Source organism: Dendropsophus ebraccatus, chromosome 7, assembly GCF_027789765.1.
Source record: "Dendropsophus ebraccatus isolate aDenEbr1 chromosome 7, aDenEbr1.pat, whole genome shotgun sequence".
In the NCBI taxonomy this organism is placed as follows: domain Eukaryota; kingdom Metazoa; phylum Chordata; class Amphibia; order Anura; family Hylidae; genus Dendropsophus; species Dendropsophus ebraccatus.
In genome coordinates, this window is record NC_091460.1 from 132010352 (window position 1) to 132154530 (window position 144179).

General features: G+C 42.7%; 2 protein-coding genes across 2 annotated transcripts in view; both read left to right on the forward strand.

The window, feature by feature from the left end:
* The window catches only part of LRIT3 (leucine rich repeat, Ig-like and transmembrane domains 3), a 19157-nt gene extending 2034 nt beyond the window's left edge, over positions 1-17123 (forward strand). Inside the window, exons 2-4 of the mRNA XM_069976812.1 lie at positions 1477-1949; positions 8529-8834; positions 15993-17123. Of these exons, the coding sequence (XP_069832913.1) occupies positions 1477-1949; positions 8529-8834; positions 15993-17086 (1873 nt within the window). The 3' untranslated portion in view covers positions 17087-17123. The remainder of the gene's footprint in view (positions 1-1476; positions 1950-8528; positions 8835-15992) is intronic.
* Positions 17124-29107: 11984 nt separating this feature from the next.
* On the forward strand, positions 29108-115250 carry EGF (epidermal growth factor). The gene is made up of 21 exons (XM_069976813.1): positions 29108-29739; positions 47369-47568; positions 50646-50827; positions 58511-58741; positions 60636-60835; positions 66215-66337; positions 67192-67314; positions 72723-72845; positions 73203-73328; positions 73473-73609; positions 78717-78865; positions 80548-80652; positions 81916-82139; positions 83564-83731; positions 93145-93309; positions 97122-97238; positions 100138-100263; positions 107199-107346; positions 109170-109331; positions 111495-111558; positions 114937-115250. Exons 1-20 carry the CDS (start codon positions 29610-29612, stop codon positions 111547-111549), a joined length of 2994 nt encoding a protein of 997 aa, XP_069832914.1. The 5' UTR covers positions 29108-29609; the 3' UTR covers positions 111550-111558; positions 114937-115250.
* Positions 115251-144179: the final 28929 nt, after the last annotated feature.

Below are 144179 nucleotides of genomic sequence, written 5' to 3' on the forward strand. Positions count from 1 at the left end.
CATATGTAATGCGTCTGTCAGCTGAATGTTTTCCAATCCTGAAGAACCCCTTCAAGAATAATTTAGGTTCCTGAGAGTTATCAATAGTGTAAAAAGTGCAAATGCAAAACTTAACTACTATATGCGTTTGACAGTTTTCTCTTCCTTAGGCTGCATTCACATGCTCCGTGTCCCACACGGAACACGGACATGGAATGCCTGTAACAGACTTCTCCCCCCGCCCAGGCAGCATCTGTAGTTAGATGCTGGGAGCGGGGGAACTGTACAGATATGCGCTGCGCTGTAATGAATCAGCCGTGCGGCTCTGTCATTAGAGCACGGGGCATATTGGGTAGGCATTCCATGTCCGTGTTCCGTGTGGAACACAGTACATGTGAATGCAGCCTTGCTTTACCTAGTAGCTGGATATTTTATGGCTTTTCCTTCTAGACATTTTTCAAAACAAGGAAGGTACAAATAATTGTCAAAAACTTTTGTGTGTAATATCTATACTTATATTAAAGGGATTTTGCACCCATGCAATTATTTTTAAAATGCCTCTGGGCAGTAAAAAATAAAAAAGAAGTCACACTCACCTGCCCCAATCCCCCACAGCCGCCATTTCGACTTCATTACTTCCTGGTTCCTGTGATGTTTCATTGCTAGGAAATTCCAACTGAGACAATCATTGGCAGAGACAGGTCACCACAGTGGCTGAGGGGCATTTCCTTCAGGACAAAATGTCACAGGAACCAGGATGAAGTAAAAAGCAGTGGGGACCAAGCCCCATTAAAGCATCAGTGGAGGAGGAGGAGGTAGGTGAGTATGACTTTTTTTTATTCTTATTTTTTTTTTACAGCTTCTGTATGCATTTTAAAAAATGCCTGCCTAGAAACTCTATTTAATCTGAACAAAAACAAAACAAAACAAAACATTAAATGAATTGTTGGGTGATGACGGCTGTTGGTACATTATTCTAGGTCAGGTGGGCTAATTGGTCTTTGTATGGGTCTTTTATTGAAAAGTCCATTGAATTTATTATTTAAAGAAAAACTTTGTGTGAACAACAAAAAATAACGTCCAGTGTTTGCAAAAGACGTCCGAAAATAATTGTCATGATCATTATTTAGACGTCCGCGCAGACAACGTCTGTTATTTAATACATTGTGTGCATTGGACGTCAGTCCATTGACATCAATGCATTGAAGTCAATTACATCGCATCAAAATGTGTCGGACACTTTTTCTTTTTTTCCAACATGAACATTGGCCAACAGGTTTTGTGAATCTGTATGAACTGCTAGGAATAATACATTTTGGGGAAGATTTATCAAACATGGTGTAAAGTGAAACATGGTGGAAAATGAAAGGTGGAATCTGATTGGTTGCTAGGGGCAACTGAGCCAGTTTCACTTTACACCATGTTTGATAAATCTCCCCCTTCATATGTATATGTGAAAGTAGTTGACACCCAACTCTGTTGTTTTTGTCATACTAGGTCAGTTTTGTGCAATGATCCTGACATGTTTGACATCCCCGTCAATGTTCCCGTTGACACTGTTAAACTTCGGGTTGAAAAGACTGTTATCCGGAGAATTCCGACGGAAGCCTTCTATTACCTGGTGGATCTAAAATATCTTTGGATCACCTATAACAGTATTACTAGTATTGACTCAAGCAGTTTTTACAATCTTAAACAGTTGCATGAATTACGTCTGGATGGAAATTTAATATCGATTTTTCCATGGGAATCTTTATTAGAGATGCCTCGATTACGAACTCTGGACCTACATAACAATAAGCTAGCAAGTATCCCAGCTGAGGCAGCACGCTACCTAAAGAACATTACCTACCTAGACATCTCCAGCAACAAGCTCACCACTCTGCCTTCTGACCTTTTGGATATCTGGCCTCCATTCTCCGACCCTACACTAAGGGGTATGGAGCAACTTTACCAACGAGTCGTACTAGGTAACGCCTGAAAGTGTACTTGAATTGTAATTTAATATGTAAGTGTTTTTGTAATACAAATTGGCTTTGTGCTGGCCAAACATATGATTGGTTATCTGATATATTTAAAGGGGAACTATAAGCAGGTTAGATGAATCTAACCTGCTTATATGTACCTATTGCAGAGGAGGCGCCGAGGATGACCATATGTCTCTTACTTTCCTCCTCGGCGCCATTCCAGTGCAGTTAGTAGTTTGATCCATGGTCCTGTGAGACCGTTTGGAGCACTGCCTGCCCTATAGCATCGATCCAGCCCGCTCCATTCATTGCCAATAGAAAGGGGTCGGCTGGCCGGGGGCAGATCAGCACTATGGGGGTGGGCAATGCTCCTAACGGGTACCTCAGTGCTCCTAACAGTCTCACCACACCGTGGAGCACACAACTAACTGTGAAAGGCGCCGAGGAGGAAGGTAAGAGACATACGTTCATCCTCGGCGCCTCCTGTGCAGTAGGGACATATCTGCAGGTTAGATTTGTCTAACTTGCTGACAGTTCTCTTTAAGCTATTAGACCACACGACAACACAATGTATAGTAAAGCTACAAAGTGACCCTGTCAGGTAAAGCATCAATTAAAGTTAAAGGGGGTTATCCAGGATTTTAAAAATCACAGCTACTTTCCACCCCTGTCCTCTGGATGTGTGTGGTATTACAGTTCTGCTCTATCACTTTAGCTTTTCATCCCCCTATAAGGCTTAAGGACCTGTCAGAGCAATGGAACACCTGGCCAAGTGGGAAGTGGGTATGGGGTTCAGGGATGGTACGCCACCGGACAGCTGGGGGGAGCCTGCACCAGATTCATGGGGCCCCATAAATTCTAGTTACGCCACTGTGCAAAAGAATCCAAATCCAAAAGTATACAATTCTTTTATTGTACACCACCAGAAGATGACAAGTAATTTAAAAACACTTAAAACCCTAAAGTACAAATACAAAGAGCCTCGTAAGGTTCAATGTAATCCAAGCCACCCTACCATTAGTAAGTAGTGATAGCAAAAGATGAGTCCATATCATACACAATAAACAAATAGTGCAATATCAATACTGGTATGAGGCACCTAGGTGCCACCCATGTGCAAAATATCATAAGGTGCATATACCACGTACAACAAACACCACAGGACAATGAGGGGGAAAAAAAGCCAATAATAAGCAAAGAAGAAAGTGAAAAATTGATTGAAAAAGAAGTTATAATGAGAATGAAAAATCACTAAATGAAAAAAAAAAGAAAGTATATCACATAATACTGCTCTCAGAGGGAGCTGTAGTCCCCAAGTGTCCCATCCTCTAGACTTCATCAGGGGTCCAACAGGGGTTTATAAGGCACATACACATACAAAAAGGAAAAACTGACTCTCTTCAGCTCTAAAACAATCCAAATCTTTATTACGTGTTCACATTAAAACACCCGACGTGTTTCGAACCCTCAGGATTCTTAATCATGGTTTTCTGTGTAACAAACACACACATATATGTTTTAATATGGCACATTGTAAAATTGTGATGTCACTAACTTTGTCTGTGACTAATACACATCTGTTGCTACACATGTATGTGTATCTTACACAGAAAACCATGATTAAGAACCCTGAGGGCTCAAAATGTGTCGGTATTTTAATGTGATTTGGATTGTTTTAGAGCCGAAGCGAATCAGTTTTTCTTTTCAATATGGTAAACCCGGGAGTTCAGGGGCATCTCTTACGTGGTCAAGACAGAAGGCACAAAGTTCAGATCTCCGGGAGTTCTGACCGCAACTTGTCGATACCTTACATACACAGATTGGGGGGAAAAATAAAAAAAATTATATATATATATATATATATATATATATATATATATATATATATATATATAAAATGCATATACTCCTTAAAAAAAACATTAAAAACAGCACCCTTGGGTACATGAACAATAAGCATAACATCCCTTCAGTGATAAAAGGCCTATAATAAAAATAACAGGGACATAAACTGCAATCCACAGTAAGAATATTGCATGCACTATGAGAAGGAACAGAATAGATCAACATAACAAAGCACAACAGTCTGATTTTTCACAGCAAAAATGCTGTCCCTGGATGCCACAGAAATGAGACCCTACATGTTTCGCTGTTAACAATTTCATCAGGGGTCAACTGAAATGCTGGATGTATGTGAACCAACCCCCTTTATACAGGAAAGATGGCTTGTGCATGAGAAAAACTAGATGACACGTGCAGGAATGCTCTCCAGTGTTGTACAGAGTTAACTGAGCTATGAGAGGAAGGATTAGCGGGGATTTCCCAATTAGCAGCCTTGTACTCCCGAAATCATTTAATCTCAGTCATGTGTTTAAGGCAGATAGTCATGACTTCAGACAACACACATCTTAAATCTCCAGCCTTATTTCACCTTCTTCTAAATCTTTTAATTAATGAAATGTCCCAAATCAACCAATCCACAATCTTACACTGTGCTCGTAAGACAAACCAATCCATTACTTAGGAAGGACTGGAGGAACGTGACATGCTTCTTAAGATAACCATGTTTTTTAGTCTATTACAGCGCCTCTAAAACATAATGGGGGAGATTTATCGATCATGCTGTAAAGTGAAACTGGCTCAGTTGCCCCTAGCAACCAATCAGATTCCACCTTTTATTTTCCAAGGAGTCTGTGAGGAATGAAAGGTGGAATCTGATTGGTTGCTAGGGGCAACTGAGCCAGTTTCACTTTACACCCTGTTTGATAAATCTCCCCCAGTAAACCCATCTTGCACTTTGATATATTTTATTGTTGAATAATTAAATTATTGCAGATTGCACGGATATACATATATCTGTGCAGTCAGTTTCCAGATCAAACAACAGTACTTACCCACGGCTGCTGCTGTGATCCGTCATCCTAATTTTCGAATCTCCCATCCAGCTGCTGTGTCTTCAGGCTCTGCCTCCTCAGACTATCAATCATTATGAAGAAGGCAGGACCTGAAGTCAGCAGCTGAACGGGAGAGACGAAAAAGAGGATGATGGATCACAGCAGCAGCCGTGGGTAAGTACTGTTGTTTGATCTGGAAACTGACTGCACAGATATATGTATATCCGTGCTTTCAGTTACCATGGCTGCACAAACAATACATGGATAGTTCGTGCAGCCAGACCCACTAGATTTCTCGTGCCTGTAAGACTCCACATGGCAGTTTGGAGAACTTCCCAAGGAGGAGTATTACCCCCTCAGTCCTACATGATATAATAAAAACCTAAAAAAATTTACTTGGAGAGCCATCATATATTTAGGCTACTTTTTAAGTCACGTTTTTGGGGTGTGTGACTGGTATATGTAGGGATACCTGTTAAAAGGTATGCTGAGGTTTGGCAGACATTCCTAATTCACACTGTTATAAAATCCCTTCTAAGACTGGGTTCACTTCTGTAAAGTGTTCTGTTGATGTTACATGGGGAAACTGGAAAAATGGTATGCAGATGTATACTGCTGTGTACCTGAGCTGCGCCTATGTAGTTCAATCGACTGTACCTAGTTTACTAGTGATCAAGTTTGAAGCGCTTACAGTAACATTAAAAGGGAAACTCCCGCTTTTTCTTTCAAATCAACTGGTTTCAGAAAGCTATATAGATTTGTAATTTTACTTCTATTTAAAAATCTCCAGTCTTCCAGTACTTATCAGCTGCTGTATGTCCTGCAGGAAGTGGTGGATTCTTTCCAGTCTGAAACAGTGCTCTCTGCTGCCACCTCTGTCCATGTCAGGAACTGTCCAGAGCGGGAGAGGTTTTCTATGGGGATTTGCTCCTGCTCTGGACAGTTCCTGACATGGACAGAGGTGGCAGCAGAGAGCACTGGGTCAGACTTGAAAGAATACACCACTTCCTGCAGGACATACAGCAGCTGATATCTACTGGAAGACAGGAAATTTTTAAATAGAAGTAAATTACAGATTTATATATCTTTCTGAAACCAGTTGATTTGAAAGTACCGGAGTACCCCTTTAAACTATACTCTTGAAAATTTAAGGAATGTAGTAACTAGTAGACTATTGTTCAGTTCACTGAAATGGCTCGGTATGGTGGAGTTCAGTTGGTATATTGATGCATACAGCACATGTATAGCGAATACTCCAAAAACTGTCTACTTCTACATGTGGTACTGTGATTGGTTCTTTGAAGAAAAAGTAAAATAGAGGATTTCCTATGATCATTCATTGAAAGTGGTGTATATGATGTAGATGTTGTGGCGCAGAACAGCAGATAAAAAATGTGAAATTCTATTTGCTGGAAAATTAAGATGAAGGGACCTGTCTGGGCATTTTTCCATGTGCACAATAAACCTTTAAAGCGAGTGTACCATTTCTCAAAGGAGAAGTCTGGCAAAAATTTTTTATTAAAGTACTGTATTGCCCCCAAAAGTTATACAACTAACCAATATACACTTATTACGGGAAATGCTTATAAAGTGATTTTTCCTCTGCACTTACTACTGCATTAAGGCTTCACTTCCTGGATAACATGGTGATGTCACTTCCTGGATAACATGGTGATGTCACTTCCTGGATAACATGGTGATGTCACTTCCTGGATAAAAATGGTGATGTCACGACACAACTCCCAGAGCTGTGCGTGTTGTGGCTGCTGGAGAGGATGAAGGCAGAGGGACACTGAGGGACACAGGGCACTGGAGGGACACTGAGCATCCCCCTGCCATTATCCTCTCCAGCAGCCACAGCCCGCACAGCTCTGGGACTCGGGTCGTGACATCACCATTTTATCCAGGAAGTGAATCCTTGATGCAGTAGTAAGTCAGGGAAAAAAGCACTTTATAATCATTTCCTGTAATAAGTGTATATTGGGGATTTGTATAACTTTTGGGGGGCAATACAATACTTTAATTAAAAAAATTCACCAGACTTCTCCTTTAAGGGATTTTTATTCTTTACTACCTTGTCAGCCAGGGTAGTGCAGTCCAATTTTCAAACACCACCCGTTTCCCACTCTTGGCGGTTGGTTTGTTCATGTGCACTATGCACTGGAGCTAGCCCCGGTGCCCCCAGTGTAACGATATCCCCTTGGTGACACAGCCAGGCTTGATTCTAATGGCGCTCCACCAAGGGGAGGGGATATCATTACACTGGGGGGCATCGGGCCCACCTATAGTGCATAGAGGTAGCTGGTGGACAGCGCTGAGCTTGGGAACCGGCAGCATTTTGAAAACACTGGATCTCTTAGGAAATGGTACATTTGCTTTAACAGTTTAACAATTGGGACAATTATCCAGAATCCACTTGACCACTTGACTGGAAGTGCCATATTACAATCACATTGCTGCACCTGTCTGGTAATGTCATTATTGGATTTATAGATTGAAGGGGTATTTCACTCAAACATAACTCTTCATATGTTCCTGCCCATGGTGAGACTAATAAATCATTCCATATTTGTTATCTATTCAGTCTTCTTCTCCCAGTTTTGAGCTGCTGCTTTCTGCTGAAGACACAAAACTCTGTGTGAGCCTTTCTCTTTGTCTCCCCCTTCTCCCTCCTCCCTTCTGAGACAGCTGATGTAAACAAGTGCCTGGCAGGCTTTATCTGCAACATTGTAACTTCTTTGTAATGCTAGGAGGATTAAACACAGTGGGGGAGATTTATCAAACATGATGTAAAGTGAAACTTGCTCAGTTGCCTCTAGCAACCAATCAGATTCCACTTTAATTTTCCAAGGAATCTGTGAAGAATGAAAAGTGGAATCTGATTGGTTGCTAAGGGGCAACTGAGCCAGCTCTACTTTACACTAGTTTGATAAATCTCCCCCAGGGAGTTCATTAGCTAAGTGACCTCAGAATAACCCTCCCAGCATTACAAAGAAACTACAATGTTGCACATATGGCCAGCCAGGGACGTGTTTACATCATCTGTCTCAGAAGGGAGGGGGGAGGAGGGGGAGACAGAGAGAAAAGCTCACATGCAGATTTTTGTGTTTTAAGCAGAAAGTAGCAGCTCAGAACTGAGAGAAGGAGACTGGATACATAATAACAAGTATGGAAGTAATTGTTAGTGTCACCATGGGCAGCAACATATGAAAATATGTTTGAGTGGAATACCCCTTTAAAAATGTGTTTTCTAGTGTTTTCAGCTGACTACATCAGGTGAGCAAAGCAGTAATAGTGGGACTTTGTGGTGGGTTTTGTATATAGAAATAAAAGAATAATATGCATAATATGTAACCCAACAACAGAATGTGCATAATAATAATAATGATGATGATGATGATGATGATAATAATAATTATAATATAATAATATATATTTATTTGTATAGCGCCAACAGATTCTGCAGCGCTTATCAAAACCACTAATCCTATTCATTGTGTATGTGCATTATATTACTATAATATAGGTAAATCAAGTATGTGAAATGATAAGTACACTGGAAAGCTACAAACCTTGTATATAGTTACATGTATTACTTTAATATATTGTAGACTGTATAAGGATATTTTGGAAGGTAATCTTATATTCCACTGTGTTTTGATACTTTCTTATTGTTCCCAAACTAAAGGTCTACAAGACAACCCTTGGTTTTGTGACTGCCGCATTTCAAAGCTGATTGAACTTTCAAAGATAGTGGATCCCCAAGTGATCTTCCTGGACGTGATGGTGGTCTGCAGTGGGCCTGAATCTCTGACTGGAATCCTCTTCCAAAAAGCTGAACTAGAACAATGTCTCAAACCGTCAGTGATGACATCAGCCACCAAAATCACATCCCCTTTGGGTAGCAATGTTCTGCTGCGATGTGATGCTACCGGCTCTCCCACCCCACAATTAATCTGGAGTCGAACTAACAACTCTGCTTCTAATTATACAGGTGATATTTCGTACATTTTATATCATTACCACAGCAGCTGTGCATAATGAACTAACCTCGAGACTTTCGTTACTTTCATTTGTTTTTTTTTCTTAATTGTATTTTTATTAAAGTTTTGTTTTTCGTTTTTTTTTCTAGCATAAAAGCAGATAGAGAAAGATAAGAAACAGGAACATAATACCAAAAGTTAAGGCAGTCCAACAGAAAGCGCGGATCGCAGCCGCGATTACTGACATATCACCATATAAAGCTTAATACAAGTAGATATAGGGAACTTCACTCATCCTAGCAGCAGTAATCATAGGCAACATCCCATGTTGCTGTATAAACAACAAAAAAATGGGGTAGGGGGGGACAAACAAAGACTAGACAAGACAAACACGAGGAGGGGGGGGAGTACGACAGAGGGGAATCAGGAACGGAGGGGGGATAGTCTTCTGATTGTTAAGGCTGATGTCTCCGGGGCGGTGGTGGATGGGTAATATTTCTCTCTTCCCAGTATACCTCCCATAGGCGCCAGACCTTTTTAAAGTGGTCCATTTTGTTATCAAGCATAGCCGTCAGCTGTTCCATGTTTCTCACATCTAGAATGCGTGCGCAAAGGTCCTCCCTAGTCGGAGGGGCAGTGCGTTTCCAATATTTTGCAATTAAACATCTGGCAGCTGTGAGGACATGGAGCAGGAGTTTTAAGGTAGTACGACCAACTTTAAGCGTGGTTACATTAAACAGGTAAAAGACTGGATCTAACGGGATATCCAGTCCCGAGATCTCACTAAGTAATCCCTTGACCATCGTCCAGTAGGGGGTAATAGACGGACAGGCCCAGTAAATGTGTGGAAGAGAGCCCGGAGATCGTTGGCACCTCCAACATATGTTGGGAATTGTTGGGTTCATGGCATGCAAAATTTCTGGAGTATAATACCAGAAGTACATTATTTTATATTGGTTCTCTTTATATGTGACACATATAGACGTTTTAGCCGCCCTGTCCCAGATTATCCCCCACACATTCGAGGGTAGCTGTCGTCCAAAAAGATTTTCCCATTTATCCATATAGGGATACCTCACTTCGGTATCCGGTAAGGGTTGTTTAAGAATTCTATATATGTCAGAGATAAGGCCCTTGGTAGACACACCTGCCCTACAAAGTCTCTCAAAATCTGTTGGGAGTGATACCGTAGCAGAAGAGAATAATGACAACATGTAATGTTTTATCTGAAGGTATTGGTACTGGGCTGCAAGAGGGAGGTTAAAATCAGACGAAAGACTCACAAAGGATCGCAAGGTGCGGTCTGCCGGATTCACAATGTCTGCAAATCGGAATAGCTCGTTAGCGTACCAATGCTTTGTCAGTCCACTGGTGAGGCTGTCCGGGAATTTCGGATGGAATAGGAATGAGGTCATTGGGGAGTGTTGGGAGGTTAGGGGAAACTTGCGCATGCAGGTATTCCAGATCCGTTTAGTGTGGGCGATCGGGCCCAAGACAGGGCCTGAAAGGGTGGTGTCTGAGGTAGCCCACAGAAAGGAGTTGGGATGAGTGGGAGCTAGCCAAAGTTTCTCAATGATCATCCACTTTGAGTAAGCTCGCAGTGCGGACCAGGCTGGAATATGGCGCAAGTGTGCTGCCCAGTAATAGCAGAGTATATCCGGAAGGGCTAACCCCCCGAAAGATTTGGGCGCCAACAGTATAGTTTTGGCCACTCTGTGCCGTCTACGAGCCCAAACAAAGCGGAGTATGGCTGCTTGCAATGATTTAAGCGCAGTAAGAGGGACCTGGATTGGCAAAGTCTCAAAGTAGTAATTGAGTTTGGGTAGCAGTGTCATCTTAACTGCTGCTATTCTTCCTAGTAGCGAGAGAGGTAGCGTGTGCCATCTATCCAACAAGGTTCGTATGTCAGAGAAGAGTTTGGGAAAGTTGTGCGTGTATAGCGAGGAGTAGGAATTGGAGATCTGTATTCCTAGATATTTGAGGGAGTGTTCCTTCCAATTATACTTGTAATTGGATTTCAGGTTGGTCAACAAGGGTTCCGGCAAGTTAATGGGCAGGGCTTCTGTTTTAAGGGTGTTGACTTTGTACCCTGAGAGATGGCCAAAGCGGGTCAAAAGAGTATGTAGATTGGGCAGAGAGATGTGCGGTTGAGTGATCGACAGTAGGACATCATCCGCAAACAAGGAGAGCTTAAAGTCAACTCCCCTGATTTGAATACCATGGATATCCGGGTGGTGACGTATCGCTGCCGCCAGGGGTTCAATACATAGGACAAATATCAGGGGTGAGAGTGGGCAACCTTGTCTTGTGCCATTATGTATCGGGAAGGAGGCGGATAGTGCATGGGGGAGCTTAATTGCTGCAGATGGAGAAGTATACAGGCCCCTGATCGCTGTGAGGAAGGCCCCCCCTATACCAAACGTTTCCAACACTCTAAGCATGAAGGACCACCCCAGGCGATCAAAGGCCTTTTCTGCGTCAAGGCTCAATAACAGGGCCGATCCCTTCTCCTGGTTCACTGCATCTACTAGGTTGATCACCCGTCTAGTGTTGTCTCCCCCCTGCCGGCAGGTCACGAAGCCCACTTGATCCTTGTCAATGAGTTGGGGAAGCCACAGAGATAATCGCGTGGCAAGGATCTTAGTGTACAATTTCAAACCAGCGTTAAGGAGCGCAATAGGGCGGTAGCTACCGCAGTTTAGAGGGTCTTTCCCTGGCTTGGGGATCAGTGTGATAAAAGCATGGGACATAGATGTGGGGATAGGTTCTCCCTGGAGGAACTTATTAAACACTGTTAGGAGGTGGGGGATGAGGATGGGGGCAAAAGATTTGTAATAAAGGTAGGTCAGCCCGTCAGGTCCCGGGGATTTACCGTTGGGCAGGTTTTTCAAGATTTCTCCTAATTCCTCGGCTGTAATTTCTGAGTTTAATGTCTCATGGGCTTCTGTAGGCAGGGTGGGGAGCTTACAGTCTGATAGAAAAGCGTCAATTAGCTGTGTACGATCAGTCGGGGACTGCGGTAAGGCGTCCGGGAGAGTGTAGAGATGGGCAAAGTATTCCCTGAAGGCTTCTGTTATAGCAGAGGGGTCATGGAGAAGAGAACCATTTTGCCCTCTAATGATATGTGGCGTTCGCTGCTCAGCATCGTCCCTTAATTGTTTAGCTAAGAGAGTGTGGGCTTTATTGCCTCTTTCATAGTACCTCTGCTTCGTATACATGAGAAGTTTTTCAACTTTATGTAGGGCTAGGTTTTTTATCTTGGCTCTAACACTCATCACCTTCCGCAGCAGTGCCACCGAAGGGGAGGCAACGTTACTTTCATTTGAACAATATTTTGATGTGTCAAACAGACATTCCAAGAGTTCCAGTTGGGGTCTAAGTGTTTGGACCCTCACGGCATGTTAGAATGAGCAAGGAGTAAGTGTATGGTTGACTCACCCCAGCTGACTGTTCTCCCCGTCTCAATGCAGGAGGCAGGCTTCATAGGCTTAATAGAAACGTCTGCCAGGATCAGCGGATGTGAGCCCACTGTGCCACATGCCCATCTATCCCTAAGGGCGTTGTCCAAGCGTATCCTCTGTTCTTCACAAGATACTCCTGATGGTGGAGATAGACTTTTCCAGAGGATACGTCAGATCGCTACCTTTTGAGATAAACAAAGCACATGACAGCTGGTCTGGGCAGACGAGATGGCATTGGTGGAACCTGCGTTGCCAAACTCATAGTAGAGACAAGTATGCACACACAGGACACATCGAAAGAAAGTAATGGATTACATAGTGCAGGTAGCAGGTAGCAGGTGCAAAAATGGGTTGGGTCAGGTTCACATGTATTACTGGACGCAACCTTAGTGCAGGATCAGACAGCAGGAACACTAGAACATGAGGACACCACAGCGGGAACACAGGAACTAGATTCCATAAGACAGGAACCAGGATGGGGAATACAGGAACACAGGAACGCTTTTGCAAGTCAAACACAGAAACACATTTGCAGGACCATAGGACCTTGACGCTCAGGCAGAGTACATGTGCAGGAAGCCTCCTTAAATATGCACGCCACAGAGAGATGAGTCCAACGCTCATAGAGAATGACGGAGCGCTGGACTCTCCTGTCATTCTCTATGGGTGTTGGACTCATCTCTCAGCGCGCGCACCGGGCTGCGGCGGCTGAGATCTCCGGGACCCGACCATCTTCAGAAGCGGGACCCGGCGCGATGAGGTAAGTATAGGGGTCTCTAACGGGGGGTCGGGAGCCTGTCACCCCGGCACGGGGGGTGACAGGTTCCCTTTAAGGCACTGAGCCTTAACTCTGAGAAGGATGCATGTGCACCCCCTCTAGTGGCCGAATCTATACTACATGCAGAGAGGACACATGCTGCTAGGTCTGAAGGACTATCAGCGGTGAGGGAATGCATGGCAGCTGGGGCACCCAACCACTGTTACAAAGTCATTGCTTGCAATGGAACAGGGCAAGCAACAAGCTGGGGATAGAAGCTCTCAGCTGCTAACTTCTTCCAGATCATTCTAATGATCAGTGGGATCTGAACACCTAGACACTGACTAATCAACGTTTTTTGCATATCTGTATAACTTAAAAAGAGAAGTAATGGAACAGTATCCAGTAGTGTGAATCTTCAGTGTCATTTATTCATAAAGCCAAATACACAAAAGCGACGCTTCAACCCAACAGGGTCTTTATCAAGCTTGATTAAGACCCTGCTGGATTGAAATGTTGCTTTTATGTATTTGCCTTTATAAATAAACCTCACTATAGATTCTCACTTCTGGATGCTGTTGGATTACTTCTCTTTTTATGTTACAAGGCCTACACTTGGAATTGGAAGCCAGCTGTCATGCATCCATACACTAACTACGGCATATTGAACTTGACAAATAGTTCTGTTGGACCCTCTTGCTTCTTGTTAGATTTGTACATTGCTGGTTCCAACACTTTAGCCTCATTATAGTCTATGAGGCTAACATGTCGGAATTAGGCTGGGTTCACACTGCGTTTTTGCAATCCGTTTTTTTCATCCGTTTTTTTTGCAAAAAAACGGATGAAAAACAGATTGCAAAAAACGGATGCATTTGTGTGCATCCGTTTTCATCCGTTTTTCCATTGACTTCCATCATAAAAAAAAACAGATCCGGACACAAAAGGGACACAAAAACGTTGCTGACACAATTTTTTTGTCCGTTAAAAAAAACGGATCCGTTAAACGGATTGAAAAAACGCAGTGTGAACCCACCCTTAGTAAGCTACCTGGCTCAGCAGCGAGATTCGTTGCAATCAAAAGTTTTTGCCATGCCTGATGACACATCAAAAGTTATTTATAATGACAGCTACTCTTTAAAGGGGTGGGCCACTTTATAGTAAAATTTCTCAGTGTACAGTATTAGTAAGTGTATTCATGTATATACTGACAGCAGGTCCCTGTGTACCCCATAGAGCTAAAATCAGACTCCCCTCCTCCAGGCTGTACTGTCCTGCTCTGTGGTGTTTCTGTCCATAAGATGGCTGACATGAAGGAGCATGTGACCATGGCCCGCCCCCCAGTATCCACCATAGCATATAAAGGCTCAGTGTTGGACACTGGGGGCGGGGCATGGTCACATGCTCCTACATTTCGGCCATCTTATGGACAGAATTACCACAGAGCAGGACAGCACAGCCCGGAGGAGGGGAGTCTGATATTAGCTCTATGAGGTTCACAGGAAGCTGCTGTCAGTATATACAGTCAGTACACTAATACTGTACACTGACCTATTTTACTATAAAGGGGCCAGCCCCTTTAAGTTTTCTATATCCAACACTTTTTTTTTCTTTCCATCTTCTTACCTCCATACAACTTTAATATGCAAACTGTTTATGGGAAGGAGCATATAGAAGAAAAAACAGTAGAGGAATTTTAACATATTGGAAAAACAGCTTTCTGAACCCTAAATACCAAGAAGAGTTTTGTGTTTCTGAGATTCCACTAGTACTTGTTACCCAAATGAAAGTTTCACAACATAAATTCCTGTAAAAAGGGCTCAGAGTTTCATTATGTTGCCCTGTGCAAAAGAGAAGTCATGATGCTATTCCTAAATACTTTGCTTTAGCTCTCAAACAACAGTGCCTAATATATATATATATATATATATATATATATATATATATATATATGAAAAATTAAAGGGGTTGTTTACCCAAAAAAATTTTCTTTCAAATCAACTGGTGCGAGAAATTGCCAGATATTTGCAATTTACTTCTAGAAAAAAAAAAACTAAAGTCTTCCAATACTTATCAGCTGCTGTATGTCCTGCGGGAAGTGGTGTATTTATTCCAGTCTGGAGAGCAGCAGAGGTTTTTAATGGGGATTTGCTGCTGCTCTAGACAGTTCCTGACATGGACAGAGATGGCGGCAGAGAGCACTCTCTCAGACTTGAGAGAATAGACCTCTTCCTGTAGGACATACAGCAGCTGATAAGTACTGGAAGACTTGAGATTTTTTTTGTAATAGAAGTTAATTACAAATCTCTAGCACTTTCTGTCACCAGTTGATTTGAAAGAAAAACATTTTTGGTGAACAACCCCTTTAACGTTCTGTCACTTGTTTATGATGAGCATGTGTCAGGTATCATTGGCATGGGCACAACATTCTATTGCAAAAACCAAAGACAATAAGATATAAGGCTTTACAAGGACAGCTGGATGGAGAATAAAACAAGTTACCTATCCTGGTCAGTGTGATAAGTCATGGGAAAATCCCTTTAAGTCATATTTTTCAACCGTCTGGAATTTTCCATTTGTTCAAATTGCACATTAGTAAGTATGAGAGAATTTAGGAAGCAAACCTAGAATAAATGTAAACTACAGTAGGTTCCATAATATCTATCACCAAGGACACATAGGGGGAGATTTATCAAACATGGTTTAAAGTGAGACTGTCTCAGTTGCCCCTAGCAACCAATCAGATTCCACCTTTCATTCCTCACAGACTCTTTGGAAAATGAAAGGTCGAATCTGATTGGTTGCTAGGGGCGACTGAGCCAGTCTCACTTTACACCATGTTTGATAAATCTCCCCCATAGTGAAGACTCTCTATATCACATCGAAAACTCAAGACTCCGATGAATGTACATAGACGTTCTATCTAACGGTGATTTATTTCCTTTCCATAACAGTTATCCAGGAGTCTCCAGCAGATGGGGTGAGATGGTCAATTTTAAGTATGAATGGCATTTCCTACAAAGATGCAGGAGAATACCGATGCAAAGCCAAAAATTTAGCGGGCATATCAGAAGCATCAATAACTGTCTTAGTCGTCGGTGTGGTCACTACGACAGGATTACCATACCGGCAAGGATGGAGACCAGGAGCAGACCAGACAACCGAGATAAAGGAAGAAATTGATGAAACAAGCACAGCTTTATTTCCACTGCCCACAGTCATATCTATATCACCAATAGAGCAAACAACAGTAGAACTGACTGTGGGGCCTACTACTACTACTACCACCACCACCACCATAGTAAACCGAATCTTAGAGAAGAAACCACTGAAAACCATCAGAGGCCAAACACAAGGTGGTGGCAGTAAGAAAACCCAACTTTCCCAAGGCAATAGAGAAGGAGATGCCCTTAAAAATGTGGCTGCCAATACGGAAACCAATTTGGTTGTGCGAAATCTGAGAGTCATTACCGAGGCAGAGGATCGGGTGACGCTAACATGGAAGACTCTAAACACCACCGATAGCTCGTCTCTGACCGTCCTCTATTCAAAGTACGGTGAGGACGAGATGCTACGGCTGAGCACAGATCCGAGTAAAAATAAAGTAACGATTGACGGCCTGCAGCCCAGCACCAAATACATGGCCTGTGTCTGCCCCAAATCTGCTCAACCCAAGAAGGATCAATGCATCGTGTTCTCTACCGATGTTCTACTTAAAAATATGGAGAACGACTCCCAGATTTCTATCCTAGTAATAGCCAGCAGTGTCGGCTGCGTTCTTGTTTTGCCCATCATCGTCTTCTTGCTTTATAAAGTTATAAAACTGCAGCGTAAACCCCCGTCTCCCGGTGAAGAAGACCTCCTAAAAGAGACTTACGTCAAATTTGAGACCCTGTCCCTTAGACCGCGGTCAATAAACAATGGAGGTGAGCTATGGACACGCAGAGACACAACAGAGTCAGAGAGGCTCCTCTTGTGCTCAAGGTCAAGTATGGATTCACAAGGCACTTATAAAAGTGAAGGATCCCGGCCTGAGTATTACTGCTAATATTTCTACTGTATTCGCTTTTCTTTTTGGTTTTACATTTGGTCCATTTTTATTTTTAATTTCAATAAATAAAATGTAAAGAAAAGTTTTTTCATATCTTTATTCACGTAACCCATATAACATCCCTATGGTCAGAAGTCACGTGCATAAACACATGGTCGGGGAGCTGAGGTTTAGAGCCTTTTCTTTTGATTGTTTGATATGGGCGAAGCTGTCATTTTTATTGGTTGCATTTTGGAGCATATATGATATACAATATGGGACTTGAATACTACAAAAGGGCGATCACGATTAGGCTATGTTCACACACAGTATTTTTGGTCAGTATTTTTGGTCAATATTTTGCAACCAAAACAAGGAGTAGATTGAAAACACAGAAAGGCTATGTTCACACACTGTTGGATGGCCGTCATTTAAAGGCGAATAATTGGCATTTTTACGAATAACGGCCGTTGTTTTAAAATAACGTCCGTTATTTGCCGTTAAATGAAGGCCATTCACTCAATTTCAACAGCCTTTCTGTGTTTTCAATCCACTCCCAGTTTTGCAAAATATTAACCAAAATACTGAGCAAAAATACTGTGTGTGAACATAGCCTTACAATGCACGGCAATAGTAGTAGTAAAATGGCAGAAGTGGGGGCCTTCAGTGTGGGGGCTAAAGAATGATCTAGGATGCTCCTCTTCTATTGTTTTATTTTATTGGATCACTAATAGGGTATGTTAACACATTCAATTACTGCCATGGTGATAAATGGTGCATTCACATTGTATTATCATTGTGTTACTGCATGTGTGAACACGGCCATTAGCCTGGAATATGAAGGGGCATTCTGCTCAAACATAATTTTTCATGGTGCCCATAGTGAGACTAACAATTCATTCTATACTTATTATCTATTCAGTCTCCTTCCCCCAGTTCTGAGCTGCTGCTTTCTGCTGAAAACACAATAATTATGTACGAGCTTTTCTCTCCTTCTTCCCCTCCTCCCCCCTCCCTTTCAATACGGCTGATGTACACAAGTCCCTATCTGCAACTTTGTAATGCTAGAAGGCGTAATCACAGTGAGCTCAACAGCAACTTTAAAGGAGAACTCCGGGCTGGGGTGATTTTTGGAAGAGCGCTGGGGAGGATGAAAGAAGTAACATGCTCTCACCTCCCCTGCTCCAGCGCTGGTGCCGGTATCCCAAGTCACCCGGTTCTGGCCGCCTCTGGGTCTGAGTGGAGACATGGGATGGGATTTGCCAGGCCTACTTTGCTAGTCAGTGGCCATAGCGGGCTGCCGCCTCTGCTGCTGATTGGCTGAGCGGGCCTAAAACGTCCCAGGTCCCTAGGACCCGAGGACCGGACCTGCGGAATACTGGCATCAGCCCTGGAGCGGGGGAGGTGAGAGCATGTTACTTCTTTCATCCTCCCCCTCTCCAGCACTCTGCCAAAAATTACCCCAGACCAAAGTTTAACCCTTTAACCCTCCCAGCATTACAAAGAAGCTACAAAGTTGCCGATAAAACCTGCTAGGGACTTATTTACATCAGCCGTCTCAGAACTAAGGGGGAGATGGAGGGTAAAGCTCATACACAGTTTTTTGTGTTTTCAGCAGAAAGCAGCAACTCAGAACTGAGTCAAGGAGACTGAATTGATAATAGGGACAAGTATCTTTTTTTTCCAACCTGAGCAAATACTTTATTGTATAGAAATGTGTGTGGGCAGTTGACAGTGTGGGGATTGAGTCAGATAGCAAATCCCTCTAACATAGTGCATGACAAACTTCAAAGCCATCCTATAAATGTGGGACAAACATTAGTCAGAAATAGACTGTTATTGCTCTGATTGCTGTATTCATCATAGTCTAGGTAGCAGGGATCTATACAGCTAACACTGCTCACTAGCTGGAGGAAAGGGGCAACTGAATTCAGTCACCAGATCACTGATCCATGCTTGGAGATGTTAGCGATGTAGGTAAGTCTACATATTTATATTATGCTGCTATGATATTCGTGCATTGTGATCTATTATGATGCTGATTCATTCAGGATATATGTTGGCATTCAGTCAAAAAAGAATGCCAAAGTGCAGCAAACCATATATTGGAGTCCTGTAAAGTAAATGTATACACTAGTTGGATACAATTGGGCCATCAAAATGAACAGCGCTGTTGTGGTAGGTTGCGGTATATGACAGTGTTCTGTTTTGTTTTATATAGGTATATACCGCCCGCAGGTGTAGAATCAGAAGCAGGTGTAGGCATCAGCTCTCCCAGGTATACTGGCATCAGTTCTTCTAGGTACACTGGCATCAGTTCTTCTAGGTATACTGGCATCAGTTCTTCTAGGTACACTGGCATAAATTCTCCCAGGTATACTGCCATCAGTTCTTCTAGGTACACTGGCATCAGTTCTTCTAGGTATACTGGCATCAGTTCTTCTAGATACACTGGCATCAGTTCTTCTAGGTATACTGGCATCAGTTATTCTAGGTACACTGGCATCAGTTCTTCTAGGTACACTGGCATCAGTTCTTCTAGGTACACTGGCATCAGTTCTTCTAGGTACACTGGCATAAATTCTTCCTGGTATACTGGCATCAGTTCTTCTAGGTATACGGGTATCAGTTCTTCCTGGTATACTGCCATCAGTTCTTCTAGGTACACTGTCATCAATTCTTCTAGGTATACTGGCATCATTTTTTCTAGGCAAACTGGAATCAGTACTTCTAGGTATACTGGAATCAGTACTAGGTATACTGGCTTTAATTCTTCTAGGTAAACTGGCATCAATTCTTCCAGGTACACTGGCATCAGTTTTTCTAGTCAAACTGGAATCAGTACTTCTAGGTATACTGGCATCAGTTCTTCTAGGTATACTGGCATCAGTTCTTCTAGGTATACGGGTATCAGTTTTTCTAAGTGCACTGTCATCAATTCTTCTAGGTATACTAGCATCAGTTTTTCTAGGCAAACTGGAATCAGTACTTCTAGGTATACTGGAATCAGTACTAGGTATACTGGCTTTAATTCTTCTAGGTACACTGGCATCAATTCTTCCAGGTACACTGGCATCAGTTTTTCTAGGCACACTGGCATCGGTACTTCTAGGTATACTGGCATCAGTTCTCCTAGGTATACTGGCATCAATTCTTTTAGGTAAACTGGCATTAGTTCTTCTAGGTAGACTGGCATCAATTCTTCTAGCTACAGTGGCATCAGTTCTAGGTATAGTGGCATCAGTTCTAGGTATAGTGGCATCAGTTCTTCTAGGTATACTGGATTAAATTATTTTATGTACACTGGCATCAGCTCTTCTAGGTATACTAGCATCAGTTTTTCCAAGTACACTGGCATCAGTTCTTCTATATTCACTGGTCTCAGTTCTTATAGTTATACTGGAATCAGTTTTTCTAGGTACACTGGCATAACGTATTTCAAGGAAGTTTGCAGGCAGGTTATATACATCCTGGAGAACTACCTATAATTTTCTGTAGATGAAGGCTTGCTCAATTCCCATGATAATGAGACCACGGTTCTGTAGGGGGCATATCATCTCTGCCAGGACTTTTTGCTCCTCTTCACACAACAGATAGTTCTTAAAGGAGAAGTCAAGCGAAATTTTTTTATTAAAGTATTGTATTGCCCCCCCAAAAGTTATACAAATCACCAACATACACTTTTTTCCCAGTGCTTTTTTCCCTGCACTTACTAAAATGGCGATTTCACTTCCTGGATAACATGGTGATGTCACCTCCTGGATAACATGGTGATGTCACTTCCTGGATAACCTGGTGATGTCACGCCCCGACTCCCAGAGCTGTGCGGGCTGTGGCTGCTGGAGAGGATGATAGCAGGGGGACACTGAGGGACACAGGGCACTGGAGGGACACTGAGCATCCCTCTGCCATCATCCTCTCCAGCAGCCACAGCCCACACAGCGCTGGGAGTCGGGTCGTGACATCACCATTTTATCCAGGAAGTGACATCACCATGTTATCCAGGAAGTGACATCACCATGTTATCCAAGAAGTGAAGCCTTGATGCAGTAGTAAGTGCAGGGAAAAAAGCACTTTATAAGCATTTCCCTTAATAAGTGTATATTGGGGATTTGTATAACTTTTGGGGGGCAACACAATACTTTAATAAAAATTTTCGCCGAACTTCTCCTTTAAAGCAAATGTACTAATTAGATCAGTGAAGAAAAGCTTGTGCATACATTTCGGTGGCGTGACACGTCGGTGCCGACAAGGTAGCGTGAATTTTTTTTTTTTACCCATTTCTGGAGTGAGGGTGGGTTCACACTTACTGGATCGCAGTGGAATTCATGCTGCCAGTTCACAGCGAAATCCGTCCCACGCAGCCAATCGGTGCGCTGTCCAGTGGCAGCCATTGATTGGCTGAGCGGAACGTCAGGAAGCCAAATAAGCAGGCCGGAGCGTGAACAGGTAAAGTATTCACTGGGCCGCTGTGCATTAAGGGGGATGAAGCTTTACATACTTGCATCTGAAACAAAATACCGCTGCAAGTATGTAAACCCATACAAACTGACAGGACCAGGAATCCCAGTTGATTTTGCTGGTACATGTGAACCGAGACTTATCAAACATGGTGTAAAGTAGAACTAGCTCAGTTGCCCCTAGCAACCAATCAGATTCCACCTTTCATTTTCTGAAGCATCTGTGAGGAATGAAAGGTGGAATCTGATTGGTTGCTAGGGGCAACTGAGACAGTCTCACTTTACACCATGTTTGATAAATCTCCCGTATAATTTCGATATTTTACAGAGCTGTACAGGAAATTGTTACCACTGCGATCAGGTCGATAATCAGTCAGTGTCCCCAATATAGCGTACAATCCAATTTTCCCAATACGCTCACACGCAAACACACACCCACATACAAACACACACGTGCAGGAGCAAACCCAGACAAACAAGGGGAGTGTTGTTCTTGTGCATATTGTACTATGCTGCCCATCCTCTAGATCAGTCGTAGGGAACCTTGGCTCTCTAGCTGTTGCAAAACTACAACTCCCATCCTGCCTGGACAGCCAAAGCTTTAGCTTTGGCTGTCCAGGCATGATGGGAGTTGTAGTTTTGCAACAGCTGGAAAGCCAAGGTTCCCTACCCCTGCTCTTGTCCTTATCCCTTACTTCTTCACCCTGCTTTTTAGCATGGTAATATCTACAAGAAAGAATTAATACAAATATGGTTCAGATTAAAAAAAACGTAGTCATTTTCATGTGCGTCATTAGAAATTTTCTGAAATAATTTCCGAGTTTATAACGTGATGAATCAATGAAGCACATACATGCCTGCATTGTTCTGCTGTACAATGTCCCTGCTGTGACACAATGCGCCAGAGTCGGGGACGTTTTCGTTCTTTTTATGTGCTCTGAAGAATCTGTGTGACAGTGTTCACATGATCAAATGCATTCTTGCTACTTCATAGCTGTTCATTGAGCACAGTTGTGGAGCGGGGAAGCGAAGTTCACATAGTACATAACCTTTCCTTGTCCTTTCTTTCCTTTTTCGAGCAGCAGAATCTGCAGCTGTGCCCCCTCAGAAGGGTGTGTTTGGTAGCTAAGCCTGAATGCCAAGCTCTAGGATGTCTCTTACTTCTTCCCACACTGACATTTGGGCCACTGACCAGCTCTTTGGCTTACTCTTCCAGCAGCTGGTCATATGTGTCCCGTACTACTAAGGAGTCAAGCAATGTGATCCATCATGAAAGACTCATTCTTCAAAATCATGTCTTGCTTTCATGCCCGCTCACCTTTTATTAAAGGGGTTGTCCAGCAAAAATCTTTCTCTTTGAAATCATCTGGTTTTAGAAAGTTATATAGCTTTGTCATTTACTTCTATTTAAAAATCTCAAGTCTTCCAGTACTTATCAGCTGCTGTATGCTCACGTCAGGAACTGTCCCAGAGCAGGAGAGGTTTTCTATGGGGATTTGCTACTGGACTGGACAATTCCTGCAACGGACAGAGGTGGCAGCAGAGAGCACTGTGTCAAAATAGAAAGAATATACCACTTCCTGCAGGACATACAGCAGCTGATAAGTACTGGAGAACATGGTACCAGTTGATCTGAAAAAAAATTATTTTTCGCTGGAGTACCCCTTTAAGGTTATCAGCTGAATATGGTGTATTCTGTTTAGGCTGCATTCCCACGTTCCGTGATCCTGACGGATCACGGACGTGGAATGCATGTACTGGAGCCCCCCCGCGCCCGGACAGCATCTGTAATTAGATGCTGGGAGCGGGGGAGACTGTATTCATAAGCGCCGCGCTGTAGTAACAGCACCGCACGGCTGATTCATTACAGCGCGGCGCTTATGAATACAGTCTCCCCCGCTCCCAGCATCTAATTACAGATGCTGTCCAGGCGCGGGGGAACTCCAGTACATGCATTCCACGTCCGTGATCCGTCAAGATCACGGAACGTGGGAATGCAGCCTTAGTCTGCTACAGTGCTCTTTGCTGTCATCTCTGTCCATGTCAGGAACTGTCCAGAGCAGGAAAGGTTTTCTATGGGAAAGTTTCTGTCTTAGACAGAGGTGGCGGCAGAGAGCACTGTTTTAAAAAAAAATAAAAAAAAATGTGCAGGACATACAGCATCTGATAAGTATAGGAAGACTTGAGATTTTTAAATAGAAATAAATTACAAATCTATATAACTTTCTGAAACCAGTTGATTTGAAAGAAAAAGATTTTCAATGGAGTACCCCTTTAAAAAAAAAAAAAGTCAGAATAAAGCGATGTATTCTCCAGGGTATATGCAGTTGGTAGGCCCTGCCAGTTACATGTCGGTGATTGAGATGTATTCTCTCTCTGGTGTCATAATTGAAGCATGTCAGCTAGCTGAGAACTGCAAACACGCCCTTGTGTGCGATCCCCTGCCAAGATGGCCTACTGTGCATTTCATGCAGGACTGCTGCTTTATGGCTTCATCCAGCATAGGTAAGCTAAATATTATATCTCTGCTGAATGTTCGGAGTCACTTGATACAGGAATGTAATAAGGATCTATTACAGCGCACACATACCCTCTTCATTGCAATGCTTTGGAAGCAAAAGATCAATGCCTTGTTTCAGTCTCAAGTTAGATTTGTATACAATAAAGTCTCTTTAATCGAGCATTGGTGCCAGACTATCAAATATTCTGGATATTAAATTGGTATAGAAGTGTATTAAATTTGTTTTCTTATAAATTAATTGGTGCAAGAAAGTGCTAGAGATTTGTACTTTACTTTTATTAAAAAAAATCAAACGTTTTCCAGTACTTATCAGCTGCTGTATGTCCTGCAGGAAGTGGTGTATTCTTTCCAGTCTGGAGAGCAGCAGAGGTTTTTCATGGCGATTTGCTAGCTCTAGGCAGTTCCTGACATGGACAGAGGTGGCAGCAGAGAGCACTGTGTCAGACTGAAAACAATACACCACTTCCTGCAGGACATACAGCAGTGGGTCAGTACTGGAAGATGAGATTTTTTAATAGCAAATCTCTGGTACTTTCTAGCACCAGTTAATTTGAAAGAAATTTTTTTTTTTTTTTTTGTCAGCTACCCTTTTAAATATACTAAGGGTAGAGAAACCATTAAAAGGCCTAAAATAGTCCAACATGTGACACTATAACTTTGTTTTGTACTTAAAGCAACGTGCTGATTGGATGTTTTCTGATATTGTTACACTTGAGGGGTACTCTGAAGAAAAAGATGTTTTTAAATAAACTGGTGTCAGAAAGGTATATAGATTTGTAATTTAGTTCTATTTAAAAATTTACAAGTTTTCCAGTACTTATCAGGTGCTGTATGTCCTGCAGGAAGCTGTGTATTCTTTCCAGTCTGCTACACAGTAGGGGCATATCAGCAGGTTAGATTCGTTTAACCTGCTGATAGTTCCCCTTTAAATACTGTGCTGTCAATAGGAAGCTCTGAAACAGCAATACTTACCCATATTTAGCAAGGTTACCCATCAGAAAACATAATATTATTTTCTCCTCTTTTCTAGAAATCCGTGTGCTTACTGCTAAAATATCCCCCATTCAGATAAATGGAACTGATTTTAGGCCACAGAAACTTAAGCAAATTGCTGAAGGTTACATTCGTTGGTTACATTAACGTCCACATTCTGTCTGCATTTGCGGATCCGCTATTACAGACGGAATTATGGCTGTGTGAATGGGACATGGTTACTGCGGTAAAAACTGGTAGCAGAAAGTTATACAGGTTTGTGAATTATTTCCATTTAAAAATCTCAAGCATTCTAGTACTTATCAGCTGCTGTATGTCCTGCAGGAAGTGGTGTATTTTTTCCGGTCTGACACAGCGCTGTCTGCTGCCACCTCTATCCGTGTCAGGAACTGTCTAGAGCAGGAGAAGTTTTCTATGGGGATTTGCTATTGGACTGGACAGTTCCTGACATGGGCAGAGGTGGCAGCAGAGAACACTGTGTCAGACTGGAAAGAAAACACCACTTCCTGCAGGACATACAGCAGGAACTCCTGCTGCAGTGGTGGGACAGACTTATGTGACGTCACATCGCCAACTTTACCAAGACCTGAACAGGCCATGCTGTGGTAAGTGCAGGGAAAATGCACTATAGCTGCATTCCCCATAATAAGTGTCTATTAGTAATTTTCATGACTTTTGTTGAGCAATAACATATCCTATAATTATTTTGCCTGGACTTCCCCTTTAAGAACTTCACAAAATCTCAAAATCAGAGATGAAAGGTGGGAGCCAGTGCAATCCTTTTGTTTTTACCTTTTTTTTTTTTTTGCTTTATTTGTTAAGAAAAAAAACATCTGATGTCTGTGGAGATTCCTTTTTATGTCTCCTTTTGGGGTTACTAGTAATTTTGTTCATTTCCCCAATATATGAGAGCGGAGATATCTGGTGGCCACTTCTCTCTCTCTCTCAGTTTGTGTAAATGCAGGCGACAATCAAACGACCAACGAGAAATCGCTCATCGTTCGCATGGTGAATGATTTCAGGTCACCGATCTTATTTCGATCGTTTATCATTAATCATTAAAAATTACTTTGTCTAATAGGACCCTTAGTTCACACCAGCTATTACCATACTTTAAAGTGTCCCTGTCATTATAACTTTCAAAGTCTAAATCAACAGTAGATGAGATATAAATCAAGTTTGCCATATACATTCATTATTTTTTGTTGTTGTTATCATGCTATAACACAAAGCTGTACTTACCAGAAATACAGGTCCAGTCTCCTGAAGGAAGATTTTCTGACGTGTTGGTTGAAGAAAAAAAACAGACTAAACACAGGAATTCTGGCCAGTACAGTCCCGGCTCAATGTGTCCATCAGTCACATGACTTCCTTCTCTCTGTGAGAGCGCTCAGAAGGCCTGGGATACACAGGACTTCCTGTTTTCTGACTCTTTGAGAAAAAAAGAGACAGAAAACAGGAAGTGCCGTGTTTTCCATGATAACTAAAAAAAAAATGTATGTAAATTACAAACTTGCTTTATAATCACAAAAACTGTTGGTTTAGATTTTGAAAGTTATAACAACAGGTACACTTTAAGTGTGCCAACATTTGGTGTTTTTTTGGCGCACGTGTCGCAATGTATTCAACAATTTCAGCTCTGATACACCAGATTCTATTTTACAGGCTTTGATAAATATAGGCCCTGGTCACATATCACAGACCGTGGGGTAGGTAGCATAGGTTTACACCTAGGACACCACTGGAAGAGGCATAGATAACAGATATAGGCAGGAGATGGCCTGTTGCAGCAGTGGTAGGGTGGCTAGAAGGGACTGATAGAGAATTAGAATATGTTGTCCATCTAACTTGATCTATGTTAAAGCATTACTGTCATTTTCGGTAACTTTTGACATGTTCTCAGAACTCACCAGGTCTCAATCCTGAGACCTACTGTGATCCGATATACAGCCAGCGGGATTGTGTGTTGTCCAAAATGAAAAATCAGCTGCAGGCAGGGAGGTGCAGGAATATAATAAAGAAGCTGTACTTACCTGTCCCCATGCCCCCATAGCGCCACGTCACAGGCTCCATGACCATCGCCATGCTTTAGTTTCTCCCTTGTTCCTGTGTCGCCATGACCTGGAGGGAATTGTCCACTCAGTGACAAAAGCAGCGATAAGGCAGCGCTGTGGGGGCATGGGGAAGGGTAAGTAGGGTTTCTTTGTTATGTTCTTGCACCCCCCTGCCTTTAGCAGATTTATCATCTTGGCCAGACTTTAATACATTATTTCACCTTTTACTTGAAATAATTACAATACGAGACTAGATTCAGGGAGGAGGTGGCTGAACATAACATGCACCTACCTCCCTGGCTCCCGTGCTGGGGTCTGCTGTCCTCTGCTTCAGTTCACGGTCCCCCAGGCGCTTCCTAGTCTAAACCAGGACCACTCAGCCAGTCAGCGGCCGAGGGACAGGGAACAGGAGTCCAGGACAGCAGACCCCAGTGCTGGAGCGCAGGGAGGTAGGTGCATGTTGTTATGTTCAGCCACATCCTGGACACTGAACTTCCCTTATAGAACTGAAGGAACTGGTTTAATGTTACAGATGAGCTCCCATATGGGCCAAATCTGACAGAAATTCACCCCCCCAATGGTCTCTTGATTAAAGACTTAGGGGAGATTTATCAAACATGGTGTAAAGTGAAACTGGCTCAGTTGCCCCTAGCAACCAATCAGATTCCACCTTTCATTCCTCACAGACTCTTTGGAAAATGAAAGGTGGAATCTGATTGGTTGCTATGGACAACTGAGCCAGTTTCACTTTACACCATGTTTGATAAATCTCCCCCTTAATTTCCCCTCTGTAATTAGACTTTCACTGTCTGACCTGTTAAAAGAGTTTTTAAAACATGACTAGAGATTATCATTTCATAGATCTTCTTCATCTGTACAGAACAGGGTGTTGGTTGTCTGGGTGTGAGGCCTTTAAGATGGGTCTCCTTGAGCTCTGAAGCTGCAGCGCCGGGTGGGAAAGCAGAGAGCAGGAGAAGACAAGGAGCGTGGAGAGGGGATGTATAACAGTTTAGGGCAAGGGCTGCACGGACATCGCTAATGATGTACATGCAGCCCTTGCTAAACGATCATTGAGCCGTGTAATAGGCTCAGTAAAGCAGATCGCCGCTCGTTTACATTATTGATCGGGCCGCCATCGGCTGCCAAGACCCTTACTGTACCTAATGTAATATAAACCATTTGTCACTGTGCTGCCTATGGACTCCATGAAAACAACATTTCATTATAAAACTATTTGTTTCATATGATATAACAGTAATAGTATAGCAACATAGCAATTTAAATCAGTCTCTCTATTTCGAACGACCGAACAACATCTTATTACATGTGAACGATTTGCAAACGACTAACAATAAAAGGTCCAAATTCTATAAAACCAACAACGATTTCTCGTTGGTCATTTAATCGTTGTCTGCTATTACACTAAACGATTATCGCTCAAACTAACGATTTAACCGTTTTTTGAACGATAATCCTTCCGTGTAATACCACCCTAAGGGTCCATTTACACATCTGCCAAAGATTTAAAGCCAAAGCCAGGAATGGATTCGAAAAGAGGAGAAATCTCAGTCTTTCCTTTATGTCCTGATCTCTGTTTATAGTCTGTTACTGGCTTTGGCTTCAAATCTTTGGCAGATAATCTGTCAGATAATCTTTCTGTGTAAATGGACCCTATCTCTCTGTCCACCTGAAGTTCCAGACGTCTTAATTGTATGAGTAAAGTAAAGCTCTCTTATGATTTATCCTCTGAATTGTTCCAGAACAGGACGAGTCAGACACATTTTTATTTTTTATTTTTGCAAGAGGTTACCTGTTACTTTTATGGTTCTCTATCAGGAAACATTAAAGTGCATTTCAAGTATTTTATCAACCAAAAATGTTCTTTATATCTAGTATCACTCATAATAAAAAACGGTAAAACTGTCTGTACACGCTATATCCATAGTATATGAAAAGAATGACAAGTGCTTGTGTGTTTGTTCTTAGTCTGCATTCTCTCATTCCTAGCATGGAAAAGACTTATGACGGGCTCCACTCCGCTGGCACTAAGGAGCTGGGAGGTGTGGCAAGGAACGGTTTAATAGAAGGCAGTATTTGGGGTGGACAGACCATGGCATAGTGTTCACAACCAACAGAAGGTTATCACACTGCAATCTGCTCCGACATGGTTGCCGACATTCTCCCCAGAAGCATTAGCTGAAAGTGCTACATTTGTCACTAGGGTGCCTGGCATTTCTTACTTTGCTTCGAAAAAAAAAAAAAAAAGCAGCTACTAATTAGAAAACATTGTATACGGAGAGAGGTCATGGCATTGTTGGCGTAAGGAAAAAAAAAAGAAGAAAAACAAAGATCTGGGATTGCTGCAAAAAACTAGAAAAAAAAAAACCAAACTAGAAATAATGTTGGATCTGAAAGACTGTGTCCAGGAGACGGAGACATTAGACAAAGAGCTGTGCAGGATGAAAGACAAGTGACATGTAGCCTATGGACAGAAAGCACAAGAAGAGGAGATTATGTTCCTTATATTAACTGTTTTCTGGACATTATTTTTATTTAACGGCTTACGCCATGCCAAAGGAATAGCGCAATGGGAGTGCCGGGAAAGTTATCATTACCTGGGGAATAACCGCTCCACTTGTAACGGTGAGTACCTCGTTACTGAAGTTTTTTTGATTGGTTATTCTATTGGCTACTAATATATTATTATTATTACTATTATTTGTTGTATATTATTGTAAATAATAATAATAATATTAATGATGTAATACAGTGGTACCTCAGTTCTCAAACTGCTCTGAACTATAACAGTATTTTCTAGGAAAGCTTGCTTTGGTTATCAAACTCTTGCTCAGTTCTCAAACACTCTTCGGGCCCCTAGTCTTGAAGTACAGTAATACCGCAGTATTGGAACGAAAATTTACCTCAAAGTAACGTTCAGAATTCAAACTTTGCTTGGTATCTGAACGTTTTTGCGAGCGTGTATGGTGGGTTGTACCTGGTGAGTTTAGCACTGGTGAGACTTCACATACAGGACTGTACTGTATAAGACTGCTGGAGTGCTTATACAGTACAGTAGTAGTACAGTCAGGGCACCACCATCTCCCATCCTGTACAGTATAAGACTGCTGGAGTGCATATACAGTACAGTAGTAGTACAGTCAGTGCACCACCATCTCCCATCCTGTACTATATAAGACTTCTGGAGTGCATGTACAGTACATTAGTAGTACAGTCAGTGCACCACCATCTCCCATCCTGTACTGTATAAGACTGCTGGAGTGCATATACAGTACAGTCAGTGCACCACCATCTCCCATCCTGTTCTGTATAAGACTGCTGGAGGCATATACAGTACAGTAGTAGTACAGTCAGTGCACCACCATCTCCCATCCTGTTCTGTATAAGACTGCTGGAGTGCATATACAGTACAGTAGTAGTACAGTCAGTGCACCACCATCTCCCATCCTGTACAGTATAAGACTGCTGGAGTGCATGTACAGTACAGTAGTAGTACAGTCAGTGCACCACCATCTCCCATCCTGTACTGTATAAGGCTGGGTTCACACTACGTAAAAACCATGGCTGTATTTCATAAAACCGTCCGTAGTTGCGCAAACAATGGCCGTTATCTGTGAAATAGCGACCGTTGTCTGTGCAATTATGGACGGTTTTATGAAATACAGCCGTGTTTTTTACGTAGTGTGAACTTGGCCTAAGACTGCTGGAGTGCATATACAGTACAGTAGTAGTATAGTCAGTGCACCACCATCTCCCATCCGTTACAGTGCTGAGGTGGAGGGCACTATATAGTAAAAGATGAGTGAGGAGTTAGTGACTACTGTACTGTAATTGCTGGTTTAAGTGAATGTTTCTTGTATATAATATACTGTACAGTATATAGTGCTGCTCTGTAATGTACTGTACAGTATATAGTGCCGGTTTGTACTGTACTGTGATTACACTGGACTTACACTTTTCAATGTAATAAATGAGTACTGTAGGTAATTATTGGTGGGTGCTGGAACCAATTAAACACATTTACATTATTTCCTATGGGAAGACACTGCTCGGTTCTCACACTGCCCTCCTGAACCAATTAAGTTTGAGAACCGAGGTACCATGGTATATCTAATCTAGTGCTGTCTGTGCTGTGCATGTTATGTGAGTCCCATATGATCTAATATTGCTGAAATCAGCAGGAGCAGGTATAATAATAATAATCAAAAGAAAGTTATAAGCTAAAACTGATATAGCAAGATGCAAAATGAACATGTCAAGAAGGTCGCAAAAGACTCTACAACAAACTGCACATTGTGTTACCTATTGTTAGAAATTATTTATACATATAAAGCTTCATGCATGTATATGGGGTATGTATAGTGGTATATGGAGGGGTATATGGAGTGGTATATGAGCGGTGGGAACGGGCTCAGGACCCCCGCCGGCTCCAGGATCTCTATGGTCTGGCTGCTGGACTGGCTGCTCAGCCAGTCGGTGACTGGAGCGGCACGCCGCTCCAGCCACTGATTGGCTGAGCGGCCAGTCCATCAGCCAGGACAGGCATTTTCTTGTGAGTCATAACTTCATCACAACTCGGGGAAAAATGCCTTCTGGCGGGGGTCCTGAGGAAGGTCTTGCCACTCACCATGGGCACGGGGAGAGGTAAGTTAGTACTTGTAATCTATATCCTCTCTGCCCTTGCTGGCTGCTGGATTTCATAATCCGCCGGACTTCTCCTTTAAGCATTTTAAGTATTTTAAGCATTAAGCATTTTAAGTAAAAAAATGTAATCTGAAGAGAAAAAGAAACTCTGTATGTTCACTTTTTGGTTAATAATTTGGTAATTTTATGCAAAACACAACAGAGAGCATCTATGGGTCTGATGCACAGCATTTTCCCCTTTAAGCCAATACTCTTAAATACTCAGTTAAAATAAACAAACAATACATAATGATATCATGACAATATATAATATATAGAATATATAATGAAACTGCACTTTGTTTTAGCTTTTTATAGCAATTGAAGGTAAGACGTTCCTAAAACATTTCTAAAACATCTCCATTTACTTCTCTACCTGCAATATCCAACAATGGGGTACAGATTTTTTGAGGTTATGTTGGGGCGTTTAGGGTGCTATTAGATGGAGCTAGTTTTCGACGATTAATGATAAACGATCTCAAGCGACCGCTATGGCGAATGACCTAAAAATCATTCACCCAATTACATTGAACAATGATTGTTACTTATGATCGTTCCTGTGATCCTCCTGTTGTCGCTACTGCATTTCAGAGCTATTACACCTATCGATCAGCAACAGATCATTGTTCTAGTAGGTGGAGCTAGAATTTGTCATAGGTATCATGTAGCTTGTGTCTCCAACCCCGATCGGCGTCACGACATCGGACATCTCCGCTCATTTGCATATTGATCGTGCTGATGAGCGGGCGGACATTTCTCCAAGGCAAGATAGGTAAGTATGTAGGGCCGTATCCAGGGGTAGGGTGGGTTCAGAGGGGCATCCAGGAGTGACAGGTTTCCCTTAGGTGTCATAGCAAAGGGTCTGAATACACACAAAAGTCTGTGAAACAGAATATATATATATTTTTTTTTTTCAAAACTGAGGTATTTTTATTTTAGCACAAGACCACAACATAAAAAAGTGCAAAAAAGTTAAAGGGTCTGAACCGAAGAATACATAATACTGCTTATAAAAGGCAATAACTATACCTTCCACCTCATGTCTTCTACTGTGAAAACAACCCTCCCTGATAGTGATTATATTTGTTTGTTGTCCTTCCAGGGATGAGGAGGAAGAGGCACATTCTTGTAATGCTGCGAGGACATGACATATGTGAATCCTTAGGGTTATTGCACCAGGGGCCGGGTAATGCTTTCCATAGTGAACAATTGCTCAGGCCACCGCAGGCATCTCTCAGGAAATTAAACTGACATTGTGAAGCATATGTTGTTCAAATGACAATCGGTATGCAGAAAACTTAGGCCAGGTTCAGGCAGGAGTAAATAAGGGTAGACGAGAAACATGCTAGCTAGTACGGGGGAAAAACAGTACTAAAATGTACATTTTCTTTTTGTGAAATGCTGTTTTTTGGTCTGGGAACAGAAAAAAATGCAAAAACATCAGTGCAAAAACATGTTGCAAAACATTGGTATGACAGTGATAGATCCGATCCAACTCCTCTTCCTCTTCCTGTAAGGCTGGGTTCACACTAAGTTTTTGCAATCTGTTTTTTCATCCATTTTTGCAAAAAACGAAAGGAAAAACTGATGCATGATTGTGTGCATCTGTTTTGATTTGTTTTTCCATTGACAATCATAAAAAATGGATCAAAATGCATCCTTTTTTTTTATCGTACACAAAAATAAGGTCAGTTGCGTTTTTGTGTACCTTTAAAAAGAAAAAAAAAGGGATGTATTTTGATATTTTTGTTTTATAGTGGAAGTCAATTGCAAAAACGGATGAAAAAAGTGGATTGGAAAAACGTAGTGTGAACCCTGCCTAAGGCTAATGGCTCATTTGTGCTTCTGTGTAGAGACAAGGGCGGTTAGTTCCTGTTCCTATGATTAGGCCGATATAGGCCAGGAACCTGGGCTAGGTACAAGGCTTGCCTGGAGACAGAGAGGTATTCCGGAGAAAATTTACTTTTCCCCTGTCCACAATGTAATAATTGGCAGAGGTGAATAATAAAAATGAGTTTATAGGAGTGAGCTTAGAAGCATGTGATATAGCGTCCTAGAGAATGCAGTGTTTAGAATAGATATGTATGCAGGAATGTGCTTTTTTAAAGAAATTTATATGTCTGGATTGTAAATGTAGACTAAGTAGTGTATACAGTGAGTACATACCAAATCACAAAGTACAATCAAGTACAACTAACAAAATGCCATCTTTCCAGTCTAGAGCGCAGGAGAGGTTTTCTATAGGAATTTGCTACTACTCTGGACAGTTCATGATATGAACAGAGGTGGCAGCAGAGAGCACTGTGTCAGACTGGAGAGAATACACCACTTCCTGCAGGACATACAACAGCTGATAAGTACTGGAAGACTACATATGTTTTAATGGAAGTAAAATACAAATACCTGGCACTTTCTGACACCAGTTGATTTGAAAGAAATCAACCTCTGAGATGCCTTGTATGCACAGCCATCTTCAGATCATGCCATAGGATTTCTATATTGTTAAGATCAAGATTCTAATTTGGACATTCCAAAACACAAATCTTCTTTTTTTAAAGCGACTCTGTACCCACAATCTGCCCCCCCCCCCCCAAACCACCAGCTGTTTTTAATTCAAGATCTGTCCTGGGGTCTGTTCGGCAGGTAATGCAGTTATTGTCCTAAAAAACAATGTGTATGCATTAGGCTGGCACAACCCCTCCGTCCCTCCTCCCCACTCTCTTCATCATTAGGAATGCCACTGGAACATTTTCTCCTGTCTGAACATTGCACAGGTGCCTTAATGATCCAGCCCATGTGCCAGGCTGACACAGGTGAGGAATAGGAGGCAATCTGCCTAGAGCATTCCTAATGATGAGGAGGGCGGGGAGGAGGGACAGAGACGGTGTGCCAGCCTAATGCACAGACATTCTAAGCCCCGGCCGTTGGGCACAGGACTGCCAGTTTAAAAGTTGTTTTTCAAAACAATAACTGCATCACCTGCCGAACGGACCCCAGGACAGATCTTGGATTAAAAGCAGCTATCTGAAGGTACAAGCGGTTTGGGGAGGGGGGTCAGATTGTGGGTACAGAGTCACTTTAACCATTCTTTACTTGATTTCCTTGTGTGCTTTGGGTGATAGTTTTGTTGCTTTCTCATCCTGAAGTCATTGATATACCTTTTAATTCCTATCACACTATCTCACTAAGGCTATGTTTACACAGTGTATAAACAACAGCCGCTGTTTGACATGCTTCTGCAGTTGATATTACCATATAATTTTATTTTAATCGGAATAAAGGCACATTTCCCTGCACTCCAATTAAGCACTGAAGTCTACACAATTTACAGCCGTCAGAACGGCCGTACATTATGAGAACAAAGTGGGAAGAATGGCAGTTGTTCCTGCATTACCTGCCGCAGATAATTGACAATTCAATTATTTGTGGGGTCATAGGGGAACAACGGCCGTTGTTCAATGCAGTGTGTAAACTGTTGCTATAGTGTGTAATACAGTGCATTATTTTAAGGCAAGAACGGCCGTTGTTTTAATTGCCAACAACGGCCGTTCTTGTCTTAAAAGATACATTGTGTGAACATAGACTAGTGCTCTGTAATTAAGGGCGTTCTATAAATAAATAATAATCATAGACTAAAGATTATCTGCCAAATAAGATAACCTGCCAGCAATAGAGATGAGTGAACCTGGAGCATGCTGGAGTCCATCCGAACCTGATCGTTCGGCATTTGATTAGCGGTGGCTGCTGAAGTTGGATAAAGCCCTAAGGCTATGTGGAAAACATGGATATAGTCATTGGCTGTATCCATGTTTTCCAGACAACCTTAGAGCTTTATCCAAGTTCAGCAGCCCCAGCTAATCAAATACCGAACGATCGGGTTCGGATGGACTCGAGCATGCTCGAGGTTCGCTCATCTCTAGCCAGCAATGTTCATGCAGCCCTGGCTACATGATTGTCGAGTCATATAATAGTGGATCAGCGCTTACTTACACCATGGGTCAGACCGTGTAATACGCCCGTAGATTGTGACTTTTAGCTAATATAGCCTCCATCCTTAAAGGGGTTCTCCAGCGAAAATCGTTTTCTTTCAGATCAACTGGATTCAGATCAACACAGTATACACTGTGGCCGGGAGAAAGATAGATAGATAGATAAAAGATAGATGATAGATAGGAGATAGATAGATAGATAGATAGATAGATAGATAGATAGATAGATAGATAGATAGATAGGAGATAGATAAAAGATAGACAGATGATAGATAGGAGATAGATAGATAGATAGATAGATAGATAATAGATAGATAGATAGATAGATAGATAGATAGATAGATAGATAGATAGATAGGAGATAGATAGATAGGAGATAGATAGATAGATAGATAGACAGATAGATAGGAGATAGATAGGAGATAGATAGATAGGAGATAGATAGATAATAGATAGATAGATAGATAGATAGATAGATAGATAGATAGATAGGAGAGAGATAGATAATAGATAGATAGGAGATAGATAATAGATAGATAGATAGATATATAGGAGATAGATAGATAGATAGATAGATAGATAGATAGATAGAAGATAGATAGATAGATAGATAGATAGATAGGAGATAGATAGATAGATAGATAGATAGGAGATAGATAGATAAAAGATAGATAGATAGATAGATAGATAGATAGATAGATAGGAGATAGATAGATAGATAGATAGATAGATAGATAGATAGATAGATAGGAGATAGATAGATAGGAGATAGATAGATAGATAGATAGATAGATAGGAGATAGATAGATAGATAGATAGATAGATAGATAGATAGATAGGAGATAGATAGATAGATCGATAGATAGATAGATAGATAGGAGATAGATAGATAGATAGATGATAGATAGATAGATAGATAGATAGATAGATAGATAGATAGATGATAGATAATAAATAGATAGATAGGAGATACATGATAGATAGATAGATAGATAGATAGATAGGAGATAGATAGATAGATAGATAGATAGATAGATAGATAGATAGATAGGAGATAGATAGATAGATGGATAGGAGATAGATAGATAGATAGATAGATAGGAGATAGATAGATAGATAGATAGATAGATAGGAGATAGATAGATAGATAGATAGATAGATAGATAGATAGATGATAGATAGATAGTTAGGAGATAGATAGATAGATAGATAGATAGATAGATAGATAGATAGGAGATAGATAGATAGATAGATAGATAGGAGATAGATAGATAGATAGATAGATGATAGATAGATAGTTAGGAGATAGATAGATAGATAGATAGATAGGAGATAGATAGATAGATAGATAGATAGATAGATAGGAGATAGATAGATAGATGGATAGGAGATAGATAGATAGATAGATAGGAGATAGATAGATAGATAGATAGATAGATAGATAGATAGATAGATAGGAGATAGATAGATAGATAGGAGATAGATAGATAGATAGATAGGAGATAGATAGATAGATAGATAGATAGATAGATAGATAGATAGGAGATAGATAGATAGATAGATAATAGATAGATAGATAGATGATAGATAATAAATAGATAGATATGAGATACATGATAGATAGATGATAGATAGATGGAGATAGATAGATGGATAGATAGGAGATAGATGATAGATAGATAGATAGATAGATAGATAGATAGATAGGAGATAGATGATAGATAGATAGATAATAGATAGATAGATAGATAGATAGATAGATAGATAGATAGATAGATAGATAGATAGGAGATAGATAGATAAAAGATAGATAGATAGATAGTAGAGATGAGCGAACCTGGAGCATGCTCGAGTCGATCCGAACCCGAACTTTCGGCATTTGATTAGCGGTGGCTGCTGAACTTGGATAAAGCCCTAAGTCTATGTGGAAATCATGGATATAGTCATTGGCTGTATCCATGTTTTCCAGACAACCTTAGAACTTTATTTAAGTTCAGCAGCCCCAGCTAATCAAATGCCGAACAATCGTGTTCGGATGGACTCGAACCCGAACCCGGTTCGCTCATCTCTAATAGATAGATAGATAGATAGATAACCTAGACAACAAGCTATTAACAATGGGAGAGAAAGAGCAGCGTATCAGGAGAGGGAGAGAAGTTTGCTGAATCAATGCAGGGGTGTACCTATCACTGTAGCAGCCATGGCGGCTGCTTGGGGCCCATCGCACCAGGAGGCCTGGTTACCGTCTCCTGCAATACACCGGGCCCCCTCAGCTGTCATAATTTGCAGCACCAGGTGGCCCAGCGGGCCTCCTTTGATATGCAGATGTCCCTTTAACTGCAAGTATGCCTGACGAGTACTTGCAGTTATGACTAGATTTGACGGCTTAGTGGTCAGTCAGGAGGGGGGGGGGGTGTTCAATCAAGAGTTTGCTATTGGGCCCAGCCATTTCCTTTTCACAACCATTTACAAAGTGTCTGTGGATTTTTGTGCCCACAGAACCAAAAGAGCATTTGTGAGGTCCGACACTGATGTTGGATGAAAGGATCCGGCTTGCAGTTGACATTTCAGATCAGGCAAAAGGTGTCTAATGAAGCCAGAGATGTACACAAGACGTGTGAGTTCCTGTCCACCAAACAGCTCCCACACGGGTGACTAGTATGCTCCGTGAGATGCACAGTAGATCTATACTGTGCGGCTGGGAACCATATCGGCACAATCATGATTATTGATTCCCGTTAAAGCCAGTGAACTCTTTAGTACGAGCCATGCTGCCACCAATATTTATCCATGGAGATTGCATGGCTGTGTGCTTGATGTCATGCACCTGCTTGCAATGTGTGTGGCTAAAAAAGTAAAAACATGCATTAGGAGAGGTGTCTGCATACTGTTGTTACAACGGCCGTGATTACTACAGAACTTACCTAGTGGTACCTTCTAAGGAATCTCAGCCGTAGTGTATACACATAGTATACACTCCGTCGGGGATCCCTAGCGGCGCCGCAAGAAACTGACATGTCAGTTTTCTGCAGCCGCTATTTCTGTCAGTTCACACAATGGAGCGTGCAGCTTCGGCTGCACGCTCCATTGTGAGCAGCGGGGAATTCGGATGCGGGTGCGCACGGATGTGCCCGTATCCGAATTCAGCGGCGTTGAAGATTATCCGGCCATTACTGCAGTATCGGCCGGGATGATCTTCTCAGATATCACTGGAGCATCACTAGGCAGGAGAAAGGGATTAACCATAATCTCTAGCGCCGTCCAATCAGCTTCAGGCTCCTCTGTGATGTCAGCACCTCCCCCTCTATATAAGGTAGAGATAACAGAGGTGGCCAGTCAGCTGTGTGTGGAGGAGAGAGCAGGATGGCAGCAGGTAGTTACAGCAGAGCAGGGAGAGACTAACAGAGCGATATAGGGACAGAGAGGAGAGGAATGGAGGAAACTGGATGAGTGACTGGCTGATAGACATTTTCTTAAAATTGTGACTTTCCAATTTTTGGTACTTTTACAACAACATGCGTTAAGAAATTCACCTTCTGTAATAGTCCCAGAATTGTAGCTACTATAGTTTTGGCTGTTTTAATGAAATTCGCTTATGCTTATGCCTCTCTCATCTCTAGTACCAATATATTTTCCCTGAGTCAAATAAGTTTATTGGTTGAGAAACATAGAAATAAAAAAGATTGTCGGCAGAAAAAGCCCCCCTGGCCCATCTAGTCTGCCCTTTTTGTATTTCCCTTCTTATAATTTTAGGATAGATATATGTATATACAGAGGTGCCTTGGATTACGAGCATAATTCGTTCCGGGACTGTGCTTGTAATCCAAATCCACTCTCAAACCAATGCAGATTTTCCCATAAGAAATCATAGAAATGCAGGCAATTGGTTCCACACCCCAAAAATAATGATTTATTATTCTGAATAACATGTAAAACAGATGAAACAAACATTCAGAAACAGCAGAATATGTGATACTATAAGTTACTGTACAGTAATGGAGAGGATGGGAAACACAAGGGCGGACAGAGACTGCAGGGAGCATGAAGGAATGAGCAGGACAGATGTGGGCACATACCTGCAGCGCTCTCTGTCCGGGGAGAGAGGGGTTACAGCTATGGAGAGATTACCTCTACAGTCCTGTCCCCTGATGTAAGCCCCAGCCTGAAGTGGATCTGCTATGATTTGGAAGGTGAGGGAGACTTCCTGGGTCAGAGTACAGGGCAGTAGACCACATTATGCAGACCATGACCCTCCCCCACTCGCGCTCCCACCTAGTACAGGGAGCTGTTAAACCAAAGCAATGCTCTTAAACCAAGTCACAATTTTGAAAAACTGTGAGCTCTTAAACCAAAATGCTCTTAAACCAAGTTACTCTTAAACCAAGGTACCACTGTACCTGGTAGGTTTACATTCTGTTATTGTAGATTTACCAACCACATCTGCTGGAAGTTTGTTCCAAGCATCTACTACTCTTTCAGTACAGTAATATTTTCTCATGTTACTTCTGATCTTTCCCCCAACTAACCTCTCACTGTGTCTTCTTGTTAAGTGATGAGCGAACATCCCGATCCCAAACACAAACATTAAAAAAAAATTATCGTGATTGGTTTGTGTTCTTGTTCGCCAAACATTCACTCACAAAGAAATAACAAAAGTACAGTAGAAGAATAAGTTTTGGTCTAGAGTTACGCACTGGCGTAAAATCTGTAATAGTGGAGCACTTACGAGGTGCGTAGCAATAGCTTATCTTTTATTCACCCGTGTGTATATACTGGCAATCACTGACACACAGCAGAGCCAAACAGAAAGATAAATGATAAAAACATATATAAATTAGCCCTAAAAATGACTGTTATGACCAGAGGACGCCTGGTCACTACAGGGTTAAGAAATGAATCCTTATAGTGCTAAAACACTGGATTATGTCACCCTCCCTACACTGACAATTTCACAATGTTCTAAGCACTGTCTCCCTCCCTACACTGACTAACTACCACTGTGAATATTGCTGCCTAACTAAACTCAGATGCTGTCCCTGTTCCTTTCACTCTCCCTACTGAACAACACAAGATTTAGGAAAGACTGAGAAAATTCGCCTCAGCGTCACAATCTTATAGCTCGTAACCTACCTAATGACTTTAATCATACAGCCAATCACAGTAATCCAAGTATTGAACAAGGCTACTATAATAGCTGATGTGCCCTTTCTTCCCCACACGCTCATTGGCTCTTTCAAATTGGTGGGAGGAAACTTATGCAGTTGCGTACATCGCGATGGAAACGTTCGCATGTTTGAATATGTTTGAAAATGATCATTATAACCATTCCGATTAACATACAAATTGTCCCCGATCGGCGAACATGTTAGCATCATGTTCGTACGAACATACGACCATGTTTTCTCATCACTACTCTTGTTCTTGAGTTCAGCTTTTTTCTAAAAACACTTCCCTCCTGAACCTTATTCAGTCCTGTAACATACTTAAAGGTTTTGATCATGTCCCCCCCCCCCTTTCTTTTCTTCCCCCCCCCCCCCCCCCCCCCCCCTTAAAGTGTCACTGTCGGGTTTTTTTTTAAACCAAAAAAATCAATAGCACAGGTGATTTTAAGAAACACCACTTCCTGAAGGACATACAGTAGCTGATAAGTACGGGAAGACTTGACATTTTTTAATAGAGATAAATTACAAATCTCTGGCACTTGCTGGAACCAGTTAATTTGAAAAAAGAAAAAAAAACAAACTTTGGGTGAACAACCCCTTTAAGAGCTTTAAAATGTCACTGTCGCTTCATGTTTTAAGAAACTTTGTAATTGGGTTGATTAGGCAAATATGCCATTATCTGCATTCAAAAACACTTTCCCCTGGTCCCCCCCTCCCTCCTCTCTCTCATTCACTGCTCATTATCAGGAAATCGCGACTCTTTTACATCAGTCGGGCCCTGTGTAACCTATGGAGAGGGGAGGGGGAGGAGGGAGATTAGTCGGCAGCAGAGAGCAGAGAACAAAGGATTACACAGTGGGGAGCTTTGTGAAAGCCGGTATTCAGAGGTCAGAGAGGTCAGTGCTGACTTCAGAGGAGATAGCCGGTGATGTAGCTGTAAATTAACTCTTTGTTGTCCTGTTTTGGTGCCTCATCTCCCTCCACCCCTCCCCTCTCCATAAGAGAACCATGAAGACAGGGGGGGGAGCTTCAAACTGCTTTTTCATGATAAAAGTGCATTTTTCGGCTAATAAACCCAATTACAAAGTTTCTTAAAATCGCCTGTACTATTGATTTCTGCAAAAAAAAAAAAAAAGTGACACTTTAAGTCTTCCTTGATATTATCTGTAACCCAGCTCCGGTGCTCCTGTGCAGTATGTTATTGAATACAGCAGAGACTCATGCTCCAAGGACATTGCTATTACATACTTCTTGACCCATGATGTACATTTACATGCTTCTACTCAGTGGGAACATATCCTTACTATCTGGATAAATCATTGTGCACCCTCTCACATGCACACAGTGCTATGCTAACAGGGAGAGAGTTATAGCAGGATTATAATAAAAAGTCTACGGAAAAGCTACAGAAATACTATGACACACAAGACATCAGTAAAGCCCTACCTGATGATTTAAAAAAACAACAACTTTCAAATCAACTGGTGCCAGAAAGTGCCAGAGATTTGTAATTTACTTCTATAAAAAAAAGTCTTCCAGTCTTCCAGTACTTATCAGCTGCTGTATATCCTGCAGAAAGCGGTGTATTATTTCCAGTCTGACACAGTGCTCTCTGCTGCCACCTCTGTCCATGTCAGGAACTCTCCAGAGCAGCAGCAAATCCCCATAGAAAAATCTCTCCTGCTCTCCAGACTGGAAAGAATACGCCACTTCTTGCAGGACATCCAGCAGCTGATAAGTACTGGAAGACTGCAGATTTTTTAACAGAAGTAATTTACAAATTTCTGGCACTTTCTGGCACCAGTTGATTTGAAAGAAAAAAAAATTGGTGAACAACCCCTTTAAGGGACGTGATCGGTGCACATGATAGTTGTGGTAGAAAAATTAAATACAAAGTCATTGGTGCCTGGACATAGTTTCTGCATTACTATCCGTCCAGAAGCTAGGGCTTAACATTCATGTCCCTGGTCTCTTCCTGCTTAGCATACTAATGCCCTGCGCTGCCTCATCAGGGTCTTTCTCATGCCTTCAGATCAGTGTAAACTCTGTGTTTGTCTACAGGACCATTAAGAGCTGCCAAGCATTTCGGCTTGTTCATTATTCTCACTTGTCCCTCTAACGCATTATGCGTTAAGGTAACATAAAGGGGCTTTTCATCCCTGCTCCGGGCACTTCATTCTTCCATTCACAGCGGCCTGGCGCGATGCTGCACAGTGCCTTTGTATTTTGTTAAGCTACTTTTTTTCAGGACACGGCCTCTATAATACCACAGTTGCTGGGATACCGGGGGCACTAAAATGTCAGGGTGCGTCATGCTTCATTGAAAACTGGGCTGGATATATGGAGATCCTTGATGGTTGTGACAGACGTTCCCATTATTCAGATTTCTATTTTATACAAATGGTTCATTAATACAAGTGCAGGGATGTAAGTTCAGATGGTGATAGAATAAGGTTTAGCTGGATATAAGTGTATTGAGAAATGGTGTTAGTTAAAAAGAAGATATTACATTTTCATTTTTTCAGGGGGGCGGGGTTTGCCCGCAGGTAGCGTTCATTGCATACAGATTTTGAATTCCCATCGAGTTCAGTATTACCTGTACAAGGCCTTCTTAAAATCCTAAAAAAAAAAGCCAATAAAAACACCATGGCGTTTTTTCTGTTTGATGTTTTTCTCTCCTCCTTGGCGGTTTTTAAGGCTCTGCGGCAGTTTCGTCAAAACGCAGCAGGCTGAGGGTTTGACGTTTTTTTTCCCATAGACTTTATTGGATGTCTTCTGCTCTACTAAAAAACGCTGTAGCCTATGCATAGTTTTTAGTACTGCTTTTTTGGGGAGGAAAACGCCACAGTCTGGTCCCCACAGGGTTAACTTAACCCCCTGTGGGCCAGACTGCGGGCCAGGGGGTGAAAGTCTGGCTTCCAGCGGGTTAAATTAACCCCCTGGGGTGGGGTGGGGTGAGCCATGAAAGGGTTAACTTACTCTTTGAACTTCTTCCGGTCTGCCCGCCTGGACCCAGCTGCAGCCGCTGATTGGCTGAGATGACACTGCACAGGTGTCATCTTAGCCAATCAGCTGCTGAATGAAGGAAGAACGGGGAGAAGACTGGGGGGTAAGTTAACCCTTTGCCGGTAACCCCCCCCCACACACACACACACACACAGAACAGAGCACAGTCTGGCCCACAAGGGGTTCATTTAACCCCCTAAGGACCAGATTCTGGCCACATGATCAAGAAGGGCGTCCAATGTAAGTCTCAGTTGCATGCACGGACTGTCGGCAGCCCTGCACTTCTCTCCCCACTCATTGTAGCAATTGGTTGAGGTCTGAGCCCTTATAACCCAACCAATCAAAACTTTTGACGTGTCTCTTTGATCGGTGGGGTCTCGCGCAGGAATCGGTGCACTCCACTTTAGTGTGGTCTCCAACTAGGAAGCACCATAGACTTATAATGGGGCTGCATGGATGGAGATTGCTTGTTTTTCTAATCAGTGGGTGGTCTCAGCCTTAAGACCCCCACTGCCACAAACTTTTGACATGTCCCTGTGAGAGAAAAGTGGTGTAAATTATTGCTTAAGTCTACTCTAGCCCCCAGATGGCATAGATTGCTATAGTCAGAATACATTTGGGGAATTTTAAACCAATTCAATCACCTAAGATCTGCATGGACAGAGGAAAACTTCATAGATGAGATGGTTATGTTCCAATAGTATACTACATGGAATTGGAATAGCGATTCTCCAAATGTGTTACACACCACATATAAAGAGATACACATAGAGATTGAAAAATGTTCAAAAATAAACCAATTAAAAATCTATGGTACCTTGGTAAAACACATTCAGTTACATATAGCCAAGTAATTTATACATATGATCAGTATAAAATATGTATACTAATCCCATATCATTCTACTACCATTTATTACATGGAGAATATGAAAAGAATGGTGGACACTGGCAAAACAAATTAAAGCGACTCTGTACCCACAATCTGACCCCCCAAACCACTTGTACCTTCGGATAGCTGCTTTTAATCCAAGATCGGTCCTGTGGTCTGTTCGGCAGGTGATACAGTTATCATCCTAAAAAACAACTTTTAAACTTGAAGCCTCGTGCCCAACGGCTGGGGCTTAGAATATCTGTGCCCTAACTTTGCAACACCCCTCCGTCCCTCCTCCCCACCCTCTTCATCATTAGGAATGCCAATGGAACATTTTCTCCTGTCTGAACATTGCGCAGGTGCCTTAACGATCCAGCCCATGTTCAGTATTCACACAGCTGATGAATAGGAGACAATCTGCCTGGAGCATTCCTAATGATGAGAAGGGCGGGGAGGAGGGACAGAGGGGTTGTGCCAGCCTAATGCATACACAATCCAACCCCCGGCCGTTGGGCACAGGGCTGCCAGTTTAAAAGTTGTTTTTTAGGACAATAACTGCATCACCTGCTGAACGGACCCCAGGACAGATTTTGGATCAAAAGCAGCTATCCGAAGGTACAAGTGGTTTGGGGGGGTCAGATTGTGGGTACAGAGTCGCTTTAAGTGAGACTCGTATGTGCCCCAGTATCTTTACAATGATAAGGAAAGATGTGTACAAAATGGCTCATATAAGTTGATTGTCTATCTCGATATTCATTATGCTTTTGAATACTGTGTTTTCGAAACTTATCTTCCCCAGGAGGAGTGGACGGGTTCAGCATATGTTTGCAACTTACGTAAGCAATGTGTACATTTTCAACACAATCTCACACGACATTGCTCAGTGTAAACAATCTACGGCACAGAATTAGGGAAAACCTCTACCAGGAGTTGCAACAGTTTTTCTTTGGAAATTGGTCAATAATACCAGTTATTTAACCTTTACTTTATCAAAATATTTGGAGGAAGTTAGCAGAAAACCATTGTAAAAAAAAAAAAAGTGACAAATTTCTGCGTAGCGCTGTCAGATTTGGCATAGAAAAATTGGAAATAAGCGATTGCTTAAAAAACTGACCGTTTAACACCAAAACCTATATAAACATCAGTAAATTTCTTCCCATTGCTTTTTTTTTGTAGACTATACTATCTAAATGTTTGATGTTACCGGAAAAATCCATGGGAATGGGAAACTTCTGGCACATCTCGGGTTAATAAGGACCTGTACATACACTGCATAAGTACAGAGCATTTACCCCATATATAAATATTTTGTGAAACCAGCATAAGGGTATGCCCACATAGTTTAAGGGGAATCTGTCACCTCCCTGGCCCTACCTAAGGTGCTGACAGTGTGCTGTAGCTGGCTGTCCCCTAGTGAGCATGGTACCTTTTGGTAATCTGTCAGTGCAGTGGATTATGTGCAATCTCAGGTCTCCTACTGTAATGAAGTGTCAACCTGTTGTTTTTGCCGTACTCTGGCACTCCTCACCACTGCTTCCTCCTCCCTTCTCTTTATGAATAATCAATGCTTCCAGGCCTCCTGCTTGCTCAGCTGTCAGCCAGTGTCTCTGATTGCAGATCAGTCCTCTGTAGGCAGGTTATGTCTGAAAGAAACACTCAGATATAGTTGAATCTCTGACTCCAAATAAGTTGGAGCTGGGGTCTAGGGGTAACTCACCTGTCTAGAGACCTGCCAGCAGTTCATTCTTTGGTTCAAATCCCCTGAGGCAAATGAAATATAGGTCTATATTTTTTTGTCTTTTTTCTCACTATTGTATGATTTTTAAAGCTATGTACACACACAGTATTTTTGCTCAGTATTTTGCAACCAAAACCAGGAGTGGCTTAAAAACACAGAAAGGCTATGTTCAAATCCCAGTAGAAATTGAGTGGATGGCTGTCATTTAATGGCAAATAATGGCTATTATTTCAAAACAACGTCCGATGTTTTAAAATAATGGCAATTATTTGGCATTAAATGGCAGCTATTCACTCAGTTTCAACAGGGATTTAAACCAAAGAAAGAACTGCTGGCAGGTCTGTAGATAGGTGAGTTACCCCTACACCACAGCTCCAACGCATTTGGGCTCAGAGATTCAACTATATCTGAGTGTTTCTTTCAGCCATAAACTGCCTACAGAGGACTGATCTGCAATCAGAGACACTGGCTGACAGCTGAGCGAGCAGGAGGCTGGGCAGCATTGATTATTCATGAAGAGGAGGGAGGAGGAAGCAGTGGTGATGTCTAAAGATAGCATGGATAGCACGTTCTCTCCTGGCTTTCTGTGACCAGAATAGACTTATTGGCTCAGATCTATTAAGGGTTCCAGTTGTTTGACATAATATGATAAAATGGAGATACTCCTTTCACTGGGCCCTATATATAATCTTGCCCCTGCAGAGTACAGTATACTGTAAAACTTTTGTATTTCAATCTGGTATGCTACAGTAAAGGCCATGTATGTAAAGGTTTATAATTCCTTGTCCATCTATATTTTTCAGGTCCAGCACCTTTCCTGTTGTTCAGCCGTGGAAACAATATTCTCAGCATTGACACTGATGGTTCTAATCTCAAGACAATAGTGGGGAGCGCAGGATCTTCAGTGTTGCTGGATTTCGACCATCAGGAACAAAGACTTTACTGGCTCGATCCTAGCAGAGGTTTTATACAGAGGATATCTTTAAACCAAACTAAACGTGAGGTAAATTGTCATTGACTGTGTCCTTAAAGGGGTTGTTCACCCAAATTTTTTTTCTTTTAAATAAACTGGTACCAGAAAGTGCCAGAAATTTGTCATTTGCTTTTATTAAAAAAAAAATCCGGAAAGAATACACCACTTCCTGCAGGACAGACAGCAGCTGATAAGTACTGGAAGATGTGCAATGAAACTACAATGTGTGTGAACGCAGCCTGAGACATGAGCAGGATTAGTATAATTGCTCACATTCCAATCAGTGTTCATCAAGCACATGGACGGCCGTGCATAGGCTTCTCTTCCATGTGTTACATAAGAGCACATTCCTCCCAGCCCTTTTTAGCACATGTGTGAGAATGTTGCACTTGCCATTCAGCAGATAATGATGGCTGGATAGTTTTCCTGAAAGAGATCAGGATAAAGCTATGCTAAGCTTGTAGCTGTATTTTATTTATTTAAAGAAGTCTGGTGAAATTTTTTATTAAAGTATTGTATTGCCCCCCCAAAGTTATACAAATCACCAATATACACTTATTACGGGAAATGCTTATAAAGTGCTTTTTTCCCTGCACTTACTACTGCATCAAGGCTTCACTTCCTGGATAACATGGTGATGTCACTTCCTGGATAACATCGTGATGTCATTTCCTGGATAAAACGGTGATGTCACGACCCGACTCCCAGAGCTGTGCGGTCTGTGGCTGCTGGAGAGGATGATGGCAGGGGGATGCTCAGTGTCCCTCCGGTGCCCTGTGTCCCTCAGTGTCCCTCTGCCATCATCCTCTGCAGCAGTCACAGCTCTGGGAGTCGGGTCGTGCAATCACCATGTTATCCAGTAAGTGACATCACCATGTTATCCAGTAAGTGACATCACCATGTTATCCAGTAAGTGACATCACCATGTTATCCAGTAAGTGACATCACCATGTTATCCAGTAAGTGACATCACCATGTTATCCAGTAAGTGACATCACCATGTTATCCAGGAAGTGAAGCCTTGATACAGTAGTAAGTGCAGGGAAAAAAGAACTTTATGTGCATTTCCCGTAATAAGTGTATATAGGTGATTTGTATAACTTTTGGGAGGCAATACAACACTTTATTAAAAATTTTTGCCGGACTTCTCCTTTAAATAACGACTATTATTTGGACAAGGATGGCCGTTATTATGAAAGACGCCGCTATGGCTGCTGCAGTGTTAGTTACGCATCTGGTAAGTACCTGATATGACCCTGCACCGTCCACTCCAGTGCTGATGCCACTTCTGACTGATCCTCTGAATCTCTGTATGCCTCTCCAGGTGAAGGGCATGCAGCAATGTTGCACTACTCATCCACAAACAGGTGACCAGGAGACAGGAGGGCCGGAGCAATCAGGTGTGACGCTGGTGTTCTGTGCCTCCTTAGCCTCTGTGTAATTATTTAGGGTGCCTGTAATTGGTTCTATGAGCCTTTACTAGCATTTCTAGAATTCCTGGTACCCAGAGTTCCTGCCTGATTATTACAGGATAGCACACCCTTCTACTGGCTGGGTATTTTAGGGTGCGTTTACACAGACAGATTTATCTGACAGATCTTTGAAGCCAAAACCAGAAACAGACTATAAACAGGGAACAGATCATAAAGGAAAGACTGTGATCTATCCTCTTTTCAAATCCATTCCTGGCTTTGGCTTCCAAAATCTGTCAGATAAATCTTTCAGTGTAAACGCACCTTAACATAAAACTGTTTGAGGCTATGTGCTCAAAACAGCTGTTATTTGTCGTTAAGTGGTGGCCGTCCAATAAAAATGGCCGTCATTTTAACGGTGTGTGAACATAGCCCGAACCTGTCAGCTGCCAGTATTATAACCAACATGGATCCTTCTCCCTTCCCTTCCCTTTTCTGAGTGCCCCCCCTCCCCTTTGTTTATCTTCCTCTCTCCAATTTGCTTGTCCCATAGGGGGAGATTTATCAGACATGGTGTAAAGTGAAACTGGCTCAGTTGCCCCTAGCAACCAATCAGAGTCCATCTTTCATTCCTTACAGACTCTTTGAAAAGAGGAAAGGTGGAATCTGATTGGTTGCTAGGGGCAACTGAGCCAGTTTCACTTTACACCATGTTTGATAAATTTCCCACTATAATTTCTAACTTTTTTTTTCTATTTATCCCTTTTTGTTTTTCTAAAATACTATTGGCCATAAGTTTGGTTGCAGACTTTGCCACCACTGGGTGACATCATCCTTGTGTGCATGGCAACCTTTGTTGTTTTAGCTTGCGTAACTGCATACTATGATTATTTCTGCCCCATTGGACAGAGCTGTTCTGTAATTCTGTGGCCATATTTAAATAGAATGGATTAAGACCAAAATAATGTAAGTAATTCCCAAATAAATGCCACAGATTGCCCACAGACAGGCAAGGAGGCAGACCACGCAACTGCTATGAGGCCTGTGTGGCAAGGGTTCACCCTTGGCAAGACACGTGGCCTGCCTCCATGGTACTAGCGACGTGCAGACCTTCAGACACTGGCACTGAATGCTCACAAATAGCACAACCACCCCTGACCAAGACAGTGGTGTCTCTGCGGGCCCACAGCCACTACCATGATCATCCTCCACCCCCCTGACCAAGACTGCGTCTCAACACTGACCCCAGCTGCTGCCATGATCCTTGTTCCCCACACTGTGTTTCTGCGGGACCTGCAGCTGCTGTCACTATCTTCCTCCTCCCCCCAGACCAAGACAGTATCTGCAGGGCCTGCAGCTTCTGTCACAATCCTCCACCCACAATACCTTCCCTGACCCCAGGGGTCTGAGAGAACACAACGCCATTGGACAGCACCGACCAATGTGAGTATGAGGGGTGTGCCGTACAGGATTCATGGGGCCCGGTACAGTTACTTGCTATGGGGCCCCATGAATCCTAGCTATGCCCCTGCCCACAGAGTGCCACACAATAGTGACTGACACACAGTACAATGTCCTCAAGAATAGTACAAAAATTTTTTAGTACAAAAATCGGACAGACATTTTTTTATTTAGGTAGTAACAGATCTGACTAATATTTGATTTACCGTTAACACTGATGTTCTTGTATTTCAGCGAATGCGAGCTGTAATAAAAGGGGCCACACGATTCACGGTGGATTGGAAAAACAAGAACATTTTCTGGTCTAACCAGCAAAAGGGAACCATAGAGTGGACCGACATGAGTGGAAAGAAAGCGAGAATCCTTCTGAGAGGTTTAGTTCATCCCACCTTCATTTCTGTTGATCCAGTGGAGGGGTATATGCAACTTTAGAACTTAACTTCTAACTTTGATGATTTTTTTTTTTTCATTTAAAAGTGTTTACATCCTATTTATTAAAATATCCTTCTACTCAGAATCCAACTAGAGCATGAATGGCCTATAAATCTCCACATGTTTTTATAGCGCCCTCCTCAGGGAGAAACACTACCTCATTGGTCATGAGATACATGTATGTATTATCACCAAGGCAGGATGGCAGTCGGGCTCCTGTAATAATGACTAGGATTAAAGAAACCTCTGCACTTGTTTAGGCTTATGCTGCGTTTACACGGAACGATTATTGTGCGAATTTTGAGCGATAATCGTTCCGGGTAAACACAGCAAGCGATCAAGCGACGAGCGAGAAATCGTTCGTATTGGTCTTTCAACATGTTCTCAAATCGTCATTGGTCATTCGTTAAAAATTCGCAGATCACTTCGTGCAAACAGTCTTTCAAAGATTCACCTATGAGGGAGATTTATCAAACATGGTGTAAAGTGAATCTGGCTCAGTTGCCCCTAGCAACCAATCAGATTCATTCCTCACAGACTCTTTTGGAAATGAAAGGTGGAATCTGATTGGTTGCTAGGGGCAACTGAGCCAGTTTCACTTTACACCATGTTCAGGGGTGATTCTAGCCTCTCTGCTGCCCGAGGCGAACTATAGAATGACGCCCCCCCCCCCCCCCCCCCCGTCAATCCGCCCACATTATAATCCACTACTGCCCCCCCCCCCACTGCTGTCCCCAATAAACATAATGTTTGGTCCCTTGCTGCACAGAGGATGTCAGGAGAGGAGGAGGGTTACTTTATAGGAGAGGTCCCAGCAGCACAGAGGATGTCACGAGAGGAGGGGGCTAATCCTATAGGAGAGGTCCCAGCAGCACAGAGGATGTCAGGAGATGAGGGTGCTAATCCTATAGGAGAGGTCCCAGCAGCACAGAGGATGTCAGGAGAGGAGGGTGCTAATCCTATAGGAGAAGTCCCAGCAGCACAGAGGATGTCAGGAGAGGAGGGTGCTGATCTTTTAGGAGATGGTCCCCCTCTTCCCCCCTTATAGATGGTCCCCCTCTTCCCCCCCTTATAGATGGTCCCCTCTCCCTTATAGATGGTCCCCCTCTCCCCCCCTTATAGATGGTCCCCCTCTCCCCCCTCCCTTATAGATGGTCCCCCTCTCCCCCCTCCCTTATAGATGGTCCCCCTCTTTCCCCTCCCTTATAGATGGTCCCCCTCTTTCCCCTCCCTTATAGATGGTCCCCCTCTTCCCCCCCCCTTATAGTTGGTCCCCCTCTTCCCTCTCTCCCCCCCTTATAGATGGTCCCCCTCTCCCCCCCCTTATAGATGGTCCCCCTCTTCCCCCCCCCTTATAGATGGTCCCCCTCTTCCCTCTCTCCCCCTCCCTTATAGATGGTCCCCTCTCCCTTATAGATGGTCCCCCTCCCCCCCCTTATACATGGTCCCCCTCTCCCCCCTCCCTTATAGATGCCCCCTTATAGATGGTCCCCCTCTTTCCCCCTCCCTTATAGATGGTCCCCCTCTCCCCCTTATACATGGTCCCCCTCTTCCCCCCCTTATAGACGGTCCCCCTCCCGCCCCTCCCTTATAGATGGTCCCCCCCTTATAGATGGTCCCCCTCTTTCCCCCCTCCCTTATAGATGGCCCCCCCCTTATAGATGGTCCCCCTCTTTCCCCCCTCCCTTATAGATGGCCCCCCCCTATAGATGGTCCCCCTCTTCCCTCTCCCCCTCCCTTATAGATGGTCCCCCCCCCTTATAGATCGTCCCCCTCTTTCCCCCCTCCCTTATAGATCGTCCCCCTCTTTCCCCCCTCCCTTATAGATGGCCCCCTTCCCCCCCCTACCTTATAGATCGTCCCCCTCTTTCCCCCCTCCCTTATAGATCGTCCCCCTCTTTCCCCCCCCTATAGATGGTCCCCCTCTTCCCTCTCCCCCTCCCTTATAGATGGTCCCCCTCTCCCCCCCCCCCCTGCACAGCAGATAAAACAAAAACAAAAAACAGCACACAACTCACCTGCCCTCCGTTCCCCCGTCGAGCCTCTCTGGTCTGGTCCCGGCTGATGTGCGGCTGCCCGGGGTGTCCCGTCCTGTCCCCGGCAGCGCGCGCATCACAGAGCTCCCCGTGCGCCTGTGCCTGTGACTTCCGGCGCACGGGGAGCTCTCTGATGCGCGCGCTGCCGGGGACAGGACGGGACACCCCGGGCAGCCGCACATCAGCCGGGGGACTAAGGCTGCATTCCCACGTTCCGTGATCCTGACGGATCACGGACGTGGAATGCATGTACTGGAGCCCCCCCGCCCCCGGAAAGTATCTGTAATGAGATGCTGTGAGCGGGGGAGACTGTATTCATAAGCGCCGCGCTGTAGTATCAGCACCGCGCGGCTGATTTAGCACAGCGCGGCGCTTATGAATACAGTCTCCCCCGCTCACAGCATCTCATTACAGATACTGCCCGGGGGGTGGGGGCTCCAGTACATGGTACAGTCAGGGCCGTTTTAATACATTGGTGGGCCCAGTGCACAGCCCTCAAGAGTGGGCCCTCCCCCTTACCTTTCTGCACATTGTATAATGTACTGAATTTGCCCCCACACTGTATCAAGAGCCCCAATACATACAGTAGTTACCTTATAACACTATTTCCACCATTCAGTGAATACATATTACATAAAAACTGCACTAAACAAAACAGAAAGATATCACCAATGATACCATTACATAATACCGCCACACCATGACCCCTATCAGTACAACCCTATAACAGAGTGAAGTTACATCCAGTGACTCACCGGAGGCGTCTTCTCCGATCAGAGTCTGTCACCTTTTCTTTTTCTCTCCATCCAGCGTGGGCCACCTTGAAGTCTTCTCCTGGCTGTGAATCTTCTCTCCAGAATCTGCCAGACAAATATTTTAGGCTCCAACACATACAGTAGTTAGGTCCCTTGTACCCCTATACAGTAGTTACACCCCTCTGTACTCCTACATAGTTACACCCCTCTGTGCCTCCATAGTTTTAAGGTGTCCCTGTAGTATATAGACCCTCATGTGCTCCTCCAGTTATATACAGCCCTCCTGTGCGCTCCCCCATTAGTATATAGCCCCCCTGTGCACTCTCCCCAGTAGTATATAGCCCCCTGTGCTCACCCACAATAGTATATAGCCCCCCTGTGCTCTCCCCCAATAGTATATAGCCCCCCTATGCTCTCCCACAATAGTATATAGCCCCCCTGTGCTCTCCCACAATAGTATATAGCCCCCCTGTGCTCTCCCACAATAGTATATAGCCCCCTGTGCTCTCCCCCAATAGTATATAGCCCCCCTGTGCTCTCCCACAATAGTATATAGCCCCCCTGTGCTCTCCCCCAATAGTATATAGCCCCCCTGTGCTCCCCCTCAATAGTATATAGCCCCCCTGTGCTCTCCATAATATATAGCCCCCTGTGCTCTCCCCCATAGTATATAGACCCCTGTGCTCCCCAATAGTATATAGCTCCCCTGTGCTCCCCAATAGTATATAGCCCCTGTGCTCCCCAATAGTATATAGCTAACCTGTGCTCCCCAATAGTATATAACCCCCTGTGCTCCCCCATAGTATATAGCCCCCTGTGCTCCCCCATAGTATATAGCCCCCTGTGCTCCCCAGTAGTATATAGCCCCCTGTGCTCCCCATAGTATATAGCTCCCCTGTGCTCCCCCATAGTATATAGCTCCCCTGTGCTCCCCCAAAGTATATAGCTCCCCTGTGCTCCCCCATAGTATATAGCTCCCCTGTGCTCCCCAATAGTATATAGCTCCCCTGTGCTCCCCCATAGTGTATAGCCCCCTGTGCTCCCCCATAGTATATAGCTCCCCTGTGCTCCCCCATAGTATATAGCCCCCTGTGCTCCCCCATAGTATATAGCCCCCTGTGCTCCCCAATAGTATATAGCCCCCGTTCTCCCCCATAGTGTATAGCCCCCTGTGCTCCCCCATAGTATATAGCTCCCCTGTGCTCCCCCATAGTATATAGCCCCCTGTGCTCCCCCATAGTATATAGCCCCCTGTGCTCCCCCATAGTATATAGCCCCCTGTGCTCCCCCAAAGTATATAGCTCCCCTGTGCTCCCCCATAGTATATAACTCCCCTGTGCTCCCCAATAGTATATAGCCCCCTGTGCTTCCCAATAGTATATAGCTCCCCTGTGCTCCCCAATAGTATATAGCTCCCCTGTGCTCCCCCATAGTGTATAGCCCCCTGTGCTCCCCCATAGTATATAGCTCCCCTGTGCTCCCCAATAGTATATAGCTCCCCTGTGCTCCCCCATAGTATATAGACCCCTGTGCTCCCCCATAGTATATAGCTCCCCTGTGCTCCCCCATAGTATATAGCTCCCCTGTGCTCCCCGATAGTATATAGCTCCCCTGTGCTCCCCCATAGTATATAGCTCCCCTGTGCTCCCCAATAGTATATAGCTCCCCTGTGCTCCCCCATAGTGTATAGCCCCCTGTGCTCCCCCATAGTATATAGCTCCCCTGTGCTCCCCAATAGTATATAGCTCCCCTGTGCTCCCCCATAGTATATAGCCCCCTGTGCTCCCCCATAGTATATAGCCCCCTGTGCTCCCCCATAGTATATAGCCCCCTGTGCTCCCCCAAAGTATATAGCTCCCCTGTGCTCCCCCATAGTATATAACTCCCCTGTGATCCCCAATAGTATATAGCCCCCTGTGCTCCCCCATAGTATATAGACCCCTGTGCTCCCCCATAGTATATAGCTCCCCTGTGCTCCCCCATAGTATATAGCTCCCCTGTGCTCCCCGATAGTATATAGCTCCCCTGTGCTCCCCGATAGTATATAGCTCCCCTGTGCTCCCCCATAGTATATAGCTCCCCTGTGCTCCCCAATAGTATATAGCCCCCGTTCTCCCCCATAGTATATAGCCCCCCTGTGCTCCCCAATAGTATATAGCCCCCGTTTTCCCCCATAGTATATAGCCCCCGTTCTCCCCCATAGTATATAGCCCCCTCTGCCCCCCATAGTATATAGCCCCCTGTGCTCCCCAATAGTATATAGCTCCCCCTCCCATATAACATTGAAAAAAACAAACACTGTTACTCACCTAGGTGCACGCGTTCCTCTTCTCTTCCCTCCTGTGGCCGCACTTCCTGTGGTCACAAGAGGCTGCACTCCCCTTACCCTCGCGCCGACGCTCCAGTGACGTCGGGCGCTAGAGGGAGAGCGCGGCCTCTTGTGACTGCAGGAAGTGCGGCCACAAGAGTGAGTGACTGACAGGGAGGGAGCCAATGGCTCTCTCTCTGTCAGTGTCGCTGCTGCTGCAGCGCTGAAGCGCCGCAGCAGCAGCGGACGGGGGCAGCGGCGGACGGGGGAGCCCTGCAGGGGGCGCCATGGAGGGGTAAGTAGATTACCCATCCATGGCGCTCCCCCCTGACAGGCTGGTGGCCGGAGCCCTGTGCGACCGCACTGGTCGCACATAGCAACGGCCGACCTGCTCGGGGGGGCCCCTTCAACCAGTGGCCCCGGTGCACGTGCACCATGTGCCCTCTGGTTAAAGCGGCCCTGGGTACAGTCAGTGGCGGATTATAATGTGGGCGGCCGCCCGAACCGCTCATATTATAATCTGCCACTGAATGCCGCCCCCATGAAGATAGCTGGTGGCGCCGCCTGAGGCAGACGATTCAGGTCGCCTCATCATTGCGGCGCCCCTGACCATGTTTGATACATCTACCCCTATGTGTGAGATGGGCTTAAAGAGGATGTGCCATCAGGTACATCCTCTTCAATCTGACCCACAGATCAAACGACGCCGTCACGGGGAAGCCGGTGCTGCGGTCTGTTTTTGGAATCGCGGCCCGGTTCCCGTGTACGGTGCCGTTCTATGCACTGGTCCCAGGCCGATGCTGAAGCACAGGAGGCGGACAGCCCGCCCCCATTGGGAGGGAATTCCCTCCCCTCTATGACGCGGCTCCTTTAGAATCAATGGAGCCGCATCATAGAAGAGAGGGAATTCCCTCCCACTGGGGGAGGGCTGGCCTGGCTCCTGTGCTTCAGCACCGGCCCGGGACCCGTGCATAGAATGGTGCCGTACACGGGAATCGGGCCGCGGTTCCAAAAATGGACCACGACACCGGCTTCCCCGTGACTGCGCCGTTCGACCGAACGATTTTTCTAACGATTTTTCTCCGTCTAAATGCTGATTGTTATAAAAACAAAATTGTTGTTTTAAAATCGTTAAACGATCGATTGGGCGAATTATTGCTCCGTGTAAGCGCAGCATAAGGCTATGTTCACACTACGTAAGTCTCCGGACGTAGCGCGTTCCGTGAATAAGAGGCCGGAGACTTACGTAGTTTGCGTACAATGGAAAGTATACGATGTACGGTTGCACAGTTCACACTACGTACGAACTTACGCCCGGATCATACGCGGCGCCGTAAAAAATGAACCAGACCATTGTTTGAGGACGAAAATGCCGTAACTTACGTCCGTAGCGTAACATGCGGTCCCGTACGTAGTGGTGATTTCTTCATTTTGCAGCTTTTTGTGCCGATCCAAAAGGTTCTGTGGGGTGTCCGGGGCTAGGCGAACATTTCCAAGTAAAAGACCGATGTCAGATAGCTACGTAGGGCGCTCGGGAATCGTAAGTAGATTACGGGCGTAGCTGGCCGCAACTTGTGTAAATTCCCGGCCGGAGTTTAACACGTATATGTCCGGCCGCGAAAATATGCGGCCGGACATATACGTAGTGTGAACATAGCCTAATGCTGGGTTTACACGGACCGATTATCGTGCAAATTTGCAACGATCGAATTCGAACGATAATCGTACGTGTAAACGCAGTGAACGATCGAACGTCGAGCGAGAAATCGTTCATTTTGATCTTTTAACTTGTTCTTAAATCGTCGTTCGTCGTTCGCAAAAAATTCCCCGATTGTTCCGTGTAAACAGTCGTTCACTGAATTTACCTATGTGCGAGGCTTAAGCGATTGCAACAAATTTTCTGTACGATATATCGTTCCATCTAAACGTTGATCGTTATAAAAGAAAAAACGTTACTTCAAAATCGTTAATCGTACGATTGGGCGAATTATCACTCCGTCTAAACCCAGCATAATACACTGCAATACAGAAAATTGCAAGGTCAAGTTGTCTAGTTGTACTAAAAGAACATGTAACCAGAATATTAAAACATTAAAAAAAAACTTTTTACCATAAAAATTCTATATTATGTAAAAAAATAAAAAATAAAAGTAAAAACAAATGATATTGTGGCAATTGTAATGGCCCATAATATAAAACTAATGTATTACTTTGCAAAAGTCATATACTGTAATATATAAAAAATGCATTTTGATTCACTTTAAAAAAGCTAATACTTTTTTCAACATATTTAACATTCAGTTATTCAATATATGTGCACAAAAATGCTTCCACTGAAAACAACTTCAATTGCCTAAATATATAGGATATGTATAATACAGTATGTATGGTACAGTGTGTATATTTCAATGTCACTGGTGGCACTTTTTTTTTTTTTAAAGAAAATTGGTTTGTCCAAAGTGTGTTTCTGCTGCCCACTAGTGGCCATAATGCATATTGCGACATATGTCTAAACAGTAATCTACACCTACTGTATGTACTATACCTATAAATATTTCTGTTTTTCAGGTTACTCTTCTGGACGTCCAGTAGTTTGATGTCTGTCATTCAAAAATCGAACCTGAATGCGACTGCTGTGATGTCTGTCACTGAACTGAGAGGAGATATTAAAGCCCTGGCATTGGACACAGCTGCTAAGGAAATATATTGGATCTTATATAAAGAAGAAGGGGCAGAATCAAGCATTGGCACTTGTACTTATCATGGGGATTCTGTAAGAGTGATTAGGAAAATAGGCCAGTAAGTTATGTATGTATGTATGTATGTATGGTGTGTGCATATCAAATGTACAGTATAATATCAGCAGTTGTGTTAGATACCTGTTTACCTTTCCCTGCAGTCATTTTGATGCTCAAGCACTTACAAAACATAGCTTGATTCTTTCAAATCAACTGGTGCCAGAAAGTGCCATTGATTTCAGTTTTACTGCTTTCAAAAAAAAAAATCTCTTGTCTTCCAGTACTTATTAACCGCTGTATGCCCGGCAGGAAGTGGTGTTTTCTCTCCAGTCTGACACAGTGCTCTGTGCTGCCACCTCTGTCCATATCAGGAATTATCCAGAGCAGTAGCAAATCCCCATAGAAAACCTCTCCTGCTCTTCAGACTGGAAGGAATGACACTTCCTGTAAGACATACAGCAGCTGATGAGTACTGTAAAAGTTAAGATTTTTTTAATAGAAGTAAATTATAAATCTCTGCCACTTTCTGGCACCAGTTCATTTGAAAGAATTGTTTTGTAGCTGAACTACCCCTTTAAAGCGACTCTGTACCCACAATCTGACACCCCCAAACCACTTGTACCTTCGGATAGCTGTTTTTAATCCAAGATCTGTTCTGGGGTCTGTTCAGCAGGTGATGCAGTTATTGTCCTAAAAAACAACTTTTAGGCTATGTTCACACTACGTATATGTCCGTCCGCATATTTTCGCGGCTGGACATATACGTGTTAATCTTCGGCCGGGGATTTATGCAAGTTGCGGCCGGCTACGTACGGACCGTGAAATTACGCCCGCAGTCTACTTACGCTTCCCAAGCGCCCTACGTAGCGATCTGACAGCGGTCTTTTACTTGGAAATCTTCGCCTAGCCCCGGACACCCCACAGAACCTTTTGGATCGCCAAAGAAAAGTGGAAAAATTAAGAAATCACCACTACGTACAGGACCGCATGTTACGCTAAGGGCGTAAGTTACAGCATTTTCGTCCTCAAACAATGGTCTGGTTCATTTTTTACGGCGCCGTGTACAATCCTGGCGTAAGTTCGTACGTAGTGTGAACTGTGCAGCCGTACATCGTATACTTTCCATTGTACGCAAACTACATAAATCTCCGCCCGCTTATTCACTGAACACGCTACGTCCGGAGAGTTACATAGTGTGAACATAGCCTTAAACTTGCAGCTCCGTGCCCAACGGCCAGGGCTTAGAATGTCTATGAATTAGGCTGGCACACCCTCTTTGTCCCTCCTCCCCACCCTCTCCATCATTAGGAATGCTCCAGGCAGATTGTCTCCTATTCCTCACCTGTGTCAGTCCAGCACATGGGCTGGATCATTAAGGCACCTGTGCAATGTTCAGACAGGAGAAAATGTTCCAGTGGCATTCCTAATGATGAAGAGGGTGGGGAGGCGGGATGAAGGGGTGTTGCACAGTTAGGGCACAGATACTCTAAACCCCGGCCATTGGGCACGGGGCTGCAAGTTTAAAAGTTGTTTTTTAGGACAATAACTGCATCACTTGACAAATGGACCCCAGGACAGATCTTGGATTAAAAGCAGCTATCTGAAGGTACAAGTGGTTTGGGGGGGGGGGCGGTCAGATTGTGGGTACAGAGTCGCTTTAAAGGGGTTATCCAGCGCTACAAAAACATGGTCACTTTCTTCCAGAAACAGCACCACTCTTTTCTCCAGTTTGGGTGCAGGTTTTGTAACTCATTTCCATTGAAGTGGATGGAGCTTAATTGCAAACCACATCTGAACTGAAGACAAGAGTGGGGCTGTCTCTGGAAGAAAGTGGTCATGTTTTTGTAGCGCTGGATAACCCCTTTAAGCAAGTGTTTTACTTCTTGCCAAGCAGATAATTTTATTTAGGCAAACAGATATTTAGGTATGATGTATACATTTCTTTTCTTCTATAGTTATACAAGACAAAGCAGCTGGGGGCTTTCCATTTTCTCAGATCACATCTACTATACAGAGAGACAATCTTCTTCTATCTGGACTCTAAATAAGCATACAGGAAAAGACACTGTAATAATCACTTTAAAACCCTCCATGGCCGACATTACAGATGTGAAGATAGTCCCTCGGCTGGCATCAAGCTATCCTTACAGGTCCGGTAAGTTTACCTATTGCTTTCAATATTTTGAAAACAATTTGTAGCTAAACTATAACATTGTACTTTGTTTACATCCAGGTGACATTGCTGTGCTGGTCAGACCATCAGTGGAGGTGTCAGGTGTGAACCTTGACGCTACGATACCGTAAAACATCTCTGTCAGTAGGTTTCTGCCGACCTATCTCATAAAGTAGTGACAAAGAAGCTGAACATAATGATGTATCACTTACATTGTTCTGTGCAGCTGATCCTGCGATATCCTCCTGAATAACTTGGACAATAAGTAGTCCTCTCCATTCTGTGCATGAGCTCAGTAGTCCTGGATATTTATTAGAAGTAGAAAACTCCACCCACCAGCTGCTGATTGACAGTTATTTATCCATGCTGTATATGGGCAGTCAACTGTCAATCAGCAGCTGGAGGGCGGGGGGAGGGGTGTGGCAAGAATCCTATTCTCCTGCATATTAGGAGAACCTAAACAAAATTATGTAAGAAATACACCTATCTGTTCAGCATTTCTGTGACTAATTTATGCTGCCCTCATTGAAGGCATCATAAATCTAGTGACAGATTACCTTTAACTCTTTACTGACAGGCTCTGTGTAACAACACAGACAAAAAAATGTCCGATGTGACACCAGTACAAGACGTGCAGTAGATAGTAAAGATAGTCACAGTTGCTTTTAGCATTTACTCTCTGAGTGCTTTTACTAGAACGCAGGCTCTAGATGCTTCAGGGCACCTTCATCAGTACGTTCAGTAATAATTCCCATTCAATGGCTGAGGTCCTGTCCATTGTTGGCCATGTTCACGAGGCATTCATATCAATCAGTGCTGTTAACTGCTTAGGCAACATGGCTATCCCCATAATAATGTGCAAAAATATTTAAATAGCTTTGGCCAGAGTACCCCTTTAACATTTTTGCTAGAGAGCTTGGGCAGCATAGAAGATACCATACATGCTCTTCTTACCTCACCACGCTGCCCCCTCCTGTGGCATCTTTGGATCCTAACCAACCGGTACTTCTGAGACGGACTCATCTCAGCATTTTAAAGGGGAACTATCAGCAGGTTAGACGAATCCCTATAGCACCCGGATGCTGAGGAGGAAGGTATGTGTCTTAGGCTGGGTTCACACTGCGTTTTTGTGTGCAACCGTTTTGATCCGTTTTTCCATTGACTTCCATTATGAAAAAGCGGATAAAAATGGATCAGTTTTTTTTGACGGTCACAAAAACGTTGCTGACACTATTTTTTATGTCAAAAAAACGTTATAAATGTTAAAAAAAACCGGATCCGTTAAACGGATTGCAAAAACGCAGTGTGAACCCAGCCTTACCTTTCTCCTCGATGCTGTTTCCGCGCTGTTATTCGGCATATTCTTTGGCCGGGAGCACAGTTGGTAGCACAGCCCTGCCCCGGCAAATGATGATGTGGGGGTGCGGCAGTGCTCCAGGCAAAAGATTACGCCGACTAACAGCGCGGAACCGACGCCGAGGAGGAAGGTAAAAGATATGCCTTCTTTCTCAACATCCCAGGCCCTATAGGGGGCTATTAGCAGGTTAGATTTGTCTAACCTGCTCATAGTTCCCCTTTAAACTGCCAGAGTATTCCTTTTACGTCGTCAAACATTTACAGTAGGGAAGTAACAGTAGTAAGTATTTGATACACTGCTGATATATACACTCACCGGCCACTTTATTAGGTACACCTGTCCAACTGCACGTTACCACTTAATTTCTTATCAGCCAATCACCTGGTGGCAACTCAGTGCATTTAGGCATGTAGACATGGTCAAGACAATCTCCTGCAGTTCAAACCGAGCATCAGTATGGGGAAGAAAGGTGATTTGAGTGCCTTTGAACGTGGCATGGTTGTTGGTGCCAGAAGGGCTGGTCTAAGTATTTCAGAAACTGCTGATCTACTGGGATTTTCACGCACAACCATCTCTAGGGTTTACAGAGAATGGTCCGAAAAAGAAAAAACATCCAGTGAGCGGCAGTTCTGTGGGCGGAAATGCCTTGTTGATGCCAGAGGAGAATGGGCAGACTGGTTCGAGCTGATAGAAAGGCAACAGTGACTCAAATAGCCAACCGTTACAACCAAGGTAGGCAGAAGAGCATCTCTGAACGCACAGTACCTCCAACTTTGAGGCAGATGGGCTACAGGAGCAGAAGACCACCCGTTACTAGCATGGTGTACCTAATAAAGTGGCCGGTGAGTGTATATATATATATATATATATATATATATATACACTACCGTTTAAAAGTTTGGGGTCACCCAATTTTGTGTTTTCCATGAAAAGTCACACTTCTTCACCACCATACGTTGTGAAATGAATAGAAAATAGAGTCAAGACATTGACAACGTTAGAAATAATGATTTGTATTTGAAATAACATTGTTCTTACATCACACTTTGCTTTCGTCAAAGAATCCTCCTTTTGCAGCAATTCCAGCATTGCACACCTTTGGCATTCTAGCTATTAATCTGTTGAGGTAAGCTGGAGAAATTGCCCCCCACGCTTCTAGAAGCAGCTCCCACAAGTTGGATTGGTTGGATGGGCACTTCTGGCGTACCATACGGTCCAGCTGCTCCCACGACAGCTCAATGGGGTTCAGATCTGGTGACTGCGCTGGCCACTCCATTACCTATGATAGAATACCAGCTGCTGCTTCTGCTGTAAATAGTTCTTGCACAATTTGGAGGTGTGTTTAGGGTCATTGTCGTGTTGTAGGATGAAATTGGCTCCAATCAAGCGCTGTCCACTGGGTATGGCATGGCGTTGCAGAGTGATAGCCTTCCTTATTCAGAATCCCTTTTACCCTGTACAAATCTCCCACCTTACCAGCACCAAAGCAACCCCAGACCATCACATTACCTCCACCATGCTTAACAGATGGTGTCAGGCATTCTTCCATCATCTTTTCATTTCTTCTGCGTCTCACAAACGTTCTTCTTTGTGATCCAAACACCTCAAACTTGGATTCATCCGTCCACAACACTTTTTTCCAGTCTTCCTCTGTCCAATGTCTGTGTTCTTTTGCCCATCTTAATCTTTTTCTTTTATTGGCCAGTCTCAGATATGGCTTTTTCTTTGCCACTCTGCCCTGAAGCCCAAAATCCCGCAGCCGCCTCTTCACTGTAGATGTTGACACTGGTGTTTTGCGGGTACTATTTAATGAAGATGCCAGTTGGGGACCTGTGAGGCGTCTGTTTTTCAAACTAGAGACTCTAATGTGCTTATCGTCTTGCTTAGTTGTGCAACGCGGCCTCCCACTTCTTTTTCTACTCTGGTTAGAGCCTGTTTGTGCTGTCCTCTGAAGGGAGTAGTACACACCGTTGAAGAAAATCTTCAATTTCTTTGCAATTTCTCGCATGGAATAGCCTTCATTTCTAAGAACAAGAATAGACTGTCGAGTTTCAGATGAAAGTTCTCTTTTTCTGGCCATTTTGAGCGTTTAATTGACCCCACAAATGTGATGCTCCAGAAACACAATCTGCTCAAAGGAAGGTCAGTTTTGTAGCTTCTGTAAGGAGCTAGACTGTTTTCAGATGTGTGAACATGATTGCACAAGCGTTTTCTAATCATCAATTAGCCTTCTGAGCCAATGAGCAAACACATTGTACCATTAGAACACTGGAGTGATAGTTGCTGGAAATGGGTCTCACCTATGTAGATATTGCACCAAAAACCAGACATTTGCAGCTAGAATAGTCATTTACCACATTAGCAATGTATAGAGTGTAATTGTTTAAAGTTAGGACTAGTTTAAAGTTATCTTCATTGAAAAGTATAATGCTTTTCCTTCAAAAATAAGGACATTTCAATATGACCCCAAACTTTTGAACGGTAGTGTATATATATATATATATATACACTCATATACTCTCAACTAATACTAGATGGAAAACAGACATTTGGAATTATTTCATGCAGATTACACATTTGATTGGCTTGTGCGTTTTCTCAGGAGGTGGCTCACACTCTTGACAGAGAAATCACTAGGCGAGTGATAATATACTAATATAGAGTATATCCTAGCCATCTATCACTGAGATCCCTTCTAGAACAAGACAGCACGTTTGTAAATGTGGGGTAGGTGGCACACAAAATATATATTTTTGGAGTCAGTATAGTCAATTTGCCTGATGTTTCCAGAAAATTTGTCTTTTTTTCTTCGATTGTTAAAGAGTCATATTTGTCGTATTTTTATTTTTTTGGGCAGAAATCAATAGTCCAGGCGATTTTAAGAAACTTTGTAATTGGGTTTATTAGGCAAATATGCCATTATCTGCATTCATAAAGACTTTCCCCAGGCCCCTCCCCCCTCCTCTCCTCTTTTCCATTCACTGCAAAATATCAGGAAATTGTGACTTGTTGCATCAGACACAACCCCGTCTGTTCTATAGAGAGGGGAGGGGGGAGGAGGGATTTAGTCGGCAGCGGAGGGCAGAGAACAAAGGATTACATAACACAGAGGTGGGTGACAGCGGTATTCAGAGGTCAGAGAGGTCAGTGCTGACTGTCAGAGGAGATAGCCGAGTGATTAACTGTAGATTAACTCTTTGTTGGCCTGTTTTGGTGCCTTATCTCTCTCCACCCCTCCCCTCCCCATAAGCAAGCCATGAAGACAGGGGGGAGAGCTGCAAACTGTTTTTTCATGATAAAAATGCATTTTTTGGCTAATAAACCCATTTACAAAGTTTCTTAAAATCGCCTGTACTATTGATTTCTGAAGAAAAAAAAATTAAACGACAATGACACTTTAAGGTTTCAGAAAACTGGTTACTGGATAACATTATGCTGTTAGCTCCTAAGCTCCCTCTAGTGGTGGCTGCATGTTATTTGGCATTCTCAACTCCTAATGTTATCACCTATTCACAGGGAGTCCCCAAGACCAGTACTGCTCATGTAGGGGACAATTTGTAGCCATTCTCAGGAATAGAGGGGATCCACAAATCCCTATCCTGAGGATAATTGTATCCTTTGGAGTTAGGAATACATATTTAAATCTACATATTTGCAGGAAATTTGGACCTTGGGGACAGCAATATTGAACTTCTGTTAAAGAAGTCAGGAAGCCTGGGGTGCGGTAACTTCTCCTTTAAAGGGGGTTATAAAAACATGGCCACTTTCTTCCAGAGACAGCAACGCTCTTGTCTCTAGTTTGGGTACAGGTTTTGCAACTTCGTTCCATTGAAGTGAATGGAGCTTCATTGCAAACCACACCTGAACCGTAGACAAGAGTGGGGCTGTCTCTGGAAGAACGCGGCCATGTTTTTGTAGTGCTGGAGAACCCCTTTATGCATTACATTTTTTCCAGAGCCAGAAGCATGCACAATGAACTATTCCAATCCATTCTATTATTCCAGGGTCAGAAGTGTGCACCTTGACGAATGACCATTGTACAGACATATGCCAACTCAGTGAAGTGAGCCAGCAGTGCACATGTAAGGAAGGTTTTCAGATTTCTTATGATGGCAAACACTGTGAAGGTAAGAGATATACCATGTTTATATTAATTAACTTAAAGGGGTTCTCCAGCTCTCTCTGCTGCCATCTTTATCCAAGACAGGAACTGTCCAGAGCAGTAGCAAATCCCCATAAAAACCTCTCCTGCTCTGGATGGTTCCTGTCTTGGATAAAGATGGCAGCAGAGAGCACTGTGTCAGACTGAAAAGAAAACGTTTCCTGCAGGACATACTGCAGCTGATAAGTATGGGAAGACTTGAGATTTTTAAATAGAAGTAAATTACAAAACTATTTAACTTTGAACTTTGGTTCACATAAATCACATTGGTACTAGGCCTCAAGACATGACTAAACAGAAGAAACTTTGGGGAAATTTACCACAACTAATTCTTAGGCAGTGTTAACATAACCTTGACCACCAGGGGTAGGGAACCTTGGCTCTCCAGCTGTTGCAAAACTACAACTCCCATCATGCCTGGACAGCCAAATCTAAAGCTTTGGCTGTCCAGGCATGATGGGAGTTGTAGTTTTGCAACAGCTGGAGAGCCAAGGTTCTCTACCCCTGGCCTAGACAGTCACTTCACCTATGAAAGCAGCCCTCTGATTGGTTGCTATAATTTGCCAGATGTTGGGACTTTTGCTTTACACTTCCAGCCTGCCTAATATTACTATAGAGGTGAACGGTCCCAGCTGTTAAGCTTAAAATGTTTACTGGATGGGGTTAAAGGTGGTCTTGGAGACATTCACATTCAGGTGAACTTAAACATGTTTAAAATGGAAGGAAAACAGACAAGAGGGATTGTTATCTTTCTCTCTGGTGGACTGAGGGCCAGGTATGTAATCAAAGCTGCTCAAGTTTAATTTTCTCTGTCTTTAGATATTAATGAATGTGCCTTATGGAGCCATGGCTGCACTCTTGGCTGTGAAAATATCCCCGGCTCCTATTATTGTAGCTGTCCCAGAGGTTATGTCCTTCTCCCAGATAACAAGTCCTGCCATGGTAAGTAGGGAACCGACAATATTTACTTGCTGTACCTATGTAATAGATGGTTAACAATTATTTTAGTTGGAATGTGGATGTTTTCTGTGCTTAGGTTTGAGAGTATTACTGTAAACTCCAAAAGATTGCCATATACCCAGGGCCGTCTTAACAGCATTATGGGCCCCTGGCCAGAAGAGTAAACTGGTCCCCCAACCCCCTGCTGGGGGAAGACAGCTCCCTGCAGTGCAATACGTGCCCCTGTTCTTACAAGAGAGAAAGACATTGACAGACAGAGGAGCGAATCACTCAGTGGGGCCCCCTATGAATTATTGCCCCCGGGCATTAGCCTATCCTGCCCAACAGGAAAGATGGCTTCTATACCTTCTATAGCTGTTATCCAACAACTTATCTCTCCTGATATTTCCATACATGGCCCATTCATGAGTTCTAATTGTAGGGGGATGGGGTAAACCCCTGCCAGACTCCTCTAGCAGTGGCTTATCTGCCTGAGAACAAAAGCAATTGTGATGTCCAACCACGGGTGTTTCCTATGTCACACCTGTCGCAAAAGCCCTTATACTCAAAGCTAAATGGTGATGAAAGTATTTATTAATTCCACCACAAGATGTCAGTGTTTTGTATGTGAACTCTTATGTATTGCCCAGCAGTAGTGGACAAAGGGTTACTGCTCGTTCTATGTTATGTATTTTATTGACCAATGGAGATACTTCTTTCTCTTCTGCCTATTACTATTCTCCTTTATCTTTGCACACATTCCTTTCCACCACTCACAGGAGCTCTAACACACCCTTTTAGGAAGTAGTCACTTGGTGGGAGGAAGTGTTAGTCCACTTTATCTGGTTTGTCGTGGGATGAAGACACAAAGAGTAGGCATCCCTGCTGTAGTTAAGCCAGGGCCTGGCTCTTCCAGAACCCCTGTCCGGGGCAGTCCAGTTGTATTGGAGAGTCAGTACCCACTTGTATGAAGCAGCTAAAGACACTTAGTTCCTTCAGTCTATCTACTTTCACAATACAGTGCTAGACGCTACAAGTAGGACAAGTCGGGGATAAACCCAGCCCACGCCGAGAACCACTCTACAAAGTGCAGGGCAGTGTCCTGATCTAGAGGAACTGACCCGGATAGAACAAAGCTACCATAAAGAAGGTCTACGTATTCTATCACGAAGTGCAGGTGACACTGGGGAACCTCGGACACTTAGCTTCATCCAGTTAACCACGGCTGGGGCTTGTGTCATCCTATTAGGACGGGTAACTCGACACTGTAGGCAAAAGATGGTAAGACAAAACAGTCTAAACACAGGCACAAGTGTCTCTCTCTCAAGTTTCAAGTCTCAAGTATCCTACTCTCAAGTTCCGGCAGAGCTCACTACTATACTGGGTTTGGACTCCCTTGACAAACTCCTCTTCTCTCCTCTTCACTGCTCAACTCTAAATCAAAGCACCGCTACAACTACCTCTCTTATATCAGCACTTATCATCCAGTGAAACACTAAAGCCTCTATCCAGATAAGCTATTTACTGCCAAAGTGTTCTGTATTTCCAAGAGACTGTTCAGTAAAGCTGTTCTATTTATTCTATTGGGACTCAGTCATCATTGCATCAGCACCAGCACCTATACACATCCGCTACACACCTTGGCTCATTTTCCCCTTTCTGTGGGTGGCAGTACCAATGGTCTGGGTGGGTAATTTGCCAATCAGGATTACCGTGACAGCAGCCCCAGGGACCCATCACAGCATGTCTTGGAGCTCCCTGTTAATTTCAATAGGTGCTTTACCATCTCCCATGGGAATTGTCCAATGTTTTTTTTAAGTGTAAACACAGTTTTTGACATGAAAATCTGTGTGGCTTTAGTTTAAAAAACCATGCCATTATTACCCTTGTAAACATCTTCTAGAACATCAGTTTATTTATTTTGCACTTACCTTGACCAAGTGTGGTGACCCCAAAGGGTTGCAACAGATAGTGTAGTGCACGGATAGCTATGTTCAAAGTGTATGCACTCAATCCATTTAGACTAGACTTGGCTTACATGGATCTTCACCGTTTGGCTGGTTGTGGTTAAGAAGAAACATTCATACTCACGGAACAACACTACAGATCAGTCATGTGTTACCCTGATGGATGCATGCGGGAGCATGATCACTGATGTGGAATCTGTTCATAGTTGTCTCTAAATGGAGGCCTAATAAGAGAATGGCAATGCAGGGTCTCCTTGAGCAAATTATCCAACCCTGGATAAAAGACAAAGTTTGTAGAATAAGTGAATAAAATAAAAAGGAATTAAGGTACTCACGGTCAGCGCTGTCCACATAGAGAAGTGACCGAAAGCTTAAATAAATGAATTTAATATAGTGAAAAATATATTTAATATAGCACAAATATGACTTTGTTTTATCTGATGAAGAGGACGTATGTCTTCGAAACGCGTCATATTTGTGCTATATTAAATATATTTTTCACTATATTAAATTCATTTATTTAAGCTTTCGGCCACTTCTCTATGTGGACAGCACTGACGGTGAGTACCTTAATTCCTTTTTATTTTATTCACTTATTCTCTCCACGGGCCCCATTATTTTGGGAGTATCCTGTGTTTTTGGTACAGTCAGCTTAGCAGTCCTTAGAGGTAGTAGGTCCCTATACAGTGGACTGTCACCAAACAAGACCCTGGATTCGGATTTGTACCCTGTTGAGGGGTGATATGCACAAAGCCCAAGTGGCATCCAGGTGAGCACCTTCTCACATAATCCTTATCCTTGGTGTATTGAGGTATCACACGAGGCGTCGGTGCCCGCTTTCTTCTTTTTCTCTCCCTTGTCAAAGTTTGTAGAATGGCTTTTTTCACAGATCTGGGAAGTGCTAAGTGGTTAAAAGCTTTTAGAGGCAGCTAGTTTTGCTTGTATTTTTTTCTTAAAGACGCTTCTGGAACACTTGACTTGGGATCTTGAAGAGAAAACACATCTCTTCTCAGTGAAGACAAAATCTTCTCCCTGGCTTGACCTTTACACAAGATTAGTTTGAGCTCAACTAAAAATTTGGGAGGCTGGATGTAATCCTAAAATCTTCCTATTTACTTGTCTCTTACGCTAAATTTAAGAAAACTTATAGCTAGCTGACTAAATGGTCTGACACGTAGGAGCTGAGCCAGGAGACATGTGCACTGGCCAGAGGCCAGGCTTACTCTGGTTTAGACAGGTTTTAGGTCCATTCCTTTTTAGGTTAGCAGGAGCTGGACTAGGGACTGCTTTCATTGATTGAAAGGCACCAGGTGACCAAAGCATCTTACCTCCATTCATGTGGTCCTAAGTGTGGTAAAGGCACTGCAGAGATGTTAACCCTTACACCGACAATATACTTCAGTGTGATATGTGAACCTGCAGGCCATAGACAGAATATATGATAACCATACAGTTTAAAGTGCAAAGCAAAGTGTTCCTCGGCCACATGACACACTTATACATAAAGAAGCTGGGAAACAGGACAGTGCACAAGTCTCATCACTTCTCTCCGGGAAAATACAATTGGACCGTAAGAGACAGAACATCTCAGGTTTGGCAAAAGCTATGAAAGAAAATACTAAATAAAAGAAAATATAGATCGTCATGGCTTCTATCTACATATCTGCACCTATCTATCCATCTGTTACTACTTACATTTATTGCTATTAGATAATAGCCAAGATGAAAATAGGAAAAGAAAATTAAAAAAAAATTAAAACTAAAAGGAACAACCCAATCCATATATATATATATATATATATATATATATATATATATATATATATTACAAGCCTACTTATATTAATAACAAACAGGTTTTGCACTTACTTTATACAAAAAAAAAAGGTAAAAATTACTTTTATATTTTTTTTAGCATGTTTTAGCCCCATTGTTTGTATAAAGTATAGGGTGTACAATTAGTTTCTAATCTGTTTTTCTCATGGCTATAATTCTAGTGTGCAATTATCGGAGTCATCCATGTAACTAGTGAACGCTATCAGCCGCCTCATAGGAAACTGTCAGTTACGTTAGATTAGGAGGACTCTCACTAGTAAAGTAACTGCAAGCAATAAAAGCAATGACATTTTTACAGCTGACATTATTCTGGCTCCTAGTTACTTGCTTCTTAACATTCTTTAGGAAATAAAAAAAAATTATCTGTAAGATTACAAATTTCCAGTAAATGCAGATCTAATTGTTCTACAGCCAAATGAATTGTCCTTTAATACGAGTTACTTTTGTTGTCTTCGTTTTACAGGCGTATTAAAGGTGTGTCGATTACATGACAATTCCACATTGCCGGAAACATAGACACAAGACACACATATTCTTTTATGGTCTATTACATTAACATACTTAGCATCAATAATTTCCAGACAAAAGATTCATAACTAGGGAAGCGGCTGCCGTATTACAATAACAGCCTGTTATAAAGTTTTTCAGCAAGCTTTAAAGTAATGGAAACTGCATTTGTCAGCATTAGTATGCTTAGACGTGCATCAGACACCCCTTGTATAAAAAAATATTAAATATACCCTGTGTTTTAAGAGAGCTACTCCTTTACAGTGTAAGCACGGAGTCGGGAGAGGGATCGTGTTTCCACCGACTGGAAAGTGATTACATATAAGGTTCTTATACTTCTCTATACCATGGCTGGTGTGCAGTTCTGGGGAGTTCAGGGGTCGGCCATCATTTTTAAACCACTGACAGATGAAGGGAATAGCACTGATTTTGCCTCACTATGTCACCAGAGAGGTGGGATATATGAGGCAGCAAGTGAAGAGTCAGTCCTTGAAGTTGATATTGCTTTAAAGGGGAAGTCCAGCATTTTCTAAAAGCCAGCAGCAGGCGGGGTGAGGGGGCAAATAGATTTCAAGTAGGCACTTACCTCTCCCCGTGTCTGCAGTGGGTGGCTGGAGTGGTCGCGGGGCCCCCGCCAGAAGTCATTTCCCCCCCAAGACTTGGGGGAAAATGCCTGTCCCCTCTGATTGACTGGCTGCTCAGCCAATCAGTGACTGGAGTGGGGTCCTGCCCCAGGCATTGAGTGGCTGAGCAGCCAGTCCATCAGCCAGGTTGTGATATGGACACCCTGGAGACCCTGGTGGGGGTCCCGCAGCCTCTCTCGACGCTCACCGCATCCACAAATTTGAGTACTCAATTTTTCACCTCCAATCCGCAAAATTCCATCTGTATTGCATCCATATTTTTTGCTGATCCGCAAAATTTTAAAAGTGTACTAATGTAATAATAAACTAGCTAAAGCTTTGGCTGTCCAGGCATGATGGGAGTTGTAGTTTTGCAACAGTTAGAGAGTCAAGGTTCCCTACCCCTGGCCTAGACAGTCACTTCACCTATGAAAGCAGCCCTCTGATTGGTTGTGATATGTGTGCTTGAATCTATCAGATGAGACACCCTGCGTACAGGACAACAAGAACTGCAGTCACGGCTGTGTGCAGACAGCAGGAGGACCGGTCTGTTTCTGTCCTGAAGGATCTGTACTTGGAAGTGATGGCAAAACATGCAGAGGTACGGGAGGAAGTATACTGTCATTGTGTGTATGTATACAGTATCTCAAATATATAGAAAACCTCTACTGCTCTGGACAGTTCCTGTTATGGACAGAGGTGACAGCAGAGAGCACTGTGTCAGACTGGAAAGAATATACCACTTCCTGCTGGACATACAGCAGCTGATAAGTACTGGAAGACTGGAGGAGGACTAGGGTTTACTCTTCCTCAGAGCTGTAACTGTTCTAAATGCACAATCTCTAAGGCCTCTCCTTCCCTATTCTATATGTCATTTATAATACTGGTAATACTTATAGCTATATCTCTGCTCTTCACCTGTAATACAGTATAAAGTCACTAGCTAATGTTCTCCCAGGTTGTTCCTCTCCAGACAATGGAGGATGTAGCCAGCTATGCCGGAGATCCAGAGATGACAGCTGGGAATGTGACTGTTTTCCAGGTTATATTCTGCAGAAGGACAAGAAAAGTTGTCTTGCTTCAGGTCAGTATAACTTTAGGGACCTGTTAGTGTGAACACTGGCTTATTCGTATATAGTTCGGTTTGCTGATATATCCTGTAAAAGATTTTATTCATATTTTACTGTATGATACTTAACTTTGAAAATGTTTTATGCTTCAAGTACAGGTCCTCGGCCATTCCTAATGTTTACAAATGTTCAAGACATACAGAGGATGGACTTTGATGGGACACAGTATGAACGTCTTCTGGCCTCACAGATGGGGCGAGTCTTGGCGCTGGATTATGACCCTGTGGAAAATAGGGTACAACATCATTTTTTCTCATAAAATACTTCTCTGTGTTGGCATGGGAAAGATAAAGAACATTGGGGAGATTTATCAAATCAGTTTTCTCTCCCCTATTGTGTGAATTACCTGCCAGTTGTGCTTAGGTTAAGAATTATGTGACCTAGGTCTCCTTGATGAAATGAATACACTTAGAATGGTTAGAAATAATTCTAATGATGAGTGGCAGCGAGTTTCACAAGATGGGTGCCTCCCAAGAGAAGTCCGTCAGATTGGGAAAGATGTTATACAGGTTGATGAGGTCAGGAGCTAAGTGAAGGGCACACATAGGGTTGGCTGATATGTATGACAGTGTAATGCATTATGGAGAACTTCGTTGACTTGTAGGAGAGTTCTAAATTCTGTAACAAAACAGATAACCAGTGTAATGAGCGGCAGAAAGCGTCAGTCTGTTGGATAGAAGAAAAGTAACTTGTTTGTGCTTCAATTAGGTTTCTAGAACTTTAAATGATCCTGGGTCCTTGTTTATGGTGGACAAAAGTGGGCCCAGTCTGCCTATTGGAATATCAGTGAGTAATGGGGTACTGTATTCTAGGTGAGAAATGATCAGGGCCTGGATTAGTATGTTAGGTGAGGTAGGGACTGATATGACTGATGTTTTAGGTGATGGTGACAAGATTTGGTAATGCATTGAACATGAGGAAAAAAGAGTTAAAGTGAATATACCATCAGGTACATCGCTGCTTTTTTTTTTTTTACCTTAATCGATCGGGCCTGGCCCGGTGCAGCACCAGCTCGGCTCAGGGTAGTGGGGGCAAGCCCGCCGGCCCCCAGTGTGACAAAACCCCTGCCCTCTGTAACACAGCTCCATTTGAATCAATAGAACCATGTCACAGAGGGCCGGGCCGTTGCTCAGGAAAAGACCGGGAACCAAGAGGCAATTCAGACAAAGGACTGTCCCCCCGGCTACTATTTACATAAATTTACATTGTGCGCTACAATAAATGGCATGTAGGGGAGAAGAGAGTTATTGATGCACTGTGTTTGCAAGTTGCTGGGTGAGGAGAAATAAAATGAACTGCAACAGAATTACAGCAAGGATGGGGTTACATAAAAAAAGCAGGAATCTGCTTCTCCTGCTGGCAAGCATAAGGTGGGGGGGGGGGGGACACACTCAGGACACAGCTCAGTGTAGATAGTACATGTATATACACAAAGGACAACTCCCAAGAATTTTATGAGTGGTAAGAGAAAAGAGGGCAGCCTTGATTTACCTTTTAGGCACAGCATAGCCCCTATGGACCTTCAGAATCACACAGGTTATCACATGGAGGGAAATTGTTTAAAAAAAGTGACCATCTAGGAAAAAAAATACAAGCACTCATATATGTATTTTGCTTTGGGAGGTTGTGCAGATTATTATGATTGTAAGGCTCCAGTCACATAATGTCAGAGCAATACATTTGATGTATTCCTAAACATATCTTTTCAATACATACTGGCACATTGTGACTACTGGCCACAGTGTAAAAAAAAATTATACTGCACTAAACAGGAAAGCACAGTCTGTTTTCTTTTCTTTATAGTAAAACAAATGTATGCCAATTCTCTATGGAGTATTATAGTTTTCCAATTTGTCTATAAAAATTGTTAGATGACTGTGATTTTTGCATAAATTGACCACCAAGACAAGACAAACACACGTTGACACCTTACTTCATAAGTAACTTCGTAAACAGAGTGGACACTGTAGTAATGAGAATCAGGCCTCACCAACAGGTCATGTTTTGAGGATATCCCATACAAAAAACAGCTGTGATATTACCCGATGCACTGAGTATAATTATATCACCTGTGAAATACTAAGGTAATCCCTAAAACATGACCTGTTGGTGAGGCCTGAGGACTGGAATTGAGAAGCACTGCTCTACATACTGATTTGGTTGTAATATTACTATGCAGCACAAGATGGCGCCCTTACCTGTCTGTAAGTTAGTTTCATACACATCGTAGTGGTTACAGTAAGCACTAACCTATCTGTGCTGTGATTAATTGCAAATTACACAAGCGTTTCAACAATTATCTATTTGATCGCTAGAACTTTACATTAATCCAGCCTCGATTAGAGGAGATAGAATAGTACATACTGGATATTGTATGCCAACATCTTCAGCTCCCTTGTGTCCCTTTCTAAAGACTTTATGCATTTTCACTGCTGGTAATCAGAGTGCTTATACCTATATTAACTGTATTAAATGGGATATAGAAAGTGAAAAAGGAAAATTTGCAAAGTGTATAAGAAATATTGTGGTTGGAATAGCTAGTTATATGCTTTATGCAGGTACATGCCTATATATCATGGTATATAAATAGTGATGAGCTGAACATTGGACTGTATGCAGTCCTAGGGAATCCTGGAAAACATGGATACAGCCATAACTGAACGTTCTGCAAGTTCACTCAGGGCCGTATTTCCAGCTGCTGCTGCTGCCCCCGCACTAAACCGGAAGACGCCCCATCTTCACTCACCAATTAGCATCATATTCATATCTGATCAGTATTAGGGTACAAACACACACACCGTATATGCAGCATATACGCAGCAAATACGAAGCAGATACGCAGCAGATCTGCAGCAGATTTGATCGTACAGATTTGATGCTGTGTTCAGTTATTTAGATCTAATCTGCTGCGTATCTGCTACATCTTTGATGCGTATTTGCTGCGTATCGCAGCAGTAAATACGCTGCGTATATGGTGTGTGTGTTTGTACCCTTAGGCTGCGTTCCCACATTTACTGTACGTCACCACATGCAGCCTGACCTGACCAATTCCACTATACTGTGACTGGATAACACCGCTATACCAGACCTGACCAATACCACCATAACCGCCCCCCCCCCTGCAAGGTACTGCCCTAGGCACCGGACCACGGGTGCCCAGGGCCGTATTTACCACTAGGCACCTGTGGTCCGGTGCCTAGGGCAGCACTTTGCAGGGAGGGCAGCACCAGGGAGCAGGGGAAGAAAACAACTTTTTTTGTTGTTTTTATTTTTGTAATCTCCCACCTCCCCTTTAGACTTACCAGTAACTCTGGTGTCTTTTCGAGAAGGGAAGGGTTATGGTGGTATTGGTCAGGTCCGGTATGGCGGTGTTACCCAGTCACAGTTTATGTTTTAAGCAGTTAAAAACCATGAAAAGTGCGATTCAGACAATGTTTCTCCATGTAGAGAAATGCATGTAGCCAAAACTACTCTTTCCCATGCTCCCCAAGATGGGGCGTCTTCAGGTTTAGTGCCTAGGGCAGCAGCAGCTGTTAATATGGCCCTGCGGGTGCCTAGTGGTAAATCTAATTTGATATACAGGACTGAAGACAATGCTATCATATTTATATCCGCTTAGTTGGAAATATAGCTTATTGTAGAAAGCCTATAGGCAGGAATTCTAAGGACAGACACACAATTTTACTCTTGACTATGTATTTTATAAGAGTTTACAGGTACTCCAGAGACAAAAAAACGCTATATTTTTTAGTACAGAGCAGACATAAGGAAAAGCAAGGCTTAAATAGCCCTGCAGTTCCCAACACAAACATGGATGGCAGCAGAGGGGACTGTGTCGCCCGTTACTGCTGCCAATGAATGGAAGTGCATATACAAATGATAAACAATAGTTTCTTTAATTAAGTTATATTACAAAGTAATATAACATAAAACATTTTTTGATCAGTCTCCAGAGTACCCCTTTAGGCTATGTTCACACAACGTACTATTTTTGAAAAGGACCGCCGTTATTTAATACATTGTGTGAAAACAACGGCTGTGTTCCATTGACTTGATCATTGTAGTATGAAAAAAACATTGTTTAAATGGAAAACAACAACCATTCTTTTCAAAAATAGTGCATTGTGTGAACATAGCCTTAAAGGGGATATCCAGCATTAGAAAAAATGGCCGCTTTCTTCCAAAGACAGCACCGTTCTTGTCTCCAGTTGCAGGTGCAGGTTTTGCAACTCAGTTCTATTGAAGTAAATAGAGCTTAATTGCAAACCTCACCTGAACTGGAGACAAGAGTCGTGCTGTCTCTGGAAGAAAGTGGCCGTGTTTTTCTAACACTGGATAACCCCTTTAGGCTATGTTCACACTACGTAAAACTACAGTCGTAGTTCTCGCCGCAGAACTACGGCCGTAGTTTTGAGGGGTGGAACAATGCCTTATTTTCAATGGGATCCCGGCCGGAGCATACATACATCGTATATGCTCCGGCCGGGATCCCTTGCGGCGCTGGAAAAAACTGGCATGTCAGTTTTCTGCGGCCGGAATTCAGTGGATTCCGGCCGCAGAAAGCCCTGTCAGTTCACACAGTGAAGCAAGCGGCTCCGGACGCTGCGCCCGCATCAGAGCTCCGCAGCCAGAAAGATCACCCGGACTGTACTTAAGTACTGGCCAAGATGATCCGGGCTGAGACCTGCCGTTCCGTAGCGTGTGAACATAGCCTTAACCTGTTTCCTGGGTTTCCAATGCGTTTGTCCTGTGGAAAATGAGGAATGGCACAGAAAAACATCTTATGGCCGATTATCCCCCACGCCTAATTTTTTTCTCTCTCTTTTAATTCATTTATTTTTTTACATCTGTCATCACAAATTATGTAGTATCTGGCGACATGTATTTTATAGGCTTTGGTGGAGATTTATCAAACATGGTGTAAAGTAAAACTGGCCCAGTTGCCCCTAGCAACCAATCAGATTCCACCTTTTATTTTCCAAAGAGTCTGTGAGGAATGAAAGGTGGAATCTGATTGGTTGCTAGGGGCAACTGAGCCAGTTTCACTTTACACCATGTTTGATAAATCTCCCCCAAAGTTTGTTTATTGAGCAAAAAAAAAAAAAAGAAAAAGAAAAAAGTTTATACAGTATTTCTCTTGTACAGGTATTTACATATATATAGATAACCCTTAGGTTCTATACTAATATTACATTTATGTCTGAGCATTAGCCTGTGGATCTGCTAACCAATGTGACTGCAATGTACAGTTCTATAGATTCCATTCCTGCAGTCAGCAATGAGCTGTGAATCTCCGGCGTGTATTGAATATATCTTACGTATCTGCGTAATTTTATTCTCAGATTTACTTTGCACACACAGCCCTGAAGTGCATAGAAAGTGCAAAGATGGACGGCAGTGGTCGTGAGAAGGTGACTGTAGAAGCCGTGGACACACCAGAGGGTCTCGCCATCGATGCCATTAACAGGAAACTTTACTGGACAGACAGAGGGTAAATATGTTATATTATGGTATATATGGTTATTATATGGTGACGGTTACCATGGTTCTCCTGACCTGCCTCTTTTAGTCATTACATATATTTCCCATGAAATAACAATGACTTTTTTCTTTGTGTTGTACCACTCCCTTTTTGTTCTTATTAGAAATGTTTAACTAACTAGCCAAGTCGGAGGTAGGTTTCTACTCTGTCTGGCACTGGATACACTCAAGACAGTATGGGGACATGGTCTTATATGGTCCATGTGCTGCTGAATGCTATTAACAGCAGCGGAAGCACAATGGCAACCTTCATAATTAAGCACAGAAAATCCCCTTTAAATTTAAAAGGGCAGTACTTATTTGACAGGTTCATCTAGGATATAGATAAATTATGTATTTATAAGCTCTGGTTGCTTTTTTAAAATTTTAAAGGGTTGTTCACTACTAAAAATTTTATTTCAAATCAACTGGTTCCAGAAATTGCCAGAGATTTGTAATTTTCTCCTATTACAAAAAAATCTCAAGTCTTTGAGTACTTATCAGCTCCTGTATGTCCTGCTGGAAGTGGTGTATTCTTTCCAGTCTGGAGAACAGGAGAGGTTTTCTATTGGGATTTTTCTACTGATCTGGACAGTTCCTTAAACGGACGGAGATGTCAGCAGAGAGCACTGTGTCAGACTGGAGAGAAAACACCACTTCCTGCAGGACATACAGCAGCTGATAAGTACTGGAAGACTTGAGATTTTTTAAATAAAAGTAGATTACAAATCTCCGGCACTTTCTGGCACCAGTTGATATGAAAGAAAAGATTTTTGGGTGAACTACCCCTTTAATTTTGCATCCGGAAAAGGAATGAATATTAGGAGTGAGAGCTGCATATACAAATGATAAAGTGTATTTATATAGAAACCATATACCCAACTATATCTTTAAAGGTGTGTCTGTATTCATCTAAATGGGGCTTGCAGAAATCTATTTGCTTACTGATAGACTCGTAGAGATCCTTCAACAAACTTCCAGTAGATATGTTTGGTAAATCCATTGTTGGGCTATGTTCACACAATGTTTTTTCAGCTCCATTTAAAATGACGTCCGTTATTTTGAGCCTAAAATAACGGACGTCATCTAAATGTCTGGCCTCCCCTTAGTGCAATGACGGCTGTTTGTACATCATTCTAGTTTGGTTACTAATTGCCCTTTGGGTGCGGCTTCATTGAAGAATCCATTGAATTAAATAGTAAAAACGGAGAAAGAACGGTGAAAAAAGAAAAACTGAGTGTGAACTACTAATAAAAAACGTCTGCAAAAGACGTCCGAAAATAATGATCATGTTCACTATTTTGACGTCTGCAGCAAAAACGTCCGTTATTTAATACATTGTGTGCTTTGGACGTCCGTCTTTCCCTTGACTTCAATGCATTGCCATTGCAGTCACTTAAATTGCGGCAAAAACTTTTTTAAATATGAAAATCGGCCGCCTATTTTTGGCGTTGTGTGAACATAGCCATAAGGGTATGTTCAGACATGTTGGAATTTCTTTACCGTCTAAAAGGGCCCTTAGAGGATATTTAGTTTTAAGCATACTGACCATTTAAACCCTTTTTCTATTGTATAGTATTAGTAACTTTTCATGTAATTGTTTCCAAACCTATGTATTACACTTAGCTGTGTCAAATGTTCTTTTCTAAATAGAAAATCTTGTATAGAAGTCAGTGATCTAAAGGGAAGAAACAGGAAAATAATTGTGAAAGAAAACATACATCAGCCAAGAGGGATTTGTGTTCATCCAAGTGCCGGGTAAGAAACAATAATATACAATGGGGGGGGGGGGGGGGAGTATTATAGACCAGCGGATGTTAAAGGGAAACTATCAGCAGGCATCTAACCTGCTCATATGTGCCTATAGCGCACAGAGCTGCATGGGCCGCCCAGGTGATCGTCCGTGGAGCACATAAAGGTAATGGCAGTCTGCTGCAGCTGCTCCTATTACAAAGAGTGACAACTGCATATCTCTCCTGTCGTGATCATTGATGTTTTAACATGTTGAAAGACAATGATTAGCCAACATTCTGCTTGTCGGCCCATCGTTGTCTTGTATTACACGAGAAAATTATCGGCTGAATACAGACGATCTTCGATTTGTGTAATTAAGCCTTAAAGGGGGTTATTCAGCGCTACAAAAACGTGGCCATTTTCCTCCAGAGACAGCCCCGCTCTTGTCTCCAACTTGGGCGGGGTTTCGCTGCTCAGTTCCATTGAAGTGAATGGAGCTTAATTGCAAATCGCACCTGAACTGGAGACAAGAGTCGTGTTGTCTTTGAAAGAAAGTTGCCATGTTTTTGTAGCACTGGATAACCCCTTTAAGTTTCTTACCCTGATTCTCAGCGCCATTTTCAGGATATTTGTACGTTCTTTCATATGGTAAAACCCGAGCGTGCTTAATGCGAATGTACCACTAGGTGCTGATGCGCCGGTGCGAGGATGCCGGTCCTTTCTTTGTACTGCTGTCCAGTTCCCATGTACGGGCCTAGTCCATTACCGAGCACCTCACAATTTGTAGCAGCAAAGATTAACGCTGTATCAGGAGTGCACGTCTCACCGGACCGGATCCAAGGACTATGGTGCAAATCCAAAGCAATATCTAAGACAGCACTCAATGTATAAAATCGTGAGCCTTTCTTCCTCAGTGCGACCTTTCGGTAGTAACCTCTTTCAAGCAGTCCCCGACCATGCATAAAGCACTAGAATCAATGGAGCACCGTCACAGAGGGGAGATATTTACACTGGGGGGCCAGCGAGCCCGACCCTAGTGCTTCATGCCTAACCGCTACTTGGTAATAGACTGACACCATTCATGGGAACCAGGTGGTGGTCCAAAAAATGGTCTGCCGCACCGTCATTGATGCGTCGGCGCCAGCCTGTTCATGTAAAAAGAAAAATAAAGCAAAGCCCCCCCAGAACCATTAGGAATATATGAGTTACATAGCCTTTATTGTTAATGTTATGATTTTTCATCCTGTTATAACGGACTGCACTGATTTATCATTTCTTACTATTAAGGAGGTTATTTTGGACAGATATTGGACCCGATGCCCATATAGAAAGCTCCGGTTTAGACGGTCGTGTGAGGATGGTTGTGATCAGCACTAATTTAGTATGGCCTAGTGGGATTACCGTCGACACCCTCACAAATAAGCTGTATTGGTGCGACACCAAGAGATCTGTTGTCGAATCTTCTGATTTGGATGGATCAAACAGACTCGTCCTTTCCCAGAATGAAGTAGGTGAGGTTTTTGGGGTAATATACTTTTCTTGTGAATAAATTATTTTGTTTAAGTGGACACTCAGAACAGTTCAGTACAGAATACTGGATAAGTAGTAATTGTCTTTAGTCGTGTGCTTATTTTATGAGGGCAAATTTATCATTGCTGTACGTTTGTGGTTTGGTGTAAAATAAAAGTCAAACATTTTTGCACAATTTTTCCATTTTCAACTTTTTTTTTGCAACTTTTTACAAGGTTTCACCTCCTCAGTTTAGATCTCGCACAGCACATTTATTAATGGCGACTTTTGTTCTAAAGTCAGTAATACGTTCCCAAATCAAGACTAGTCCAGGCCACGCTTAAATCCCTGTGTCTGCTAGCTTCACAGTGGGCTCAAAATGAAGGTTTCCTAAAAAAAAAGCAGCTCCTAAATGCAAAGACCAAATATACACACAAACTTATTTACACCTACTATGATAAATTCCATCCCCTCCCCTCTGTGATGTGGCTCCATTAGAATCAATGGAACCGCGTCACAGAGGGGAGCGCCGGACTCCTTATCTCATGCCAAATTTTTTCAGACAATTGAGAACTGAAACAACATGGACAACCCGAGTGCATGCATGTGGCAACAATATAGCCACAAAATTAAGATTCTACATAATTCATTATTACATATTAGACTAATGCTCTTTATGCAGTTTTCTCATTTGTATGGGTCTGCTTAAAGTAAAGCTGTACATTACATTGTAGTTAGTTAATGCAGGAATGGGAAACCTTTGGCTCTCCAGCTGTTGCAAAACTACAACTCCCATTATGCCTGGACAGCCAAAGCTTAAGCTTCAGGTGTCCAGGCATGATGGGAATTGTAGTTTTGCAACAGCTGTAGGGCTGAAGGTTCCCCATCCCTGAGTTAAAGGGTAACTAGCACTCAATGTCGGTGGCAGGATACACATTGCGACTTCCGGTATTGCCAGAAACCCTATAGACTTGCATTTGAATACAATTACAATACAAGTCTATGGGACTTCTGGAAATTCCATAGACCGCTTAGTTTATCAGTAGGCTATGGACTTCCCTTGAATTTACATGTGCATCCTACCGCTGCCATGGAGTGATAGTTACCCTTTAAAGAAGTTGTCACAAAGATATCACATCATTAACAGATTACTGGCGATTAAACTGGTCCTCCATCCCTATTAACCTGATAGGCTGTCTAACGTTGGCTCTGCATGAAATTTTACTTAGGCTATATAGATAGCCGGTATAGTCAGAGGACAACCATATGTCCTCCAGATGATGATGATGATATATAACAATCTCATATAACTAGATTGTGTTTATTGCTATACTGTATCAATATTCTATTGACCATCCATGTATTCACTGTACACAGTATTATGTTTCTTTACCTGTACATTATGATAAACACATCCATTTTACAGGCCATCCTTTCGGTATAGCAGTATTTGAAGATCACATATGGGTGTCCGACTGGCTGCAGCCATCTATAATAAGAATGAGTAAGAGGACAGGGAACAGCTGGGTCCGTGTGCAGGGCGATATGAAGAGGCCGTCAGCACTTGTGGTCGTGCACCCTTTGGCCAAGCTAGGTAATTCTTATACATTATATTAGTATTTTCTTTCAACCTTTTTATTATTATTATTATTATTATTATTATTTTCATTATTAAATAAATTGCCCCTACAATAAATGAAATGTTAACTATACATTATTAAATTGCCCTGTATAGTCATGTGTATCTTGGTCTAACAGATGTTGAGCTTTGAAACATTACACTTTGTGATGGAAGCCATGTTAAAAGAATAGTCTGGCCATTTTTAAAATTTGGCAGCAGACAGGGGGGAATTTGAACCTATCCCCGTGCAGCGGCAGGACTAGCCTCGGGTGCCCCCGTTGAAAAAGGCTTTTCCCAGCTGATGGACTGGCCTATCAGCCAATCAGTGACCTGAGCGGTACCCCTCCCCAGTCACTGACAGGCTGAGCGGCCAGTCCTTCAGCCTGGTCATGACCTGCGAGCTCCGGAGATCCTGGAGCCTGGCGGGGTCCCGCGGCCGGTGCCACTGCTCACCAGGGAGACGTAAGTTCCTACTCCTAATTAAATTCCCCCCTGCCCCTGCTGACTGCCAGATTTTAAAAATGGCCAGACTTCTCCTTTAAATAGGGGGGGGGGGGATTTAATATTATAGAGCTATCAACAGTATAGAGTAGCCTGGTATGTATTGGGAGAAACCACCAGGGGCCTGAAATGTCCTCTTCTCTCTTCTCAAAAAAGTCACAATCCAAAAAAGACCCACATTGGAGATTATTTTCTTTTGTGGTAGCACTAGAATTCTGGTGTAAGTTGAGCCATAGTTTTGGCCAAAATCAATTTATTCAGATTTGTCAAGGAAATGCGCCAAGAAGAAAGAATTTCCATTCATTCCTCAACAATTCTTATTTCCACACTTGAAAGTGGATGTGACTATTTCATGTCTAAAGCTGGCCATACACAATCGGGCTATGTTTCCACTGCGTAAGAGACTGGCAGTTCCGTGACTGGCCGGTCTCTGCAAAGATCATCTGGCCGGTACTTAAGCCGTGTTCTGATGCGGGCGCATCAGCGCGCGCCCGCATCAGAACTTCACACAGCACACAATGCAGCAAGTGGCCGGAGCCACTCGCTACATTGTGTGAACTGACAGGTCTTTCTGCAGCCGCAATTCACCGAATTGCGTCAGCAGAAAACTGACATGTGCACTGTCAGTTCTTTTCGGCGCCGTATGGCATACGATGTGTATACGCTCCAGCCAGGATCCCATAGCAGTAAAGGCAGTGTTCCACACTGTACTTTTACGCAGTGTGAACATAGCCTAAAGATGGCTGACCTTGACAATTTTGGAGGAATCAGCCAACCACCTTATATGTATGGAGGCCTTCCCACTCTCTCCCAAGTTGTAACTTGATTTAAGGTGCAAGAGACTGAAAAAGTGCCAACTCTGAGATGGTTAAAATAAACAAATAAAACTGTGTAATTCTGGCGCAGTTGGCAGAAGGATAGCAAGGATTCATGGGGCCCCAAAGCAGTTGCATGGTCTGCCTCCATGGTAGCTACGCAACTGGCAGTTGATCTAGTATATGTCCTGATGCACCAGATTCAATACCTAATTAAAACTTCATATTCTCCTTCCAACTACCACGGGCCACTTTTATTTTGGTCAATATTTTACATCGGTATGTATAGGCTCAAAGCAGAACTGGAATCTACACAGAGAAGATTTGCCTATCTTCCATGTTCAAGACCAACTACTTGTTTTGGCTTACTAATACTGATGCAAATTCTGACCAAAAAAATAGCTGCGAGAGCGTGCCTTTATTATCCTGACTTCTGCAATTTTAGCACTCAAATGTGTCAACTACATTTTCTATTACTGATTAGCGTCAGATACTAAAACTTGTTGTTTTATTCTAATCTGTTTCTATTTTCAGATTTATTTATTTTTAGTCCACTTTTTGTACATTGTTATGGGGGCTGCCTTCTTGCCTGGGCTGTTCTTAACAGCATTTAGTGACATGCTTTACAGCAAAACTTTACAGACATAGACCACAATAGACAGCCTCTGTCCCCTTGAGATGAATGTGAAACATTACTGAGCGCGCTCTGTGACCTGTGAAGAGGTCATTCCACCGGGAGCTGCTATTGTCTCCTTTATCTACTTGTGTCACATGTCGCTGCAATGCTGTACAGATCATTTTATAGCAGCCTCCTCTTATCACTACAGACAGAACAGGAAGTCTCAGCTTAGTTTTAGCTCCAGTAATGAGAATGAAAACTGCAAAATATCAGGATTATTTTACAATATTGATAGAAAAATTGGAAAATTAGAAAAAAATTCACCAAAAATTCTTAAAAATATGTTTAACATAAAAACACTATTTAAACAATAAGTCATTTTTTGACTTTAAAACACATCCGGAAAAAAAATCTAAAAAAAAAAAACCCTTATATAAATGCTGCAAAAGCATCCAACTGTAAGGAACCAATCCCTGTATACTGCATTAGATAATTGCACAAATCTCAGCTAATCTCAGCTAAGACCGGCTTCTCAATTGCTTCCCTCCCAGGCAGGAATGATCAGATAAAACACGTGTAGGCCTGAGGATAATTCCGCCTCCATGCCATTGCCTTGCAGATCCATTAGAGTAGTTTACAGCATCTTGTATTTTCGTGTGGAGTATTATAATCATACAACAGGCTCTTTCTGCCAATGGATATAGTCAGGGAATCCATTAGTAAGTTCCCTATGGCTTCTATGCTCTGTTACTGAAACATGAAAATATTCTAAAATCTTTTTATCCAAAAGCTATGTAAACCCATAATTAAAGGGGTTGTTCATTTGTTCATCAATATATAAAATATTCCAATACTTATTAGCTGCTGCATATTCTGCAGGAAGTGGTGTATTCTCTCCAGTCTGACACAGTGCTCTCTGCTGCCACCTCTGTCTATGTCAGTAACTGTCCAGAGCAGTAGCAAATCCCCATATAAAACCTCTCCTGCTCTCCAGACTCAAAGGAATACACCACTTCTTGCAGGACATACAGCAGCTGATAGTACTGGAAGACTTGAGATTTTTTTAAGCAAAATATCTGGCACCTTCTGGCATCAGTTGATTTAAAAGAAAAAAAAAATGGTGAACAACCCCTTTAAGGGGCTCAGCGAAAGGGCATGTAATGGTTGCAGACAACCCCCATGTGCATGAGTCCAGGAGATAATGAGGCTGTTGTTGTTTTTTTACAGTTTAGGAAAATAAAACCCTGAGGTGTAGGGTTCTTGAAAACTAGACAATCATAGTAAATGTTTGTGTATAGTAAAGGGCTACGTTTTCTCGTCTGGATGTGACAGGACGTAGAAAAACAGCATTCTATACAGGATTCCAAGTGTCGCTTTCATTAAGATTCCGTTACCATTGGAAAACAGCTACAAAAGTGCACTTATAATAATCTATTCTTAGACAAGAATTCTGCGTATGTATACTATTATATGTCAATGTCATGCTGTAAAAAAAAAAGAGAAAGAAAAAGACAAACTATACACAAATTGTCTCAGCTTGACACGTCTGACTATTTATGAGATTATGTCTTTACAGAGGAATTTAACACAAACTAAAATGTGACATCATTGTGAAAAACTTCAAATGGCAACATTGTTACCAGACTGACCGATCAATATCCCAAAATGCATTGACACTAGGCTGAAGATGAAGGGGCGTAATGGAAGATATTTTGTTTACTGTGATGCTTGAAAGTTTGTGAACCCTTTAGAATTTAGAATATCTTTCTGCATATAATTGACGTGAAAATACTTTGGATTTTGTCAGTGTATGTACCTCCAGAATTGCTGGGAAGTGCTGCGGACTATGTTGGCGCAAGTGATCGGGGCTCTGCGAAGTGATCGCAGAGCCCTGATGGTAGCCATGGAAACTGGAAGCCTCAGGCTTCCAGTTTCCTGGTTACGGAGGCTGGCGGGGAAAGGGAGGGAAGGCTGGGCGAGCAGGGCGTGTGCCCGTGAGCTCTGCCCCCTCCCCTCTCTCCCCTGCCGCTGTCACAAGATTGTAACAGCGGCAGGGGACAGAGGAGAGGGAGGAGACATAGGGACATCAGCTTATGGTATCATTATGACCCCATAAGCTGATGTCCTAAAACGACCTGGGCATTGAGGAATCAATGACCTCAGGTCGTGAAAGGGTTAAGACCGCCTGGGGAACCCCTACCGCTCTGACCCGGTGTTGGTGCATGCAATAGCGCCAGCAGCGATCGGGGAACGAGGAGCAAGCAAGCACTGATCTGACAGGTCGGCTCTCCCTTGCTCCTCATCATCGCCCATGTAATAGGGCCCTAACACATACAGATCTTTACACCCAAATCTACAGTGGAAACCTGCCCCACCCTTGCATCTCACCAGAAAGCCAAGGCACAACGGCGCAACCTCAGCCCGCTGAAAGCATTATCACTCATTTTCAATTCAAATAATCCAGCAAATGACAGTATTCTTTAGTCGATTTCTCAGCCCGGCCAGATAACTGTGACGAGGTTTCAGGTTTCTACATTCCAGACTGCTGTCCTCAACTTTAGGCTGTTGTCCTATTACTAACAGTGGAATTGTAGGCAGACTCTAACAACAGCTGGGGGGGGGAAGGATGGGGTGGCAGAAGCCGCAGTAATCCTCATTGTCATCATGTCATTCATGTTCCCTATTTAAGTAGTAACTAGAGGCAAAAGTGATAACAAAGACAGAAGGCATTATTGCCACTGGCCGCAAACTTTTTGAGGCTATTTGGAAAACACGCTGACCCCATAAACAGGACACATGACAACATAATTGCGCTCGAAGGGTCATGTCATGACACCATGTCGTCCTAAATAGTTACATTATCTAATAAGGGACTACAGTACTCATAAATGTGACAACACTGACCACCCCGAGGACTGTCTTACCAAATACAACCACCGGTCCAGTGTCTATTTTCATATATAGAGTCAATATCAGGACACTGTGTACAAAGCTATTGTAAGCCAATGTGATATATGACCTGAGCGAACGGCGAGTCCTTATTGTGCTTATCTCCGACATATTTCACATGCCTCGGGAAAATCATTCCTTTCTTCTTATTACTAAAGGAAAATATTGAATTTGAAAAGTGGCCAAATCCTATCACCATCTCACACGTCGCACAGAGAGGGAGCAGAAGCTTTAGACAAAAGGTTTCTTCAAATTCAGACTCTTCAGGTTTAGTAGTGCTTCTGAGATAAAAGTGACTGTCTCATTATAAAGATTAAAGGGGTTATCCAGCGCGACAAAAACATGGCCACTTTTGCCCCACTCTTGTCTCCAGTTTGGGTGCATGTTTTGAAACTCAGTTCCATTGAAGTAAATGGAGCTTAATTGCAAACCACACCTGAACTGGAGACAAGAGTAGGGGGAAAAGTGGCCATGTTTTTGTAGCGCTGGATAACCCCTTTAAGGATTCCTGGAGGAACTTACAGGTATCATAGGGCAATTATTTGTCTAAAGGAATGAATGGGCTTGGGATTCATCAATACAACCAAATATCCAACCAGCCCATTAGCACAATAGATGCTGCAGATTGTAATATACGTCTGTAAGGATCTGTAGACAGACCAAAAAGGAGTGAATGCTACACGGGCTCTGGAAGCTTCCATTTTAGCTGCAGAAACCTAGGAGCAGAAAATAACAAGAACCCATAGTATATACTGCTGGCTCCTGGACGAAAATATATCAACGATTTACATTCTTGTACATCCCCATATATTACACCAAGCGATTATCGACCACATTTGGTCGATTATCAGCCGTTGCAGCCGATAATCGCTTGGTGTAACAGGTAGTGTTAAAAAGCAATGATCAGCCGACATGCACGATGCCAGCGGATTGTTGTCTTTCAATATGATGAAAAAAAAACAAAACTACAATGATAGCGACAGTCTGCTGGCCGTCCCCACCTGCTGCCTGAATTATATAAGGATCATCCGGGCAGCTTTCTGCGACCCCCCCATCCCCCAGCTCCCAGATAGGTAGATAGTCCGGGCAGCCCATAGAAGATAGCGGTGGTCAGCTGCCGCCGCTCCTGTTGCACGGAGCGACGGCAGAATAACGTTGCTATATTAGTCGTTTGTAATAGGGCCTTGAGTTTAGGCTGTATCCATGTTTTCCAGTCAGCTCTAGGGCTGCATCCATCTTCTTCATCCAACGAGAGCAGGGGCGGATTAACTTTACCATCGGCTTTGGGCTGTTCACCCTACCCCACTGTAACTATATCTTTATTATTGCTCCTCCATAGTGCAGACTGTACAGGACCTGTGGTGACATCATAGTCACATGTTAAGGTCCTTCAGCATGTTCTTTGTTACTGAGTTGTCTCCTGGCAGTTTTGCACTGATTTGTGCAAAATTGCAGCTAAAAGGCTGTGATTTTTTTTTTTTGCAAATCATGGCAGAACAATAGCCAGGAGACAATACACCACTGAAAGTATACGTCTGTTTTGGTGGACATGGGCCCCCCAGGGGCTCAGGGACGGGGCTACCGCCTGAAACTGACCTAATATAATCTGCTACTGGCCGAGAGTCAAATGCAAAGCTTTCTGTGTGAAATGGCACTTACTCATCTCTCTTGCTCTATGCACCCTTAGGCCAGATTCACACATCCGTGTTTAGTCCGTGATATATGGTCCGTAAGATGACTGTATATTACGGACCGAACTCTTCAACTCTTACGGGACTCCCTGCATTATAATTCATTATGATATAATGAGCTCTGAAAAGTCCCATGTTCTTCCCAGCTGGCCCTATTTACATGACTACTGCAATGATACCCCGATGCTGGCTGTATACCTGCAGAACCCCTGCAACCAGTTAGGAACATTTTACATGCAGCAGACTGTATGGGGTTGTTTTGTCATTAAGTATATGTATTTCTGCAAGCCCTATACAGAAATATGGGACATTTACAGAAATAGGATTCATGACTCATGACTCATGATAATGAATGTGACTGTATCATATTGCTGTATTGCATAAATATGAAAACATTCACTATCATTTATTGCAACACTGGAATCCTAAATAATAATAATAATAATAATAATAATAATAATAATATTTATTTGTATTTTGCAACACTGGGATCCTAAAGGGGTTGTACACCCAAAAAATGTTTTCCTTTCAAATCAACCGGTGCCAGAAAGTGCCATAGATGTGTAATTTACTTCTATTAAAAAATATTAAAGGAGAAGTCCAGCAACATTTTTTATTAAAGTATTGTATTTCCCTCCAAAAGTTATACAAATCACCAATATACACTTATTACGGGAAATGCTTATAAAGTGCTTTTTTCCCTGCACTTACTACTGTACCAAGGCTTCACTTCCTGGATAACATGGTGATGTCACTTCCTAGATAACATGGTGATGTCACTTCCTGGATAAAATGGTGATGTCACTTCCTAGATAACATGGTGATGTCACTTCCTGGATAACATGGTGATGTCACTTCCTGGATAAAATGGTGATGTCACTTCCTAGATAACATGGTGATGTCACTTCCTGGATAACATGGTGATGTCACTTCCTAGATAACATGGTGATGTCACTTCCTGGATAAAATGGTGATGTCACTTCCTAGATAACATGGTGATGTCACTTCCTGGATAACATGGTGATGTCACTTCCTGGATAAAATGGTGATGTCACTTCCTAGATAACATGGTGATGTCACTTCCTGGATAACATGGTGATGTCACTTCCTGGATAACATGGTGATGTCACGACCCGACTCTCAGAGCTGTGCAGGCTGTGGCTGCTGGAGAGGATGATGACAGGGGGACACTGAGGGACACAGGGCACTGGAGGGGCACTAAGCATCCCCCTGCCATCATCCTCTCCAGCAGCCACAGCCCGCACACCTCTGGGAGTCGGGTCGTGACATCACCATTTTAGTCAGGAAGTGACATCACCATTTTCTATAGGAAGTGACATCACCATTTTATCCAGGAAGTGACATCACCATGTTATCCAGGAAGTGACATCACCATGTTATCCAGGAAGTGATATCACCATGTTATCCTGGAAGTGAAGCCTTGATGCAGTAGAAATTGCAGGGAAAAAAGCACTTTATAGGCATTTCCCATAATAAGTGTATATTGGTGATTTGTATAACTTTTGGAGGGCAATACAATACTTTAATAAAAATTTTCGTCAGACTTCTCCTTTAAGTATTCCAGTACTTATCATCTGCTGTATGTCCTGCAGCAAGTGGTATTCTTTCCAGTGTGGAGAGCAGGAAAGGTTTTCTATGGGAGTTTGCTACTGTTTTGTACAGTTCCTTAAATGGACATAGATGTCAGCAGAGAGCACTGGGTCAGATTGGACAGAACACACCACTTCATGCAGGACACACAGCAGCTGATAAGTACTGGAAGACTGGAGATTTTTTTTAATAGAAGTAAATTACACATCTCTCACACTTTTTTTGGTGAACTACCCCTTTATTATGGCCTTGTATCCCTAGCTATAATACAGCTTCCCTGAGTCTACCTGGAAAGCGAGTTGCTGCCAGCGGATGAGCTCATTGCAGGAGAACAGTTGTCCATTCATAAAAGGTGTCAGGATGGTGAAGTATGACAGCAGGCCGCAGCCTTTTCATTTGCTCAATAAAGACTTTTCTTGAAACGGAGCCATGGAAAAACTGCTAATGCCCTTGAAACAACAGCAGGTAGTCCGGGATTACGGTAATCTCCTCCCGTATACGTCTTTATTTACAGGGCGCTCTCAGGTATATCATTTATAAGAGTTTTGTTTGGCCGGCTTATGGTGTCATTACAGCGCGGCTCCTCTGCACGTTCTCCCTAAATAGACAATAAAGCACATGTGAGTCATTGTTTTTTCTACCCGCTCATAACTACATTGCAGTCCTAATCTTTTATAGTGTTAGGAGGATGAAATTAGAAGATCCACTTTGTTTTGATACCCTTCATGGATTGAATTGTATTTCTGGCCGCAGCATAAAGAACGGAAAAGGGGAAGAGGACTGCTTTAGATGCCTTGATGTAGCATAATGGAAGCTTTACTGTGCTGAGTATCTAATCTGAGAATACTTGTGATGTGTCCAGATATTCTGGCTTGGCACCCGCTGCGTTGGGAGGGAGGGTCCTCGTTCATCTTCTTTAAAGGCGCATGGCTTAAGGCCCTGGCTCGTGTTCAAAGTGAAATGCATTAGCTTGTTAGAAGCGTAACACTTTTTTTATTCAGCCTCCAGTTTAAACTTGAAAACATATCCCAAATTATGGGCACCTGACTATAATAAAAAAAAAAAACATTCTATATTTATCCGCTGATCCTCTTATACTTATAATGCCCCGGTATAATACTAGCAATAATAAGAAAGCTGCATGATATAATCCAGATGTAATTAGTTTAAGATGAAGTTTGACGCTTTTTTGTGTTGCAGCCATTAACGACTACATCCCCGAAGCTAGAAAAGACATTAGTGTAGGCAACCAGACATGGAAGGAGGAGGAGGTCTTCCCCCATGGCCCACTAACCACTGTCTTCTATGGGGGAGATGAGGAGGCTCAGGCCAGTAATGATCTGATCGCTGAAATATTGGTGTCAGGTAAGATACTTACAGCTTCCTACTCAAAACTCCCATACGGATTAGTGATGATTTTCACCAGTCATTTCCAATCTATTGTCTATCTGTCTATCTATCTATCTATCTATCTATCTATCTATCTATCTATCTATCTATTATCTATCTATCTATCTATCTATTTATCTATCTATCTATTATCTATCTATCTATCTATCTATCTATCTATCTCCTATCTATCTATTATCTATCTATCTATCTATCAATCTATTATCTATCTATCTCTATTTCTCTTCTATCTATTATCTATCTATCTATCTCCTATCTATCATCTATCTATCTATCTCCTATCTATCATCTATCTATCTATCTCCTATCTATCTATCTATCTATCTATCTATCTATCTATCTATCTATCTATCTCCTATCTATCTATCTATCTATCTATCTATCTATTAATTATCTATCTATCTACTATCTATCTTCTATCTATCTATCTATTAATTATCGATCTATCTATCTATCTAACATCTATCTATTATCTTTCTCCTATCTCTTACTCTCTATCTATCTATTTATCTATCTATCTTCTATCTATCTATCTAGAAATCCAAAAAAGTAACTGCGGCACACAGGACTTAGTGAAAAAAATTAAATCTGTATTGGTGATTATTCCATACAAAGCACACGGTAAAATAAAAAGCTTTTTTATTTTACCGTGTGCTTTGTATGGAATAATCACCAATACAGATTGAATTTTTTCACTAAGTCCTGTGTGCCGCAGTTACTTTTTTGGATTTCTACATAGACACCTGTGGATCGGGGTGTGAACCATCTATCTATCTATCTCCTATTTATCTATCTATCTATCTATCTATCTCCTATCTATCTATCTATCTCCTATCTATCTATCTCCTATCTATCTATCTATCTATCTCCTATCTATCTTCTATCTATCTATTATCTATCTATCTATCTATCTATCTATCTATTTATCTATCTATCTATCTATCTATCTATCTATCTATCTATCTATCTATCTCCTATCTATCTATCTCCTATCTACCTATCTATCTATCTATCTATCTATCTATCTATCTATCTATCTCCTATCTACCTACCTATCTATCTATCTATCTATCTATCTATCTATCTATCTATCGGATATGATATAAGTCACTTTGGGGAAAAAAGTGGATTAAATATTTTCAGCATTTTCAAGTCACAAACATCACAAACATGCAAGAGCAAAAGATAGCGATAGTTAAGGTTAGTCTGATAACTGTTAGACCAATATCTTTCACTTTTTTAAATGGAAGACATTCAGAATAGCCTAAAAAAATAAATAAAAATAAACGAACCTTTTATATTTTGTAGACTTATATTTACAATGTTTTTATGTTTTAATGGTAAATCTTAAATAACATTTCTTTTTAAATATTTTTTATATTGTATAGATTTTTAAATTATGTATTGGAATTTGCCTTTGTTTTTATTCATATATTATTTACAGCTGTAGTGTGATACAATTTATAACAGACAGGGAGGTAATTACAATGTATACTACTACTACTACTACTACTACTACTACTACTACTACTACTACTACTACTACTACTAATAATAATAATAATAATAATACACAGCTTGTAAATATTACTTAGAATAAATTAGTTCTTACTGGAAAGAAATGAAATGCTGGGCTACCACCTAAAATAGTATAATAATTTAATTTAAAATTAATATGATGTTTGGAAATCATTGTTTAAAAATTGTACATAAACAAACAATTGTGATCAAAAGAGAAGCCTACATTGCTGATGGCCCAATTGCAGAAATTGACTCCTCCAAATTTATTGAAATTGTGATAGCAGTAATAAAAACCTTAAACATATATCATTTTTTTTTTTTTTTACTATTTATTTTTTATTATTGTCGTTGTTTATTTCTTTTGGAAAGAAAAGGGATACATTTCTTGACTGGAAATAGTTGTAACCATTCTTTTCCCAAACTAAATATATTTTTATATGTAACATTAATGAGAGTTTAACCCCTTAAGGACGCAGCCTGTTTAGTTGTAAGAAAACTGCCCCCTTTTTTTTGTTAGGCATAATATAATATTGGAAGTGGATTTGAGAGGCCTGTATGGTAGAAGCAGACATAAATCGCCCCATCCTAAAAGCTGCACCCCTCAAACAATTTACTAAAATATTTACAAACTTTATTAACTTTTTGAGTGGTTGACAGGAATTAAAGCAAAGTAAAGTGGGTGAAATTTAAAGATTTTTGCTAATTTTCTATTTTAATTCATTTTATCTGTAGCACAGCAGGTATAAACTCAATATTTATTAGGTCATAATATATATTATACAGCACTGATCCATTAGATAAGTGCTCTATTGCTCTGGGCTGTACATCCTGGGTTGTCTAGGGTTTTAAAGTGGTTCCCTGGAATAAAAATAAATTGTAAATTACCTTTATTTAAAAATCAGCCTTCCAGTACTTATCAGCTGCTGTATGTCCTGCAAGAAGTGGTGTATTATTTCTAGTCTGAAACAGTGATCTCTGTTGCTACCTCTGTCTGTGTCAGGAACTGTCCAAAGCAGAAAAGGTTTTCTATGGAAATTTACTATTGCTCTAGACAGTTCCTGACATGGAAAGAGGTGGCAGCAGAGAGCAGTGTGTCAGACTGGAGAGAATACCCCCCTTTCTGCAGAACACACAGCAGCTGATAAGTACTGGAAAACTTTAGATTTTTAAATAGAAGTAAATGACAAATCTATATAACTTTCACCAGTTGATGTGAAAGAATAAATCACTGGAGTTCCCATTAAACTTTTTCAACGCTTTAAGCTACACTAGCTGTCTTTTGGAATCAGCCTTCTCTCGCCAATTTATCATTGAGTCATGGCCACCCATAACCTGTTCACTTGTCTTTCTACTGTTTTCCCGTCTACTTTTCACCTTTTTACCTCTACTCTCTACTTTTCTTAGGTGTTAAGCTTTGCATATTTTTCATACCCCCATAATACCTGCTGGAGATGTTTTCTTTCAAATCACCCGGTGCCAGAAACTGACAGAGATTTTCTGTATATCAGCTGCTGTATGTCCTGCAGGAAGTGGTGTATTCTCTCCAGTCTGACACAGTGTTCTCTGCTGCCACCTCTGTCCATATCAGGAACTTTCCAGAGCAATAGAAAATCCCCATAGAAACCCTCTCCTGCTCTCCAAACTGGAAAGAATACACCACTTCCTGCAGGACATACAGCAGCTGATAAGTACTGGAAGATTTGAGATTTTTTTAACAGAAGTAAATTACAAATCTATGGCGCTTTCTGGCACCAGTTGATTTGAAATATATATATATTTTTTTTTGGTCAACAATCCCTTAAATATTTAATCCACCTGTTACTGTTTCACTGTTTAAGCTGATCCGTGTATCCTGTACATACAGTATATGTATGGAAAAATGCAGGGAGATTGGAGAGAGCTTCATGACTAATGAACTCTTCAGTTATTCTTAGTAATTGATAACAATGATGAGTTGCTTATTTACACATATCAAACTGTAGACTGTAGAAGTGCATCTGTGTTGTTTTATTTGCGTTGTAGACCTGAGCTGGGGATTTACACTGTTAATCTTCCAAATCTTTCCTTGTTGGAAACTATAGTCAGCGACACACTCTAATAACTAGTAGCCATCATTGTATTTTAAGAATAATCCATATTGACCTGAAAAAAGTGATTTTAAAAGGTCACATAGTAGGCGCACCTGTTCTCTGTGTAATTCTTTCTTTGGCAGATTTGAAAGGCTGTAAAATTTCTTCCCCGAACAGATGAGAGTTCCTGTGCGCACATTCAGTGTGATATCAATGCCCGCTGTGTGCCATCCGATGATGGACCAAGATGCCAGTGCTCGGAAGGCTACACTGGAAATGGAGGCACTTGTAATGGTAATGACATTGGACGAATCCTTCTTAATGACTTTATATTACAATTTCAATTTATATTACAATTACAATTCCGTTAAGTTTCTCAGTCCCGGAAATCTGTGGGACAGAGCAGGTTCACACTGATGCAACATGGAGGGTATTGTAGGGTATTTGAAGCCTTAGAGTATGTTCACACTGAGTAAAACAGGCCTGTGTAAGTATGTGATTGCCCGTCTATGGGGGAGCATACACTCCCCCGCTGCTGCCGCTCTCCGCTCGGAGAGGTGACATGTCACTTCTTTGAGGGGAGAGTGGCGGCTGCGGAAGAGCGCGCGCATTCCCATAGACGGGCTATGGGACACTGAGACAGGCGGGATTCTGCGGTGGAAAGTTCCGCCTGTTTTACTCAGTTTGAACATACTCTAAGACTTCAAATACCCTACAATACCCTCCATATTCCGCCTGTTTTACTCAGTGTGAACATACCATTAGGCTGGGTTCAAACTACAATTTTGCAATCTATTTTTCTCATCCGTTTTTGCAAAAAACAGATGGAAAAACTGATGCAATTGTGTGCATCCATTTTGATCCGTTTTTTGAATGACTTCCATTATTAAAAAAATATAAAAATGCATGCAATTTTTTTAACGTACGCAAAAACGTACTTGACTTTTGTGTACATTAAAAAAAGGATGGGTTTTGATCTTTTTTTTTCCCCATAATGGAGGTCAATGGAAAAACGGATTCACACAAATGCATTTGTGTTTCCATCCATTTTTCCATCTTTTTTTTTTTTTTTTTTCAAAAAGGATTGCAAAAATGTAGTGTGAAAATATCACAGAAAATATAATTGTCTAATATATATATATATATATATATATATATATATATATATATATAAATATATACACTCACCGGCCACTTTATTAGGTACACCATGCTAGTAACGGGTGGTCTTCTGCTGCTGTAGCCCATCTGCCTCAAAGTTGGACGTACTGTGCGTTCAGAGATGCTCTTCTGCCTACCTTGGTTGTAACGGTTTGTTATTTGAGTCACTGTTGCCTTTCTATCAGCTCGAACCAGTCTGCCCATTCTCCTCTGACCTCTGGCATCAACAAGGCATTTCCGCCCACAGAACTGCCGCTCACTGGATGTTTTTTCTTTTTCGGACCATTCTCTGTAAACCCTTGAGATGGTTGTGCGTGAAAATCCCAGTAGATCAGCAGTTTCTGAAATACTCAGACCAGCCCTTCTGGCACCAACAACCATGCCACGTTCAAAGGCACTCAAATCACCTTTCTTCCCCATACTGATGCTCGGTTTGAACTGCAGGAGATTGTCTTGACCATGTCTACATGCCTAAATGCACTGAGTTGCCGCCATGTGATTGGCTGATTAGAAATTAAGTGGTAACGTGAAGTTGGACAGGTGTACCTAATAAAGTGGCCGGTGAGTGTATATATATATATATATATATATATATATATATATTTATTTATTTTATTTTTTTTTTGGGGGGGGGAGATAGCTCCAATAATAATAATTTATTCATTATGTTCCCTTAGCTTTAAATAGGAGCATTAAAGGTTTATGGGTTTATAACATTGGTGGCGTAATTACAGGACACTAGGGGTCCTATTACATGGGCTAATGGCGGACTGATCAATATTGTAAATGAGCACCGTTTACTGGGCCAATTACACGGCTCGATAATCGTTTAGCAAGGTTGCGTATTATAATTAAATGTAATGTTTCGGAGGCTGTTCGGGGGAGCCACTGCATAGGTACCTGTACACAATGGACAAAGCTGGAAGACCTTCACAGCCTAATGTGTAGTGGTAGTGTGGGCTACTGCAGCTCAGCTCCCATTCAATTAATTAGGAACTGAGCTGCAGTAACCCATGCCACCAATGTTATAAACCTAAACAGCCCCTTTAAGTCAAATGATTGCCCTGAAAAAAATGCATAAATTGAATAAATTATTCAGATTGGCCGTGGAAACATGTTTGGCAGAATTTAGTAAAATTCTGAGATGTAATTAATATTGTAGGAGACAGGTAATATTTCATCGTTTTTTAGCCCATATACATAAATGACATTTCATTACAAATATAGCCGGGATCTGCTGTAAATGAAACATACCGCGAGAGGGGAATGTAAACTCCATGCTCACCATATACTGTGCTATGTATTAGGATTTTTAGTGTACGCCCATCCATGAATTCCGTTCTGATCAAAATAGCTGCCATGCTAACCCTAACATTTTTACTAGGAAGCCAAAAAAGAGCGGGTGAAGGGCGGCTACCACATTCCATACTTCACCTCCTGATATACAAGGATTTTATAAAGCAGGAGTAGGGAACCTTGGCTCTCCAGCTGTTGAACAAATACAACTCCCATAATGCCTGGACAGCCAAAGCTAATAGAGTTAAAACCAGTCTCCCCTACTACAGGCTGTGCTGTCCTGCTCTGTGGTGAGTCTGTCCATAAGATGGTGGATAAGGAGGAGCATATGACCATTCCCCGCCCCCAATGTCCTCCATAGTCATATACAGGCTCAGTAGTGGACACTGGGCTGCGGGGCATAGTCACATGCTCCTCTATGTCGGCCATCTTATGGACAGACTCACCACAGAGCGGGACAGCACAGCCTGGAGGGGGGGAATTTGATTTTAGTTCTATGAAGTACACAAGGAGCGGCTGTCAGTGTATACAGTGAGTACAGTTATTAATACTGTACACTGAACAAATTTACTGTAAAGTGGCCAACCCCTTTACGTATTTTAAAGTGGATTTTGTAAATCGTGGTTGAGAAGATGATGATTTATTTGGAGTCCTAATATAGAATGGACATATGCATAGGTTTAGGTAATGACTATACAAAATGCTTATATAATGCTGCTTACCATTCTTTCTATAGATATCGATGAATGCCTAATACAAATTGCAGCTTGTGAGCCCCACCGAGCAGAATGTATTAATATGGAGGGTGGTTATATCTGCAAATGCGGGGAACGTTTTTTGGGAAACGGTCTGGAGTGCGCTGGTAAGTGAGAGCAAAGAATTTACACAACTAGAAACAAATACACTTTGTTGTGTTGTATTGTTGAGCTTGAATCAGGTTTGTTCACCACCCTAACTGGAATTATTTTATAACTTCTCCAAAGGCCACCAGGTAACTTTAGTGTTATTGCATCATTATCCGTCAGTCCATGTCTGCAGTTTATAGAAACATAAGATTGTCGCCAGAAAAAGACCACTGGGTCCATCTAGTCGGCCCTTTTAATATTTCCCTTCTTATTCTCTTAGGATAGATATGTGTATATACAAGGCAGGTTTACATTCTGTTATTATAGATTTACCAACCACATCTGCTGGAAGATTGTTCCAAGTATCTACTACTTTTTCAGTAAAGTAATATTTTATGTTGCTTCTGATTTTCCCCCCAACTAATCTCTCACTGTGTCCTCTTGTTCTTGACTTTTTTTTGTTCTGTTCTGAGAGAGAATTCTACTTTACCTTAGGCGGGGTTCACACTGCATTTTTGCTGTGTGTTTAACAGATCAGTTTAATGAAAAAACTGATCAAAATGCATTTTTTAGCGTACGCAAAAACAAGATCAATTTTTGTGTACGCTAAAAAAAAAATTTTTGATCCGTGTTTTTATAATGAAAGTCAATGAAAAATCGATATAACATGTCAATTATTTCCGGCTGTTGTTCATTGATTTCCATGCAATTTTCAATGCAACAACAGCTGTGTTTGACACTTGGGGGGAGATTTATCAAACATTACATATAGCATTATGAGTTCATAATTGACTCTAGATGCAGTGGGGGAGATTTATCAAACATGGTGTAAAGTGAAACTGGCTCAGTTGCCCCTAGCAACCAATCAGATTCCATGTTTAATTTTCCAAAGGGTCTGTGAGGAATGGAAGGTGGAATCTGATTGGTTGCTAGGGGCAACTGGGCCTGTTTCACTTTACACCATGTTTGATAAATCTCCCCCTTAATGTAGAAATCTGGCCAGATCCATTTTTATAGCAAGTGCAGGGGAGGGGGAGGATAAAAGAAGTAACTTCCCCCGCTCCAGCGTAGGTTGCTGCATACCACCACACTGGTCCTCAGCCGCTTCCTGGTCTGGGTGGGGACCTGGGTCGTGACATGTGAGGTCCCCTCAGCCAGTGTGAGCAGACTTCACACGTCACGACCCAGGTCCCCGCCCAGACCAGGAAGCGGCCAGGGGACCAGGAAGCAACCCGGGAACCAGAGTAGCGGTATGCTACAACCAGCGCTGCAGTGGGGCAGGTAAGAGCATGTTATTTATTTTATCCTCCCCTTGTCCAGCACTTGCTAAAAAAATGGGTCTGGCTGGACCTCGCCTTTAATACAACGGACATTATTTTTGAGTGCCAAGCAACGGCCGTTGTCCGTACGTTATGAGCACATGAGCACAAAAATATCCTAATGCTAATATCCTAATGTTTTAATGTAGAGACCTATAGAAGACAGCAGTGACATGCCTGATCTAGCAGGTCCTTCTAGTTGTACGGGTTCAAGGTTTTTGAATACGCGAGTTAATGGTTTACTTATTCCAACACAGACACTAAACTAATCCCTTAATAGACAGAACCTAAGGAACGTTTTACATCACGCTGCAGTCATGGCAAACAGTATAAGAGAAAGCTCTATGGTCTTCAGTCCCTCTTTTCCCTCCATATTGTATTACTTTATCCAGATCTTGGTATAATTTCTTAACAATGGAGTTTTCTTCTTTATGTGGCTATTTGTATCTATATTACTGGTATGCACATGATTTATAATGTCTAAGGGGGAGATTTATCAAACATGGTGTAAAGTGAGACTGGCTCAGTTGCCCCTAGCAACCAATCAGATTCCACCTTTCATTCCCCACAGACTCTTTGGAAAATGAAAGGTGGAATCTGATTGGTTGCTAGGGGCAACTGAGACAGTTTCACTTTACACCATGTTTGATAAATCTCCCCTAAATGTATACTGCATGTATAGCTGCAATCTCTTAGGGTAACACAATTGCTCGCCCTGTTCTCAGATCAATTGCTAAACCTTCAATCCTTCTATCTGCATTTCTCTCTGTTTCCTATACCGGCCGAAGAAGGAGAAGAAAAAGACGCAAATGGAACAAGCGCATAGATTTATTGGAAATCATTATTAGGAATACAAAGCTCAAATAATCCGTGACCCAGTTGTTAAACTCATCAGATAACTGGTTCTGTTGAATAGTCATGAGGGCCATGGAGATGACACTATGTAACATTTCACCACTATTATAGCACTTTTATCTATATTATATGGCCCCTTATGAATATTCTGTAGCTTACATGTAAACTGGGTGGATTTATTTTCTTACATTTTTTTTTATTATATTGCCTCCGAATCCAGATTTTTTTTTGTGACTTTTCTTACTCATTACAACATAAGATAATGTTTGCTACCATGCAGACAAACAAGTTCAGTTCAATGAGAAATATTATTCATGTTATTCTTGGCATAACGCATTATATTTACATACACATTACATATAGCATTATGAGTTCATATTTGACTCTAGATGCAGCGGGGGAGATTTATCAAACATGGTGTAAAGTGACACTGGCCCAGTTGCCCCTAGCAACCAATCAGATTCCACCTTTCATTCCTCACAGACTCTTTGGGAAATGAAAGGAGGAATCTGATTGGTTGCTAGGGGCAACTGAGCCAGTTTCACTTTACACCATGTTTGATAAATCTCCCCCAGTATCTTCTGGCATGTCCTAGTATGGCTGATAGCTGATACTCTCCTGACTTGACTTATTTGCATGTGTTATCATAGATAACAGTACCTTTGAACTTTACACATCTGTTCACATCCTTCTGTTGAGTTAAAGGGTAGTTCACCCCAAAAAACTGGTGTTAGAAAGTGCCAGAGATGTATAATTTACTTCCATTACAAAATATCTTGAGTATTCCAGTACTTATCAGCTGCTGTGGGTTCTGCAGGAAGTGGTGGATTCTTTCCAGATTGACACAGTGCTCTCTGCCGCCACCTCTGTCTGTGTCAGGAACTGTCCAGAGCAGCAGTAAATCCCCATAGAAAAACTCTTCGGCTCTCCAGACTGGAAATAATACGATACATACGATAAATCGACAAAACGATATATCGTACCGTCTAAACGCTGATCGTTATGAAAAAAAAAACGTTACTCCGACATTGTTAATCGTACGATCGGGCCAATTAATTATCGTTTCGTGTAAACGCAGCATTACATGTTTGCATTCCAGACTAATGTAGTAACTGGAAGTCGTTGTCAGGCAGGTATCGGTGAATGCACACAGTAGTTCAGTGCAATAACACACTAGAGACTTACACCTGTACTGCACACACAGTGATGGGTTTCCTGGAATTCCAGCTGACTGCATGGAGGAGATGCTGGAGATTAGCCGGACATTGAGAAACCTAAGTGCAGATAGGGATGTCGGTTAACCAGAGAAATCTTACTCTGGAGCCAAAGGATTCTTACATATTTAATAAGCTTTTCATATGTCTTTTACTGCAGTCTTACCTCTTTCCACTTAGTCTCCGTTTTTTGTAATCACAAATTTAAAAAGGGAATTTAAAGGGGTTATGCCGAGAACCCCCGAAGCAAGCCAGAGCAGGGACCAGGTGAAGTATAGGCCCCGGCGGCGGGGGGTTAACGGGGCGGGCTGCGGACAAACTCGCAGCGCAATGTGCATCCTGCTGCGAGTTTGTCTGCCCATAGAGTTTACTGGGCAGGGATCCGCTACGTGTAAACGTACCCTTAATATGGAACAGTCACCAAACAGGTCCAGACACCATCACACAAAGTAAATATCATACATAGTCTAAGTTGCAGAAGCAATTGAAGATTTCTCCTGAAATGAAACCATCACATCACAGGGCCTTTATCTGCCGCTCTATGACAGTGATCGTTCCACATTCAGCTCACCATAAGTTCTTCTGTCTTCTAGGCCTACATACATTTTCTAGGCCTACTGTTAGCATACAGCACAGCTTTTTCCTTTGAGACATGTGACTTAAAGAAGCAGTGCACTTCCCCGGCGGTACGGCACCACTCTGGTCCCACTGGTGGTGACATCACGGCTCTTCTGACTCTCTTCTTTACCCATTGATTTTGAAGACCAGAAGTTAGAGTCTCCAATTCATCTCTATGTAAGCGCTCTCATAGAGATGCCTTGAAGAGTTGGGTGTCCGGCCACCGACTGGCCCGCAGCTAATAAGAAGAGGTCATGTGGGCATCAGAGTGACCCGAATGGCGCTGTACCACACAGTGTTGCTGGAAACCAATCATCGTTGGTAAGTGTACATATCTGCCTGCAGCAGGGGAGGAAATTAAAAAAGGGCACTTCTTCTTTAAGGGTGTGTTCACACTACAGAAAATAGTTGGAAATTCTTAGCGGAAACCCCGCCCATAGACTCCGAACAGAATCCCACCTGCTATCTGTTTCAATGGGATGCCTCGTGTGCCTCGGCTCTCCGCGCCTCTCCACTCAAAGAATTGACATGCCCTATCCGACCGATTATCACTGAGTGTAATAAACACAACGATCAGCTGATGACAACGATCATCGGTTGATCGTTGATATGTAGGTTTGGACCTATAATTGTCGGGCGCCGACTGCGCATTGCTACATGTAATAGCGGTGCGCAGCTGGCGGCTGACGATTTCCAAACTGTATACATTACCTATACATGGTCCAGGGCTCCTCTTGCGCTCTGCTTCCAGCTTTAGAGCCTGTCTGGGCTGACAGACCGCTCAGCCAATCACAGGCTGGGACCGCCACGGGCAGTGATTGGCTGAGCGGCCTGTCAGTAGAGACATGTTTGATAAATCTCCTCCCATATGGATCTTATAATTACAGTCTAATATTATTATTATTATTATTATTATTATTATTATTATTATTATTATTATTACTATTATTATTATTGGCTAGAAAGGAGCTGCTCTGGTGTACATTCATTATATGAAGAGCAATTGCCTGTTCATTTAGCTGATTTACTTAGAAAAGCCGAACCCACTTTGTTTCCATTTAGAATATAATAATCAAATGTATTAATTGGCAGATATAATTTCTCTAAGTAATGAAGTACGGTATATTGTTTCTATTGTTCTTTGACTATATTACTATTTTCTCTGTCTTTGCGGCTGTGTTTTCTCTATTTATGTCTAAATAATTCCATGCACTTAGCCTAACTCCTCTTCTGTCTACAACTGGAGTGTGTCTTGTCTTGTTTGTTCTAAGTGCAATCCTATTGGTATTAATTATGGATGAGTTTTATGTATATCGAGCTGCATAATTACAGTATAACACATTTTCAGGAAGAGGAGGAAAAGCAATAGTGATAGCACTAATATAGGGTGTGGCTAGACTTTATCCTCATACATATTCTCATTATTTCATATGGGCATGGATGATGAGGCCGCTGTTAAAGAAAAACAAAACAAAAAAACATGAATTAATTAGAATTTTTAAAGTCTATATAAGAAAAAAATCTAAGGAAAATCTAAGAAAAAGTCAGAAACACTAAAAAAAAAAGTATGACCTACCCTATTATGAAGTTGCCACAGTGTCAAAATCACACCGGCTGCTTTATTGGATGTGGTCTTCGCAAGTAGAACTACTATCTCAAATTTTACTTTCAAATCAATTGGTTTCAGAAAGTTATATAGATTTGTATTTTACTTCTGTTTAAAAATCTGAAGTCTTCCAGTACTTATCAGCTGCTGTGTGTGCTGCAGGAAGTGGTGTATTCTTTCCAGTCTTACACAGTGCTCTCTGCTGCCCCCTCTGTCCATGTCAGAAACTGTCCAGAATAGCATTTTCTTGAATCTTTACACATCTGGATCTCTTTTTTAATGAAGGTTTACTCTTAATTTTTTTTACCAAGTTTTATTAATGGGAACGTAGTAGTTGGGTAAGAGATAACCAATTTTTAATAAGGGTATTACATAGTTTTTGTTGGGTAATTGGCTTGCGTTCAGGAAAGGTTTTTTTATTCGCTACTGTTTTGGACAGTTCCTGACAGGGACAGAGGTGGCAGCAGAAAGCACTGTGTCAGACTGGAAAGAAAACACCACTTCCTGCAGGACATGCAGCAGCTGAAAAGTATTGGAAGACTTGAGATTTTTTAAATAGAAGTAAATTACACACACACACACACACACACATTTTATATATATATATATATATATATATATATATATATATATATATATATACACACACACAAATATATAACTTTCTGAAACCAGTTGATATCAAAGAAAAAGATTTTTGCCAGAGTACCCCTTTTAAGGCTTCACTGACCATAAGATTAAAGAGGTTAATTTTCTCCCTATGCATAAGTCATTAAGTCCAATTATTATTACATTGTAAAGAAAAAATCTATAAAAATGACTTCTTAATTGGAGAACAATGTGGAAAATGTGGAAAATCTTCATTGTTTCATACAGTAGTTTAGTAAAAGATAAGATGTAAATTGCTACAAATGAACAAAATATCATTTTATTGGTACCTAATTGAGATGAGCGAACCGGGTTCGAGTTCGAGTCGATCTGAACCCGAGCGTTCAGCATTTGATTAGCGGGGGCTGCTGAACTTGGATAAAGCTCTAAGGTTGTCTGGAAAACATGGATACAGCCAATGACTATATCCATGATTTCCACATAGCCTTAGGGCTTTATCCAACTTCAGCAGCCACCGCTAATCAAATGCCGAAAGTTCGGGTTCGGTTGGACTCGAGCATGCTCCAGGTTCGCTCATCTCTAGTACCTAATAACCGATGCAGCAGTGCATTGTCTTCTCATATAGAATTATAGTAATAATATAATATAATAATGATTTAATGTACTGCACTCGAAGAAACACCATACTATAGTACATTTTATAACCTACATGCATATGGATAATTTTGCAGAGTCCTCCACAACGGCCAGCACTGTGAATACGACAGCAAATGACACATCTGGAAGGAGTCACACGCAGGAATGTCCTGTATCCCATGAACATTTCTGTTTCCATGGCACATGCAGATACTTCCCGGATCTAGACGACTATGGCTGTGTGTAAGTGGTGCAGACTGCCCATATGCGGTTATATGTAATGATGATACCTGTATTAAAGTATGAGTTACCTGTCATTCTGTACTGGGAGCCCATAGAAGTGTATAGAACGTAATGTATTAAATGTAAACAAATGTTAATGTATAGAATGTAAACAAACAGAAGAAGACCACTGGGTCCATCTAGTCTGCCCTTTTAGTATTTCCCTTCTTATTCTCTTAGGATAGATATATGTATATACCAGGCAGGTTTACATTCTGTTATTATAGATTTACCGACCACATCTGCTGGAAGATTGTTCCAAGCATCTACTACTTTTTCAGTAAAGTAATATTTTCACACATTGTTTCTGATCTTTTCCCCAGTAACCTCTCACTGTGTCCTCTTGTTCTTGAGTTTACTTTTTTTTTTCTAAAAACACTTCCCTCTTGACCCTTATTTAGTGATGTAACATACTTCAGGCCCTGTTCACACAGAGTACGAACGGCGGACGAATGGTGCCAGCCTCCGTGTTATAATAACACTCTATGGGAGGCACGCGTGCCGCATCTCTCAGGGTCTCAGGGTCTCTCTCTCATGTTCATTCTTCAGCGTCGAAAGATGCAGTGCGCGCGCCTCCCATAGAGTGTCATTATGATATGGAGGCTCACGCCATTCGGCCGCCGCGGAATTCTGCCGCTCTTGCTCTGTGTGAACGGGGCCTAAAGGTTTCCATCATGTCCCCCCTTTCTCTTCTTTCCTTCAGACTATACAAATTCAAATCCTTAAAGGGGTTATCCAGCAACACAAAAACATGGCCACTTTCTCCCTCTCTTGTCTCCAGATTGGGTGGGGTTTCAAACTCAGTTCCATTGAAGTAAATGGAGCTTAATTGCAAACCACACCTGAACTGGAGACAAGGGAGGGGGAAAAGTGGCCATGTTTTTGTAGCGCTGGATAACCCCTTTAAGTCTTTCCTGATATGTTTTAGGCCTGACACCCTCTACCATTTTTACAAATAGGGCATGATTTGTGACCATCCCATTGACTCAGAGCCCATATTCCTGGCTTAAGTTACGACTATGATTCCTCATACATTTAAATTAAATCATAAATCGTTGTGATAAGGGAGTCTGTAGGCGTTTTATGCTGCCTGTGGATTGGGCAGCATGAAACTAGTGACAGGCTACCTTTACCTATTATGGACATTAAGGGGGAGATTTGTGAAACTGGCTCAGTTGCCCCTAGCAACCAATCAGATTCCACTTCTCATTCCTCACAGACTCTTTGAAAACTGAAATATGGAATCTGATTGGTTGCTAGGGGAAACTAAGACAATTCTACTTTACACCAGTTTGATAAATCTCCCCCTATGTTTGTGTAATGGGAAGAATGCTTAGCATCCATAGAAAATGATCAGAATACCTTTTTATTTTATAAAAAAAAAAATCAACTTATACATTTTACATCTGCTTTGATGGTCACCAAAGTTTATTCAAGATTATTCATTTCCTATTTAACTCTTAATTCTGTAAAGTCTTATTTTCCGGACTAGTTTTTGTTATAAATGTTCTTTGTGGCCAGTAGATGGCAATGTTGGGCTAATAATCGGAATCCCTCTTGCCTCTTGAGTCGGCTGTATATTTTAACCTTCTTTTTCGGCAAGGAAAAGAAAATGACTTTACGATGATCTAGTACAAAAAAATGGGGCTTTACCCTTTTATTATTACTTTGATAATGAACTGTCATCATGGAAATGTTTTACAAAACAAACCGACATAGAAACTCAGCGATTACATATGACAAGCAACATTGTCCTTATGCAGACTGACACGGCCATATCTCAGTTGTATTGCAGGATATTTCGGAGAGCGATGCCAGACCGATGACCTGAAGTGGTTGGAGAGGCAAACGACACAGTCGAAGATTCGCAAAGTCACAATTAGCGTTTCGTTGGTTGTTTTCCTCCTTGTCCTGGGACTTGTTTTGTTCGCAGTATACCATTACAGGTGACTAGGGTTATTACATTTACCGTTATGGTTGAAGGTTTGACATATCTGTTCTATGCAGATCTTATGTAAAATGTGAACTGTATTATCAGAACAGACCTCTTTAAAGGGGTTATCCAGCACTACAAAAACATGGCCACTTTCCTCCAGAGACATCCCCGCTCTTGTCTCCAGTTTGGGTGCAGGTTTTGCTGCTCAGTTCCCATTGAAGTGAATGGAGCTTAATTGCAAACCGCACCTGAACTGGAGACAAGAGTCATGTTGTCTCTGAAAGAAAGTGGCCATGTTTTTGTAGCACTGGATAACCCCTTTAAGCTATGCTGTAAAACTAAACTAACTGCAAAGTCCATTGGAAGTTCTAAATGCCATGTTCTATATGGTAGTATGGCATGCCTGCCCTCAGTGACCCCTTTCTTAAATCCATTGAAACACTACACATCAGTTGTGCCATTTACCAGCATTAAAATACCTAAAAGCATTTAACACTAGTGCTACTGGAGCCTGTGCTTAGCCGGATAGTATGCAAATGAACTGAGGACTTCTATACAGCATTACCTAATAGATACACATTGAGGCTATGTTACCACTACGGGATTTTATCGGGAAAGGGCGGTCATCTAATAACCCCTTCATGACCAACGGTCATTGATGCCTAGATGTCAAGGTCACATTGAAGCAATGTTCTTCCTCACCTTCTTAGGACCCTATTACACAGGCCAACTACGGCCTGTTCATTTTAGTAAAGGAGCGTCGATCAGCTAGATCGACACTCGTTTACTGGACCTATTAAAAGGCCTGATAAACAGGCAGTAAGGGCTGCATGGACATCGTTAGCGATGTTTATGCAGACCTTGCCCAAACAACTGACACCTTACCTTTCCCCGCTCCCGGTCTTCTTTCCTGTGCTCCGCAGCTTCCAAATCCCGCGGTGGACCTGGCCTGTGATTGGGACGCTGCAGCCACCGAAAGCGGGAAGCTGCGGAGCACAGGAGAGAAGGCCGGGAGACATTGTGCATACTTACATTGTGCCTACTTACATTGTGCATAATTAGGCTGGGTTCACACACACACACACACAGTACATATCAGTCAGTATTTGGTCAGTACAGTGGTACCTTGGTTTAAGAGCGATTTTGGTTTAAGAGCTCACAGTTTTTCAAAATTGTGACTTGGTTTAAGAGCTCCCTGTGCTGGGTGGGAGCGCAAGTGGAGGAGGGGCATGGCCTGCATAGTCAACAGCACTGTACTCTGACCCAGGAAGTCTCTCTCACCTTCCAAATAATAGCAGATTCATTTCAGGCTGGGGCTTACATCAGGGGACAGGACTGTGGAGGTAATCTCTTTTTAGCTGTAACCCCTCTCTCCCCGGACAGAGAGTGCTGCTATACTGTTCCCACATAGGCCCTGCTCATTCCTTCATGCTCCCTGCAGTCTCTGTCCGCCCTTGTGTTTCCCATCCTCTCCATTACTGTACAGTAACTTATAATATCACATATTCTGCTGTTTCTGAATGTTTGTTTCATTTGTTTTACCTGTTATTCAGAATAATAAATCATTATTTTTGGGATGTGGAACCAATTGTCTGCATTTCTATGATTTCTTATGGGAAAATTTGCTTTGGTTTAATAGTGGATTTGGATTACAAGCGCGGTCCCGGAAACAATTATGCTCGTAATCCAAGGCACCACTGTATTTTGCAACCTCAACCAGGAGTGGATTGAAAACACAGAAAGGATCTGTTCACACAATGTTGAAATTGAGTGGATGGCCGCCATATAACAGTAAATAACGGCCATTATTTCAATACAACAGCCGTTGTTTTAAAATAACAGCAAATATTTGCCATTAAATGACGGCCATCCACTCAATTTCACCATTATGTGAACAGAGCCTTTCTGTGTTTTTAATCCACTCCTGGTTTTGGTTGCAATATGAGGACCACAATACTGGCTGAAATATATGTAATGTGAACCCAGCCTCACATTGTATCTACTTACATTAGGCAGGATCTATGAGGGCAGTTTGCATTGTTACTGTGTTTTACAAGTGATTGATTGAGTATAATGATGTCCATACAATCCACCATTATTAGCAGTGAACTTTTCAGATGCTTCCATGTCTAGTCTGATTTGGCCGTCAATCTATTTTTGTTTTTATTACAAGGCATCAGCTCAAGCGAAGCAGAAACCCTGGCAAGCGGCACGGCGAGCAGCATTAGCGGCCTACGGTACTGTAACTCTTTATTAATAAGTCACAGGGAAGGATCAAAGGGCAGAAGGGATCCACTTGAGATTAACCATGAAATAATTCACATCTTCTATACATTAAGTAGCTGCCAGATACAACTAATGCCGTGCCCTGAACTCCAGTTCATCTTACTTCATTGTTATCCCTCAAAGTTCCCAGCTGCCTGGATATACTGCAGCTATGAGCCAGTGTTATTGTTAGACGGGGCACACAACTGTTGGAGAGCAAAGTCTAAAATAAGGAAATTACAAAGTGATGACACGGCGTATCAGTGAGAGTCACCAGGAAATTAGTGGACACCCCTGTGTTTCAGAGGTTGCCAGCTATATCCAGTGTGATTATAGATAGATAGATAGATAGATAGATAGATAGATAGATAGATAGATAGATAGATAGATAGATAGGAGATAGATATAGATAGATAGATAAATAGATAGATAGATAGATAGATAGATAGATAGATAGATAGATAGGAGATAGATGGATAGATAGATAGATAGATAGATAGGAGATAGATAGATAGATAGATAGATAGATAGATAGATAGGAGATAGATAGATAGATAGATAGATAGATAAATAGATAGGAGATAGATAGATAGATAGATAGATAGATAGATAGATAGAAGATAGATAGATAGATAGATAGATAGGAGACAGATGGATAGATAGATAGATAGATAGATAGATAGATAGATAGATAGATAAATAGATAGGAGATAGATAGATAGGAGATAGATAGATAGATAGATAGATAGATAGATAGATAGATAGGAGATAGATGGATAGATAGATAGATAGATAGATAGGAGATAGATAGATAGATAGATAGATAGATAGAAGATAGATAGATGATAGATAGATAGATAGATAGATAGATAGATAGGAGACAGATGGATAGATAGATAGATAGATAGATAAATAGGAGATAAATAGATAGATAGATAGATAGATAGATAGATAGAAGATAGATAGATAGATAGATAGATAGATAGATAGGAGACAGATGGATAGATAGATAGATAGATAAATAGGAGATAGATAGATAGATAGATAGATAGATAGATAGGAGATAGATAGATAGATAGATAGATAGATAGATAGATAGATAGGAGATAGATGGATAGATAGATAGATAGATAGGAGATAGATAGATAGATAGATAGATAGATAGATAGGAGACAGATGGATAGATAGATAGATAGATAGATAGATAGATAGATAGATAAATAGATAGGAGATAGATAGATAGATAGATAGATAGGAGATAGATAGATAGATAGATAGATAGATAGATAGATAGGAGATAGATAGATAGATAGATAGATAGATAGATAGATAGGAGACAGATGGATAGTTAGATAGATAGATAGATAGGAGATAGATAGATAGATAGATAGATAGATAGATAGATAGGAGATAGATAGATAGATAGATAGATAGATAGATAGGAGATAGATGGATAGATAGATAGATAGATAAATAGATAGATAGGAGATAGATAGATCATGCATCTTTTACTCTGCTCATGGACACAGACACTTTCAGTTTTTCTTCGCCATCTAGAAGCCATAACTCTTATCATTTTCTATCTACAGACCCATTGGCTTTAATCTTGCAGGGCCTATAATACCTTGTAGTGATACAATTGCAATAAATAAAGCAGCACTCCAAAAGCCTATTACCTAGGTTGTATCCCTGTTTTCCAGGCAGTACTCGGGCTGTTTCCACCTTCCCCACCTTCTATGATTTTTATTGGGATGGAAGAATGTTTTTTCCATCATAAAATATATAAAATAAAGTTAGAAAAACAAACAAACATAAAGCCTATGAAGTTTAAGAGATTCTCATGAACCTCATTTACAGAGAACTAATATTCGAAGCCCTATGCTATACATATGAGGAATTTTCCACTCTTTCCAGTCCAAACACAGGGCTAATAAAAATCCATAACACAACAGCCTAACTGGGAGGAAAAGTCATTTTTCATTCTGTTTATTACAATCATCTATTCCATGAAGTATATATTAATAAGGCAAACTTACGTATAATTATTGCTGTCAGGCAGCCGCCACAATATACACATATCTCTGCATAATTTCTTTCTATAAACTATAGGTGGCAGGAATGTAAATGTCAGCCAGAGTCTATGTAGAGAGAAGAAAAAAGAGGCCTAGATCCGACACACAGTAGACCAGTGTATATTTATTGCGTAACCGCATTTATCTGTTCCGGGAAACAGGTCCCCATATTAAGTTTATTTACCAGGCCTCGATAATTTGTATTTTCCTCCGGAGGATTTACTGCCATATGTATGTTTTCTTACCATTAATAAAAACTGTACACAAAAGGCCTATGAATCATAGTGACATTTAGGGAGGGAGAGCAATGAAATGTCTTTTTGTATCTGAGGTCACTTTTCTTATTGCTTCTAAAGCTATAGCGCTAAGCCCCGTGTCAGCCCAAGTTTTCTCCGATAGGTTCTATTGCCGCAGACTGACTCTCCTACAATAAGGCTGTATAAAATAATAAAGTCGTAGCAAAAACAAAATATACAGTAGGATCCAGAAGTATTTGGACAGTGACAGAATTTTTTATAATGTATCCTCTGTGCTGTGGCTGTAACACAAACCCCCCAATATGTGGTAGAATTTTTTTGGAGTTTAAAAAAAACGTACAAGAAAAACAATATAGGATAGATTCACTGGCACTACCTGATTAATGGACTTGCTCTGCGGGTGCAGGAAAGAGTGGCGTGGAGGTGCTCCTCATGAAAACCACTGGGTAATATATATACAACAATAGTAGAAAAAGAGATTGAAGGCACTCACCACTTAAACGTGCACTGTCTTTATTTCATCTGTGGTCAGCAAACGATTCAGCAGGTAAAAATCATATCGGGCACGGATCAAACACTCATCAGTGATCGCAGTCACAGCTGTATCGCGCGAATGAGCTCTTCATCAGATGGGCGTCTGATGAAGCGCGCATGCGGTGACAGACACTAAAGGATGGAAATTGTATCACTATCCAGATAGTTCTGGACCCAACTATATATCATATATTACTATGTGTGTTAACACATTGGAAGTATCATACAAAATTCTAAATTTCCCAAAATTTATTTTATTCTATTTACGCCATTATTTATTTTACTTTTTTTTTTTCTATTTAGATTGTTTTTTTTGTTTTTTTTTTTTTAACATAGGTTACAGAGTGGTCCTTACCCTTTTTTAATCACATTCTGCCATGTCATGTCTGCTTCATCTCCAACTACAAACATGTTTCTGCATAACTGGAATTGTACTAATATTATACGGACGTGCTGTTGACTTATCAGCGTTCTTTCTTTTGTGCAGTGTCCAGCCAAGCCGGGAAATTGGAGAATGGACAAGTTATTGGTCTATGGAGCGTGACCCAAGCACTCCGTCATGTATAAACTAATAGAGAATTGGACAAAGATCCAGTTTTCTGTGAGTCTAAGGATTCTACAGTCCAGGCCAAAGCAGATCTTCTCCATGTTTTTTTTTTCTGAACTGGAAGATAATGTGCAGAGAATTGAATATTTGGGAATGGGGTAATATGTGGTGGATATAGACTGTTATATAGCCACAGCTACCTGAATATTACTGCACCAAATCCTAAACATGTCAGAAGTTAGTGTATAGCAGGGTAGGGAACCTTGGCTCTTTAGCAGTTGCAAAACTACAACTCCCATCATACCTAGACAGCCAAAGCTAAAGCTTTGGCTGTCTAGGTATGATGGGAGTTGTAGTTTTGCAACAGCTGGGGAGCCAAGCTTCCCTACCCATGGTGTAGAAGTAGCTCTCACTGAAACATGACTAGCACCTATGCATGACCCACTCCTAATGAAGCTAGACATGTTTCCACAAATGTGTATATATTGTCTAATCCTGCTGAAATGGACACACAACCAATGCACTGCACACGTCTATTGTCAAATCCAGAAGTCATCTCTACTGTGTCTACAGCTGCTGTTAATATAGTCCACAATCAGAGATATAAGATTGGTAGTTGGTCATATGATAACACACCAATACATGTACATGTGCATTACAGCATATAAAGGAGCAGTGGCGTAGCTACCATAGAGGCAGGGTAGGTGGCTGCTATGGGGCCCATGGGGGAGGAGGGCACGGGGATGCAGAGAGAGGATAAGAGCCAACCTGTGTCCTTCTGCTTAACCCCTTATGTACTGCAGTGTGTAAGTGACCCAATGTTTACTTACATGCTGCAACACAAAAAAGGGTTACCAGGCAGAAGACAAAGAGATCTCTGCTTCACTGCTGTGACCCGTGACCTATCTGACCTCTGTTGTTGCTGCCACAATCAAGTAGGAAAACTTGCAGAACTCTGTGCCGAGGTCAGGGGTTATCAGTGCACCAGCAGTAAAGCAGATATCTCTTTGTCTTCTGAACATTGGGTCACTTACACACTGCAGTACATAAGGAGTTAAGCAGAAGGTAGTCTGCACCTGCATCTATGTTTTTAACCATAACAGCTCCTAATGGACCCTTATAGTTAAAAACAGTGGACTGACATAGCAAGCGGCCATTGGCGTTCTGCTAGCCACTCATGTAGCTGCAGCCAGGATTCTGCCTCCGGCCACAAGAGATTTTATTTTTTGGCCACATCACAGAGTGAGTATGTGTATGCATGTAAGTATATATATATATATATATATATATATATATATATATATATGCAGTGCCTTGTGTAGTGTGTAAGGGAGGGGGGGTCCCAACAATTTTTTGCTATGTGGCCCCGTGAATCCTAGCTACGCTCCTGTAAAGCAGAGCTAAACCTAAAGTCGAAAACTTATTATATCAGTCACAATATGTATGTAAATGCCAATGGATATCTGCAGGATAAAGTAGTGATCGGGGGAAGAATTATTTCCAGGTGCAGAATTCCAGATACTGGGGGGGTAATACATTGCATTGTATTGTACAGTAACTATATGGATAAGCCTTAGGTGTAATGTCCCTGCAGGTAAATATGCTTTAGCATATGTCTTATTTCCTGATTAAATAAAACTACTTCAGATTATACCTGTCCTTGTATTTTTCAGGTGTCTCTTCGGCCAGGTCATTGTTTTAATTTTTTTTATTTTTTTACTTATTTTTGTGATACAAAATCAAAGCTGTACAGAATCAAGTAACTTGCCGAGGCAGTGACTCACTTATTGATGATGTTTTTTCCTGATTCAGGGCCCTTGCACACGTCCAAATGAGCGCAGAATCCGCTCAAAATTACGCCCGTAAAAAAATGAACATTTCATTTTTCTATTGTACCATATGGGCTTTCCGCTCATTCGTTCACACAGCGGAATTCCTGTTGGGAAAATTCCGTCGCGGATACACGTTCCACCCAGAGAAGTGACATGTCACTTCTTTGGGCGGATTCCGCTATAGGAATCCTATAGAAGTCAATGGAGATTGAATTCCGCTTGAATTCCACTTGCATTCTGCTCGAATTCCGCTCCTGTTCTGCCAGAGCTGAATAGGCAAGGAATTTCAAGCAGAAAACTTTTCTCTTCAGTTCCTCCTCACCTATTGCTCAGTGTGCAAGACTGGTCATAGACCTTTAAAATGACAGAGTTTTTTCCCCTGGAAATAACGTCCAATCAGGGCCGTTTCCAGGCTTTCTGCCACCTGAGGCAAACCTGAGCTGAGGTTTTGTGTCTTCAGCAGAAAGCAGCAGCTCAGAATTGAGGGAAGCAGACTGCATACATAATAACAAGTATGGAAGGAATTGTTAGTCTCACCATGGGCAGCAACATATCAAAAGTTATGTTTGAGTGGAATTCCCCTTTAAGAATCAACCTGTTTTGCCAGATATCCAGCAATATATTTAAAATTCTTAAATTCTTTACAATTTTGTACACGGAGTGAAGCTGTACAACATGCAACATTATGACTTGTCTTGTGTTACTGAAGCAGTGTGCTATTAATTAAAATGAATGTTGGAGCTGATAACATATGGAGAAGTTGGCACAACATTGTGTTCTCTGCCAAACAGCTTTGGTCTAATGGAGTCATGAAAGTCAGGCAGATGTAGAGTGCATTATATGTGGGCTTTTCCTCTCCAATCTTATTGAATTCTACTTGTTTATTTAGATTACAGCTGTTTTAAATGGAACTCAAAGCATGTGAACGTGGTAGGTCTTGTGCAGGGGACGTCATGGATTAGATTGCAAGGTAAATACTGAAACTTCAAGCAGCTGTAATCCAAACTCAGAGTAATTCCACTGTTACCAACTTCAACATATGCTTCATGTATGGGGGTGGGCGATTTTGTGTGTGCAGGACAGGTAGTGAAATATGGAAACACATTAAAACAAAAAATATTCTACAGGATTTTAGTACATAAACGGTTTACTACCTTCTATCTGATGAATGGGAACTAATGTGCCGGAACCCTTTTAAGCGGCACTATCAGCAGGTTCAGCCCAATGAACCTGCTGATATGCCACAGTAGAGCATTACCTGTAGAGAGCAGGGCTGGTCCTAAATCTCTTCTTCTGCCCCGTATTCGTACGATAGCCCCTAATTGCCCCTTTGCTAATGAGGGGTTTCGGAGCATTTGGGGCGTCACCCTAAGTGCTGAGCACCAGCGTAGCCCGCCCAGTCCACCTCCCCCTGTGCCTCACCCTCCTGTGCTGCTCGCTATGCATATATGAATATGCATAATGGGCGGCACAGAGCAACCCCTCTGCCCGCCCGTGAGCAACCCCCTCTGCGCACACCTCACCAGCCTGCCACATGCATCTCCCGTCCTCCTCCCTTCGAGTGGGCAGAGGGGTTGCTCTGTGCCGCCCACTATGCATATTCATATATGCATAGCGAGCGGTACAGGAGGGGGCACACTGGGCGGGCCACGCTGGTGCTCGGCACTTAGGGTGACGCCCAAAATGCTTCGAAACCCCTCATTAGCATAGGGGCAATCAGGGGCTATCATACGAATGCGGGGCAGAAGACGAGATTAAGTACCAGCTCTGCTCTCTACAGGTACTGATCTACAGCAGTATATCAGCAGGTTTATTGGGCTGAACCTGCTGATAGTGCCGCTTTAAGACACTGGTTTCAGATTTCTATAACTTGTATAAAGTGCTGTATTAAGGTGGTGAAATAAAACCTTAAAAAATAGCATTAAAAATTAATTGTGTTTTTTAAAGTGATATTGTCATCCCCTTACTCTATGTGGTTCTCCGCACAATCCACAAGCTTAGAAGCTGCACATTCTATATATACCGGGATAAAACTGGTCTGTCTTTTTTTTTTGCACTAAAATATCTTCATTTCATCGGTGGATAGTGTTACCTAGGCAGGGGCGGAGAGATACAGCCCACCTTTCATTCTGGATAACCAATGAAATGAAGCAAGAGGAAGGGGTGGTAACAATACCACTTTAAAGGGGTTGTCCAGCAAAAATCTTTTTCTTTCAAATCCCCTCTCTTTGTCCGAATAAACGCTCTCTTATCACCCACTTGTAGCTAAAATGCTTATCCCGCTTCATTGGAGGTCCACCGACCCCCCCCCCCCCCCTTAATATCTCATTGGATTGAAAGGGTGGAAGATACCCGGAGGCTGGAGGAAATCATCAGTTGGCAGAACTTTTCCCACAATGCCTACTTTAAAGTGTGGGATCCTTGGATTGCTCTACTGAAACGTGATCAATCCTGAATAGATTGTTTCATATTATATGATACATGCTTGTGTTTTGTTCTCTCGTATCTAACTCTTTAATGTGGTGAGACGTAGGACCTTTCCCATCCCTAACCCCCCCTCCCCTCCCATGGTTCTTGTTAATTCTTTCCCCCCCCCCCCCTTTTTTTTTCCCTTAAGGACTTTTCCCTACATTATGTGTGCCATATTTGTACACAGTTTTAGGCTATGTTCACACTACGTAAAAGTACGGCCGTTATTCCAATCGGCAACAACAGCCGTACTTTATGCAGTGTGGAACATAGCCTATTGTTCTATGTGCTTCGGCCGGGATCCCGTGCGGCGCCGCAAATAACTGACATGTCAGTTTTCTGCGGCCGCAATTCAATGAATTGCGCCTGTAGGAAACCCTGTCAGTTCACACAATGAAGCAAGCGACTCTGGCCGCTTGCTTCATTGTGTGCTGCAGAGGTTCTGATGCGGGCGCGCGATAATACGCCCGCATCAGAACACTGTGGCTGGAAAGATTATCCGGCCGGTACTTAAGTGATCCGGGCAGAGACCGGCCGTTTTGTGACTCAGCCGGGTCACGCAGCGGCCGGTCTCATACGTAGTGGGAACATAGCCTTAGAGCTGTATTTGTAATAGGGCCCACAAAATCCTCCCCCTTTTTTCCTTTGTACTCCTTATTGTCTTGTTGTAAAACTGAAAAATTTCAATAAATAAAGATTGAAAAAAAAAAGAAAACCTCTCCTGCTCTGGACAATTCCGTTCTTGGACAGAGGTGGCAGCAGAGAGCACTGTGTCAGACTGGAAAGAAAACTTCAAGACGTACAGCACCTGATAAGTACTAAAAGACGAGATTTTTAAATAGTAAATAGTAAAAGTACAAATTTATATACTTTGTGAAACCAGTTGATTTGAAAGAAAAAGATTGTCGTCGAACTATTCAAATGCTAAAAAAAAATGCTGTGCACATATGGTAACGTATTTTTGCTTGTTTTTGGTGCATTTTGCATTCTGCAATACAAATCTTTCAATCAATTGATCAAAGTGTCACATGACTTAAATTGAGAAAAATGCAAGTGAAGAACCTAAATGCATGTAATAAAACACAAACACTGCACCGTAAAGCACAAAAAATGGAAATGGTAGCTTTTTAGGGTTTATATATGAAGGATATGAGGCCTTGTAGAACCTATAGCAACTAATGTTAATTATTTAGTTAATGCTATGAGGAGTATTTGACTACAATTCCCCAAATAGGATTGCTGAATAGTAGTATGTCCATTTGCATAGAATCCATTACAGAGCGGAGCTGCTAGTCATCTGGTATTCTACTATAATATGCCTGGGTCATGAACTATGTTATTTGAGGGTGGTGCAGAAAATATAGCACAGAAGATGTATACCCAGATAGAACACAGCAGTCTCCTAGATAGATTTGAATTTTAATTTAAAAAGGACTGACCCTTGGCTTTGCATCATAACAAACATGGTGGTTCTCCACGCCGTCCTTCTAGGCAATATGAAAAGTACAAATCTATTTCTAATGTGAGTTCTAAGCTTATTGTCAACACAGAGAGGAGGGAGCCTTGGTAGGATGGTATGACCACTTACACAGCTATCAAAGTGAATGGACAGCAATACTGGCTGAAGAAGTGGAAACCATATACAAGCGGTTTATTTCAAAACATTTACTGGGATCCCCCGCTTTTTTTTTTTGTGATATTACACCTATATGTGTCTTTGCCTTGCATGGTGGATGTGACACCTTGCTAAAGAGAATACAGCATATATAAGATGACTTCTTTCTTGCGCGTGGTTGTGGTTAGGCTTGATCGAACAGTGGAAAAAGCTAGGTCCGATCAAACTCAAACCAAGCCGGACCTTCCGCATGTGATTTCTGATGCCTTCTTGGTCCGTGTAAAAGGAGGAGACTGCCCGGGAATCGGAATTCCAGGCGGTCCCCGGGATGTCTCCTCCTTCCGCACAGACTGGGAAGGCATTAGGAATCAAATGCGGAAGGTCCGGCTCGGTTCGAGTTCAATCGAACCTAGCTTTTTCCGCTGTTCGATCAAGCCTAGTTGTGGTGTGCACTGGGAGACAGCAGAATGACCTAGAAACAGTTGCCCCTTGTGTAGGAAAGCATAGGAAAGAGAAGGCGAGTGTCAGATAACATGACATGTCTGGGAGGAGAGCTGTTTGGTGGGCCGGGTGCATAAGTAACAGTGGTCAAACACATTAGATAGAATTAGGTTGACGGTTGAACAACAGTTTTTGCTATTGGCCATTATAGTCATTCAAACTGGCCATACATGACCAGTGACACTGGGCAAAGAACGAAAGAGCTTTCCTATACAAAAGATTTCTCCTGAACTTAAGATCTTTCATCCGACTTTCAGACAAAGCAAGGCCAACTTCTTTGTGACATTCTGTCATCAGTCAGTAACATTTTTTGGTTCTAGTCCAACTTCAAAAACATTCACTATGGCTGAAGTCATTCATTTCCATTACAAATTGCGGCTCTTCTGCAAGCTTTGACGTAGGGAACCTCCTAATCTGACTGGCCATATTCCCAAAGGTATTGTAAGCCTGTAGTGGGTCTCACCCCGTTATTGCAAGCACTGTGCCCTGAAGAGTGTTGTGCTTGAGAGTCAAAAATTTCTGCTGCACAAAACAATTATCGGTCATAACGGTCGGTTTCGGCCAAATACGGCTGATAATCGCTTTGTGTAATGGGCCTTTACTGTGAGAACCAGATTCTCTAGTCTGATAAAACCAAGGCTAAGGGAGAAATTTATGAAGACTGGCATACATAAGGCCTCGTAACCATTTATACCACCGGATTCACTAAGAGGCGCAGGCCTCTCAGTTAACCTGGCCTGACCTGCGCCTGCCATACTGTGGGCGCAGAAATCTACACCTACTCCTGAGCAGGTGTAGATTTCTGCCTTGATTTACGGCTGCAAACAGGTGTTATTCATAGTAAATAAGGTGGGGGAGGAGGTCACGCCTCCTTTTTTGCCTTACTGCGCCCCCACCACCACCCACCCATCAGGCATACGCCAAGGAGAAGGGACGAACCTGCGCCTTCTCCCTAGCATACACCAGGGCTGCAAGATTGATAAATCATCAATATGCAATATGAGGACCACAATACTGACTGAAATATATGTAGTGTGAACCCAGCCTTAACCTCAAAATTACAGCAGTATTTTTCTTTAATTTAACAGAGTATGAGCATAGTCTTACTGTTACCGAGAGTCTGGTCCATCATACCACCATATGATTCTTTAATAGTCAATTAATGTTTAGGTTCTAGCTTATAACGCAGTTCATCCTCAGGTAGAAAAATCAATGGCAATAATGTCTTATATTGGGGAATGGCCGTAAATACAATTACTCAACATCATTTTGAAGCAAATCCCAGGTGGAGGGGGCATTTCGGACACACTTTTTCGGGTCTTTAGAGAACAAGCCTTTCGTGACCCAAGACACGTGCACATGATAGGAGTTTTGCCTATCGCCAGACTGCCTCTCTCTTTGGCGTGCGCTCTTTGACCTTGCTGATCTGTAGGTCAATTCCTTACATTTGTAGCTGAATTACTGTTGGGCTAAGGCTCTGCTGGGAAACTCGGTATGAGCTAGTAACACTATACGGTTACCAGCCATGAATGTTTCCATGAACTGCAAACTTTTTATAACTTCCTAAATAATGAATCACATTTAAAATGCATAGAACGTAGATGTAATAATAGTTAAGGATCACTATAATAATGTTTATAGCATGCAGAGGTAAAACAGAGCCTGCAAATAACTTACTGTGGGTGTTACTATGTGTTAGCCACCAACTTAAATTCTTTTTTTTTTTTTAAACTTGTCCAAAAATTTTCACAGACAAATTGGAAAACTATAATGAACGCTAAAAATTATAAGTGATACAATATAAGTGATACTACCTGTACTACCTTAGGTTTACACTTTTTTAAAGAGGATGTACCACCCGGGACATCCTCTTTAACCTGAACCCACGGATCGATCGGCGCCGGCACGGGGAAGCCGGTGCCGCGGCTCCATTCATTCTAAGGGAGCCGCGTCATACAGGGGAGGGAATTCCCCCCCACTGGGGGCGGCCCGGCCAACCTCTAGTGCTTCAGCACCGGCCGGTACCGCTGGATCGAACGGCGCCGTGCACGGGAACCGGGCGGCGGTTTGAAAAAAGGACTGCGGCATCGGCTTCCCCGTGCCGGCGCCGATCGATCCGTGGTTCAGGTTAAGGAGGATGTACCGGGTGGTACATCCTCTTTAAGGTTTGTATGGACATTTGGTAACTTTGGTTATCATTTACAAATAGATCCCAAATATATTGCAAATATATATGTGCTTTTAGTTTCCAGATCACAAGTGTATAAACACTTAAATCTGCGCTATTTGTAATCTGGCCCTGCAATGTTCCTCCCCGCCTTCTAAGAGCCATAGCGCTTTTATTTTTCCACCTACAGGGCTGGTTGGGGTGTCATTTTTTGCGCCATGATCTCTTGTTTTTATTAATATCATATTGGTGTAACAAAAAAATTTTTATTGCTTTTTATAAAAATTTTTGGTGATATGTTACTTAATAAAATCAGCAATCCTGGTGCGTTTCCCCCCCCCCCCCCCCCCCCGTTTACGCTGTAATATGTTATATTTTAATAGATAGGACAAATCCGCATGCTACGATATGTAATATGTTTATTTACTTTTTATATATATTTTTTTATTTTTCTAATGAGCAAGGGGATCTTTTAAACTTTTATTGGGAGGGGGTTTATAAGGTTTTTTTTTAATACTTTAGAAAACTTTTTTATTACATTTTTTTACACTTTAATTCACTGTAAATTATGCAATCATTAGACCAGATGAGAGCATAGCATAGATCAGTGTTTTCGGCGATCTATGTATAGAGCCTGCCTGAGAGCAGACTCTATACACAGATTGCCGAACCGACAGGACGAAGGTAAGGAGCTTACCCCCACCTCTCGGCACAAGCGATCGGGACCCGATCACTCAGTAACAGATGCTTCATCTGTCACTGAGCACCTTAAACGCAGTGATCGCTGTAGATCACGGCGTTTAAGGGGTTAATGAGAGTCAGCTGCAGGATCATTAACTGCTGCCCGGACACTGATGTGAGCGGGATCGCTATCTCTGCAGCGGTCCCGCTCACATCAGGAAGCCCCGTCAGAGCAGGAATGTATATATACATTTCTACTGCACAGGGTATGTGCAGTAGGAACGTATATATACAGATTGCTGACGGGAAGGGGTTATGGAAGTCATAAAAGTTAAAAATAGGGAGAATTATTTGTATGTCCTCCTTAATAGGTAATGTATCACCTAGATTTCTTTTTGACTGGTCAGAGACAGATACTAAAACATTCCTTTTTTTCTAATCTGATTGTATTTTTTCTTTCTACATTATTACGGCGGCTGCCTGAGCTATTTTCACAGCATACAGTATGCTTTACAGCAAGTCCCATGGACCATAGATAGAACCTGGCACAGTCAGATGAATAAGAAAAGATTTTGTTGACTTTAACAAGCACAGTGAATCTTAAAGGGGCAGTTCACAAAAAAAAGTTCTTTCGAATCAACTAGTGCCAGAAAGTACCAGAGATTTGTAATTTACTTCTATTAAAACATCTCAAGTCTTCCAGTACTTAACAGCTGCAGTATGTCCTGCAGGAAGTGCTATTCTTTAAAGTCTGGAGAGCAGGATAAGTTTATTATGGGATTTACTACTGCTCTGGACAGTTCCTGACATAGACAGAGATGGCAGCAGAGAACACTTTGTGAGACTGTTGAGAATAAACCACTTCCTGCCGGACATACAGAAACTGATAAGTACTGGAAGACTTGACATTTGGTAATAGAACTAAATTACAAATCTGTGTCACCAGTTGATTTGAAAGATTTTTTTATATTTTTAATTTTCAGTGATAGTCCCTGAAAAACTCTAAACCCATTTATTTAAATCTTAATAAAACTCTGATACCTGGTATAGGAGAGCGTTATGTCCTTAGATCTTATATGAATGATCCAAGACCTGACATGCCATGTATGCCTAGCTTTCCCTGACCCTCACTATGCAATATACCTAATGCACATATATATATATATATATATATATATATATATATATATATATATATAGATTCAGCCTGAAACCAGTGTCCTGCATGTACGTAAATCCAATTTTTTTGTGGGGGGAAAACCTCAAATATATAGTAAAATTATGTAAATAATGTAGTAAATTTAGTCACTTCTCGAAGTCTCTAAGAGATGCTAAACCTAATCCTTAATTAAGTTAAAGAAGCTTAAGGTAAGACGGCATCTTATCGGCATTAGCAGCTTAGAACACATGACCACACGCAACATATCATTACTCACGCCGCCATGCTGCGAATGGCGATAAAACATTCATCTCACATATAATTCATTTAACAAGCACTCGGGTTATTGGTTAAGCCTGAGCTATAATAAAGCTGGTGACTGTGAAGGGGTTAAGTCTAAACGGAAGCGTGGACCGACGATGACGAAGGCGAAGCTCACTAGAGAGTTCATTTAGGTGATTAGAAAAGGTTAAAGTTCCTCCATATGTGGGGGACAGACTTCTACCCGGCAGTAGTTCATCCCGACCAAATGTTGCTCATTAACACTATTAGGTACAACTGGAACAGGGGCTCATTCTGGTTCAGGTGCTGGGAATTAAAATACAGATATAGGGATAAAGGTTAATCCATAAAAAGAGAAAAGCCGAGCGCTGGGATTGGTCCGGAGGGCAATGTCTTCCCCTCATTTCTTTCAGACAGCAGCATTTGGTCTTAAGTAAGAGTTCCCTGTGCACAAACCTCACAGATGAAGGTCTAAAGAAGGAATTAACTGGCCACTCAAAGGCTTTGTGATTATCCGTAAGGTCACACCACAATCTTTCTGCCTTTTGACCCAAGAGGACATTATGTATATCCAGGCGGCCAAAATGTACTAAAAGACAATAATGTATTTTAGAGGTATTAACACATATGGCAAACATAATCCCCGCTACATGGAAACACGAGGCCAGGCCAGACTCCTAGAAGAACATTAAGACCGGACAAGCTTTTACCACCAAAACTGTATCCATGTATATGATATCCCCCCCCTCCTCCCCTCCCCTGAAAATCCATGGAGGAGACACGGACCTGATGCCCCCATAGAGACATCCTTTCCATTCCATACACAGATCTCTGAGTTCTTTCTAGTCTATAATCCATCAATGAATAATAAAAAATAATGTGGAGGTCGGCATAGTGTGGATTTATTTATTACCATGGTATTTCTTGTATTAGATGTAGGGATTGATGCATGTATTGTATTGTCCTTGTCATAGGACGCTAAGGATGCTATTACATGACCTGTGCAAGAAGTCGTGTATGGTTCAATTACCGTGTGAGCAGAGCAAGTATGGACATGGCTGAACCTTTAAGGGCCATAGTACACAGCCCCAATGACTAATGTAAGGCTAGATTGGCCTGAGTCTATTACACAGCTCGATAATCGTGCAGCAAGGGCTGCACAGATATCATTAGTGATGTCCGTACAGTCCTTGCCTTAAAGGAGAAGTTCTGCGAAATTAATAAAAGGGAGGAATGCGGGGGAAGGGAAAATATTAAAGTATACTTACCAGTCCCAGTGCCTACGTAGTGCAGCTCCTGGGTCCTGCTGACAGCCACTGGATGTCATTTTCGGCTGGAATCTGGGTATGTCACTTACCTGGCTCTTCCAGCTACAATGTCACAGCCTGACTGACTTAGAAGGCAATGGCTCAGATGGGCATGTATTGTTGCAACTGAAAGAGCTGCAGGACACTGGTAGCTGTCAACAGGATCCAAAAACTTTATACTTACCTGTCCACACTCCCTGGTGTTCTTATAGCTTCTGCCCTCTGCCTGCTCCCTACAGCCGCCACTGGTCTCCAAAGTAACAGGCTGCTTAGCCAATCACTGGCCAAGATGGGACAGCGCAGCAGCCAGTGATTGGCTGTGCGGCCTGTCACTTCAGAGACCAGTAGCGGCTGTGTTCAGAGGGCAGAAGCTATAAGGAGACTGGGGAGCGTGAACAGGTATGTATAAAGTTTATTGTTTTTTGGGGGGTTTTTACACATTCATCAGCTGTCGGCCATGCTTCGCTATTACAAGTAGCAATTTGCACCCGGTGCTTAACCCTGATTATTGATTTTAAGCAGAATTAAATTACACGATCAATCAATGATGGCTTCATTGGCTGATCCCTGTCTTTATTACACAGAGCCAGAAGCCTCCTGAATCGGCAGATCATGGCTCCATGTTATAGAGCCCTTAGACTGGACTTGATTTGAACCCAGTAGAAAAGCTCTGGCAAGATCTGTAATGAGGGTATTAAAACATGTTCTATTATTATAATTATTATTATTGTATTCAATTCTAAAACTTCGGTCTCTGTACAAGCAAACCCGGAAATCTACTCGGTTCCTTTTTTTTTAAAAAAAAGGGGAAAAAATAGGCCACCAAACCAGATGAGACTGCAGTAGTGTCCTAGTGTGCCAATATCTACAGAATCTAACTGGGTAATACACTTATGTTTATAATTTGTGTTCCAGACCTTCTACCAGTGTAAGTAATACCATCTCATGAAGCAACTCTCTTCATTTCTTACCCAGTATGGCCACCTCGAGGTTGGCTTCACACAAACACACAGATTTTTTTGTGGTGTTTTTCTGGCCTCCAAAAAAAAAAGCCAGAAATATGGCCAAAAATTAAAAACGCCATAAAATCAGCTTAAGGCTAGGTTCACACAATGTACAAATAAGGGATAAATACGGCCTGAAATAATGATCATGTTCTTTATTTCAGGCTATGTTCACACAGTTTTGCACTAATCACGGCCGTTGTTGCAACTGTTGCCGTTGTTGAACTTACGTTGTGCTGAAGGCTGAGGGAACACACATAGGGGGACATTTATTAAGTCCGACGTTTTTACGTGGACTGCCTCTACATAAATCCTGTGCGCTCCGATGCGCACGGCCAAAAACCTACGCCAGCTGAGGACTGGAGTAGGTTTTCGGCATATCTTTTGGCGGAACGCATGGTGAATCGCGCAGACTCTGAGTCTGCGCCCTCCGTTCCGCCCCCTTCACACCCCCTCCCCGCCCCTGGGCGTACCCGGCGGAAAGTGCCGATTGGCGAATATTTTATTCGCAAATCGGCCATTTGCGAATAAAATAATGCACAAATCGGCACTTTCCGCCGAAAAACCCCTGTACGCCCATTGATACGCCCCTGTACGCCTATTGACATGCCAGTTTTCTGCGGCCGCTATTCAATGAATACCCTGTCAGTTCACACAATGGAGTGTGCGCACGGATTCACCTGCATGAGAACTTAAGCCCCTATTCCACGGGTCGTTTAAAGGAGCAATATCGCTCGTATTCGGCCGATATCGGCCGCTAGGAACGATATTCGTCCCGTGGAATAGAGTGCAACGATCAGCCGACAAAGTTCATGTCGGCTGATTGTTGCAGTCGCTTGTTTTTCAACATGTTGAAAAACAAGCGACTGATATAGCAGCGATCTGCTGCCGTCGCTCCGTTGAATAGGAGCGTCAGCAGCAGATGCTGCTATATCCTATGGGCTGCCCGGACGATCAGCGATCCTCCGAGCAGCCCCTCCCGCACTCACCCGCTCGCTGCAGCCGCGTTGAATAGCGGTGGCAGCGAGCGGGGAACGAGGAGCAAACGAGCGCTAATAGCGCTCGTTTGCTCCTCCAAACGACTCGTGGAATAGGGGCATTAGCGACACTAAAGATCACCCAGCCGGTACTGCAGTACTGGCCGGGATGATCTTTTCTAAGACCGGCCGTACCGTAACCCAGTCTCATACTATGTCTGAACATAACCTCAGGCTGTATTTATCCAAATACACCCGTGTTTTGTCCTTATTTTAAGATTGTGTGAACTAGGCCTAAAAAAGGATGCCACTGCCGCTATGTCATCACAATAATCCAAGATGGCTTACTTGGCATCGCTAGCTGTAATGCATGTGTATGAGTGTGTATATTTCTAAGTAAAATAAATTAATATCATAAAGAACTTGACGTGAGGGACAGAAGAGAATTCTAAATTGGGCGCTAATCCCGGATTATGCAAACTTTTGGGTGAATACTCAAAACAGACACATTAAAAAAAAAAAAAAGTCGCATCTAAAAAATTTGCAAATATTCGTTCATAAATAGAACTTAGAGCAAAAATGGGTGAAAAATCCAATTGTCCATCTAAAAATAGGTGCAAAGTCCTTGATAAATTTCCCTCATAGGGTTGCTGCATTTGGAGCAATTAAACTGCCCTAAACAAGAAGACGGTCAGAAGTAGGTCTTATCCAATAATGGCAATGTCTTCAGCTTTCATATTGGTTACACATGACCTGCTCTGATCTGCGAGGACGGCCAGTCTAATGACCAGACAACAATCTGTCTGTGTGTTGTTGCCCTGGAGGAAGTAGATAAGAAGCTTTTCCAACTGTTCCGATTGCTCTAATTGTGACCAAAGGAAAGAAAACACTCCGGCAAATTGTAACTCATTGGCCCAGAATTACTATTACTCTGAAAGTGTGAACTGTATATTCTTTAGTATTTTGACTTAGGGCCCTATTCCACCGGACGATTATCGTTTGCATAATAGTTAACGATTAACAATCTCAAACGACCGCTATTGCCAAAGACCTGAAAACGTTCACTCATTTCCATGAAACGATAATTGTTACTTATGATCGTATTTGCGATCGTTTTTTCTTCGCTATTTCTTCGCTATTGCGTCTACTGCGAACGACCGAACGACGTCTTATTCAATGCGAACGATTTGCAAACGAGCAACAATAAAAAAAGGTCCAGGTCTTATAAAGCGATCAACAATTTCTCATTCAGGTGTTAATTGTTAACTGCATTTCAACCGAACGATTATCGTTTAGATTCGAACGATTTAACGATAATCTGAACGATAATCGTCCGGTGGAATAGTAGGATGATGGTGAATTATTAATGAATTCCTAGTTGTCTATAGCACGACATTTTTGTTTCTTTATTCATCTTGCGCCTTACTGTGCCACCCATTTCTAGGACGCAACAGACATTTGACAAACACATGGTAATATTTGGTAGTGGATGCTGGACAGCAGGACACGGTTCAGTTCATACTACCGTCTCCCATTACTCCCTCAAAGGGGTATTCCGGGAAAAATGTACTTTTCCGCTATCCACAAGATATGGGAAAAGTAGGAGATCGCACAGGGGCGGGTGGGAGGATGTTGGGATTCCAACCTCTGTACCCCATGCCAATCTCGGACCTCGTCGGCTCTGTTATGAATAGAGCCCTCACACGTGACCCGCGGCTCCATTCATTTCTATGGAGCGTCAGAAAGAGCCGAGTATGCCAGAAAAGCGTTGTACCCGGCTCTTTCCGTTGCTACATAGAAATGAATAGAGCCGCGGGTCACGTTTGAGGGCTCTATTCATAACACAGCATGTGAGGTCCAAAACGGAGATCGCGGGGGGTGGGGATGTTCAGGGGTCGGACCCCCCCTGCAATCTCCTACTTTTCCGCTATCCTGTGGATAGGGGAAAGGTTAATTTTTTCCCAGAATACCCCTTTAAGTGATCTTTTTTTTAAAAAAAAAAAAGAAAAAGTGCTTATAATCAGCAGCCACTAAAGAATTCAGCCTCTGGTCCACATTCAGCATCTCCATTACTATCTCCAAGTGTCCAGTCTAATCACAATCACTGGCCAAGACTGGACAGCACCAAGGCCAGTAATTGGCTGAGTGGCCTGTCCCTTCAGAGATGGGACCAGAGGTGAGAGCTGCAGCTGCGGAGATCGGGGAATCCCACTGACCAGGCCAACGCCCTTGCTGCACGATAATTGAGCTTTGTAATAGGCTTTGTCTATCAGATCAGCGTTCACTTAGTGGGAATATTGGGCTGTGTAATTATTATTCCTAGAGCGCTATACAAGCAATAAGGGGAACAAACAGGAACATTACAAGATCAAAAACATTACATGAAGGCAAATGGCAGACTGGTACACGGGGGAAGAGGACCCTGCCCGTGAGGTCTTACAATCTATAAGGTACGGGGAGGTTAAGTGCAGCCAGTCACAGTGTGATGCAGAGTTATTGTAGGTTGTAGCCTAGTATGAAGAGATGGGTTTTCAGGTTACTTTTGAAGGACATGATGGTGGATGAGAGCCGGATGTGTCGGGGTAGTGAGTTCCAGAGTATGGGGGAGGCTCGGGCAAAGTCTTGTAGGCGGTTGTGCGAGATACGAACAAGGGGGGAGTGCAGACGGAGGTCACTGGAGGATCGAAGGTTGCATGAGGGATGGTAGCGGGATATCAGGTCGGAGATGTACGGAGAGGACAGGTTGTGGATGGCCTTGTATGTTATGGTCAACGATTTAAAGTGAATACGTTGGGCAATGGGGAGCCAGTGAAGGGATTGGCAGAGGGGGAGGCAGAGGCGAAGCAAGGGGAAAGGTGGATTAGTCAGGCAGCACAATTAAAGGGGTTATCCTGCGCTACAAAAACACGGCCACTTTCCCCCTACTGTTGTCTCCAGTTTGGGTGGGGTTTTGAAACTCAGTTCCATTGAAGTAAATGGAGCTTAATTGCAAACTGTACCTGAACTGGAGACAACAGTAGGGGAAAATGTGGCCATGTTTTTGTAGCGCTGAATAACCCCTTTAAGGATAGACTGGAGGGGAGCAAGGAAGTTAGATGGAAGACCAGAGAGGAGGATGTTACAGTAGTCCAAGCGGAAGATAATGAGACCATGTACCAGCAGTCTTGTGGAGTGAGAAAAGAGCAGATTCTGGAAATGTTTTTGAGGTGAAGGCGGCAGGAGGTGGTCAGGGCCTGAATATGTGGTTTAAAAGACAGGGCAGAGTCAAAGGTGACCCCAAGGCAGCGGACTTGGGGGACAGGGGACAGAGTGCAGCCATTGATAGTGATTGACAGATTAGACGGCGGGGTAGAGCGAGATGGGGGAAAGATGATACATTCTGTTTTGTCCATGTTGAGCTTTAGAAAGCGAGAGGAGAAGAAGGAGGATATGGCCGATAGACACTTTGGAATCTTGGATAGCAAAGAGGTGACATCCGGACCAGAGAGATAGATCTGAGTGTCATCGGCGTAGAGGTGGTACCCGAAGCCGTCGGATTCTATGATATGTCCCAGGCCAGAGGTATAGATGAAGAAGAGAAAAGGCCCAAGTACAGAGCCTTGGGGTACACCAACAGTAAGGGGACGAGGAGAGGAGGTGGTGGGGGAGTGGGAAACACTAAAAATGTGGATGGAGAGGTCAGAGAAGATCCAGGAACGGGCTGAGCAAGTGACGCCAAGGGATGAAAGAATTTGTAAGAGGAGAGAATGGTCGACTGTGTCGAAGGCAGAAGATAGGTCAAGGAGAAGGAGCACAGAATATTGGCGTGAGGTTTTGGCAGCCAGCAGGTCATTAGCCACTTTGGTTAAGGCAGTTTCTGTGGAGTGATAGGGGCGGAAGCCGGATTGCACGGAATCAAAAAGCGAGTTGGATGAGAAGTGGGAGGCTAGTTCATGGTAGACATATTGTTCCAGGAGTTTTGATGCAAAGAGGAGAAGTGAGATGGGGCGGTAGCTGGATAAGGAGGTAGGGTCAAGACATGGCTTTTTAAGGATGGGTGTGATGGTTGCATTTTTGTATGGAGATGGAAAGACGTCAGAAGTTAGCGATAGATTGAAGAGATGGGTTAGTGCTGGGACAAGTGCTGAGAAGAGGTTGGAGATAAGGTGGGATGGGATTGGGTCAAGTGCGCAGGTGGTGAGATGTGATGTGGAGAGTAGTTTGGAGAGATGTTCTTCAGTGATGGTGGAGAGGTGAGTGGGGAAGGGCTGTAAGGTGAAGCTTATTTAGGGCCGTTATATGTGGTGTGAGTGTGGTATGAGTGAAGTCCCAAACACAGTAGTATGGCCTATTGTTATTGGAACAAGTAAACAAGTACTCAGGTGGCTTTCAACATGGTGGTCATCAATGGTGTACAATAGTGACCAAACATGAGGTTATATCACTTAGGTGCCCCATTTACTTGCTAGTGCAGCATATTACTGTACAAGATCCATAGCACGTATGAGGAGTCTATGGATTCATGTGTACTTTATAAGAGACAGCCTTTGAGTGATTGAGGTCTGACAATGTTTACTCCTAACCCGATCCAAGTTTCTATCTGACGAGAGCAAAGCCTGGCCGCTCACCAAGACTGCACAATGTCAACTATTTCCATTCTCTTCCACGGCCTCACATGTAGGTAATGTGGTGATCATACCTTGGACTCACAACTCTAAGATTTCTAAGAAGCTTCAGATTTCCCTCCTTTCAGGCCCGATATATATGAGTTAAGTTAAAATAACATAGAGTCAAACCCTGATGTATGATATTCCCAGCATCCATGTCATGCCTTCTCCACAACAGTCCGGGACATGAAAGAACTCCCTAAAGATCAAGACACAAACAAGGGTTTAATCATCAAATAAAGAGATCTATTCACAACCCAGTGTAGGATTTCAGCACGCTGCAGCATTTGCTTCCCCCTGTTAAGATTGGAGAAGATGTGATTTCTGCCTGATACAGTATATACATTGCCTAGTGAATACCAGCCATAACCCGCGTACCTCAGCTATCCCGGGCCAATGACCTTTACTACATTTAGAAGCCATTTATATAGGACTTTAAGTTAATTAGCTCTGTAGCCCTGTCTATGTGACCCCCAGCTGCTGGGAATGTCTGTATTATCCAGCCATATATTCCCATTATATCCATCATATTCATCCAGGGCCTCCTACAGGTTTACATGGGACCTTAAAGGGCAACTCCAGCAAAAAAAAAAAATAATTTCAAATCAACTAGTGTCAGAAAGGGCCAGAGATTTATAGTTTATTTCTATAAAAAAATCTCAAGTCTTCCAGTATTTATCAGCTGCTGTATGTCCTGCATATCTATATCTATGACATACAGCAGCTGATAAGTGCTGGAAGCCTTGAGATTTTTTAATAGCAGTAAATTACAAATCTCTGGCACTATCATGCACCAGTCCACAAAGGGGGCGCGGCCTCTGTGTGTGCCGCACTTATCATTTTCCGGTTAAAAAATGGCAGTGAAACCTACGCCAGCTCTGTTCATATGGACGGGCTCCGTGCCCATGGGATTGATGTAGAGGCAGTGCGCCTCTACATAAATCCTCAGAGCACCAATGCTGCGGGGACATTTGTAAGCCCGGTGTAAAAATAGTATTCGTCTGGGCATTTTCCAACTTCTATACAAAAGAATAACTATCATTAATACAAAGACCATATCTGGCCAAACAAAAAGAAAAAGGTCTTAAATTAAAAACATAAAATACATAATACATAAACATAAAATATATCTAAGGGAAAAAATTAAAAGAGCATAGGAAACAAAAAGAGAAACAAAGGAAAAAAACAAAACAAAGGATAATTTTTTTTTTTTTTAAAGAGCACTTATATCTTTTGTGCTTCTCATCTCCTATACCTATATCTACATACATTTGCACCAGGCTTGAAAAAGGCGCAGCTATGAGCCCAAAGATCACAGTATGGCTATATCTACCGTATATAACATAAAGTACATAAATAATAATAATAATAATAATAATAATAATAATAATAATAAAGATCCAGCAGCTCTGAGGATTCCCAATGATATTAAAACTTGGTTCCATCAAAACTCTTATTATAGCTTCTGTCATTGATTTTCCATTGGTATCTCAGCTTAGATACTTTTAAATAGCCCTATGATGGGTTATTTGTTAAAATCTTTTTATACATTTGTATCATTAACCCAGAAACTCCCTGCTTATTATGAATTTAAATGGCTGAATTCTGCATTGACCTTTCCCTTTATCCAGGACACTGGTAATGGAGAGAATGGCAGAGCTATAGACAACAATGGAGGAAGAGAGAGGATAGCACTACTTTTATCGTACACAAAAACGTAGCTGACCTTATTTTTGCGTATGTTAAAAAAAATGGATGTGTTTTGATCTGTTATTTTTATAATGGAAGTTAATGGAAAAACAGATCAAAACAAATGCACACAAATGCAACCATTTTTCGTCAGCTTTTTTTTTCTTTCCAAAAATGGATGAAAAATAAACGGATGAAAAAAACATAGTGTGAACCCAGCCTTAGTGCTACAAACCAAGTCAGAAAAAAAAAGTATAAGAAAGTAATTAAAGTAAGATGATCAGTGGGGTGAAAGAGAGAAAATAAAATCTAATTCTGCTAAATTAGTTCTATGTGATTGTACCTGTATAGCAAAAGACCAAAGTGATACAAATAAAGGATCATAGTACAATAGTTGTTGAGTTTCATGTCAGTCAGTAGAGGGCAGTATTGTCTAAGGTTTCTACTCAGTAGACCTTACAGGCCATGAACAGAAACCAGACTTCCCTCCTTCGGGATACATGGATATGATTTGGAATATTATAGTTATATATAATGAGTGACATCCTATTAGAATGTGTGTTACAGGACGGTTGTTTCTTTTACTATGTTTACATTTGGTGCCAAAGATTTCTTCCAGAGGACACATGGTGATACATGGAGCACCATATGGTGACACTTTGCAGCTCTGTGGATTTTGTTCTCACCATACAGCCCCCTGTACACGTGTCTGCTAATCTACTGTATGAGGCCTTCGAAGAGCCATCAATTCTTTTTTTGTTCCCATGGACATAGCCACAGGGGCAGGCCCGCATCTGCCATGAGGCGAAGTGAAGTCTTCGCCTCAGGCGGCAGCTCCCACGACCCTGCAGGGGGCGGCACTGGCCGCCCCTGCACAGTGAGCTTTCATGCATATATTATATGCATGACCGCTCACTGACTACAGGAGCAGAGAGATCAGCCATAGACTGATGTCTCTGCTCCTGTATGCATATTCCGGGCGTGCTACGCTAATAGCGTACCGTCCACGGAATATATGTGCAGAAGCAGGGACTCCAGTGTGATGCCGGACTCCCTGCTTCTGCACTATAGGAGCGCCCCCTGCTGTCAGCTGTGTCTGTGTCCTTATTAGGAGGCACACACAGCTGACAGGAGGCTCAGAGCAGGAAACTATGAGTTCTCTGCTCTGTGCCATTCACTTCTAGGTCGAAGGCTGTGTTAGTGCTGCGATCTAGAAGTGATCTGGAGCAGCCAGTGATGTCTTCCTGGTCAGGCTGCTCTATGAGATCTGTGATCAGCCCGACCAGGAAGCGACCAGGAAGCATCCAGGAGGCCACAGGGACTGCGTGGGAACGATTGGTGAGGTGAGTAGCTGCTGGCCTGTTTATTGTTTTACTTTGCTGAGATGGGGGGACACAGGAGATGGGGGGACACAGGAGATGGGGGGACACAGGAGATGGGGGGACACAGGAGATGGGGGGACACAGGAGAGGAATGATACAGGGGGTGATTGTGGGGAGATGGGGGGGACACAGGAGATGGGGGGACACAGGAGATGGGGGGACACAGGAGAGGAATGATACAGGGGGTGATTGTGGGGAGATGGGGGGGACACAGGAGATGGGGGGACACAGGAGATGGGGGGACACAGGAGAGGAATGATACAGGGGGTGATTGTGGGGAGATGGGGGGGACACAGGAGATGGGGGGACACAGGAGAGGAATGATACAGGGGGTGGTTGTGGGGAGATGGGGGGACACAGGAGATGGATGATACAGGGGGTGATTGTGGGGAGATGGGGGGACACAGGAGAGGAATGATACAGGGGGTGATTGTGGGGAGATGGGGGGACACAGGAGATGGATGATACAGGGGGTGATTGTGGGGAGACACAGGAGATGGATGATACAGGGGGTGATTGTGGGGAGATGGGGGGACACAGGAGAGGAATGATACAGGGGGTGATTGTGGGGAGATGGGGGGGACACAGGAGATGGATGATACAGGGGGTGATTGTGGGGAGATGGGGGGACACAGGAGAGGAATGATACAGGGGGTGATTGTGGGGAGATGGGGGGGACACAGGAGAGGAATGATACAGGGGGTGATTGTGGGGAGATGGGGGGACACAGGAGATGGAGGGACACAGGAGATGGATGATACAGGGGGTGATTGTGGGGAGATGGGGGGACACAGGAGATGGATGATACAGGGGGTGATTGTGGGGAGATGGGGGGGACACAGGAGAGGAATGATACAGGGGGTGATTGTGGGGAGATGGGGGGACACAGGAGATGGAGGGACACAGGAGATGGATGATACAGGGGGTGATTGTGGGGAGATGGGGGGACACAGGAGATGGATGATACAGGGGGTGATTGTGGGGAGATGGGGGGGACACAGGAGATGGATGATACAGGGGGTGATTGTGGGGAGATGGGGGGACACAGGAGAGGAATGATACAGGGGGTGATTGTGGGGAGATGGGGGGGACACAGGAGAGGAATGATACAGGGGGTGATTGTGGGGAGATGGGGGGGACACAGGAGAGGAATGATACAGGGGGTGATTGTGGGGAGATGGGGGGACACAGGAGATGGAGGGACACAGGAGATGGATGATACAGGGGGTGGTTGTGGGGAGATGGGGGGGACACAGGAGATGGATGATACAGGGGGTGATTGTGGGGAGACACAGGAGATGTATGATACAGGGGGTGATTGTGGGGAGACACAGGAGAGGAATGATACAGGGGGTGATTGTGGGGAGATGGGGGGGACACAGGAGAGGAATGATACAGGGGGTGATTGTGGGGAGATGGGGGGACACAGGAGATGGAGGGACACAGGAGATGGGGGGACACAGGAGATGGGGGGACACAGGAGAGGAATGATACAGGGGGTGATTGTGGGGAGATGGGGGGGACACAGGAGATGGGGGGACACAGGAGAGGAATGATACAGGGGGTGATTGTGGGGAGATGGGGGGACACAGGAGAGGAATGATACAGGGGGTGATTGTGGGGAGATGGGGGGGACACAGGAGAGGAATGATACAGGGGGTGATTGTGGGGAGATGGGGGGACACAGGAGATGGATGATACAGGGGGTGATTGTGGGGAGATGGGGGGACACAGGAGAGGAATGATACAGGGGGTGATTGTGGGGAGATGGGGGGACACAGGAGATGGATGATACAGGGGGTGATTGTGGGGAGACACAGGAGATGGATGATACAGGGGGTGATTGTGGGGAGATGGGGGGACACAGGAGAGGAATGATACAGGGGGTGATTGTGGGGAGATGGGGGGGACACAGGAGATGGATGATACAGGGGGTGATTGTGGGGAGATGGGGGGACACAGGAGAGGAATGATACAGGGGGTGATTGTGGGGAGATGGGGGGGACACAGGAGAGGAATGATACAGGGGGTGATTGTGGGGAGATGGGGGGACACAGGAGATGGAGGGACACAGGAGATGGATGATACAGGGGGTGATTGTGGGGAGATGGGGGGACACAGGAGATGGATGATACAGGGGGTGATTGTGGGGAGATGGGGGGGACACAGGAGAGGAATGATACAGGGGGTGATTGTGGGGAGATGGGGGGACACAGGAGATGGAGGGACACAGGAGATGGATGATACAGGGGGTGATTGTGGGGAGATGGGGGGACACAGGAGATGGATGATACAGGGGGTGATTGTGGGGAGATGGGGGGGACACAGGAGATGGATGATACAGGGGGTGATTGTGGGGAGATGGGGGGACACAGGAGAGGAATGATACAGGGGGTGATTGTGGGGAGATGGGGGGGACACAGGAGAGGAATGATACAGGGGGTGATTGTGGGGAGATGGGGGGGACACAGGAGAGGAATGATACAGGGGGTGATTGTGGGGAGATGGGGGGACACAGGAGATGGAGGGACACAGGAGATGGATGATACAGGGGGTGATTGTGGGGAGATGGGGGGACACAGGAGATGGATGATACAGGGGGTGATTGTGGGGAGACACAGGAGATGTATGATACAGGGGGTGATTGTGGGGAGACACAGGAGAGGAATGATACAGGGGGTGATTGTGGGGAGATGGGGGGGACACAGGAGAGGAATGATACAGGGGGTGATTGTGGGGAGATGGGGGGACACAGGAGATGGAGGGACACAGGAGATGGATGATACAGGGGGTGATTGTGGGGAGATGGGGGGACACAGGAGATGGATGATACAGGGGGTGATTGTGGGGAGATGGGACACAGGAGATGGATGATACAGGGGGTGATTGTGGGGAGACACAGGAGATGTATGATACAGGGGGTGATTGTGGGGAGACACAGGAGAGGAATGATACAGGGGGTGATTGTGGGGAGACACAGGAGATGGATGATTCAGGGGATGATTGTGGGGGGACACAGGAGATGGATGATACAGGGGGTGATTGTGGGGGGACACAGGAGATGGATGATACAGGGGGTGATTGTGGGGAGATGGGGGGACACAGGAGATGGATGATACAGGGGATGATTGTGGGGGGACACAGGAGATGGATGATACAGGGGGTGATTGTGGGGAGATGGGGGGACACAGGAGATGGATGATACAGGGGGTGATTGTGGGGAGATGGGGGGACACAGGAGATGGATGATACAGGGGATGATTGTGGGGGGACACAGGAGATGGATGATACAGGGGGTGATTGTGGGGAGATGGGGGGACACAGGAGATGGATGATACAGGGGTGATTGTGGGGACTTGGGGGGACACAGGAGATGGATGATACAGGGGGTGATTGTGGGGGGACACAGGAGATGGATGATACAGGGGGTGATTGTGGGGGGACACAGGAGATGGATGATACAGGGGGTGATTGTGGGGAGATGGGGAGACACAGGAGATGGATGATACAGGGGGTGATTGTGGGGGGACACAGGAGATGGATGATACAGGGGGTGATTGTGGGGGGACACAGGAGATGGATGATACAGGGGGTGATTGTGGGGAGATGGGGGGACACAGGAGATGGAGGGACACAGAAGATGGATGATACAGGGGGTGATTGTGGGGAGACACAGGAGATGGATGATTCAGGGGGTGATTGTGGGGGGACACAGGAGATGGATGATACAGGGGGTGATTGTGGGGAGATGGGGAGACACAGGAGATGGATGATACAGGGGGTGATTGTGGGGGGACACAGGAGATGGATGATACAGGGGGTGATTGTGGGGGGACACAGGAGATGGATGATACAGGGGGTGATTGTGGGGACTTGGGGGGACATAGGAGATGGATGATACAGGGGGTGATTGTGGGGAGATGGGGAGACACAGGAGATGGATGATACAGGGGGTGATTGTGGGGACTTGGGGGGACACAGGAGATGGATGATACAGGGGGTGATTGTGGGGAGACACAGGAGATGTATGATACAGGGGGTGATTGTGGGGAGATGGGGGGACACAGGAGATGGAGGGACACAGGAGATGGATGATACAGGGGGTAATTGTTGGGGGGACACAGGAGATGGATGATACAGGGGGTGATTGTGGGGAGACACAGGAGATGTATGATACAGGGGGTGATTGTTGGGAGATGGGGGGACACAGGAGATGGAGGGACACAGGAGATGGATGATACAGGGGGTGATTGTGGGGGGACACAGGAGATGGATGATACAGGGGGTAATTGTTGGGGGGACACAGGAGATGGATGATACAGGGGGTAATTGTGGGGGACACAGGAGGAATATGAGGAGATGGATGATACAGGGGGTGATTATGGGGGGCACAGGAGGAATATGAGGAGATGGGAGGATTATGGGGGGCACAGGAGGAATATGAGGAGATGGTGAGACACAGGTGGGGGGGGTTATGATGAGATTGGAGGATTATGAGGAGATGGGGGACACGTGGGATTATGACTACAGGAAGAGATGGGGGGATTATAACTGCCTGGGGGGATTATGACTACATGAGGAGAATGGGGATTATAATAGTGTGGAGATGCAGAAGGGATCTTCTAAATTGTGGAGCCTAAAATGTCTGTCCAATAGATGCTGCGGGAACAAGTCATGGCTAACAGAAGTCTTCATGATGGAGTCGGATCTGAATGTAGAAGAAAAGAGAAAGTGAACAACTCTGATGAGAGAAGACGTCACTTGTGAGTCACTGGATGTAACTGTACCCTGATCACTATACTGTCACTGTAGGGGGTAATGCTGGACTCTATACAGTGTTTTTTGTTCAGTAGCACTACTGGTGGTATTGATCAGTCAGTGGTGGAATTTTTCCCTTGTAGTGGCAATATTGGTAATAGTATTTAGTCACTATGGAGTGCTGATATGCAGTCATCATGTGGTGGAATTATTTGGTGTTTATATGATGTTGATCTCAGTTGAGGGGGGGGGGGCGCTATTTCAGTTCTCGCCTCAGGCAGCAGAAGAGCTAGAATCGGCCCTGCACAGGGGTGTCGATAGGCATTAACGCCTCTCTATCCTCATTTACCTGTGTGTGTGCCTTTAAGATGTGCACACGCAGATGAAAGATAGAGGCTGCAGGGGCATCCGGTGTCGGCAGTGTCACAATACCTGTGCCGGAAGATGAGGTTTTTCCAGTGGTGGTTCAGAGGGGACACTTCATACTGCCCAAGGACTACACAAGAGGGGGCCATTTACAATGGGAGGGGGGGGGGGGCTACATATTAGGGGGCCATTTACAATCGGGGGGCTACACAGGAGGGGCCATTTACAATAGGGGGGCTACACAAGAGAGGGCCATTTATAATGGGGGGGACACAGGAGGGGGCCATTTAAAATAGAGGACTACACAGGAGGGGGCATTTACAATAGGGGGCTATATAGGAGGAGACCATTTACAATAGGGGGCTATATAGGAGGGAGCCATTTGTAATAGGGGAGCTACACAAGAGGGGTCCATTTACATATGGGGGGCTACACAGGAGGCAGCCATTTACAATGGAGGGGCTACACAAGAGGGGGCCATTTACAATAGGGGGAGCTACACAGGAGGGGGCCATTTACAATAGGGGGGGGCTACACAGGAGGGGGGCATTTACAATAGGGGGGGCTACAGAGGAGGCCGCCATTTACAATGAAGGGGGTGCTACACAGGAGGAGGCCATATAAAATAGAGGACTACACAGGAGGGGGCCATTCAAAATAGGGGCTACATAGGAGGGGGCCATTTGCAATAGGGGGGGGGTACACAGAAGGGGCCATTTACAATACAGGGCTACACAGGAGAGAGGCATTTACAATACGGGAGACTAGACACTGATCCAGTTCTATGTTAGATTAATCTGTATCTGTGGCCACAATTCCATTGAAAATAGCCTAATCACAACTCTCAAGCTCTACAGGTATGCTGGGAGTTGTAGTTTCTGAGAAGACAACTGAGTGAATGGCCATCCTTTAATCATTCAATGACAAATAACCATTGTTATTTCAAAACAATGGCTGTTATTTGCCATTAAACAATGGCCATCCACTAATTATTAAGTGTGTGAACATAGCCTTTCTGTGTTTTTAATATATTCCTGATTTTGGTTGCAAAATAATGAGCAAAAGTACTGTGTGTGAACATATCCTTAGGATAACTTATTCGAGGCCCAAAATGATCAAATACATGTTTTTGTTATTTTTATTGCTTTGAGGAGAAAAGACATTTACAGCATTGTATACAATCACAATATATATATATATATATATATATATATATATATATATATATATATATATATCCCCTTTTGTCTAATTTTTACAGTTACAAATGAAAAGTTCTTTGGAAAAGTACAACATTCTGCCTAGATATCCCGAAAGAGATAACTAGGTACATCACAAGGTAACACCTTTATTTATCAGCACTTTAGCTGGGTACATACTTCTTGTAGAGCAAGTTCTACAGTATATACAGTGTGGCAGTATCTGACTTTGATGTCATTTAGCATACCATCTTGATATACAATAATTCTCACACACGCCTAGGACTTGGTTTCTCTATGGCAGACTGCATATATCTTTATATGTCACTTAAACCAAAATCCCAATTACCCCACCACCACACCATCACACACACACACACACACACACACACACTTTCTTTGTCTACGCAGCGGTATTCTCATCTCACCTAACATACTAACACTTGTAGGACTCATCAAGTTAAATATTTTTACTTATACATTCATTTGGCAAACTTGTCTCCTTTTGCTGATATGCTGCTCTTTCCCTTCCATTGTTGACAGATCGTCTAGGTTAAAGACGAGTGTAAAAGCAGTGGTGTGGCTGGTGTATATATGTGGGGTCCCACTGCTAGTGTTTTCTCCTGTGCACCTGTCGTAAAGCTTTTCTCTCAAGTTAAACAAAGTGGCGGGTGAGGTATTACGTTTCCCCACTAGGTGTCACAGCTGAAAAAAGCAAAAGGGTTAATGTTTATCTGTGTACCATGTATTTTGTACTGACCACTAGGAGGTGCTCTTTTCTTCTATCCTATCCTCTTCTACCTTTCTTCTACACACACTCAGCCCCACCACTCACAGGCAGGCACACAAAGTCCCCTGTAGGAGGAGTTACTGGTGGAGGAAGTGCAGTTTAGTTCTACCTAGATTCTCAGTGAGAGAGGACACAAAACGAAACCGTTCTTGCAGAAGCTAAGCCAGGACTCTTACCAGGAACAAAGAGTTAGTTGAGTCCAGCCACCCACGTGAGCAGATGCAGCTAGAGACCAACTCTTCTTCTAAAAACACTACCACTTTCACTATGCGGCGCTAAATACCAACAAGCGAGAGTAGTCACCAAGGAATACCCTAGCCCACGCCAAGAACATGTCTAAAAAGTGAAGGGCAGTATCC

Excerpts from the sequence above, each read along its gene's own strand:
- EGF (XM_069976813.1), top strand. The coding sequence starts at position 29,610 with ATGTTCCTTATATTAACTGTTTTCTGGACATTATTTTTATTTAACGGC. Across the intron at positions 58,742-60,635 it reads GTGATTAGGAAAATAGGCCA|TTATACAAGACAAAGCAGCT; the intron begins GTAAGTTATGTA and ends TTTCTTCTATAG. Across the intron at positions 73,329-73,472 it reads GAAAAGTTGTCTTGCTTCAG|GTCCTCGGCCATTCCTAATG; the intron begins GTCAGTATAACT and ends CTTCAAGTACAG.